The sequence below is a fragment of the Balaenoptera ricei genome, chromosome X, assembly GCF_028023285.1.
Source record: "Balaenoptera ricei isolate mBalRic1 chromosome X, mBalRic1.hap2, whole genome shotgun sequence".
NCBI classification, from domain to species: Eukaryota; Metazoa; Chordata; class Mammalia; order Artiodactyla; family Balaenopteridae; genus Balaenoptera; species Balaenoptera ricei.
In genome coordinates this window covers 16,964,749-17,074,680 of record NC_082660.1, presented here as the reverse complement: position 1 = coordinate 17,074,680, position 109,932 = coordinate 16,964,749, and the positions used below count along the sequence as shown (strand labels likewise).

The 109,932-nt window shown below is 46.5% G+C and overlaps 1 protein-coding gene across 12 annotated transcripts; it reads left to right on the top strand.

Annotated features, from left to right (window-relative positions):
- Window positions 1–358: 358 nt before the first annotated feature.
- MAP7D2 (MAP7 domain containing 2) lies at window positions 359–106,269 on the top strand. 12 transcript variants are annotated; one of them, XM_059911150.1, is made up of 17 exons: window positions 359–416; window positions 52,148–52,225; window positions 53,347–53,510; window positions 60,426–60,537; window positions 63,576–63,686; window positions 65,553–65,675; window positions 70,950–71,104; window positions 72,702–72,829; window positions 87,797–88,065; window positions 88,643–88,775; window positions 96,060–96,285; window positions 97,037–97,141; window positions 98,098–98,154; window positions 98,607–98,685; window positions 99,396–99,582; window positions 102,738–103,013; window positions 104,755–106,269. In XM_059911150.1, exons 1-16 carry the CDS (start codon window positions 365–367, stop codon window positions 102,985–102,987), a joined length of 2,229 nt encoding a protein of 742 aa, XP_059767133.1. In that variant the 5' UTR covers window positions 359–364; the 3' UTR covers window positions 102,988–103,013; window positions 104,755–106,269. The 12 variants fall into 12 exon arrangements, with proteins under 12 accessions (XP_059767133.1, XP_059767143.1, XP_059767144.1 ...); XM_059911160.1 differs by having other exon boundaries at window positions 365–416; window positions 70,974–71,104; XM_059911152.1 differs by lacking the exon at window positions 359–416 and adding an exon at window positions 15,718–15,782 and having other exon boundaries at window positions 70,974–71,104.
- Window positions 106,270–109,932: the final 3,663 nt, after the last annotated feature.

Here is a 109,932-nt window from a genome sequence, read left to right as displayed (position 1 = left end):
GCGGTGTGTGGGAGCGCTGTGAGAACTAGTGCTCACATTGCACGTGCACGCCGTGTACTCGTGCTGTGTGAGGGCTGGTGTGCATATTGCCAAGTGCACGAGGTAGGCGCCTGCTGCTTCAGGACCTGTGTGCACCTCGCGTGTGCACGCCGTGCTCGTGCGCGGCTTGAGAACCGGTGCGCACATCGCACGTGCACGCCGTGGGGGGGACGCGTGCGCGTGCGGACGCGCGCAGGTCCGATACGGCGCGGAGGCAGGGGCAGTGCGCCTGTGCGGCCCGGGCATCCCGATGGAGCGCGGCGTCGACTGCGGGGCGGCAGCCGGGACGGAGGGGGTTACGCGGGCCCCCCCGCTCTCCGGGAAGATGGCCGAACCAGGCGCGGTGCGGACCTCGCCGCCCAACCACCGGCCTTCAGGTAGGGCTCCCGGGATGCGGCGGGAGCGTGGGAGCCTCAGGCCCCCCGGGCGGGGGGGGCGGGCCGCAAGAGGCAGAGGTTCTGGAGCGCGAGGCCGTGGGGGGCGGGGCGCGGAACTGAGCTAATGTCCTTTCCTCGGCCCGGGGTCGCCTGGGCGCGGGATCCCGGGGCCGCGCCCCTCATGGTGCCGGTGGCAGGGAACCCTCTCGAGTGGCCTGAGTGAGTGGGTGGGATTGGAGGTGGCTTAGGATGGGTGGCAGGTGTGTTTGGCGTGCGGGAACCGGGGCCACGCTTGATGCCCCAGGGGCCCGGGGGGCTGGCCCCGCATCGCGGAGCAGCAGGCGTGGGGGGCACTGGGGTCGACCGAGCGGGCGCGGGGGGTGGCCGGGGCCTGCGCGCCTGCCCAATCTGCGTCTCGGGCGTCGCGCGCGAGGGGCAGCCCAGCTTCGTGCTTCGCGGCGTCTCCGGGGGGCAGAACCGGCGCGTCACCCACTGGCAGGGGTGGCCAGCTGCGAGCCCCGGGCCGGGTTCCCCTGCCGCCCGCTTGCGCTCCCGGCGGCCGCGGGTGCGCTGCCCAGGGGTCTGGCGGGGTCGCGGCTCCCTCGCGTGGCAGCGCGACGGATGAGTCCCCCGGCCCTAGAGGCTGCAGCTGCTGGGAGCTAAGGAGGGACGGTCCCCGGATTGGCTGCCTGGAAACGAGCGAAGCAGGGAGAGATTTTGAGGACATTTGGCAGAATTTTAGATAAGCTGGTCTCGCATCCTCTAACGTTTTGTAAAGTGGTTGCAGGTAGTGCGGGTGTGTAAGCAACTTGGAAACCGATTTCATGTTTCTCCTGGCAACACCTTTTTTTTTTTCTTTTTTTTAAGTTAATGTGAGCTATTTTTAAGGCGTGTTTTACCGCAGTATAACGTGCATCCCACAAAAGCGCACAGATCTTAAGTATAGGATTTGGAGAATTATCACATAGTGAAGATCTGCGTCTATTTTATGTAAGGTGTACCAAGGAAGGGAAGGAAATAAACGGAAATGTTCTTTAGTCGCTTAAAACATGGTTTTCATGGGGGAGGGGGTATGTTCTGATTGGGCCTTCATTTGCATCATTTAGAGAAGGAGGAGGTGGCTTAAATCTTTCCCAGTTTGCGTTTTTCATCACGCATTTGTTTTGAAGGCAGAATTTCACAAATATCACAGGATAGTGATATAAATACTAAAAAGATGTACTTCTGTTTTCGTCCTTTTTGTTTGAGAAACTCGGCTGCATATGCTAGGGAGAAACCCAAAACCCACCAATCCATCAGAACCAGCCTTGGGGGAGGGGGACCTAGTAGAATATAACATTGGAAAAGGGAGGTTGTTAAAGTTCACATTTTTATTTGGTCGAGAGTTTAAACAATTAGGTTGTTTCGATGTTTTAGAGGCAGGGCGGAGCTGTATGGTTGGGCCTGAAATATCTGTGATATTTTAATTTATTTGAAGGCACTTAATAAGGGGACATCCTTATTAAGTTCTAGTTGGAAACTTTATTGTAGAAAAATAGCTTAAAGCTCTTTTCCTTCATTTGAAATTAGAAATATGGAAAGATGTGTTGTGTGAAGGTTTAAAATATTTCAAGGAGTTCCCTGGTGGTCCAGTGGTTAAGACTCCGTGCTTCCACTGTAGGGGGCATGGGTTCAATCCCTGCTCCGGGAACTAAGATTCCACAAACCGCACGATGCGGCCAAAAAATATATATATATATTCCATAAACTTCTATGTGCATAAAGGTTGATGTGGAAAAATTGGAGTATTCAATTTAGGTGCCAGGTAGTACCATGGTTTGTTCTTTCAAAGCGGGTTTTGTGAGGCTAGGTACTTAGAAAAATAATGTCATCCTCAGAGAAGTCTTGATTATTGAGTTTTTTGGGTTTTTAAAATATTTATTTATTTACTTTTGTCTGCATTGGGTCTTCGTTGCTGTGCGCGGGCTTTCTCTAGTTGCGGCGAGCGGGGGCTACTCTTTGTTGAGGTGCGTGGGCTTCCCATTGCAGTAGCTTCTCTTGTTGCGGAGCACGGGCTCTAGGCGCACAGGCTTCAGTGGTTGTGGCTCGCGGGCTCTAGAGCGCAGGCTCAGTAGTTGTGGCGCACGGGCTTAGTTGCTCCGCGGCATGTGGGATCTTCCCAGACCAGGGCTCGAACCCGTGTCCCCTGCCTTGGCAGGCGGATTCTTAACCTCTGCGCCACCAGGGAAGCCCTTTGAGGTTGTATTATAATCCATCTTGGTACTGATTACTCTTGGCTGCCCAAGGCCTTATCATTTGGGACCCATTCTTGATGAGAGTGAACCTGCATTTCTTGAGAGTCAACCATTGATCCTAAGTTTGTGCTGAGTGCTGTGAGGGGCAGAAAAGACAAAGAGGCCTGAGATGTTTAGGCTCTCGGACAATTTCACGGCGGCACAGCTGGGCGATATGGGCCGGCAAGTGGTTTTCCTGGGAGCTGTTGTAGAAGGTCGCAGGGGAATACCTCTCTGGTTGTTTCCTCTAGCAACAGGTTCTTCCAATACTGAAATCCTGTGCATTTTTCCCCATTACCCACCAGCGATGCTTTCTTTCTTTCCTTTTAATTACTCCCAGAAGAGAAATTACCCGATGTGCTGTTCTCTTCAGTGCTTGTGTTATATCACAGTATAAGGAATGAGAAAGCAAGCGCCTGTTGCTTGGTTCTGCCTCAGGACCTTTAGAGGGCGGGCAGAGTCACCAGGTCACCGCTGTCAGACTGCCTCGGTGTTACACAGGTCCTGGGCGCCGCTCAGTCTGAAATGCCCCCTTCTCCCCTTTTCCCTTCGGGCGTTCACTTCCTCTAGGCTTCTCTCAGTCTGAATTAAGGAACTCGTCTTGCCTGTGCCTGCGGCACCTGCAGGAAAGCACTCTTCTTATTCTGCCCGTGTGACGACATTAACCTCCCAGTTCCTCTCGGCAGATGTTCATTGGGTGCCCACTGTGAGCAGGGCCCTGTGCTGGTGGCTCCTGCTGTCATTGGAGCTCGGGCGATCGAGATCCAGACTGCCTGGGTGTGAATGCCGCCTCTCCCCTTCCTGATGTCTCACCTCGGGGAGACATCGCTGAGCTTCAGTTTTCTCACCTTTAAAATGGGCTTAAGAACACCGTGGGGGGGGGATAGAAGCACTGCCTTGAAGATGAAGGAATTGACATCTGTAAAGCAGTGCTTGACACACAGTAAATGCTGAAGCTGGTTAGCCATTGTCCCTTCTGTTAAGAGTTTTTGCACGCAGTAGGTGTGTAACTGATGTTTGACAATTGCATTATGCTGGGAGCAGCTCCACTGGGTTGAGTAAATACTCGTGAGTTGGATTAAAGAAGTGTGTCGGTGGAGGAGTTTGAGATAGTGGAATTACAAAGCATGTTTCCTGAGGCTTGTTGAACTTTCCAGTGCTTTCTGTAGGTAAATACTGTTTACTGAGTTCAGTCCATTTGCCCATGGTTCCCTGGTAAGGAGGGAATTGCTTTGAGGTAAGACGAGGTTCCCTGCTGTCTTTCCATCTGCCTGTCTTCCATCCCCCGTCCTGGATCAGGAGAATGGAGGGTGCAGACTGGAAGTTCAGGAGAGCCTCCCCCCAGGGGCCACAGTAGGGTGGGGCCGAGTTGGAAAGGCTGAGAGTAGGGCCCCAAGAAATCAGAGTTCTTCATCCTTTCTCAAAGTTGCATTTAAAACCATTCTTTTTTTTTTTTTTTGCTGCACTGCACGGCTTGTGGGATCTTAGTTCCCCGACCAGGGACTGAACCCGGGCCCTCAGCAATGAAAGTGCGGAGTCCTAACCCCTGGACCGCCGGGGAATCCCCTAAAACCGTTATCGACCACTCTCATCCTAAAGCTGTTTGGACCAAGAGGAGCAGATTGAGCTTGTGCGTGCATCCTAACATTGCATGTCCCTTCGGCAGTGAGAAGGGCCAAGGTCAGGAGAGAAAGAAACAAAGTTGTATTTGGTCTGGGGCTTCTGGCTTTGTGGAATGATGGCACTGAAGGACTCGGACTTGGCAGGACCTTCAGGGCACATTCCTGAAAGTCTGACCATCAACTGTTTCTTTTCTGATGTACTGACCCTAGTGACCCAACTGGTCAAAGTCTGTCATTTCTATCTCTATCCCTTCTCCCTCTCCACAATTAAAGGATGTTTTCCTCTCATTCAGATGCCCCATCTTCTGCCATGGTTCACTTTTTGAAAGAACATCTTGCCTTCTGTAGTAGTTATACTGATTGATTTATAACACAGTAGGATTTGCAGGGTTGATTTGGGCAGACGAGAGATGTGGTTTTCTGGGGGATGCTGGTCAATAGTCTAGTGGGCTTTGTTGGGAGGATTTAACAAGGTAGAACTCATAATGGCTCAGCATAGTAAGTGCTCACGGGGCAGGTAGTATGGTGATGCTTATGATGGCATTGCCTGGTTTTGGGGGGTGGGGGAGGGAGGGTTGGCATGCTGAGCTGACTCTGGCAGCAGTTTGATCATTTGGAAACTTTCCATGGCCCTGCCCTCTAGCCTCTTATGAACGAGTTACACCAGAAGAAGGAAGAGGCAGTGGTCGAGGGTGGCTGCCCTTGGGGCGCCGTGGCCCAGGAGGGATTGCTCACCGCCCACCTCACGTCTGAGGTGACCACCTTCCAGTGACGAGTCTGCCGGCTCAGCACCTGAGGCTCCGGGGCAGGCTGGGCCTCGGGATCCCCTTCATCCGCCTCTGAGGTCTGTCTGAATGGAGGCCTTGGTCTGCTTCTCTCTTGGGAAGCGGTAGCTTTCCTCTTGCCTAGGAAGTTTTCCTCTTTTTAAGAACCTTGTGATTAGTGGAGTTCAGGTTGTGATTTAAGCAAAAGGAAAACAGGTATGAGTGAGGCGCACCCCTGCAAAGTGTTGGAGGGAACAGCAGTCATGCCAAGTGCCCATGATCCGTTGGAACGGCAGGGTCTGTCCCCAGGGTACATAGCTCCTGGCTGGCTCTGAGTTCATTCACTATCTGAAAATAACCGCTTTTCCCCTCCATGCCAAATAAGCTGGCGACTTATAGCCCCCAGACAACCCTATGGAACGTTTCTTGCTCCTTTGTCATCTCAGCCTCTTAATTTTTACCCTCCCCGTGCCCATTTATGTAATAATAGCTTTATTGAGGCAACATTCACATACCATACATTTCACCCATTTAAAATGCCCAATTCAGTGGTTGTCAGTATATTCACAGAATTGTACAGCTATCACCACAATCAATTTTAGAACATTTTCGTCATCCCGCAGAGAAACCCCATAACCATTAGCTGTCATTCCCCATTCCCCCTCACCCGTCATCCACTCCCCAGGTCCTGGCAGCCACCCATTTACACTGTCTCCATGGAGACCTCTAGGCTTCAGCCCTTGATGTGCGCACATATTGTGGTTGCCCGGAAGTTCTCGGGTGGCTCTCCATGCATCAGGGATTTAGAAACCATCGTTCTGCACGCTCCATCCTTCAGGTCCGATACTTGCTTTCACCGCAAAGCCTTGTCTTTTCACCTCCTGGGCATTCCTCTGCTCAGGGCCTGCAGGGCACTGAGAACCTGAATGGAACCTCCCAAGTAGTCTGCAGTCATATATTGCACATGTGTTCATTTTAGCTCCTCAAATAGTAACAGCTGCTAATTGTTGAGCACTTCTGTCCCAAGCACCATTATAAGAACTTGTCGTACGTTATTTACTTTATTCCTCATAGCCATCCTTTATACTATTTTTATTCTCATTTTAGAGATTTGTAATTTTCTATTCCTGTGTAGCAAAACACTCCAACCTTACTATTTCTCACCATTCAGGGGGTTGGTTGGGCTCAGTTGAGTGGTTCTCCTGCTGCGTGTGCTGTCAGCTGGGAGCTCAGTGGGGTTGAAATGTTCAAGATGGCCTCTCATGGTCCGGGTGTCTCATATTACACAAGGAGTCTGTCCTGGCCTTCCTCACAGTGTGGCAGCTGTTCTTCAAGAGCCAGGAAGTACAAGTTGCCAGTTCTCTTATGGCCCAGACTTGGAAGTCCCAGAATGTCCCTTCTGCTGCATTTGGTGGTCAAAGCAAGTCACAAAGCCAGCCCAGATTCAAGGGGAGGGGAAATAGACTCCACCTCTTGAGATGAGGCATGGTAAGCGCCTACTGGGAGAGGAGGAATCTCCCCTTTTGGAGATTCTCTACTGTAACAGGTAAGTACATAGACATTAAGAGAAGTTAAGTAAGGGAATTCCCTGACTCAGCCCTTTCACTGCCAGGGCCCAGGTTCGATCCCTGGTCAGGAAAGTAAGATCCTGCATGCCGTGTGGCAGGGCAAAAAAAAAAAGAGAGAGGTTCAATAAGTTGGTCAAGGTCACACAGTAAGTGGCAAGCCAGGACTCACACCCAAGTGCGTTTGACTCTAGAGTTAAGTATTTTTAATCTCCATTCTTCTGTGCCCTTCCAGATAGATTATAACAAATTCCTTTTGCACATGGGTCATGCCTCCCGCATTTTCTGTACCCCTCTCAAGATCTAGCTCAGTACTATTGACACACATTTTATAAGGATTTTGTGTGCCTTTTTTTATAGTACACAGTTGTTTTTCTCTACAGAGGTGATGAGGACCTTCATTTCTTAGAATTACAGCAAAAGTTTTATCAACAAAAATGCTTAGAGGAAGAGAAGTTTCATTTAACAGAATTTCTTGTTTGCCAGGAATTAAGCCCCCATCCCCTCTGTGCCAGCCTTTATGTTGGGGTCTGGAAGATCTCCTTAGTATGCTTTCCTGTCTTAGAGCACTGCATTGGCTGTGACTGAGGACTGCGGCTCTTAGGTCATCACTCTGGAAGGCCCATGGAAGATTCTCTTATACTCTAGCCCAGTGTGTCTCTAACTCTTAAATACAATTTAAAGGACTTACTAGAAACAAAATATAAAGCACATGTAAAATACAGGTCCCAATTTTAAAATATCAGATTAGATACCAGATTCCAAGATATCAATGGATATCACATTACTTTGTCAAATTGCTATGAATGTTTCTAAATACATGCTCTCAATTTATGTCCTTATTGTGGACGATAATGAACAATAAGGAGGCTGGCATCTGTCCACAGGCCACACTCTGAGTAACTTTGTCCTGGGCCAGCATTTCCCAAAGGGTGTGGTACACAAGAGGGTTTAGGTTACACGTGGACAAACTTATCTTCTCAATTTTAGATTAATGGTCCTGTGGATTCTTTAATTGTGTTGTAAAAATACAACTAATACATCAAACTGTAATTTCATGAATATTTTCAGAATGAGTAAAAAATGAAAAAAAAATTCAGTTTAAAGAAAACTAGTAAATAATGGTATAGGTTGGTGCTGGCTAATACCAATAGAGTGCTAGTCACATATGTACTCCTAAATTTTCTAATAACTGCATTGAAAAAGCAAAAAGAAACAGGGGAAATTAATAATACAATTTATTTAACTCAGTATATCTAAAATATTGTCATTTCAACATGTAATCAGTGTAGAGAATTATTAATGAGATATCTGACATTCTGTTCTTTGCACCAAGTCTTCCAAAACCAGTGGAGGACTTTACACTTCAGCACATCTCTGCGTGGACTACTCACGGTTCAGCTGCCCCGTAGTCACCTGTGGCTAGTGGCTCGCGTACTGGACGCGGTGATCTAGAACATTTTCCTCATGGCAGAAAGTTCTGTTGGTCACATAGGGCACCGTGGTATTGAGTGTGGTATGAAAAACAGGATGTATGCTGTGGTATTCAGTCTATCTTAGATCTCTTGTGTGGAAATGAAAAGATGCTTTGATAAGACGGTCTCCCCTACAATAAGGCAAAACCGCCCTGGACCCTCAGGCTCTCGAGGAGAGAAGCTGCTTTTGCTTTCCCCAGGGTGGGCACGTGCCGAGGCCCTGGCACGGATTGTCTCGGGGACCTGGCAGGCTGTGGAAAGGGAGCGGGCTTGGCTTCGTGGTAAATGTTGGGCTGTTACGGAGGGAAAGCATGGTATAATACTGATGGAACAGTGGGAGGAGAGCGGTATTAGCCAGCGCAGGCTCTCCCGGGTTCAGTGTCGGGTCTGGTGGGGAACCCCGTGTGCGGGGTGGGGTCTGCTGGGCTGGGTCGGGGTGGGCTCTGTGAGGGCAGGTCTGGTCATTTCCCCCCAGGGCTAGTGTTGTGCTTTCCTAGTTCCTGTTCACAGAAGCCACACTCTGATTATGATCAACAAGTTCTGGTTGGCTGACAGGACAGACCCCCTAACTCTGGAGACCACATAATTGGACAGTTCCAGTGAATTCAGGGGCTGGTCCCGCCTCCCGCATCCTAGGTTTGATGATGTGGCAGAGCTGGCACTGGCTATAGGGGGACTTACTGGGCAGGGCCAGTTAACCCGAATTCGCTTTCAGGGCCTGAAGGACAAGTCCCTGCCCAGACCAAGTTGTCCCCCTCCTGAGCAGTTGGTCTGTCTTTGCCTTTGACACTGAGTCTTTAAGAGTTAACGGTTGGTGGGGCTTCCCTGGTAGCGCAGTGGTTAAGAATCCGCCTGCCAATGCAGGGGACACGGGTTCGAGCCCTGGTCCGGGAAGATTCCACATGCCGCAGAGCAACTTAGCCCGTGCACCACAACTACTGAGCCTGCGCTCTAGAGCCCGCGAGCCACAACTACTGAAGCCCGCGTGCCACAACTACCTGAGCCTGCGCTCTAGAGCCCGCGAGCCACAACTACTGAAGCCCGCGTGCCACAACTACCTGAGCCTGCGCTCTGGAGCCGGCAAGCCACAGCTACTAAAGCCCGCGCATCTAGAGCCCGTGCTCCGCAACAAGAGAAGCCACTGCAATGAGAAGCCCGTGCGCCGCAACAAAGAGTAGCCTCCGCTCGCCACAACTAGAGAAAGCCTGCATGCAGCAATGAAGACCCAACACAGCCAAAAATAAAAATAAATAAGTTTTTTAAAAAATTTAAAAAAAAAAAGAGTTAACTGTTGGTTTAGCAGGTCAACCAGTGTGCAACCCCAATTGCTATGGTAGAGCTACTGGATTAACTTCCTTCTTAGCTCCATTTTTCTATCCCACTCTTGTTTTTATCTTTCTCTCACACTTTTCATATTCATTTCTGCTGTATTTTATATAAGCAGAAGGAGGGAGAGAGGAATGCATAAATGAATACCTGAAATTAATAAATACAGAGCAGGAAACGCCCCTGCAGCTTGAATTTTTCACCAGGCACCAAAAGTCCTTTATTAAGTAGTGCTCTGTGTCTTTGTTTCAAAACAACACCTTAATATTTGCCCTTAACTTGAAATAACTATCTGAATCATAAACTGGGCAAAACAGGATTCTCCTGCTGTGCTTACTTTTAAAAAGACCCCACACCACACACACACACACACACACACACACACACACACACACAAGATTCCCCTATGTTCTTCCTTAGCAACTAGGCATGCATTTTCAGCATTCCATTGACTAGAGAAGCAAACGTCCGTGTGCATGGGGGCCGGGTCTCCTCTTAGGAGAGTTTCCTCTTCTCTACCTTATTAACTGTGTGCGTTCGGTTCTCTTGAGCACCAGTCAGGGGTGACAATTCGTGGTGAAATATTATGACAGCCTTCAGTGGAAGCTTTCCTTGCATGTGGGTAAATTTTCCCCCAGTGTAGATATGTGTTATGAACAAAATTTCGTTCATTTTCATCAGCTGGGTAACCAATATTATTGAAGCAGATTTAGTTACATCTTCAGATGAAAAGCCCTCTAAAAAATTACTGATTGTGGGGCTTCCCTGGTGGTGCAGTGGTTAAGAATCCGCCTGCCAATGCAGGGGACACAGGTTCGAGCCCTGGTCCGGGAAGATCCCACATGCTGCAGAGCAACTAAGCCCGTGCGCCACAACTACTGAGCCTGCGCTCTAGAGCCCGTGAGCCATAACTACTGAAGCCCGCGTGCCACAACTACTGAGCCTGTGCTCTAGAGCCCACAAGCCACAACTGCTGAAGCCAACACGCCTAGAGCCCATGCTGCGCAACAAGAGAGGCCACTGCAATGAGAAGCCCGCACACCACGACAAAGAGTAGCCCCCGCTCGCCGCAACTAGAGAAAGCCCGCGCACCGCAACGAAGACCCAACGCAGCCAAAAATAAATAAAATCTTAAAAAAAAAGAAGGTATAAGGAATGAAATTGCACTTAAAAAAAATTACTTATTGTAATTGCAGTTTTCTTACTGCAAAACATGTTCCTGCTCTCCTTTTTTTCCCCTCCTCACCCACCTAAGTTTCCACTTCACTTGATTTTGTTTTTGTCAGTCACGAATTATTTCTAAAGAATAATTGCTTCTTATTAATGGTCCATTAATTTCTACATATCCCTAATCTTCTGGGGTGAGATTAACTCTTTTTATAGCAGAACAGTCAAGGGAGTGAAATGGACTGTTTCACTCTACCCTGTTCAGCTTTCATTTCTCTTACTTGTCTTTTACTTTCTCTCTGTTTCAACTGAACGACCCAAGAAGACATGGTGCCTTTCTACTAAGGAATGTTGAATGTCCTTTGTGGTACATAATTTTATCTTTATTAGTTAAAAATTAAAAGGATTCTTACCCCCTTTTTTAAAGGTGTGTAAAGATGACATGTAAAGGTGTGTGAAGGTGATTTCAGAATGAGTGCCTCTTATGATCAGGCCAATTCAAGCAGGAGATACTATACGCAGTGCTGTCTAGTAGAACTTTCTGTTCTGTTCTACGTCTGTTCCAAATGGTAGCCGCTCGCCACGTGTGGCTATTGAGCACTGAGGAACTGACTTTTTAATTGTATCTGATTTTAAATAATTTAAATAGCCACATGTGGTAGTGGCTCCTGAATTGGACTGTGCAGTTAACTAGATGTTCACTGACCTTGCCAGGTTAGATCAGAAATAAGGAGTGTGTTGGGCTTCCCTGGTGATGCAGTGGTTAAGAATCCGCCTGCCAATGCAGGGGACACGGGTTCGAGCCCTGATCCAGGACGACCCCACATGCCACGGAACAGCTAAGCCCGTGTGCCACAACTGCTGAGCCTGTGCTCTAGAGCCCGCAAGCCATAACTACTGAAGCCCACAAGCCATAACTACTGAAGCCCACATGCCTAGAGCCCGTGCTGCACAACAAGAGAAGCCACCGCAATGAGAAGCCCGCGCACCGCAACGAAGAGTAGCCCCCGCTCGCCGCAACTAGAGAAAGCCTGCACGCAGCAGCGAAGACCCAATGCAGCCAAAAATAATAAATAAATAAAATAAATAAATTTATAAAAAAAAAAAAGAAAGAAATAAGTAGTAGTGTGTTTCGGGCCTCAAACAAGTTCCTTCATACCCATCTATTTTTTTTTTAATTTTATTTTTATTTTGGAGTACAGTTGGTTTACAGTGTTGTGTTAGTTTCAAGTGTACAGCAAAGTGAATAAGTTATACATATGTCCATTCTTTTTCAGATTCTTTTCCCATATAGGTTATTACGGAATATTGAATAGAGTTCCCTGTGCTGTACAGTGGGTCCTTGTTGATTATCTATTTTATACATAGTAGTGTGTGTGTGTGTGTGTGTGTTCATCCCAAGCTCCTCATTTATCCCATCTATTTTTGGTTTCTCCTCTACAAGCTCTGGTATTTGGTACTTGTCGTTCAGACCCTCTCAGATGTGCACAGGCCTCCAGAACTGGCACTTAGCTCCTGTGGTTCACATCAGGTCTGTAGGGCCGTGATAGAACCTACTAGCCAAGACGTATCTCTGGCTCCTGGGGGCCCTGGGGTGCCCTCTCCGTCTCTGCCTCAGTTTTGGTCACACAGCATGGCTGGAGGAGAAACCAGGTTGACTTATAAGGCATTATCAGATCATGAGATGAAATCATGAGCTATGCAGGATATGGATGGGCTGTGGGGAGAACTTTTACAGGGGGATGTTGGCAGGGACTGAGATCACAGGAGAAGCCTGTGGTGGAAAGTGAGGCTGGCGAGGGCGTTGGGGAGCCATGAGCAGCACAGCTGAAGGAATCCGTTCCCTCTTCTCTAGGACTGCTCGCTGAAGTCGATGAGCCTTAGCTCTCTCGTCCAGCTTGCTCCTCACACTGTGGCCTTGTGCTGGCCTGGGCGAAGAACTTGGTTGCTTGTGAGGGCACTGGCACACTAGGTCATCTGACTAATGCTCTCCAACTCTGACATACTGTGGTCCTCCACTGCCAGCCCAGGAGGCAGGGGAAAGGGTAGTCTGGTCTTCTCCCCTCTGGTGAGTGGGATCACCAGCCACGTGGGCTTAACCAGCAGACTTACCAGCCTTCCCCTCTCCCACTCCCATTACAACCAAGGCAGGGGGCTCTGCCTCCATCTCTCACGACCCTGTCCGCATTGCCAATGCCTGGGTCAGACCCTGTCATCTAGGTCCCGACTGTTATCACAAGAGCCTAGGGATCTCTGTCCAGGTCACCCTCCCTGTCATGGATTCATCACATCGCAGTCTAGTTTGACCTCCTCTGACATCAGCCTAGCATAAGCACAGTCCAAACTGCTGCTGGGGTTTCCCAGGTTGGGTGTGTTGGGATGGGGCTCCCTCTTACCCCTCCAGCCCCCCACCTCTGGCCAGTGATCACCCCCAGCTGGTAGTGTCTGGCGCACTCTGCATCCGCATGCACCTCGCCGCCCATACACGTGCTCTTCCCTCTGTCCAGAATTCCTCCTGTCTGTGTCTACCATGTTCACCCTTCAGTACTTGGCTCACATCTCACCTCTTCCCTGAAGCCGTCCCTGACCACACACACTTTTGGTGGGTTTTTCTTTTCTCTTCCATTTCCATTACGGTGTTGATAACACGAATTCAAGTAAATTAAATCATGTGCAAATAAACTTGGGGTTGGCATTTGGAAACTAAAGTGCACAGATCTTAAGCATACAGTCTGATGAATGTTTACATATACACCCATGTAACCAACACCCAGATCAAGAAACTAAATATTTCCAGTACCCAGAAGGCTCCCCTGTGCCTCCTTCTAGACAGTATCCCCTAAAGGTGAGCATTGTTCTCACCTCTTTTCACTATAGATTAGTTTTGCTTGTTTTTGAGCTTTATAAAAATAGATTCTTGTAGTATGTACATTTTTATTGTAGCAAAATATACATAACATAAAATTTACCATTTTAGCCATTTTTAACTTACAGTTCAGTGGCATTAAGTGCATTCATATTGTTGTACAATCATCAACACCATCCATCTCCAGAACTTTTTCTTCAAGTATATACATTTTTTTGTGTCTGTTTTTTTCCACTCAAAATTGTGTCTGTAAGATTCATCCATGATGTTGCAGACATCAGTGGTTCATTTCTTTTCTTTTTTTAAAAATTATTATTTATTTACTTATTTTGGCTATGCCAGGTCTTAGTTGTGGCATGCATGTGGGATCTAGTTCCCCGACCAGGGATCGAACCCAGGCCCCCTGCATTGGGAGTGTAGATTCTTAACCCACTGGACCACCAGGGAAGTCCCAGTGGTTCATTTCCTTTTATTTCTGAGTAGTATTACATTGTGTGACTATACATACTACAATTTGGTTTATCCATTCTCTTGCTGATAGACAATTGGGTTATTTCCAGTTTTCTATTCTTTTGACTAAAACTGCTATGAACATGCTTGCACACATCTCTTGGTGCCCATATACATGCGTTTCTGTTGTGTGCATACCTAGGAGTTGAATTACTGGGTCAGAAGGTAGGCATATGTTCAGCTTTTGCATATAGTGCCAAACTGTTTTCCAAACAGTTGGAAGTAGTTCCCTATTGCTGTTATAACCAATTACTGCAAATTTAATGGCTTATAGCAACATGAATTCATTATCTTATAATTCTGGACATCAGAAGTGCTAAAGTGAAGGTGTCAGCAAAGCCTTACTGGAGGCTCTAAGGGAGAATCTGTTCCCTTGCCCTCTCCAGCTGCTAGAGGCTGCCCGCATCCCTTGAGTCGTGGCCCCTTCCTCCATCGCCAAGGCTAGCAGCATAGCATCTTCCAATCTTTTCCTCTCCAACTTCTGCTTCCATTGTCACATCTCCTCTCTCTCACTCTAGCTTTCCTACCTGCCTTGTGATTACATGGGGGCCACCTGGAAAATCCTGGGTAATCTCCCCATCTTAAGAGCCTTAACTTAATCACGTCTGCAAAGGCCTTTTTGTCATAAACGGTAACATTTTCACGGGTCCAGGGCTTAGAATGTGGACATCTCTGGGGGCTTGTTACTCTGCCTACCATTTTGTATTCCCACCAGGAAGGCATGAAAGTTCCAGTTCTTCCACATCTTTGTCAGTACCCGATCTTGTCAGTCTTTTTAATTGTAGTCATTCTGGAGGGGATATGGGGGGCACATCCACAGCTCCCACCCCCAGGCAGTGTGTCCTCCTTTGCTCTGATACAGATTTATTGCAACTTATCAGTATTGTATTATAAATATTTTTTTACATGCCTCTGTCTTGGTCAAACTGTACACTTTTTCATGAGACAAGTCGTAGAGTAGCTGGTTCAATAAGTGCTCCTTGGATGGTAAGAAATGGCTGAGGGCAGGGCTTCCCTGGTGGCGCAGTGGTTAAGAATCCACCTGCCAATGCAGGGGACACAGGTTCGAGCCCTGCTCTGGGAAGATCCCACATGCTGCGGAGCAACTAAGCCCGTGTGCCGCAGCTACTGAGCCTGCACTCTAGAGCCCACAAGCCACAACTACTGAGCCCGTGCGCTACAACTACTGAAGCCCCTGCGCCTAGAGCCCGTGCTCTGCAACAAGAGAAGCCACTGCCATGAGAAGCCCTCGCACCGCAACGAAGAGTAGCCCCCGCTCGCCGCAACTAGAGAAAGCCCGCGCACAGCAACGAAGACCCAATGCAGCCAAAAAGAAAAAAAGGAAAAAAAGTTAACCAAAACTTAAAAAAAAAAAAAAAAGAAAGAAAGAAATGGCTGAGGGCAGTTTTCAGCAGAGAAGCAAGCAGAGTAAAGACGTAAATGAAAGCCTGTGCTTACAGTCCCATCTCTGGCTCAGGGTAGGTTTTCTCCCAAATAAAAGTGGGACCAGAGCAAAGAACCTGGTTTGTAGCTTCTGCACACTGTTCTTTCCCAAGGTAGTTAATCTATAAGTGAGTAATGCCCTGGAAGGGGATGTGGGCCTCAACTCCTCAGGGCGTTGGTTGGAAATGACTTCACCATGTATGTAAATGAGAGAGGGCAATGCAGTCCCACAGGCCGCCTTCTGGGGAGTGTGAACTTGGACCTTTCGCACAGACTCGGGTTTTCCTTCTCCCTGGACTCTGTTCATGTAGCAGCATGCTGCAGCTTCTCGCCTGCAGAAGGAAAACCTTCCAAGGTAAGTCAGGCGTCCTTGATCTCAGGAAATGCTGCGTGTGTAGGCCGAAACCCGCCTTGGAACCTGGAGGCCGGGATTTCCGAGGAAGGAGACGGCCGAGTAGGAACGAAGTTGTGATGCCCTTGGACACGGCGGGGTGGGTGCAGAGGTCCTGGCGCTGGGAGCTGGGGCTGGAAGGCCGGGCAGTTCGACCAAGGCGAGTGTTAGACAAAGGCAGCCAGGGCTGTGGCTCCCCTGGGGGCGTGGGGACGCAAGCAGCCGCTTCCTGTGCTCGGTTCGTGCCTGCTGCCCTCGGCTGGGCGCACCTGGTTTCAGGAGGGCGCTCGGGTTTCGAGGCCTCAGGCTTATCTTTCCAGGCGCTGGGGTGCTGGCAGGGGGCCTGTGGCTTGGCGTTACTTTGACCCTCTGGGGTGTGGCGTGTGCGTGAGGAACCTTGCCGTCCACATGGCAGAGGACTTTTCCGGCCCTTGTGGGAAAACCTCTGTGTCACTGACCGAGACCCGGCTGGTCAGCGCTCGGCTCCTGAAGGAGCCGGTCTTCTGAGAACAATATTATCTCCGGGCAGGAGCTCCTGGGATGGGCCGAGCAGGGCTGGGGCCGGGCGTTTGCGGTGCCGGTGACTTCCCGGATGTCTGCCGCTCTGCCTGCTGTGTTCAGGTGGTGGAGAAACTCGGCTGCCTGCGTTCCTGCTGCGACATGTCCTTCTAGGGCTCGGACCCTGCTCCCTCTTTGCTCCTCGTCATCCTGGACCAAGGAGGCCGAGAGCCTGGCCGCTTGGAGTCGCCCTGTGCAGACTCCGGGTCGGGGGAACCTGCAGAGACCACGTGGGCTGAGCTGCCCCCGTCAGCAGGTGCGCGTTAACTTTTGTCAGGACAGAGGGTGGATCTTCACTCCGTGTCCTCTGAGGCTGGAGGGGCACCCTCTCCCCCGGGCAAGAAGTCCTTCCTGTTCATGCAAACACCTCTCCTCTAAAGCCTCTCCTCTCGCTGTGGCCTCTGTGGACAGGCAGAGCACACCCAGCCGGCACCCTTCCCACAAAACCCCCTGGTCTCCGTAAAGAGACCTGGGACCTTCTATGGGACCCAGTTCCGTCTACCCTCCTAATGGGACTTTTTGTCTGGCGCTTACTCCTGGATGTTGGTGTCTCCCTTCTCTAACTTTCTGCACCAGTCGCCCATAGAGTAGCCTCTTCACCTCTTTCTTCAGTTAAGAATTTACCAATGAGATATCACCTTACACCTGTCAGGATGGCTGTTATCAAAAAAACAGAAGACAACAAACACTGGTGAGGATGTGGAGAAATTGAAACCTCTGTGCACTGTTGATGGGACTGCAAAATGGTGCAGCCGCTATGGAAAACAGTGTGGAGGTTCCTCAGAAAACTAAAATAAAACTATCATATGATCCAGCAATCCTACTTCTGGGTATTCATCCAAAAGAATTGAAATCAGGATCTCAAAGAGATATTAACACTCTTCACAGTAGCTAAACTGTGGAAACAACCTAAACGTCCATGGACAAATGAATGGATAAAGAAAATGTGGTATGCACATGCAGTGGAGTATTATTCAGCCTCATAAAACAAGGAAATTCTGCAATATGTGACATGGATGAGCCTTGAGGACATTATGATAAGCGAAATAAGCCAGTCACAGAAAGACAAATACTGCATGATTCCACTTACATGAGGGTACCCAAAAGAGTCAAATTCATAGCATCAAAGAGTGTAATATGGTGGTTGCCAGGGGCTGAGCGGAAATGGAGAGCTACTCATCAATGGTCATAAAGTTTCAGTTAAACAAGATTAATAAGTTCTAGATATCTGCTGTACAATATGGTACTGAGAGTCAGTACCATATTGTACACGTAAAACTTTATTAAGAGTGTAAATATCATCTTAAGTGTTCCTACCACAATAAAGTAAAATTTTAAAAAAATTTTAAGAATTTACCACTTAAGACCTTCATCTGATCAGGTACTGGTGTGGCCACTAACTAGCTGTGGAGCCATGAGTTAGTTTCTCAGCTGTTCCAGTCTCAGCTTCTTATAAGAAGAGGATAGTAACAAATTCCTCACAGGGTCGACAGGAGGATTATATGAGGTAGTGCATGGAAAGTGCCGAGTGCGGTGTCTTGCACGGACATAGCTGTGCTCCATGAGGTCAGGGGTGTCATTGTCATCATCTGTGTATTGAGTACAAGACGACTATGAGCATAAAAATATATTTTTGTATATAATGTACTTACATTGATCTATACTGGTGTTGCCTTTCAAGGACCTAGTGACCTACTGAGCTATGCTTTTTCTAACTTACTTATAATCCAAGTCTAACACTGAAAAGTACCGTAAATGGAAGTATGAAAATGGACCATGAAGCCATAGATGAGCAAACAGTTAAATCTGGCTGGAGGACTGGAGACAATCTTTGTGCACGTGGGAGTCACCACGGTCACTTACACTTAGGTGCCCCATGGTTACCAGGACAGCACGGCCAGGTACTCAGCAAATAATTACTTGGGGCCCGTTTCGGCCATGCTCTCGAGCTTCTGCACAGGAATGGTGCTGCTTTTTCTCCCACTCAGAGCTTAATTTACATATTGAAATTATTTATTTATTTATTTTATTTTTGGCTGCGTTGGGTCTTTGTTTTGCTGCGCGCAGGCTTTTCTCTAGTTGCGGCGAGCGGTGGCTACTCTTCATTGTGGTGCGCGGGCTTCTCATTGCGGCGGCTTCTCTTGTTGCGGAGCACGGGCTTTAGGTGCACGGGCTCAGTAGCTGTGGCGCAGGGGCTTAGTTGCTCCGGGGCCTGTGGGATCTTCCCGGACCAGGGCTCGAACCCGTGTCCCCTGCATTGGCAGGCGGATTCTTAACCACTGTGCCACCAGGGAAGTCCCAAAAGGGTGTTCACTTTCTGAAGTCTTTTTTGTACTACCTTATTACCTTGAAGCAGATATCAAGTATGGATTCTTAGATGTGAGGGCTCTGACTTTTGTGGGTTTTTTTGGTTTTCTGTGGGGTTTTTGGCTGCGTTGGGTCTTCGTTGCTGCATGCAGGCTTTCTGGCTTTCTCTAGTTGTGGCGAGTGGGGGCCACTCTTTGTTGTGGTGTGCGGGCTTCTCATTGCGGTGGCTTCTCTCGTTGCGGAGCACGGGCTCTAGGCGCGTGGGCTTCAGTAGTTGTGGCATGCAGGCTCAATAGTTGTGGCGCGTGGACTTAGTTGCTTTGTGGCATGTGGGATCTTCCCGGGCCAGGGATCGAACCCGTGTCCCCTGCACTGGCAGGCGGATTCTTAACCACTGCGCCACCAGGGAAGTCCCAAGGGCTCTGACTTTTTTAAATTATGTTTTTATTGTAGTAAAATATACATAACATAAACATTGACATTTTAACCATTTTTAAGTGTACAATTCAGTGACATTAAGTGCATTTACAATGTAGTGTAACCATTGCCATTATCTATCTCTAGAACTTTTTCATCATTTTAGACAGAAACTCGGTAACCATTAAATAATAACTCCTCATTATCCCCTCCCCCTAGTCCCTGGTAACCAGTATTTTATTTTCTGTCTCTATACATTTGCCTAGTCTAGATACCTCCTCCTATAAGTAGAATCATACAGTATTTATCCTTTCGTGATTGGCTTATTTCACTTAGCATGGTGTCTTCAAGGTTCATCCATTGTCATAACATGTATCTGAATTTCATTCCTTTTTAGGGCAGAATAATATTCCCCTGTATGTATAAACCACATTCTGTTTATCTGTTCATCTGTTGATGGACACTTGGGTTGCTGCCACCTTTTGGCTGTTGTGAATAGTGCTGATGTGAACATGGGTGTACAGGTATCTTCTTGAGACCCTGCTTTTAATTCTTTGGGATATATACCCAGAAGTGGAATTGCTGGGTCATATGGTAACTCTGTGTTTTGCCCTGATTTTTTAAACAGCTTAAAAATTATTTTGAGGTATTAGTCATATAACATAAATTTCAGCCTTGTGAAGTGTACAGTTCAGTGGTTTTTAGTATATTCACAAGGTTGTGCGGTCATCCCCACTAGTCACTGATTTTTATGACCGCTTAGGAACCACAGAGGGAAAGAGAGTACCTTGAAGGTGGCTTGGGTGTAAGGAAGGGAGCTTTCAGGATTAGTATGAGACTCTTTAAAGAAGAAGGATCGTTGTACCAAATCCTTGAAATGCCACTCAGGCTTTAGCAACAATACTCTGCCCACTGCAAGGCTTTAGGACCAAAATTCAGAAAGGCTCCCCTGCTACCTGACATATTTTCAGCTACTTATGAGGCCTCGTTTTATGGAACAGGATGTTGAATAATCTCACAAATGGGTCACCCTCATCAGGAATGCTCTGGAAGCCTGGTTGTGTAGGATGAGGCAGGCTTTTATGCAGCTTCTTGCTGCTTTGTCGCACCTCCCATGCTTGCTTTGTCAGATGTCCTTCCCTGGCTTGGAACTGGTTCTCTTCCTTCTCTGGTTCTGATCCCATATTCTGCAACTACTTGTGTTTCCAAACATGAAACAGATTGTTTACAATAAATGCCTTAAATGTTTGATTTCAGATTGCTGTGCTTTGAAGCAAACAATAAAACTCATCCACTTTTGTTATTACATACCATTCATACATACCAGGGTGCTCTGATTTTCACTCATTCTGGTTGTGTACTTGTGGTTTTTAACATTTTATGCTTTAGGGATGGTTTTATTGTGATTTTCTGATAGTTTGCCAGCTTTCTTTTCTTTCTTTTTTTTTTTTTTTTTTTGGTATACCATACAGTTTGCCCATTCAGAGTGTACAATTCAGTGGGTTTTTTTAGCGTATTCACAGAGTTGTGCAATGTACAACCAATACCACAATCAATTCCAGAATATTTTTATCACCCCGAAAGAAATCGCACACCTATTGGCAGTCACTCCCCATTTCCTCCCAACCCCCAGCCCTAGGGAACCAAGCCACTAATGTACTCTGTCTCTACAGATTAGGGGCCAGCTTTCTTAGATCCTTGTTTAACAGTGATTTTCCCCCTGAAATTATAGTATAAGCCACCCATTCTGCCTTCTTTCCCTGTTGCATTCTTGTCACCTCCCTTCCCTTCCCTTCCCTTCTCCACCCCTCCCCTCCCCTCCCCTTGCTTTTCTTTTGCCTCCCTCCCTCCCTCCCTTCCTTCCTGCCTTCCTTCCTTGCTTCCTTCCTTCCTTTCCTCTTCTTATATTAGCAGGTGAGCTGTAAATCCTTCTCAAGTAGCTCTCAAAGTGGATGAGTTGGTAGATGGGGCACAGCTACAGGAATTCATCCGACAGATGGACAGACGGCCGTTGTTGAGCCTTGGAATGCCCTTCTAAGTCACCTGCCTTCATTCTGTCACTGTGAGGCTGGATTTCTTTTTTTTCCCCTCAGTTTTATTGATAAATAATTGACATACATCACTCTATAAGTTTAAGGCATATAGCATGATGGTTTGATGTACATACATAATGAAATGATTACCACAGTCGTTTCATCTAACATCCATCTTCTCACGTAGATAAAATAAAGACAAATAAAAAAGGGAAAAAGGAAAGAAATGTAATCCTTGTAATGACAACTTATAGGACTTACTCTCTTAGTAGCTTTCCTGTGTCTTGTGCAGCGGTGTTAGCTACAGCCATCGTGTTGTACACTACATCCCTAGTACTTCTTTATCTTGTAACTGGAAGTTTGTACCTTTTGACCCCCTTCCTCCAATTTCTCCTCCCAGGTTGGCTTGCTTTTCTCTGGCTGGGCTGCAAGGACCTTGAGAGCCAGGCCAGTCAGAGCCACAGGGCCGAAAGCTGCTCTGGGTTGGATCGGCCTTGCTGTGTGAACAAGTGCTGAGACTGAAATCAAATGAGCAGATTCTAGGTGTGTAAATTCAGTCACTTGCTTCTTCTCTAACAGAAACAGTATTTAATAGTCACTAATGGTAGAGCAGTTTCAAAATCTGCAAATACCATTGACCCTTGAACAAGGCAGGGGTTAGAGGCGCTCACCTCCCCACAGTTGAAAATCCGAGAATAATTTGTAGTCGACGCTCTGTATACATGGTTCCTCCTTATAGGCAGTTCTTCCGTACACGTGGTTCCGCATCTGCAGATTCAACCAACATGGAATCACAGTACCATAGTATTTAATATTGAAAAAGAAAATCCGTGTGTAAGTGGATCCGCACAGTTCAAACTCGTGCTGTCCAGGGTCAACTGTATCAGTGTGTAACATGCTAATCACTGTTGCTGCTGGTGAGAAAATATTGGTTGCACTTGGACATAAGTAGTCTGCATTCAGCATAGCTCTTTGCTCGCTTTTTCAGCCAGATGCCTTGGGTTTGAATCCTGGTTCTGCTCCCTTTTATTACCTAGGTAACCTTGAGCAAGTCAGTTCACCTTCCTGGAAGCCTCCTCTCCTCCTCTGTGGAAGGGGAGAGTAATAAATCCAACTGCATAGCTTGTTGTGAGATTTAAACAAGAGAATGTGTGCACAGCATTTAATACGGTGCCTGGCCGAGAGTGAGAGCTCTGTAAATGTTAGCTGGTATTAAGGGGGCATCCTGTATTGTGTGCCTGCTGTATACAAGGTACCAGGTTAGGTTTTGCAAGGAATAAGCCAAAGCCTTGTGAATGGAATCTGAGCCCTGTTGATGTTACAATCATGCCCAGATGGGCAGTTAATGCTGGGGAAGCAGAGGCTGGGTGACATGCACATTTTACTCATTTCCTTAGACTGTAAATTTTATTAAATAATTTTCATAAAACATCATGTTGATTTATAAACAACAATGCAGGAAAGATTTGGCTAAGCTTAGCTTCTTGCTGGGAGTTATAGATATTTTCATTTCTTGTGGGCAAATTAAAACATTTTATCATTTACTCTTGGCCACTGGTAGCTTTAGTCAGGACAAACCATCTTGCTCAGAACAAATAACCTTGACAGAAAGGGGTAGTCAGGGTCCTACTTAATGAATCTGCTAGTGGTGTTTGGTGCTGAGGAGCAGCAGCAGTGTCCGTTCGCAGGCTTGCTGTGTGTGTCTCGCCTTCCGTCCCATCTCCTGCTGCTGCGATGGAGCGAGTACTAGCAGGCCCTCTCTGTGGAATTTCTGAGCCATGTGAGACAGAGTGTGGTGTACTCTTAGAACAAGACCTGTCCTGCCTTTCCTGTGCACTTTGGTTGAGAGAAATAGTATAAGCTCGTGTTTGGGGGTTTGCTTATTTCTTAAAACAGAAAATGGTGATCATTCTGATGGCAGAGGTTTTGTATCAGTTTTAGCCTGGGAGACCACTTTTGACCTGGCTCTAGATGTCAGAGTCAGCTGGAGACTGCAGGCTCGTCCTTCAGACCCCCAGGAGGACAGGGGCCAGGAGCCAGGCGTTAGAGCACCTCCCAGAGGCATCTTTACACATAACCTCAGCCCCTTGTGTTGTCTTAGAAAAAAATCTTTCAGGCCCTCACTTTACTGTCAGTAAAATGGGATGAATGACACCTGCTTCTTGGGGTTGTATTAAGGATTAGAAAAATACATTTGGGACTTCCCTGGTGGCACAGTGGTTAAGAATCCGCCTGCCAATGCAGGGGACACGGGTTCAAGCCCTGGTCCGGGAAGATCCCACAGGCCCCGGAGCAACTAAGCCGGTGCGCCACAACTACTGAGCCTGCGCTCTGGAGCCCGTGAGCCACAACTACTGAGCCTGTGTGCTACAACTACTGAAGCCCATGAGCCACAACCACTGAGCCCGCGTGCCGCAACTACAGAAGTTCGCACGCCTAGAGCCCGTGCTCCACAACAAGAGAAGCCACTGCAATGAGAAGCCTGCGCACCTCAACGAAGAGTAGCCCCCGCTCGCCAAAACTAGAGAAAGCCCACACGCAGCAACAAAGACCCAACACAGCCAAAAAATGAATAAATGAATAAAAATTTAAAAATATATATATATTAAAAAAAAATACATCTGAAGCACATAGCACGCTGCCTTCCATGGGTCAGAGCTGTTGTGTAGCCGTTCTATGCCTGGAAAAGACTGGTGAGTTTGGTTTGTAGCCCCTTCAAATGACCACAAAGGCCAGGCCAGTCAATTTCTTTTTCTTTCCTTTTTGTCTTTGTTTTTTTGGCCGTATCGTGTGACATGTGGGCTCTTAGCTCCGTGAGCAGGGATCACACCTGCGCCCCCTGCAATGGAAGCATAGAGTCTTAACCACTGGACCACTAGGGAAGTCCCAGGCAATTTCTTTTGGCCAAAATAGCATCCCTCAGTTATTTCATCCAGGGAGAGAAAAAACGTGTGACACGTATGCTGACACTTCTCTATCCCGTCTGCCCCATGCCAGACTCAAGTCACCACCTGGAAGTGGCCTCAACATTCTCCTGATCCCACGCTCCAGGCAGACAGCTGCCAGTCGGTCAAGGTCAGTAGGAGAGACACAGTCGGGTTGTCACCCCTGCAGCATGTCGTGTGGGCGAGGCTGCTGACCTGCACCCCCTCCTCCATGGCAGTGCCTTTTGAATGTCCACACAACCTGGTAGCACTCTTTGCTCTATTTTTACAGCAGCTAGTCTTTTCTCCTTGTCATCTATGTTAGTCCTCGTTTCCTTCTAGCTTCTATTTCAGCAGCATCTCTTTTAGTGTAAAAATCCCCAGAAGGTATTTCTACAAACAGCCTTTACAGAATCTAAGGACAAGCGCTTAAAAGCAGCTCTTGGCCCACTCCACAGACGTTTATGAGTGCCTGACGTGTGCCGGCCTGTGATGTGTGACAGAGCCAACACAGCCCTAGTTTTCCAGAGCTCAGTCTGAAAAAGAAAAAAGTGGACAGACCATTTTTTTATTTAGTTCTTCCCTCCACCCTGTGGCAAAGGCAGGACTAATCTCAATTTACAAGGAAAAAGGAGGCTGAGAGAGCTGTTTACGTTTATTCAGCAGCTGGTGCCCGGGACCAGCTTCGCTTTCAGCAGCATGCTGGCCCAGGCTTTGTTTGGGGACACCACTGGCCGGCGGCGGGGCATCCACACAGGAGGATGAACAGCGGGGCAGGCTGTTGACTGCCTTCCCAGCAGCTGTTCCTTCTTTCTTCAGAGCTGGGGTTTTGGGGTAGTCAGCACCAGGGCCAGGCTTTGAGCCACTTCAAGCCTGAGTCGCTCTTGGTGGTTCCATTCCCCTTTGCCGTGTATTCACTCTCCTGGCCTCCCGTGCAGCCATGTGACCCAGTACCAGCCAAGGAGACTTAAAGGGAAGACCACTGGAGATCTTTCTGGCATCCAAGAGAAATGAGCATGAGGAGGGAGCCTCCTCCTCCCTGTTTTGCCCTTCCCCTCTTCATTCCGCCTTGCCTGCTCTCCCGCGAGAAGATAATGCTGCTGCCGTGGCAGCATCTTGTGATCGGGAGGGGAGACACACTGCAGATGGCTGAATGGAAAAGCAAAAGGATCTCGGATCCTTCATCTTCCAAGCACTGAAGTCTTCCAACCAAGACTTTTCCTAAATACCTCTTGATAAACGAGATCACAAATGTCTTTGTGGTTAAAGCGTTTTAAGGCTGGGCTTCTCAGAGTGTGGTGCTTGTCTGAAGTGCAAATTCCTGGGCCAGACCCCAGCCCTACTGAATCAGGATCTCTGGGTGTGGGGTCCAGCATTTTTGTTTTTACACACCCTCAAGGTGATTCTGATGCAAGCTCAAGTTTGAGAGCCACTGGTTTAAGCCCTTGTAGCTTTCCTAAAACTGATCCCGGCGGGGTCGACAAGGGAAGGGCTGCCATTACCAGTCAGTTCTCCGTGCCCCGATGAGGTCCAAGTTTGTCTCCACTGGCAGCCAGTGGCTGTGACACAGATCTGTTGCCTCAGTGGCTTTAATGATGCTTTTTCTAGGGGGGGCCCAGTCAGACCTGGCTGGTTCTGGGGTGTCAGTGTCTGGGTCTGCCACTCCCTGAAGAGCCCCAGAAGTATTTTGCCCTCAGAACCAAATGTGACAAATATAGGTATTTTATTGTTTTCCCTGAGTAAAAGAATTCTTTTATTCAATAAGTAGAGAGTGATGTAGAAGACACCAGACTTAAGGGTCTCACACATGTGTGAATAGAATATTCTATTCCTGATATCTGAGGTGTTCAGACAACAGATACTTCCTGGGAGCCTGCTCTGGGCTGAGTGCTGGGGAAACAGTGGTAGAGAAGATAAAAGGGTGTGTGGAGCTGGAGTACCACAGCTGCAAAGATGAAGACGGATGGGGCTGTGGAGGCATGTAGAACTGTCCCTCCTGGGAGACCCGGGTAGATCAGGGAAGGCTTCCTGCAGGAAGTAGCTACTCATCTGACAATACTAAGTGTGTGCTGGGGTTGGGGAGAGAGCGTTCCAGGCTGGGGGCAGGGCTTGTGCGAAGACCTGGAGGTGAGAGAGACCCTGGCTCCTTCCAACAAGGAACAGGAGATCGGTGTGGCAGGAAGGCAGAGTCACCTGGGAAACAGTCCTGTTCAAGCTCTCAGACCCAGGGAAGCATCTGAGAAGCAGGTTGAGATGTAGACAGAATGATATTTAAATGATTTATTAATGTGAACTGGCCTCTTACTGTCTCAAATGGAAATAATTTACTTACTGCTTTTTATTATGGCCCATTAAATGCTGCTCTCTTCTCCCCCTCCGTCCTGCCCTGTCCCCTCTTCGTTTTATTGGTATATACTCATTCCTGTGAGCAGAGGCACTCACTAACTATTTATTTGGGACCTTCATGTCACTACGCCTCCCTTTCCTGCCCCCATGAAGCGGACTAAAGTAAAGTAGTATTTCCCTCTGTTGTCCGACCCTAGGAACCATCTGGGCGGCTTGTTACAAATTCAGCTTCTCTGCCTCCTTCTGGGAGATGCCAGTTCGCCAGGTCTGAAGAGTTTGGGAACCTGTATGTTTTAAATTAGTTTTATTGAGTATATATATATTTATTATACATAGATTTGTGTGTATAATTGACATACAAAGAAAATGCACCTATATTAAGTGTACTGATAGCTGTGCTTTAACGAATGTATACACTTCTCACTATCACAGCCCCTTGCAGACACGCTTCACCCTCAGCCCCAGGCAGCCTCTGATCTGCTTTCCGTGACTGTAGATTAGTTTTGCCACTTTTAACATTTCACATCAATGGAGTCATGTAGAGTGTACTCTTTTCTCTCTGGCTTCTTTCACTTAGTATGTTTTTGAGATTCATCCATGTTGTGTGTATCTATAAGTAATTCATTCCTTTTATTGCTGAAGAGTAGTTCTCTCACTGAGAATGTACGAGTGTTTTTGCTGCATTGCCACTTAGCCATTCTCTTGCTAACGCACAGTTGTTTTGTTTCCAGTTTTGGGTCATTATGGACAGAGATACTGTGAACATTCAGGTATAAACTGCTTTGTGGACACATGTTTGCATTTGTCTTGGGTAAATCCCTAGGAGTGGGCTTGCTGGGTGGTATGATGCATGAATGCTCTAACTGGGAAAGGAGCTGCCACACTTTTCCTAGGTGCTTGTACCAATTGGCATTCTCACCGACAGTGTAGGAGAGGGCTAGTTGCTTTGCATCCGTGCAACCACTTGGTATGGTCAATTTTTTGTTGGATTAAAAATTTTTTTTGCCATTCCAGTGGTTGTATAGTGATTTGTCACTGTGGTTTTACTTTGCATTTTCCTGCTGATTGAAGATTGAGCATCTTTTCATGTGCTTCTTGGCATGTGAAATGTCTGTTCACATCTTTTGCCCATTTTTTAAAATTGTTTGCTTATTTAGCTGTAAGAATTTTTTGTTTGCTTATATTTTATTTCAGAATTATACATGTTTATTCACAAGTAAGATTGGTCAGTAGTTTTCTTTTTTATGTTAAATTCGGGTGTTTTTAAAAATAATTTTTCATTATATTCTGGGTATAAGTTCTTGTCACACATCTGTACTGTGAATATTTTCTCTTTGTCTGGTTTGCCTTTTCATTTTCTTAATGGTGTCTTTTGAAGAGCAGAAGACTTAAATTTTGATGAAGTTTGATTTATCAATTTTTTTCTTTTATAGTTTGAGCTTTTTGGGGTGTTCTAAGAAATCTTTGCCTACCCTAAGGTCATGAAGATTTTCTCCTATGTTTTCTTCTACAAGTTTTATAGGTCCATTCTGAGTTTTCATATATGATGCAAGGTATGGATCAAGGTTCATTTTTTTGCATATGGATGCCCACTTGTTCCAGCACCATTTGTTGAAAACACTATTCTTTTCCCATTGCATTACCTTGACACCTTTGTCAACTATTCAGCTGCTCGTGTATGTGTTGGTCTATTTATGGGCTCTCTGCTGTGTCCTGTTGATCTATGTGTCTGTCCTTATGCCAATGCCAATACCACACTGTCTTGATTACAGGAATCTGTATTTTTAAAAAGAACCCCTAGACGGTTCTCATGATCATGTCCATTCGGGAAACATGTATTAGATTTTTCTAAGGATCCTTCTGGTGATGACAGTCTTAAGTCTGTGTATTCCTGCCAGCACAGCCTCAATTTATATCCCAACTCCTTGCTGCTCAGAGTGGGGTCTACAGACAAGCAGCATCGGCAACACCCAGGAACTTGTTCAAGATGCAGACTGTGGCCTTGCCCCAGACCTACTGAGTAGAACTTGCATTGTAACGAGATCCCCGGGGTTCCCATCAAGGTTACACAGCACTTTTCTAGGTGTCACTACCCTGAAGCAGGGCTTTACAGATTTTTGGATCACGAATAACTCCACAGTTAGAAACACGTATAACAACGTACATGTCAATGTAGCTGAAACAGGTCTTTACAAAAGAATGCTTACTCTTCCTACCTGGTGGTTGCTTTTCTGTTCCTTTCCTCTCCAGCCCTATTCCTCCCTCCCTCCCTTTCTTCCTGTTATAGCTTTCTTGAGGTGTAATTTATGTACTGTAAACGTCACCCATTCTCACTGAACAGTTTGCATTTATGTGGTTGTGCAGCTCTTTCCACAATCAAGTTTTAGAACACTTTCATCATCCCCAAAGATTCCCTTTTGCCTCTTTACAGGCAATTCTATGCTATTTAAAATACTGGTAGCTACCTACAGTTTACAGAGAGTCCCAGACTTGAGTTGGACCAGCCGTGCAGCAGCACTGCTCAGACTTGGCTAGAAGTGTCTTCTTATTGGGCTTCCAAACGCAGAACTACTTTTACACGGGACGTTATTTTTAGTATATTTCTGTCACATAATAATGCATCATATATGTACATGAGCTTTAATGTGTAGAAATTAGTTGCTGAATCCATAAGTTTAAAGAATCTTGACCTTTTTTTTTAAAATTTATTTATTTATTTTTGGCTGTGTTGGGTCTTCGTTTCTGTGCGAGGGCTTTCTCTAGTTGCGGCGAGCGGGGGCCACTCTTCATCGCGGTGCGCGGGCCTCTCACTATCGCGGCCTCTCTTGTTGCGGAGCACAGGCTCCAGACGCGCAGGCTCAGTAGTTGTGGCGCACGGGCCCAGTCGCTCCGCGGCATGTGGGATCGTCCCAGACCAGGGCTCGAACCCGTGTCCCCTGCATTGGCAGGCAGATTCTCAACCACTGCGCCACCAGGGAAGCCCTCTTGACCTTCTTAAACCCTTAAGTTGATTTATTCTATGTATTTTTGAGCCTGGACTAGCTGGTTTGCAGAGAGGTGAAAAGATTCCTCAAGTGTTTTGCTCAGCAGCGGTTAGTCACATGTGTCTGAAATATTGTAATTTCTGAAAATACAGAGGGCTAGCTTTGTGGTTTTCTTGTCTGAGGCAGGTCCTAAAGGTCCTTTCCTTAGGTGAGTTAGAAGCTCAGAGTTGAGTACATATTGTAGGTTTCTGTTGTGAACGTGGAACATATTTTCCTCTGCATTCAGTGCCCTTAAGGCAGTGCCTTGCCTTTCACCTCTAGGCAGCTATCAAGCCCCCTGTCTGTACTTCTAGAGTCAGACAGCTTGAGTTTGCATCTCAACCTCTGCCATTTACCAGTTGTGTGACCCCAGAACAGTGTTTAACCTCTCAATTACTCCACCTGGAAAACAGGGTCAATAATAGCACTTACCTCATAGATTGGTTGGGCAACTTAAATGAGCTTAGAATGTAACATATTTAGGACTGGGCCTAGCACGATTGATGTTGCTCATCGTCATCATCATCATCATTGTTGTCATCACCATCGTTAGTCTCTTTAGCTATTTTCCAAGCTCCCCAAATTCCTTAACAACCAAACTTACCACTTGCTATTTCTATCACAGATGCCTATTTGTGTAGCATCTACCTCTTTGGGCTAGAATGCATTCTTCCCTTTCCATTCCGCTCCTGTTCTTATCCCCATGAACCCTCATCTGGATTATTCATTCACTGTGTAGCTCACATGGGGGGACAGGGTTTCTGTGCGTCAGGCCCTGGACCCACCTGGGTGGGCTGGGACGACAGGATTGGGTACAGGGATGGCCTCAGCGATGTGAAGGTCAGGGCAAAAGGGCAGTGTGGAGAGGGCTCCAAGAAGGACCAGGCTGTGCCACAGGGCTCCCCTGTACTTGAACTGCCTTTAGCTTTTACATGTTCCCAGTGGACGCCTCTCTGCAAAGAGTGAAGGTCTGGGAGCCAGATGGACCGAATGCCTTGTTATCAGCTTGAATGATCACCTGGAGGAAAACTTCAGAAAGTGTTTTACCCGATGCCTGCTCTTTGTCCTTGTTTCTTATGTTTGGTACCCATCTCAGCTGTGGTGTGGGGGGGACCTTCATACCCTGTCCTAGGCAGAGAACTCCAATTTTGAAACCTCAGAAGATCGATACTGTGCTCCATGAAAATGCTCGGTGCCATATTGATGAGTGAAACCTTGGGTTGCCTTGGGAACGGAGACGTCCTTCCTGTTACTATAAAAAGGGACACAGTGGCTGCAGTCGTGAGGCAACCTACATTTTACTGATTCTTTATGGTAAAAAAGTGCCCAAAGGGAAATGCTGTATTTTTAAAATAACTTTGATGAAATACATAAGATTTCCTTTTAGTGCTGATCAAGTAAACCCACTTTTCACATGCTTTTGGGATTTAACAGGAATCAGAGCTGCTCCATCCATCTCTCTTCTCCCCCTCTTCCCTGATCCCCCCCCATAAGGGCAGGACATTTGTTGTAATTATATTGCCTTTGCCTCCCTTGTGGATTAGCACCGTGGTTTCACTGTGCTTCCATCCACGAAAGAGGCACTGGGACAGTTTGTTCCATGATGACTGTCACAAAACCCTTACCACTGCTATTAATGCCTTTAGCCTACCTAGGGGAACAAGTTGTGCCTGTTGGTGCTGTCAAACACCTGTCAGATATTTATTCTCTATTTTTGAAGAAGAATTTAAAAAATACAGTGGCTATTACTATAAATTGCTACGGTTTTTAACAAACTTGCCCAAATGGGAATCATGTTTATTCTGTATTTATCATTTTCTAGTTTTTTTCATACTACTGTGTATTGATGTGGCAGGAACCAAGCTGTATTCAGTGTAGAGGAGGTTTTTCTACTTCTTACAGGCAGCGCAGCTTACTACAGCAGGGTTTCTCAAGCTCGACACTACTGACCTTTTGGGCTGGGTAACTCTTCAGTGTGTACGTCAGGGCAGCCTGGGCTGTCCTGGGCACCGTAGGATGTTCAGCAGCATCCCTGGCCTCAGTGTACTAGACGCCAGTAGCATGCCTCTCCCCAGTGTGTGACAACCCAGAACGTCTCTGGACATGTCCAAGTGTTTCCTAGAAGACATGATCGCCCCTGGTTGAGAACCCCTGTACTAGAGTGTAAGGATCGTATAGCGTGCTGTTTTTAAAGGCAGTGGTCATGTAAGCACTGGTTTGGGGTCAGCTGTAATAGAAATGTGTGTAGTGACCTTTAAAGTGTGACAATCTGGCTAATTTTAAATAATGTGAGGGGCTTTCCTGGTGGCGCAGTGGTTAAGAATCCACCTGCCAGTGCAGGGGACACGGGTCCGAGCCCTGGTCCGGGAGGATCCCACATGCCGCGGAGCAACTAAGCCCGTGCGCCACAACCACTGAGCCTGTGCTCTAGAACCCGCGAGGCACAACTACTGAGCCTGTGCTCTAGAGCCCGTGCTCCGCAGCAAGAGAGGCCACCGCAACGAGAAGCCTGTGCACCGCAATGAAGAGTATCCCCCGCTCGCCGCAACTAGAGAAAGCCCGCGTGCAGCAACAAAGACCCAACAGAGCCAAAAACAAAAATAAAATAAAATAAATTAATTTTTTTAAAAAAGCTTTAAAATAATGTGAATCCAAAACTGGGTTGCTGTGATGGGCTACCATGCTTAAATAGCAGCAGCATATTGTTATTCTTTGGTGATGGTATTTGCAGGTAAAGACAACATGCAGGATTTGAAAATACATGTGTATTTCTGTCTTCCTGCCACGAGAAGGAGAGACACAGTGACAGCCACGGCAGGCAAGACAGCCGTGCTCAGACACAGCTGTAGAGCACAGAAGGGCATTTGTCGGGCGTTGTCTCGAATGGCAGGGGCCTTTTCCGTGAACAACCCAAAGAGAAGCGTGCACGTAGCCGTAAACCTTGGGACTTCACCACTGAAGGCCTTGTTGTTTTACTCTGCAAAAATCATTCCCAGAAACAAATAACAAGATTCACGTTTTGCCTTTTCTCTTGTCAGCATCACAATCTGTAATCTTCCTGTTTTCAAAATAAACTTGTCCACCAGCAGCAATAAGTAGAACTTTAAGATTTATGTGCCTTTTGTTTTTCCAAAGAGGTATTTAGATGGGGTGAAGTGGGGTAAATTTAATTAGCAAGCTGGGAGTCTCTGCAAGGCTGTTGCAAAGGCATGCCAGACTGTCCTGCACGACGTTGAGTGAGGGCACACATTTTGCTCTGCCCTTGCGACTTAAAAAGAAGCTAGTTGAGCCCGGAAGCTGTTTCTGCCTCAAGGCCTCAAAGTGCCCTTGAAGATGGTCCTTGTTTAAGGACGCCAGATGCAGGGCCTGTCGGTTGGGACGGGGCCAAGCAACCCTGCTAGGCATGCTTTTCTGGGAGAAAAGGAACAGGAGGTTCCTTTCAAAATTCACCTTTCAAAATTCTTAATATGCCTTCAAATTGTTTGCAGTACAAAGAGTGATGGTTTTTTCTAGCCTCTTTATTTCCCCTTTGTATTTTGTTTTAAAACTGAGGAATCTTTTTGGAGCCACAGCCTCGAGCACCGCACTGATGCCTCCGGTTCAGTTCCGGTAGCCCTGTCAGTGGCCCCTTATGCTGGCATAACTGGGGCCATCTCCGCCGTGGGGCTGAGCCGCCCAGAGCTGAGCCTGAGAGTAGAGGGGCCTGCAGCGGGAGGAGGGTCACTTTGGACGCGTGCGTTGCTCAGGAGTGGTAAAGTTCAGGTCTGGACCCTAGTGAGGTGACCGAGGAGAAGCAGGCAGCCTGGGAACAAGGGGCTGTCCTCTTGGGGGGGGCCTGAAGGCTCCTGCCAACCCTGTAACAGGGAGGGTGGAGAGACCCCCAACACCTGGCGCATATCAGTGTGGGAAACACTCCGGAAACAAGGACAGAATAAGGGGTTTTCTGGCCTGCCTCGCTCCTGCTCAAGGGCAGAGCTCTTCTCACAGTAGGGACTCGGGATCTGATGGGCACCTGGGCCAGGAGTGGCATGAAAATTGGCCAGAAGGGTCTCCAGTGACCCTTTGGGATCCTTTACACATCTTTTACTTTCATCATCATTAAACATACACACCACCCTGAAGAGAACATCAAATGGCAGTACTAATAATGGGAATGCTACAGTTAATTTCTCTTTACCAGCTTTTACCTGCTGGATTCGGTCCACAGTTTCAGAGAAGTTTTTAAATTTCTTGTACTTTGTTGCTGAAAAAAGCAAATAAGAAGAGTGATCTTTTTTCCCCCGTGTCTGGCACTCTTTGCAGATGTCCAAGGCCTTTCTGAGTCCTCACTGTAAACAACCACTTCCCCTGTGGTGTGCAACCCCGGAACCCGCCTCTGCCCACCACTGAAGGACAGTCCTGGGTTAGGCTTAGGAATGGTGATGCCTGACCTTCACCGAGCACAGCAGGCAGCGTTCTGAGCACAGTGCGTGCGCACACACCCTCTGTCTCTGTCTTTCTCTCTCTCTCCCGCCCTCCTCCCTCCTCCCCCCCTTCCCTCCTTTCCCCCTCCGTCTCCCTCTCCATGGTGCTCCAGGATATCTGTGGGAGTGGAACCTGAGCCCGCCTGGCTCTAGAGCACTCACGCTCGCTCAGGCACTGAACCCAGCTTCTTCTCCATACTTGCTGGGGGATAGGAGGGCTTTTCAAAGGTCGTTCTGTCTGCAGATTGGAGCCTTACCCCTTGATTGGAGCAGGTTAGCCTCTGGATGCTCATGCCAAAGCTCCCTGTGTCGGAGCTTCTCAATCTCTAAAGGACCCTGAGGCCAACCTCAGACGCCTGGTCCTGCGTGCCCCGTCCGTGGTAGAAACCTCTACACTTGCTCTGCTGTCCGTGTTCGCACCCTTTTCCGGCGCCAGCCCCCACTTCCCTCTTTCTGGGTCATCACCCTGGACTGTGGCTACAGGTGGTCCTGTGATGATGAGAGGCGCACAGAGCAGGGGAGCCTGGAGGTGGAGGAGAGAAGGTTGGGAGTTTGGTCCTTAGCATGGAGCCACCCAGCTACTCCTCTTTGGCGTAGGGTTATTCTGAGAAACTACAGACGCCAGAGAAGCTCTGAAAACAGTAAAAGTTACCGTTTTGTAACGGAAATCTGCATTAGAAAGTGGGTGCCTGTACTAGGAAGACAGCTATCTGAGAGGCTTTATCTGCATTGCAGGGCAACCTGTGTTTACCAAGCACTTCCTCCTCTCACCTTCCATGAACTCCACCCCACACACACATCTTTCCTTTGTCTTTAGCTGCAGATGGTATTTAAGGTGGTGGTTCGGGCCATCTTGGAGAGTGTTATTGTTTTCCTGGGAATCTCCTATGTGTACGTGACGTATATATTTAATAAACTTCTGTCTGTATTACAGGGGGTCCCAGCCAAGAACTCAGAAGGGTAGAGGGGAAATTATATAGGTTTCATGTAACTAACAAGTCATGTTGTGAACAGAGTATGATGTGCATATTGGGTCCTTTTGAAATGATACATATGTGTATTAAGTTTATTGTAGGAACACAGGAGTCCAGGTAACTCCTGCTTCCCAGATGACGAGACAGGGTGGGAGGGAAATTTCTGCATCTCGGTGCTCAGTAGATAATTAATCGAGTTGAATTTTTCTAGCTGTTGGTTGTCTTCTTTTAGCTACCTTTGGCTTTGTTCACCTCACCTTCTAAGTGAATTGTCAGCCCAGCAGAGCAAGTCTTAGAATGGAAACGGGGACCTCTTAGGAAGCTGTAGGGGGTTTCCTGGGGGAATTTTGTGGGGTTCTTGGGGAGACTGAAGGGTGGAGCTTCAGATCCCGTGGCCTGGGGCCCGGGCCCAGTGCGCGGCTGCCACAGCTTGTTTGGTCTGTGTCCTCAGGTATCATCAGGAGAAGGGAGCCAACCGTGACTCCGGCTGCTGAGTGTTTTCACAGCGCCCCCCTGCCCGCTGCCACCGCAACCCTGGGAAGTAGGTAGTAATGCTCCTATTTGTAGAGGAGGAGCCCACAGCTCTGAGATGTGAAGCGATTACTGCAGTTCCCTTGACTGGGGCACTATTGGACAGGCCACGCAGCTGGAGCCTCCGAGAAGCCCCCAGGACGGAGCTTTGCATAGGAATGGGGAAGTGATCCAAATGGAGGCAGTTCTTCTGGTGGCTGTAGAAAGAGGCAGGCCTTTTTGGACAGTGGTAGCTGGGACCTGGTGTAGGGTGGAGACAGTTAAAGGCATGAGAAAGGCAGGTAACGTGACCCTGGAAGAGAACGGCTGTCAAGGCAGGGTCCAGAACGAAGGAGCTGGCTTGTTAGACCCCTTCTCTCCGAAATCACCAGGTGCCCTTTAAGAGCCCTGCAGCTCGAGCCAGCCCCTGGGCCTTTGCAGCTGACTTCCGTTCCCACGCCAGCCCTGGTGAGGTGTACCTCCTGTCTCCCATCCCATGCTGCCCTTGGAGTCCAAGTCCTCTCACCCCTTCACGGAGCCGCAGTGAGGATGCGGTTGCCTGGGAGATCCAGGGTTGTTCTTTGCAGCCTTGGGCACTAATGAAATATGGCAGGTCAGCCAGCACTGAATTTTTGCCCTTTCTGTGTGTTGTTGCCATTGTTGTAGCGTTAAAAACAGGTATCATACACTAAAATGCACACCTTTCAAGTGTGCCATCAGGTAAGTTTAACAAATGCATACATTGTCTTGGCCCAGGCTCCCCCTCATTAGCACGGTAGTCCTCCAACAGTCAGGGGCCCAGCCTGCCTGGGAGGGCTCGGGGCAAGCTGCAGACACTGCTGATTTGAAAGCAGGGTTTAAAGATCAGGGGGATCGGGGCTAGTTCTGGACTGTAGTAGTAGCCGTGCTGGTGGATGGGGGGATGGTGACAGTGATATTGATGAACACTGATGCTTTCTGAGAGCTTAATATGCCCTAAGCACTTGTATTTACATTTTCACTTAAGGGCCATATCTAAACCAATGACGACAGCGATGGTGATACCCTTAGGTAATATTTATTAGGCATTTAGTATGTGCGAAGAGCTTTACAGATATTCTCCTTTAAGCTTCACATTACTCTATGACACATGTAGTATTATTATCCCTATTTAATCTGTGAGAAAACTGAGGCTTGGACACTTCCCCAGTGGTCACACTATCAAGTGCCTGCTAAGCAGGGATTTGACAGAATCCAGGCAGAGCTCCTTTTCTTACCACGCTCCTTTGTGCATCCCAGTAAGAACAGCTCCCGGTTTCTGGGCACCTAGATCCCTAGGTCAGTGCTCTTTCCTTCAGGTGGCCTTGCCTCTCAGTATTGAGTTGATGACTGTCAGCTTGGGAGTCAGCCAGACTGGCCTCAAATCCAAGCACTGCTACACAGCAGCTGTGACTTTGGACAGAGGTCTTAACCTCTGTGGATCTCACTTTCTTCATCTGCAAAATGGGGGTATGTCTCACCTCCTAGGATTATTGTGAACATTAAATAACATTTGGAGAGTGTAATGCCAGGCAGGAGATAGGTGCTTAATAAATGGTACCTTTAGAAGAAAACAGGCTAGCCCATGAACATTTGTACAGTTCCCCAAACTGGGTGCAGTTGTATTTTATAACTTGGTGTGCTTTCATTTGCTTCTGGGAGTTTGAGTTGCTGTGGCAGGAGCTCCTGGGTTGGCTGATTACGTGTATATGAATATAACTAGGCAATTTACTGTTGAAATGGTGAAGAACAGCGTCATCATATGCCGCCTTCACAATTAGTGTTTGTGAAATGTCATCTATGTATTCTTGTTTTAGTAAGAAGTTACTTGTCCTACTAAAGACAGGATCTCATTTCTACTGAATTACCGGAAGGGGCATGTCTGCATGTATAGACATACATAATGGTTGGTAACTGATAACCTTTGCAGAAGATGAGAAATCAACGGCATGTATACCTGTTTCTAGTGTAATTTTTATAGAAAAGGAATACTCACCGTGGTTTTAGCCTGGCAGCATTGTATGCACTCTGCCTCATCACCCACGTTAGGAGAAGTAGTGTGGCTGGTTTTCAGGCCTGTGTGCAGGAGACCCCATTAGCGGAAGAGGGAGAGCAGTAACTAGGGACAGGCAGGCTAGACTAGCTTGATTTGCTGTGCTCCTGCTGTGTGCTAGATACGGTTCAGCAGTGCCTGTGAGCTTGCGTTGCATCCTTACTGTAAGAAAGGCACTACTGTTTCTCCATCTTACAGAGGAGGAGACTTAGAGCAGTTGCTATAGGACTTCGCTGTTGTGCTTTCCTTCTTCCAGTAACCCTATGAAATTGGTGTGGATTGGTGACGATTATGTGCCAGGTTCCAGGTTCCAGGGCGAGGAGGATGCAATCCGAGATCCATTATTGTTTGACCCAGTGTCAAAGTGCTATACTCTTCGTGATTGTTTGGACTTCACCCAATTCTGCACTTTAAAAAACAAAAACAAAAAACTGGCCCTTCTCTGGGACTTCCCTGGTGGTTCAGTGGTTAAGACTGCGCTCCCAATGCAGGGGGCCCGGGTTTGACCCCTGGTCCAGGAACTAGATCCCACATGCATGCTACTACTAAGAGTTTGCATGCCACAACTAAGGAGCCAGTGAGCCACAACTAAGGAGCCCTCGAGCCGCAACTAAGGAGCCCGCCTGCCACAACTAAGACCCGATGCAACCAAATAAATAAATATTTTAAGAAAAACAACTGGCCATTCTCTTAGCTGTGTAATTGTGATTTAAGAAAATCTTTCAGGAAGCATTTAAGTCATTTAGTAATACTCTTATCACATCTACATTTTTCTGGGAAATTTAATTCAGTTAGCTGTTTTAAAGGAAACTTCTAGGAATTTAGCGTATTTTATAAAAACATAATAGCAGTTTAGATTTGTGTATATTCTTATGTAGTTCCCTATTTCTCCACTTTTCAAGGACTTTTTGGTATCTGTATACATTTTTAAAAAATGTATTTTGATACCTGGGTATCTACACCTTTATCCTATAGTAGTCAATGGCTTTTGAACATAAATGCTAGTTCCAGGCCTGCCTCTTTAAGAAGTATAAATTATGACATCATCTTTGAAAGAGGCACATTGGAAGTAATGAATTTGATGGTGATAGGGTAATAGTGACTTTTTCTCTCCAATGAAAAGAGAACTTAAGCCAACTCAGAAGATTATAGTAGGTGAGAAATGGATTAGATCAGTGGTTCTCAAAGGATGGTCCCCGGAAGAGTAGCGTCAGCATCACGTGGGAACTTATTAGAAATACAGATTTTCAGGCCCCACCCAGACCCACTGAATCAGAAGCTCTTGGGGTGGGACCCAGCAACCTTTTTAAAATAAGCCCTCCAGGGAATTCTTTGGATATGTGCTAAAGCTTGAGCATCACTGAATTCATGCTCCCTACTTGGCCCCCCACCAAAAATTCTCAGGTAAGCTACTGGGAGAAATGACATCTTCCCAAACCACAAATTGAAGTTGAAGCCACCTAGTTCTGCTCTTATCAGAGACAGAAAATGGAATAAATGGCCACTGAAGGGTCTCTGTAACCTTGCAATTATCTTGGGGTTAGTTCCTGCCTAGGTATTTGTTTCTGAAATAAATATCCCAGATAAATACTAGAACACCATGTGGTAGCCAAAGAAATAGAATTCAGTAGTCAAAAAAGAACAAAAGCAATTCAGATCTTTACTGGAGATTAGAAAAGTGTCAGAGGATTGAATTCTAACCTACAGCTCTTTGCCTATTCGCGCACGCGCGCATACACACCCCCCCCCCACCCCACCCCCCACCCCCCACTTCTGAGAGTCTCGGAAGCCCTTCCTGTGCTCACCTCCCAGGCAGAATTCTCCCCAGAGGCAGCCTAACATGGCTCCAGACTCCCTTGTCCCCCATCTCTCAGTTCCTTCTCTCATTTGCCCCCTCATGCAGCTTTTGCTCCCCTTTCCAATGTCGATGTATCAAAGCTGATTCACTTCTTGCAGTCCTGAAACCCTTTCTGCCTACATTCTTCATCTGTATAACAATAGCCCAGGAACTGATCCACCATGTTGGATGGCAGAATGGAGGAAGCTGAGAAGATAAAGATAATTCTGTTTCCAGCGGAGGAAAAGAAGCAAACCCATCTCTCTGTCTTGAAGCAAGTAGAGGGCAGAGGGTTGAATTGGACCCCTGAGAGCTCTTCCACTCGAAATTCCGTGATTTGGGATTTTGAAAGTGCCAATCATGCATTAAACTTACTTTTTAGGGTTTTTTGAGCATCGTACACTGGTATGATTAAGCCCTGGTTTTAACAGTATTGAGGATTGATTTATTAATATTCTCAGAGAGTGCCTTTAATGGTTTTGAACTTCATTTTGGAGAAAAATCAGGTTTCCAGATAAGAATGTTCTTGACCTGTTAGTGCTGTGGCTTTTCATCACAGTTCACTGCATTACAGCAGTCATCCTGAAGTACGGATGGATGCCAACAGGACCTACTAGGAATTGAGATTTAGCTCCACAGTGAAAGAAATTTAAATGGAAAGTTTAGTGACCCTATGGGATTGTAATTGGTTTTGAGATTTTAATTGAAAAATATGAGGCAGGGACATGTGATGCTTTCTGAACAAAAACAATATACCCTTATGCAAAGATGAAAAAGGTTCTAGGTTCTGTCATTTGATTTTCAGTTCCCACTTGTAGGATTGCACTTCAGTGAGATTTCAGGCTTTACCTCTTATTTTCTAACATATTTTTGCATATACCATTACCCCTGCCTGGAATTTCTACCTTCCTGCCCTTCGTTGATCTGAATCTGATCCTGCCTCCTCTCCCCCAGGAGAACAGCAGAGTCTAGGAGAAATCACAGTGGATTAAGGGTCAGAGAGATAAGGAGAATCCGCCCACTCAATATGACAGTGGCTGGGTCACTTGACTTTTTTGAGTCTCCGTTTCTTTAATCTCGAAGTATAACCCCCCCCTCCTAAAAATAATGGCTGTGAACATTTAATGAGCATTTATTACAATGGAAAGTTCTTCACATACATTATTTCATGTAATCACAATAACAGTTTATCACAACACATTTATTATTTATTGGCAAATTGTTTTCATCCTCTACCCCCATTTTTTTCACAAACAGCAGACTTGTCAACATTCATTTTTTTTTTTTTTTTTTAGAAATTCACGTTCTTTTATTTATTTATTTATTTATTTATGACTGTGTTGAGTCTTCGTTTCTGTGCGAGGGCTTTCTCTAGTTGCGGCAAGTGGGGACCACTCTTCATCGCGGTGTGCGGGCCTCTCACTGTCGCGGCCTCTCTTGTTGCGGAGCACAGGCTCCAGACACGCAGGCTCAGTAGTTGTGGCTCACGGGCCCAGTTGCTCCGTGGCACGTGGGATCTTCCCAGACCAGGGCTCGAACCCGTGTCCCCTGCATTGGCAGGCAGATTCTCAACCACTGCGCCACCAGGGAAGCCCATCAACATTCATTTTTGCTTCCCAGTTTTACACAATATAACAAAGCTCTTGAGATTGTGTGGCAAAGACACTTTATGGGGATATAGATGATTTTTACGTAGTCAAATGAACCACATGTATTTATGTTATATTAAAACTGCTGGGGCTTCCCTGGTGGTGCAGTGGTTAAAAGAATCTGCCCGCCAATGCAGGGGACACGGGTTCGAGCCCTGGTCCTGGAAGATCCCACATGCCGCAGAGCAACTAAGCCCGTGCGCCACAGCTGCTGAGCCTGAGCTCTAGAGCCCGCGAGCCACAACTACTGAGCCCACTTGCCACAACTACTGAAGCCCGTGTGCCTGGAGCCCGTGCTCCGCAACAAGAGAAGCCACCGCAGTGAGAAGCCCACGCACCATGACAAAGAGTAGCCCCCGCTCGCCGCAACTAGAGAAAACCTGCGCGCAGCAACGAAGACCCAACGCAGCCAAAAAAAATAATAAATAAATAAATAAATTTATTTTTAAAAAGCTGCTTTCTTGGAACCAGATATATCATCTGAATATTTGAGAGGAAAAAGTAAAACCAGTAACCTGGGAGACTTGGAAGAAGGCCACAGATGAGATTAACTAGGCTATGGATTTTAAACCCTGTTGCTGAACGCTCCCTGAGGTGGTTTTGGTTTTTTCTTTTTGAAAATTTCTTATTGCAGTATAATTCACATAACATAGCATAACATTCACCATTTTGAAGTGTAAATTTCAGTGGGTTGGGTTTTAGTACATTCTCCATGTGGTGTAACTGTCGCCACTGTTTAATACCAGAACATTGCGGCCACTACTGTGAATAATGCTGCTGTGAGCGTTCGTGTTCAGTTTCCCTCCATTTCTACGTGTACCGATGCTTTCCTGAGGGGAACACCTCCACCGAGCTGCGGGGAGGGAAGGGGGTGAGCCGTGGGAGAAAGGGGGGGAAATGAAAGGTGCCACATCGTCAAGCTGACCGTGGCTGTGCAGCCAAACACAGCTGGGTGCTCGGACCCACGGGCTGTGTCCAGAGAGGGCACGTGGCTCCCTGTGGCTCGGAGCGTGTCACCGGCAGAAAGAAGGGCAGACAGGTCCTCTGTTGTCGCCTTCCTGTCTCAGTCAGAGTGAACGCCATGGGGCCCTACCCGCTTTGTCCTCTGGCTCATGTTTCCTGGCCTTGGTGGGCAGCCTCTGCAGGTCGGGCCTGGTCACCGTCAAGGCGCTGGGGTCGCTCCTTGTCACCCGCTGCTGTTGGGGCAGTGGCGGAAGCCACTCTGGGGTGTGGTGACCGCGGGAAGCACACAAGCCATCACTGGAACGCTTCTGGCTGAGGCTCGGTGTAGGTGGCTGAGGGCCAGGGTCGCGAGCAGGTGAGACTGAGCCAACTAGTCTGGGGCGTCATCTGGGTCCCACACGCTGAGATCAGAAAGTGCTGCTTGTTGGCTTGTGGTTCATCAGAGGACTGGTTTTCCGGCTCCATCGCTGTGTAACTAACCACACCAACACTCAGCGGTCTCGAATGCCACCTTCTCTCTCAGGGATCTGTGTGCTGCCTGGGCTTGGCTGGGTGGTCCTCACCTGAGATCTCTCCTGAGAGGGCAGCTGGAGGGCCACAGTGCACACTCCGAGGCTGGCCCTTGATGCTGATGTTGGCTTGGAACTCTGCTGCACCTGATTGATGGGAGCCGTTCCCCGGGACCCGCTGTGGGACTTGGCATTCTCACAGCGCAGTGATGCGTTCCGAGAGGGTGATTCCCCCAAGCTAGAGTCCTGTGTCCCTTGGAAGTGTAGGAAACCGAGGCTTCTGAAGTTTAAATAGTGGGTCAGGTGATACAGAGGCTGTGGGAGTGATTGTCCTTGACCTGATGCTGTCATAGGATTGTGGGAAATAAGCAAATATGTGTCTTAACACTCAGGCCTGGCACACAGTAGGTGCTCGTGACCTCCACGTTTATTGAGTACTTAATGTGTACAGAATACTGTGCTAGGCTCTGTTTTTCACACACACACACTGTATTTTATTTTTACAAGAGATAAATAAACTGACACCAAGCATTGTAAATGGATGACCACAACAAAAGCAACAATGATTGCAATTACCAGACACGAAACACACTCATACTATGTCATAATATTGACATTCAGTCCAGTAATCCTCCACCGTAACAGCTCCTTTACTTTGCAGTGAAAATTGATTTGTATATTTTTTGCCTCTGAGTCCTTGTGGGATTTTTTTTTATATTCAAACAGAAAGTCACAAAAATTATAATCATCCTCATCAGTTCACTCAGTCCCATGTAATTAATTTTTTTTATCTTGATCTTTTGTTAGTACTTTTATGAATTCATCAGTTTTCCATTAGAGTTCTGAAAATGCTTATTCATTCAGGTCAGCAGTATAGTCAGTTACCAGAAACATGTACTTGCCAGAGTCTTTTCCATGAATTCCTTGAAGATGAAACCCTTTTATAGGAACATTTTTGCAAAAGCATCAGAGTACACCCAGAACTGTCTGTAAATGACAAAAGACTTAAAACTGACCACAGTTAAAGTTTTGATGAAAGTTCATAATAATGCAATTGGCAAGGAAATTTAGTTATTTCTGAGATATACATTTTAAAGTAATAACTAGAATTATGACTTATAACATTATACCAGAACATATAAGATTTTTAGAAATTTCATGTAATGTCTAAAACATTTATATTAACATATTTCCATACAAATAACCCAAAGAAAGTTTAGTATTAGTTGTTTTTTTTTGTTTGTTTTTTTATACTGCAGGTTCTTATTAGTCATCAATTTTATACACATCAGTGTATACATGTCAATCCCAATCGCCCAATTCAGCACACCACCATCCCCACCCCACCACGGTTTTCCCCCCTTGGTGTCCATACGTTTGTTCTCTACATCTGTGTCTCAAATTCTGCCCTGCAAACCGGTTCATCTGTACCATTTTTCTAGGTTCCACATACATGCATTAATATACGATATTTGTTTTTCTCTTCCTGACTTACTTCACTCTGTATGACAGTCTCTAGATCCATCCACGTCGCAACAAATGACTCAGTTTCGTTCCTTTTTATGGCTGAGTAATATTCCATTGTATATATGTACCACAACTTCTTTATCCATTCGTCTGTCGATGGGCATTTAGGTTGCTTCCATGACCTGGCTATTGTAAATAGTGCTGCAATGAACATTGGGGTGCATGTTTCTTTTTGAATTATGGTTTTCTCTGCATATATGCCCAGTAGTGGGATTGCTGGATCATACGGTAATGCTATTTTTAGTTTTTTAAGCAACCTCCATACTGTTCTCCATAGTGGCTGTATCAATTTACATTCCCACCAACAGTGCAAGAGGGTTCCCTTTTCTCCACAGCCTCTCCAGCATTTGTTGTTTGTAGATGTTCTTATGATGCCCATTCTAACTGGTGTGAGGTGATACCTCACTGTAGTTTTGATTTGCATTTCTCTAATAATTAGTGATGTTGAGCAGCTTTTCATGTGCTTCTTGGCCATCTGTATGTCTTCTTTGGAGAAATGTCTATTTAGGTCTTCTGCCCATTTTTGGATTGGGTTGTTTGTTTCTTTAATATTGAGCTGCATGAGCTGTTTATATATTTTGGAGATTAATCCTTTGTCTGTTGATTCGTTTGCAAATATTTTCTCCCATTCTGAGGGTTGTCTTTTCATCTTGTTTATGGTTTCCTTTGCTGTGCAAAAGCTTTGAAGTTTCATTAGGTCCCACTTGTTTATTTTTGTTTTTATTTCCATTACTCTAGGAGGTGGATCAAAAAAGATCTTGCTGTGATTTATGTCAAGGAGTGTTCTTCCTATGTTTTCCTCTAAGAGTTTTATAGTGTCCGGTCTTGCATTTAGGTCTCTAATCCATTTTGAGTTTATTTTTGTGTATGGTGTTAGGGAGTGTTCTAATTTCATTCTTTTACATGTAGCTGTCCATTTTTCCCAGCACCACTTATTGAAGAGACTGTCTTTTCTCCACTGTATATCTTTGCCTCCTTTGTCATAGATTAGTTGACCATAGGTGCGTGGGTTTATCTCTGGGCTTTCTATCTTGTTCCATTGATATATGTTTCTGTTTTTGTGCCAGTACCATATTGTCTTGATTACTGTAGCTTTGTAGTATAGTCTGAAGTCAGGGAGTCTGATTCCTCCAGCTCCGTTTCTTTCCCTCAAGACTGCTTTGGCTATTTGGAGTCTTTTGTGTCTCCATACAAATTTTAAGATGATTTGTTCTAGCTCCGTAAAAAATGCCATTGGTAATTTGATAGGAATTGCATTGAATCTGTAGATTGCTTTGGGTAGTATAGTCATTTTCACAATATTGATTCTTCCAATCCAAGAACATGGTATATCTCTCCATCTGGTGATATCATCTTTAATTTCTTTCATCACTGTCTTATAGTTTTCTGCATACAGATCTTTTGTCTCCGTAGGTAGGTTTATTCCTAGGTATTTTATTCTTTTTGTTGCAATGGTAAATGGGAGTGTTTCCATAATTTCTCTTTCAGATTTTTCATCATTAGTGTATAGGAATGCAAGAGATTTCTGTGCATTAATTGTGTATCCTGCTACTTTACCAGATTCATTGATTAGCTCTAGTAGTTTTCTGGTGGCATCTTTAGGATTCTCTAAGTATAGTATTGTGTCATCTGCAAACAGTGACAGTTTTACTTCTTCTTTTCCATGTGGTAGGCTCTTTGAGGGCTACAAGAAGGAATGGGACATTCATGGGCCCTGCCGTCGAGAGGCTAATATCCTAATTGGACTGGAAGGAGGGACCTTGAGAGAAGGCCTATAAGGGTGGAGCTTCTGGTGCTTGAGGACCATGAACTAGAGAGGGAAGGACCCCAGAGCAGTGATGGAAATTAAAGGAAAGATTCACTTCAGCTTCAGTGGGGGTGGGGCGTGTGGGGAGCTGCCTTCGTTTCTTTACCTTTGAATTTCCTGCACAGATCCAGCAAGATAATGTCTACAAAGATGTTTTAAAATGTTCCTTGTTTTTTTTAAAAACTAAATTTATTTATTATTTATTTATTTTTTGGCTGCGTTGGGTCTTTGTTGCTGTGTGCGGGCTTTCTCTAGTTGCAGCGAGCAGTGGCTACTCTTCATTGCAGTGCACGGGCTTCTCATTGCGGTAGCTTCTCTTGTTGCAGAGCACGGGCTCTAGGCGCACGGGCTCAGTAGTTGTGGCTTGCAGGCTCAGTAGTTGTGGCTCACGGGCTCTAGAGCACAGGCTCAGTAGTTGTGGCTCATGGGCTTAGTTACTCCACCTCATGTGGGATCTTCCCGAACCAGGACTCGAACCCATGTCCTCTGCATTGGCAGGCGGGTTCTTAACCACTGCGCCACCAGGGAAGTCCTCCTTGTTTTTAAGGACACTTCTGATACATGGTTAAATGCTCTACAAATGGAGAGGTTTCCATCAATGGGATGTGATATTCATGGCCATTCATTCAGCAAACACTTGAATACCATGTGCAAGGTGCTGGGGATTCGAGGGCAAGGAGCAGATGAACAGGCTCAGATAATAGCATGTGGGACAGTAACAACCATGGCAAACGCTGTGTGTGTATGGGGTGCAGGCAGGTGGCCGATCTTTCCTTCTGCAGACATGTTTTGGGCCCCAGTCTTCGAGTCCACACTTAGCAGGGCTCTGGATATCCAGAGAGGAGCCACAGGCAGGGCCTTGCCCTGCAGAATCAGCATAGTCTAGAACAGCGGCTCTCAAGGTGTGGGCCCTGGACAACATTCTGTGGCCGGCCCCAGGCCCACTCCATGAAACACTCTGGGGGTGCCGTCCAGCAGTCTGGGTTCACAAGCCTTCTGGGTGGTTCTGACCCACGTTCCAGTGGGAGGAGCATTCTCAGTCCTGCTGCTGCACATGCGCATCACACGGGAGCTTTCAGAGCACCAGCGCCCTGGCCACACCTGAGACGACAAGGCCAGTCTCTGGGAGGGAGGCACAGGCACCTGTAATTGTTAAAGCTCCCCAGGTGATTGCATTGTGTAGCCACAGTTGAGAAGCAGTGGTCTCCATGCGCTTAGACAGATCATCACAGCGCAAACGAGTCACCACGGAGGTGTGAATGCATCCCTGCCTGCCGGCCCATAGAAGGACAGGCACCCCAGAGGAGGGGGCTGGCAGGCATTGGACTTCCTATTTGATGAGCTCTTCACTCCCGGTTCCCTTTCTTTTGTCTGGACATTGCAGTTGCATGGGTGTGAGTTGTGATTGGGGAGGTTACTTTAAAATTCATTTAATGCAATCAATTTTTAAAAGTTGAACGCAGCTGGCTTCCCCTAAAAACTTTGTATTTCGATAATGGTTATTACATACCATGAATAATTGACTAATATCAGCTCATTAATATTCTAGTGGGAGAGTACCCCAAGCTAATAAAATACATTTTTAAATTAGTTTTTAAAAATATGTTGCCACAGCCCAAGGATAACGGGAAGTTACTCCAAGCAAGAGCAGTTCAGTGAAGTATGAAATTTTATGCTGTTCTGTTCACATAAAATAGTTGTTTGGCTGCTCGTTCTCCCTGTTTGAGTCTCATTTCCTGTAGGGATGAATTGCCCAGGAAAAGGCCTCCGTTTCAGGGGTGCACACTACCTGAGCGCTGTTGCCCTGGGAAGCATTCTACATCAAGACTGGGCCAGGGGTGGCTCTGACGTGGGTTCCCCTTGTCCTTCTGGTAGGTAGGACACCTCTGGGAACATGTCCCCTGTGCCCCCTTTGTCTTTGGGTCCCTCCCAGGGCTTTACACTTGGGCCAGATTTTTAAGAATTAAACTTTCTACTTTGAGGTCATTGCAGAGAGACCCCGTGTACCGTTTACCCAGTTTCCCCCAGCGGTACTAACGTGCGGCACTGTCGTCCCCTCTCACAGCTAGGGTTGCAGACGCCGGCACAGTCATCACTGCAGGGCCCCTTCATGATGCCCCTTTGTAGCCACCACTTCCCTTCTGCCCCTCTTCCCTAACGCCTGGCAAGCACTGATCTCTTCTCCATCTGCTCTCATGGGGTTCAAGGATAAAATGGGTCTCTGGTTTAATAAAAGAGAGACAATACGTGTGCACACATAATACAAGGGACAAGGGACGATTGGGTACAACGCTAGGATTTCGGGCCATCCAGAAAGAAGAGTGCCTTGTGAACCGAATTCAGCATTAACTCTTGACTATACCATGTCTTTAGAGGAGGTCTCCTGGTATTGTTAGCATTCCTGTACTAAGGTCGCTTGCCCTGGGTCTGTTAATCATAGTCTACCTTGATTGCTCTAGCTGTGTTGCTGTAGTGGTAATCACAGGTCAGGTCCACGCCCTCTAACACGTAGGGGCTGTCTGGTTTGTGCTCTACCCCTTCTTCCTTCAGGATGAGCCCAGGGCCTCTTGGCAGGGGTCCCTGGAGGGTCATCAGGGATCACAAGATGGAAGTTGGAGATGTAAGTTAATTATTTGGCTTCTCCTCAAATGGATGTTCTGGAAATGATTGCTTGATAGTTCTCTTTTAATCAGGAGAGGCAGATGCTGTGTGGGGGAAGGAGGCCTTACCCCAGCCTTACTCACCCAGCAAAACTCAACCCTGATTGGACTCTGAGAGTTTCGTTATTCATCGGTGTCCCAGAGCAGTTACGTGTGAAGGGAGAGAATCACAAGACTGAGCCTGGAGGCTCCTGGTCCAGGACTGTTCGGTACGGTGGCCCCCAGCCTCATGTGGCTAGTGAGTGCTTGAAATGGGCCCGGTGTGATGGAGGAACTGAACTGTTAATTGCGTTTAATTTTGATTATCTTAAATTTAAACAGACACATGGCTTGTGGCTGCCATATGACAGCATAGACTCCAGGCTGCCCACCTTGGGCTGTTTGGGTCACTCCACCCCACTCAGTGGGGCTAAAGAAGAATGGCTTGGCCCTGTTGCCCCCAGCGTCATCTGGCTACCCCCTTTCCCCACCCAGCGCCCAGACATTTCCAAACCATCAGTTTGAAGGGGAAGCAAATAATTAGCACGTCTGTGCCCAGCTGGCCAGTGCCTGGCTCACAGTAGTGCCTACTTGGTACTTCTCTAATGAGTTGGACTTGCACTTCTCTCCAAATTTGCATGCACATTCCTGGGACAAGGATGGGACTTGTTCCCTGCGTACAATACTGGGTCTCAGAAAGCCATGAAGGTTTCGTTCATGGGTGCTAAGATAGAGCTGTTAGTTTCCTCCTTTGCCAGAGAGCCGCATGGGAAAGCAGTAATTAAGAGTGTGTGTGGGTCCTGGAGTCAGGTTCTCAGGTTGGAATCTGGCGTCTCCACTTTCTGATGGTGTGGCCTTGAACAAGTTAACCTCTCTGCCTCCCTTTCTGTACCTATAAGGTGAGGATCATAATAGTATCTCCGTCATCATGGGGTGATTGGGCCGAGTAAATTCAAGCAACGGACTTGGTTCGTAGATTGTAGCCTCCCGTTATGACGAAGCAGGTGATGACTAAGGAGCCTGATAATGAAGATCTTCTGGAAAGGAAATGATTTGAAGATGTGACTCTTACAAGTGCCCACAAGGGGGCAGCCTAAAATCATGCATGTCCCTGGAACAAACAGCCTTCTGTTAGTAAAGCCTCAAGGCAACATGGCCAGTTTCAAATGTGCTTGGCCCTTTTCCCTGTTTTTCTTTCTTTCTTCTGTTTGAACAACACTTGCAGTGGTTCTCGGGCAGTATCTTAGATCTAGAGGGTGACAGGTCACGCTGGAGCCGAGGAGTTGATGTGGGTGCTGATGCCAGCATGTGTCCAGGTGGCCTAGGCTTCTCTTTGTAGCTTTTCACACAGAACAAATCCTTATTAGTCAAACGCTTAAGGTAGAGACTAGAGCTTGAAAATGTTTGGAGGATCACTGAAGAGAAACCTGGTTTTGTCTCCCTGCTCCCGTTCCGCTGACCACGTGGCTGCCTTTGAGCTTTGTGTGTGCACCTTGAGGCCTGTGGGGGTGGGGTGTGGCCCGAGCAGGCGACCCAGAGATGCAGAGCCGCCCTTGGTTCGGGAGCCCCTCCCTCCCTGCAGGGAGACCGAGAGCGCTCTGCAGCCAAGCAGAATGAAGTTAGGGTTCTGCCAGCCAGAAACTGTGGGGTCTTCAAGGTGAGTGGGATTTAAAAAGGTGCAAGGGATGTGGGGAAAAGGGGTCAGATTGGGGGAGCCAGCAGTGATGAGTTGAGAAATTGGGCCTTTAAATTCTCGATGCTGTTCATGTCGTCGGTAGCGTTGTAATGATTAAGAGTTGACAAAACCCAAATAAACTGATTTACAAAACAGAAATAGACTCACAGACATAGAAAACAAACTTATGATCACCAAAAGGGATGGGGGGAGGGATAAATTAGGAGTTTGGGATTAACAGATACACACTACTACACATAAAATAGATAAACAACAAGGACCTACTGTATAGCACAGGGAACTACCTTCAATATCTTGTAATAACTATAATGGAAAAGAATATGGAACAGAATATATATATATATATATATATATATATATATATATATATATATGTGAATCACTTTGCTGTACACCTGAAACTAATACAACATTGTAAATTAACTATACTTCAGTTTAAACAAAAAAGAAAAAAAAGAGTTGACTAAAAACAAACATGGGGAGTGGCACTTGTAGTCAGGTTTATTTTCCAGGACTTCTCTCTTGAGCTTTAATATACCTGCTGCATAATCCAGGCTGCAAGATTAGATGCTCGTGGGGAATCGTGACAAACCATTGTTTATCACGTCCACCCTTATCTGCATTCCTGCTGCCTGCACTGCGGTCCAAGCCTCCACGTCCCTCTCCTGGGCAGTGGCAGGAACATCCCTAAAAGGGGCACAGCTCACTGTGGCAGCGAGGCACACTATGAAGTCAGCTGTGACACTACCACGGAGGAGGGCCCAGGCGCTGGGAAGGTGAATCCAGTTGTAGTAACACTAAAGCCGATTTCTCCAGAATGTGGTCCTTGACCATTATATAAGTAATACTCATGAATGACCAGTGGTGACCAAGTGCAGTAAATTATTTTTAACCCTAAAACAGCCGTGAAGATCATTTAGCATTTGATTCAGAAAGCACTTTAGGGTCCTGTAGAAGATGGGTGGAGATGCGGAGCTCCTGGGATGTTTCTCAGACTTGGGGGGAATTGCCATTTGTTCCATTTTATTTGTTGTGGATATTTAAGTAACAAGTACAGTAAGTCCCCTACATACGAACCTTCAAGTTGCGAACTTTCAAAGTTGTGAACATGCATTCCATCAACATCAGGTGTGAGTGACATTGCAGCTTGCCCTCCATCTCCTGTTACTGATGATCCTTCAGCTGTACCACCTCCCACCTCCTCTCCCTCCTCCAGTCAGTAACTCTTCCTGCCTGTTCACGCGATGCCAGCCCCTGTATGCCAGTTGCTGTACTGTACTACTGTACTTTTCAAGGTACTGTACTGTAAGATTAAAAATGTTTTCTTTATTTTTTGTATTTGTTTTTTATGTATTATTTGCATGAAAAGTATTATAAACCAATACAGTACGGTACTATATAGCCGATTGTGTTAGTTGGGTACCTAGGCTAACTTTGTTGGACTTATGAACAAATTGGACTTACGAACGTGCTCTCGGAACAGAACTCGTTCGTATGTAGGGGACTTACTGTAAACAGGAGTATGTTATATTCCTTCTTTGTGATTCTAAAATGCTAAGATTGACATGGGAGCAAACTTAGCGGAAACGAAATCAAACTTGAGTGTTGTATTTTCTCAGTGTTCACCCGAGGAGCTCATACATGTCCCTCAGCAGTTGGCTCCTTCCAGAAAGTCAGATGTTCACTGTCTGTGTAATAATCGTGTCTACTTTTGTGCTTCTGCCTTCCCCTGGGAGCCGGACGGGGGGAGGCCCAGTGGGCTTTTCTGCACATTGCCAGACCTGTCACTTCTTGCACTTTCTGACCCCTGTGAGGCCAGGCCTGGGGACGGAGGACTAGGGAAAGGGTTGGTTCTCTGGGGCTGGCATCGGGCCACTACCAACCCAGCTTGGTGGGGGAGCGTGGCAGCCGTGGCTACTGCCCCTCGACTCTCAGGATCGGGCCGTGTGTGGGGTACGGAGCACTGCTGTTGGATGATGTGTGCATGTGGCCAGACCCAGGGTGCAGGCCAAGGGGGTCCCTGGCACTCAGCGGACGGGGAGAGTGAAGTCTTTCATTGTGTTTTCTCTCTTGTAGGCATGGATGGATTTTTAAAATCTGATGAGAGACAACGACTAGCTAAAGAAAGACGAGAAGAAAGAGAAAAATGTCTTGGTAAGTTGTGCACTTTGGCTGTTTAGGTCTAAGGGAGTGGAGATGTGATGATGTCTTTTCTCAAGGCCCTTAGAAATTTGTGACTGAATGGGAAGAGAACTGGGACAGTTGCTAGGTGAACGTGGAAAACTGGGAGCAAACCCGCACTGCCACTGGCCCGTTCACAGTTGTTATGTAATTCTCAGGACAGTTGATTTACTCATTGAGCATGCGTTGAACCTCTGTTACTGGCACTGCGCTAGAGCTGTGGGTAGGATGCTGGAGAACAAGAGACAGTCGCCGCCCCCGCCCGCTCAGGCGGCCTCTCCCCAGGGCAGCTAGAAGGGCCATCCTCGGGGGAATGGAGGAAATCGGCACCGAAGGCCATTTCTGTGTTAGGACAGGGAACCCATTGAGAAAGGCTGTCGTACCTCTTGCAGGCTATGGACAGATTCGTCCAACCTGTTCCCCCCAGGGTGCCACGAGGTAGGTGGAGTGGCTTCCCCAGGGCACTGAGACAGATGAGGAGCTTTCGAATCCTACTCCTTGAGTGCCTCCTGCTGGTCGGCTCAGACATTGCGTCCTCCAGGGAACCCTTGCCTGCCTGGCCAGGTGGAGTTAAGGCCCTTAGTAAATGTCTCAGGAAGGAGGCGGGCCGATCCTGTTCATCGTCTTCTGTTTACCCTCACCCAGCTCAGCGTCTGGTGCGTGGTGCGTGTACAGCTAACGTGTCCCGAGTGAAGATACCCTGATAGCTCTCATTTCTCAATCCTGCGTGTGGCCTAGCCATTGGGACGAGTCTGACTTGATGGCAATGACAGGCAGAGCTCCCACGTGCAGGGGCAGTGACTGTCCACTTCCCGTGCGTTGTCTCATTCGGTCTCCACAGCACGTAACGTTGCACATGCGACATCCCCACTTCACAGAGGAGGAAACTGAGGCAGAGAGCTGACGTGGTTAATATGTCCAGGGTCACCCAGCTAGTGGCGGAGGCACCAGAACCCTTCATCTCAGTCACTTCAGCCTACGATCCCACCGGGCTCTTTTTTGGGGGTCACTCTTACTTCTGCGTTTTTGGTATTAATCCAAATGGTGTGGGGTGCTCTGGTAATGACACCTCTCTTCTGCCTTCCTTCCCCCAGCTGCCCGGGAGCAGCAGATCCTGGAGAAACAGAAGAGGGCCAAGCTCCAGTACGAAAAGCAAATTGAGGAGCGATGGCGGAAGCTGGGAGAGCAGCGGCAGCGAGAGGAGCAGAAGAGGGCTGCCGTGGAGGAGAAGAGGAGGCAGAAGCTCCGGGAGGAGGAGGTGAGGGCTGGGCGCCAGCCGGCTCCGCAGCGCACGCTAGAACAGGAACAGAGAGACAGGTCCATTCAGCTTAGCTGGGGAGTCTGTGCTTCCGGGACAGACACGAGGCTGGAGGACGGGCTGTGAGGGTGGAGGACAGCATGACCTTGTACTCACTGCTGGAAAATCAAATAGTCTACCTTCCGATACAGACGTGCTAGTCTGTTTATATTTTAATGCATGTTCTTGCTTTAATCATCCTTTCTCTCCAGTTATCTTTTAAAAAAGAAATGGAATGTAATTACCCTGACAGAGTCCTTTATTACTAAACTTTGAAAATATATTTAGAAAGCATATTTGGGGTATAGATTTTCTTAACAAGTGTATTTTAAGGGTGTAATCATAGCCTTGTATCAGGTGATGATCATTTTTTATTCATAAGGTATAGTGACTCATCATTTATTTTTATTTTTTTACCACTTGTAAAAGCATAAACTTATTACAAATTTTAATACATGATTAGTAAGCAAAAAGGTAAATATTTATTGTAAGTAATAATAGATGGGGATGATATTTGAATGAATTACCCTTGAATGAAGAATTTGTTTATTTTTTTTTTTAATTGTATTTTTTAAAATTCTTTTTTTAAATTGGAGTACAGTTGATTTACAATGTTGTGTTAGTTTCAGGTATACAGCAAAGTGATTCAGTTATACATATATATATTCATTCTTTTTTAGATTTTTTTTTCTTTTTTAAAATCTTACTAAATTTATTTTTATTTTATTTTTTTTAACATCTTTATTGGAGTATAATTGCTTTACAATGTTGTGTTAGTTTCTGCTGTATAACAAAGTGTGACTCATCATTTAGTATGAACAATATAGAGGTTTGTTAATCGCCAACACTATAAGATACAGAGATGTTGGTATAAGTTCAGTATTTTTTTAATCTCTGAATTGTTATCACTGTCTTTACCCTTTTGTCTTTTTTTAATAAAAAAAAAAAACAACACAAACATGCTCACATACACAGAATTAAACCCATCTTTGCCCACAGAGCACAGGCTTAAATGGCGGCTTCTTTGTTCCTCTTAGTGAATGGAGGCCTGAGCAGGGTCTTAGCCACAGTCGCTGTTGCTCTCGCAGCCCGATCACTGCCTGCCTTTGTCAGCTCCTGGTGCAAATCCCAGCCCTCCCCCTAAGCAGCTGGCAGCCAGGGCCAAGTCTCACACCCCTCTAGCTCGGTCTCCTCAGCCCAAAACAGAGGTGGTCATAGGAGTTAAAGGAGGTGACTTCCGCAAGTGCCAGCAAAGCACCTAGCACAGAGTAGTCGCTCAGAAATGTTAGCTTCCCTTCAGTGACTTCAGCTGACCCTGGCTGAAGCAGTGTCAAGAGAGAGCTACCCAGGAAAGATTATGGCACAGAGCGTAGAGACCAAGAGAAAAGCCACAGTGCGTTGGGCTGTTTCAGTGACGGGGCGGATCTCTCCTTTCCCAGCCTGGGTATTTGTCGTGAGTGCTGGACTCGCCCCTTTTCTTCCCATGCTCCCTTCCTTGACTCACAGCTTCTCTCTTTTCTCCCTGCTCTCTCCATTTCCACTCCTGACCTCCTGCGGGATTGCTGATTGCAGGGAATGTGTGTCACTGCCGTTTCCAGGAAGGGGTGCTGTGAAGTCACAGGAGACGCTTCCTGAGCCTCTGCCACACCTGACAGTGCCACACGGGTCCACCTTTGAGGGACCCGTGTGACAGATGAGGGGATGGCATGCCAGATGATTGGTCCTGATGCAGCTGACTTGTTAGTGGCTGTGCTTCGGACAGTTTCCTGTTTGCTTTGTGTGCTCCCTTTCACCCCTGGTGTGGTGGTGGTGGGGAGTGGGGCAGGCTGCCTGCCCGTGGTCAGCACAAACACACATCGAGCTTGCGCCCCTCTTCTCCCCAGACACGGCAGGGCAGGGCTGAGAGCTGGGCCTCCCATGGGTGTAGAGCAACCGGAGGAAGCAGTGGGCTCCCTCCACCACCTGCTCCTGCCCTCTGAGCCCCCGGAGACCCAGGTGGAGCTTAGGGACTCTCCCCATGCAGGCTGGCCTGTTAACCACCTCATCGTCAGTGCTCTGCTAATGCAGAGGTCCGATTGGCATTCTCATGGGTGGTCTTTGGAGAGGACAGATAGGTCTCTGCTGCGGGAGCCCTTTCCAAAGGAAAGCCTTTGCATTTGCCCCCATGGTTCGCTGGAGATCTTTGGGAGGACTGCTGCCTGCTTGGCACATGGCTGTGGAGACTCTCCATCCTCTTCTCAGTGCCAGATTTAAGTCCTTTTTGTCAGGGCCTGTCTCTGTCAACCAGGGAGAAGCCTCCGCAGGAAGATGGTTCATTCCATTTTGCTTCTGTAGCTTGTTGGAAAGTGTTTGCGTTGCCCACAAACTCCTGCCTCTCTGGGTCTGATATTAGGAGCTCATAAAAGGCCTGTTGACTCCTCACCTCCCCACCAAGGACTGTTTCCATGATGTCGTTGTTGGTAACGCCTCACATCTGTGTGGGTGAGCCCCAGACTCGGCCTGGAGGCCTCCTCTCCACCAACACAGAAGTGGGCTTCACCGCCGGCCTAGCTCCCAGAGGTGTCGAGGGCTGGAAGCTGGTCAGGCCTGTCCTTGGGAAGGGGGAGTCCAGTGTCCAGTTGACACTCTGACCTTGAGCTCGTTTTCTCGCTGGAGGCCGCCTTCTCCTACAGGTGGGTTCTTCCAATCTTCACATGCCACACAGCTCCCAAGAATCAAGCTTCTGGAACAAGCTTTTGTCATCTGCCTGGGTTAAGGCTGACAGCACAATGCGCTCACCCCTTCTCCACTCAGGGAAGTATAGCTTCATGACTAGGGGCCCTGGAAAATGGTATTTGGTGAAGCCACCTCTATGTTCCTCATGCTAAACAGAAAACCAGGAAAGACCTCTTTCAAAGAGTACCTTCATCTCTGTAAGTTACTTGAACACATCACAACTTCTCATAATCTTCTTGCTTGATACCTAACAAAACCCACCAGGCTGAGTGTAAAAATGAGAACTTTCTGAACTCAACTAAGCAAAAACTTCACTAAGCTGAGCGCTGACTGCTCTCAGAGGGCATTGGCTGGCATGGGGCATGGTGATTACGTGGCTTTCTGGCCAGATGTGGACGTGTTTGCAGGGAGAAGGGCCCTCCACGGAGCCCTGCTTAGGACCATTTGGGGGCTTGTCCCCCTGCTGTCATCCCCAGAACACATGTAGTAAGGGCAGTGGAAAAGGCACAGTCAGCCCTCCACTCCTGCCTGAGACAGTTGTCTGGGTAACAGTGGCCAGGCCAAGCCCTGCTGGAGGCCTTTCATACTGCTCGGCCAGCTCAGTGCGTCACCTTGGTCATGGATCTCCTCTACGTTCATCCAGGCAGGTCTAGGGCCAGAGCTCAAGGGGTCAAGGGTGAGTTGCCCTCATTCCTTCCTTCCACTAAGCCCCACCCAAAAGAGGACATTGTAGGGACAATAATCTGCGTTGCCCTTTCCCCATCCTCTGTTGATCATCGGATGATCCTCAGGAGAGCCAGAACTTGGCAGGAATTGCAGTATGCAGTATGCAGCTGTGATATTTATTAATACCATTCTTCTGATGTGATTGAACTTTCTCGCACACGCTCTCTCGTGCTCAGCCTTTCCTCTAACCAGGGGTTCTCAGCACCATCCCAGCACCAGCAGCAGCCGCATCTCCTGGAAACTTACGAGAAATGCATTGTCAGCACATTCACCTCAGACCTGCTGACTCAGAAACTCTGGGGGTGGGGCTCAGCAACTGGTGATTTAACAAACCCTCCAGGTGATTCTGATGCAGACTCACTCACATTTGAGAACCACTGCTCTAAACTGCCATGTTAACAATCCTCCTCTTCAAACTTGGGTTCAGTTAGCATTGGTTAAGGACTTACTATGCTAGTTGTTATCTTGTAGACTTGAATGATCTGTAATATAGGTAATATCATACCCATTTTACAGACAAGGGAACCGATGCCCAAAGATGACATTAAACGATTAACTCAGGGTCATGGGGCTAAGTAGCAGGCAGAAGTGGGATTTGAATTCATATCTGCTGATTCCAAACTAGGATTCTTTGCATTCCATCACATGAAGGAACAGAAAGAGATACACACACATGCTAGGTAATACGGGACTATATGGGACTAACCTCTAATAAGAGTAAAGTGAACCAGTTTTGGTTTTGACATGTTTGAAACATCCGATTCTGACAGCTTGGGTTTTATAAGTCCCCTTACCATAGAGCTTGGTTACCACCTATTTTTAATCATCTCTCCAAAAGTGGGTGACACAGAGTGACTGTGTCTTCTCTCAGGGATAGCGTCATTTTCGTAAGTCTACGTACAGTTCAAAGGAATAAATCTCTAATGGTAGAATTTGGAGCAGCTCAGTGGGTTGGGGGTAGATGACAGAGGTATTTTTTCTAAAGGTAACCGAAAGGCTCAGGAGTAGGTCTGGCTTTGGATGAACATTCCCTTAAAATTATGCCTCTATGTACAGTTCAAAGGAATAAATCTCTAATGGTAGAATTTGGAGCAGCTCAGTGGGTTGGGGGTAGATGACAGAGGTGTTTTTTCTAAAGGTAACCGAAAGGCTCCGGAGTAGGTCTGGCTTTGGATGAACATTCCCTTAAAATTATGCCCCTAGATAGCTATTCAGTGATACGGTTGGCTGTGAGTCTTGGTGTTCTTTGTTCTCATTGTCTCCTAGTAGATGAAGGACTTTTTTTTTTTTAATAAATTATTTATTTATTTATTTATTTTTGGCTGCATTGGGTCTTCGTTGCTGTGAGCAGGCTTTCTCTAGTTGCGGCGAGCCGGGGCTACTCTTCATTGTGGTGCGGGGGCTTCTCATTGCAGTGGCTTCTCTTGTTGCGTGCAGAGCACGGGCTCTAGGCACACGGGCTTCAGTAGCTGTGACACGTGGGCTCAGTAGTTGTGGCTCGCGGGCTGTAGAGCGCAGGCTCAGTGTTGTGGCACACAGGCTTAGTTGCTCTGTGGCATGTGAGATCTTCCCGGACCAGGGCTCGAACCCATGTCCCCTGCATTGGCAGGCAGATCCTTAACCACTGTGCCAGCAGGGAAGCCCAAGGACTGTCTTGTGAGGTCTTTCTGGCAGGTAGGCAATATCCCATAACCCACTCAATACTAAATTCACTCTGAGGTGAAAGATTTCAACACTTAAATTAGGTCATTGGTGGGAGGGAGGGGATATGGGGATATATGTATACGTATGGCTGATTCACTTTGTTGTACAGCAGAAGCTAATAAAACATTGTAAAGCAATTATACTCCAATAAAGATATAAAAAAAATTAGGTCATTGGTTAAATAATTGATGTTAAATCCATATAAAGGAATACTATCGAGCCCCAGTGATGAGTGATCAGACTTCAGTCCTCAAATAGTCAAGAAGTTCTAGTTCCTCCAAGCCCTCATCTTTTCTCAGACAAACCGCTGGGGCTGGCTGTCAGAATTTAATGGGCCAGGGTCTTGAGAACAGGATTCTGCCAGGAAATGCACACTCATTGTAGAGTCTCAGCCAAAAACTAGAGCGCAGTTAATAGCAAATACAAATCTGAGACTTACAGGAGGAAAGAAATCCCCTTTCTGCTCACAGGTCCCTGGAGAAGCTGTCTTTTAGCAAAGTGCTATTCGGAGAAAAATTATGCAGAGGAGGCTGAGATGTGGAGAATGCTCACCTCATCCCTCTGGTGTGGACAAAAGGGACAGATCCAGGCACCTCCTAAGTGACCTTTCTGTGTTTCTAGTGAGTGAAATAAAGGAGCCTTTCCCCGATCCTTAAGTCACGGTCACTCAGTTGGTGCTGCCCTAAATTAATTTTGCTTGCTTGTTTATTTAAGCCATGAGAAAATAGTATCTTTTTGTTTTGAAGTTGGGCTAGGATTAGCCCAGTTCCAGGAGCACCTCAGGGTGGGGTTTTATGAGGGTGAAAAGGTGTCTGTGTGACCGCTTACCCTGTGGGCCTTCTCCAGTGGAGGCAGGGAGCGGATTTGGTATTTGCAGTGTCATTGAGGTGGTGCGGAGCTCAGAATTAGGACAGCTTCACTCCAGTGCCAGGGAAAGACTTGCCAGCAGTCAGGCCCAACTTTATGAAAAGAACAATTTGGTTAATGCAGGGGCGTGCTTTTGATAAATGCTCTGTTAGGAGAGAAGCCTGGTTGTTGCTTTTCTCTTCTGGCTAAAAACTGTTTAGTTCTTCCTCCCCCACCCCCACCCCCCGCCACCGTCTAACTCTGAGAATGCATAGATGCTTGATTTTGTGGACACCAGTTTCTCTACTTTTGTCTCTTGTATTTTGAAATATGCAGTATTATCCCCAGATACTACGTAGCAGAAAAGAGTTATAATGTAGAGAACAATTAATTCCCCTTTAAGAAGCTCGAAGAGGAAAATGGGACTTTGCAAAATGGACTTCAAAGTCATGGTGTATCCCCCCAAAAAGTTATGCTTAAGGCTATTAAAATTCAAATTATATTTCAGTTTACTCAAATCATAGTCCTTGATGCTTGTCAACAAGAGAGGATGCAGTTGGTTCTAGAGCACAATTCCAGTTCTACTGGATGGGACAGGCCTCAAGGAGTTAATGCTTGTCTGGCATTATTCTTAAACAAATCAAGGCCTGGCTTTGCAGCAGCCTCTCCCGTGGGAGGGGAGAGGTGCTGGGGCTGGGAGCCGGCGCTAGCCGCCTTGTTTACTCCCCGCCCACTGAGAAGGCGCTGGTGTGGTGGGGAGAGCACGCGAGCCTGGGTTTTGGATGCTGAGCGGAGAGCCCCGTCTGGTGACTCACCCCCGCGCGGAGGTGCAGCAGTGCCGCGGGGCTGGGTGGTTAATCTTGCTGTCTCTTGCGTGAACGGCAGGAGCGGCTCGAGGCGATGATGCGCAGGTCCCTGGAGCGCACACAGCAGCTGGAGCTGAAGAAGAAGTGCTCGTGGGGAGCCTCACTGGCCGCGGGGCCCGGAGGACGCGATGGTGAGTGAAGGGCTGTCCCTGCATCGCAGGGCCCGGTGGGGAGATCTTGGGGCAGGAGGGAGATCACGGGCAGACTGGCGCCCGCAGGATCTGGGGGATGCTTTGTACCGATCTGCAGGTACCTTTTTCGGATGTGATGTTTAAAGCTGCCAAGCTTCCTGTGTATGCATTTCTTGCGAAGGGGATCTGTTCATTCTTCTTGCTCACAAACAGCAGTTGATACAGTAACTGGGCTTTGAGGTAAAACAAAAGAAAAACAAAGAAAATGAATGTAGAGCCTGGTTAACCGGATCCACCTAGCAAGCCCAGAGGTAACCTGATTTCAGGGAAGGTCAATGGCTCGGTCATGGCTGCAGCATGACGGGGAAAGGCTGAGCAGCAGTAACCCCCTACAAGGGGCTGGGGTTCTTCCCGCCACATTATTTACTTCTGTTGCTCTTTCAGTTTTGCTTTAAGGTGACTTATTTATTTCATTATCCAGTTCATACTCATCTTTAAATTTTCAAATGTTTAATGTATGGATTGTTACTGGTCCCTGGGTGGTTTTGCCCTCTTTTTAGTGTCTTTTCTGTGTCTGCCATTCTATTATGCAGGAGCTGTATACCAGCTCTTTCTGAGAGCAAATGGGTTTACATGAGTGGTACAGTTTCTTGACTTTGCTGTATTGTGCTTATAACCTTTTGTCAGTGAATATACTTTTTTTTCTTTTTTTCTTTGAGACGTCAACAGCCCATCTCAGTTACTTTTTCTAATTTCCTAATGGAAACTAGAGTCAACCAGAAATTGGGACTTTTTTCTTTTACCTGTCTTTGCTCTGATTTTTTTTTTTTTGCTGTGTAGGTGAATCAGGAAATACCCCACCCCCTCCTCTAGGTTTAGCAGCCAGCACCCTCCCTCCGGACCCAGGGACCACTGCCGCCGCTGCTGAGTCCACCAACGGTATATCCCAGCATCACTGTGCCGTGGCATTTTGTGATGACTGTCCCGGTCACCCTCCTCCATCACTGTGTCTGTCTCAAGCACTTTTACAATTGATTTCTTAGTCTGACCCCTTAGAACTTTTTTCTAGAAAGTGAATGACATGCCCATATTGCTTTGTTCGTCATCGTGGAGCGTGCATGCCTTACATCCTAGTACCCTGGAGACATTTCATCCTTAGCTCACTAACCTCTGCCTTGACAATCTTGTCAGTGTTTGACTTCTGTGCGTTTAGATCTTCAACGCTCTCATCTATCATTGGTTTTTAGGCATTAAGTAGTAGGGTATTTCAATCACTTCTGGTTACCAGGACCTATAATTACACGGAGTTTTGGGTATTAATGTGATGGATTCCTGGAGAGGTGTTTGAGTTTACCAGTACTAACACTGTGAATCCAAACACGGAGATAAATTGGCTTTGTTCTTGATTTCCTCTCTCTGATAGGCTCTCTGTTTTGTATACAGGCCCGGGAAATTCTTAGGGTCTAGGTCAAGAATAGAACTAGCAAAACCTTGCTCCCATTTAATAGGGACTTTAGAAATTCAACCCATCTTTGACTGGTAAAGAAAAAACAAGATGTAAAAGGGATACAGTATTTCCCAGCCACCCAGAAGGTCAAATTATAGCAGTAGGAATAAATATCCTTGGTCTCCAGCGTTTCTTTGACAAAGAATAATTCTTATTGGTGTTGCTGAGTAGCAGAGACTTTGCCGCCTGGGCCACGTTCACTGTCATATGGGCACTGGCCTTCCCCCAACAGAGAGGGGCAGGTAGAGTTGATAATGACACCTTGGGAATCGTACCCAGGGCCCTGGGACAGGGTGAGGTGAGTGTGGTACTCGACTGGAGCACTTAGTTTAAGGGAGTGGCAGAAATCTCAGTAATCAAGATAAAAGAATATTTTAATCAAAATGAATGAAGAACAATCTATGATGAACAAAATATTGAATTTGCAAAGACCAGTACCATGCTGAGCCATGTCGGAGCCTGAGGCAAAAGGGGAAATGTGTACCCCTAGAGACATGGTTTTATGTAATTTCTAGTGGTTATTTTTCCCAGAACATTAAAATACTCAAACTGAAACGTTGAAAAGTAGGTGTATTAAAGCTCATACCGTTTTAAGTTTAAATATTTTATTTATACCCAAACAGACTGTATTATAATTTTACTTCAGTCTAAGTTATTTAAAAATTATGTAGGGTCATCACTTGGTCAGGAGAAATTGTCAAACATGACACTTCTCTCATTTGAAAACAAGATGAGTAGAAGAGTAGATTTTGAAAATATTATTGATGAGTTTGCTTCCTTTAGAGCCGGGGCCACACATCTTTCCTTTTGCCTCAAGCTTGGATATGGCTTGGCTGGCACTGTGAGCACCTCTCGGGTTGCTGCAGTCGTTTCACTTAGAAGCCCGTCTAAAGTAATGGTGGGAAATTAAGAGTACCAAACCTAGGACCACATTTTAAAATCCTAACCGTAAACAGTCATAGCCTTTGAGAAAGGGCCATTGTGACCCCATCTCTTGATAAAAGGAAGAAACCAACTGCTAAAGGTTGTTCTGCTTTAAATACAGCTCCTTGCTTTACAAATTACTTCTCTCTGCAACCTGAGCTCTAGATAACCTCAGAAAAAGTCCGGTTTCAGCTCACCCAGTCTCAGTCAGATCGTAGAACATTTTGCAGTGGTGCTTTGTCTCTGGGTCCAGGTTGGTTTTGTTTTTGTGTGGTCTGAGTTTACTTAAAAGTCCCTGGACACAAGGAAGTGGTTGACTGGTGGGATTAACAGGGCTTTAGTTGAACAGTTGAGTGAGGCTGAACATTTGGAGTCAAAGAGAAACACAAAGTCGAGCAATAGAAGAGAAGAACTTGCTTCAGATGGATGGCTGCTGTGGCCCGGGCATTCCCAGACGTGCCAAGTGGAGGGCAGGGAGCTGGAAGCAGTGTGCTGTGCCACAGTGGTTTTGGAGGCGTGTGGATGAGGACAGGAAGACACTTTGGGAAATGTGTTTCTTAGTCTAGAGTGGTGTGAATACCAACGTCTTTAATGCATTTCTCTGCAGCATGTGACAAACTTTCAACATCAACCATGAATTTGCCAAAGCAGACGGAGCCTCCCATGAGTAAGCGCCTGTCTTCATCCACCGCGACAATGTCCTATTCCCCAGACCGAGGCAAGTGAACGTGTAGACCTGGTCTGTCCAGTTTTCTTCTTTCTAGCGTGAGCGTGTTAACGTCAGTCTTTGGGAGAGCCCCTCTTGAGCCTTCTGCAAATAGCCCCATTCTCCTAGCCTTGCGATCTGTGCGTGGGAGCCCCAGGGCCTCACTAATGGGACTTTGGAATGTGGCAACGCGCTCTTCACAACCAGGTCATTGTTGAATAGGGACAGGAGTTAATGCTATGCTCCCAGTCTGAAAGAGACTTCCATTTTCCACAGTGCATGTAGACGTTATCCTGGCCTGGGGTTAATTGACCAGTGGGCAGGTGTGATTGTTAAAAAAGTAACTGCCCAGTTATTGGTGCGATATTGTTGATTAGCCAGAAACGGCGGGATTGATGAGGCAGAGGTACGCGGGAGACTTAGATGAGTGAAAAAAATGGGGCTCTGCTCTTGTCTGTGGTTTGTAAGCCTGCCCGTTTCTCTTTTGAAAACAGAAGTTCAGAACTAATACGAAATCTTTAAAAGGGCAAAAGGATGGGTGGCCTTTTCTGGCGCTCTGTTTTGAGGTGAGAGATGGTATGTATAGGACGGGTGCCAGTTCCAGAAACTGAATAGATGATTAAAATCACCCATGTTCTAATGGAGGCTCAGAGAAGACACTAAAAGTCTGAATTGCTACCTTTCAGAGTTTGTAGGTTAAGGAAGGGAGGGAAGCTCTCCATGCATTAAATGCGTATCTTAAAGCATCACTGAAGAAGTGTCAGGTGCCAGTAGAGTACGTAACTCATCGAGTCATCACCAGGGGGTGAGCAGGAGGGTGTTTGTGACTCTGAAGAGGCCAGTGTGCGTTCCTGGTTTTTTTCCACTGGCTTTGACCTTGCGCCTCCAGCACAGAGGTCTGTCATGTGTGGCAGAGACCCCAGAAGTGTCAGTGTCGATGCTCTCTGATGCAGTTCATGGGTAAGCGCTGGAAACCTTGAATTAACTAGGAGCTGGATGAGAGAACATCTACATGCTTTTAATTCTGTATAGCTGTTCCATTTGTGAGTATATCCCATAGGTTTTCATTAATTCATATGGTTACGAGTTGATGTTAAATTCATATTTGCATTGATTAATGTGTAAAGATAATCAGTATGTTATTATATATTTTTGGCAACTGAATTATCTGCTTGTGGATTATTAATTGAAAATTTGAAATTCCCAAGCCATTTACTGGCTAGTGGATACCCAAAGAAGACGAAGTCATTGAAAAGTTAATCCATTATCTTATAATATGTTCCGAAACCATCAAAATAACATTTCAGTCACTGAATTTTAGATTATGGATACTACTACTTCCATTAAAGCTGATAATTAGTTGGCTATTTTTTTTTAATGTTTCTTATTTAACTTTTGCCCTTACTTGCGTGAGAAAAGTATGAAAGGATGCATATTTCTACATTAACAAAATCAGTGTGTTATGAAATATTTCCTAACAGAGGGCCTAAAACAAGTGTTTTGTAGGAGTAATCTTTTTCTCCAATGTTAGATCTACTTGGTGAGTAAATGGTTTCTTGAGTCCCTATGACATCTTGGAATATGGGCTAATTCTCTTCGGGTGGTACAGGTGATACTCTAATTCTGTAATAGCATGTTGAATGAATTCTGGCACCCCAGGAGAAGTAACACACTCTCCCAAGCTCTAAATGACACAGCGTCTGTTTTCTTTTACTATGACGAGCTCCGAAGCCATCCTTTGCTACAATATTTTTTCTTTCCACATTCGTTCTGCCACCCAAAAGTTGATTTGCATCATGCACTGTGTTGTTTTAGGCATTTTATTTTGTTTTGTTTTAATTTTGCTTTTTAAAATTTTCATTTGATTCCGTCCCTCAGCTCATCGCACGCACCTTAGTCCCATGGAAACCTTTCTTGTTATGCGACTGTTGACACCCACACAGGCTTCTTTAGCCAGAAGCAGAAGTGCACTCATGCTCTCTGAGCAGGCCAGTCACTCAGGTAAAAGAGGCCAAGCTGGTGACACTGAGGAAAATGCCCCAAATGGTATTGGTTGGCCTTTGAGTTATTCCTGAATTTTTATATCTTGCTTCACATTTGTTGGCTTCATGAAATGTCTTCTATGGTTAATAACATTTTCTACCCACCAGTGTTTTATTGTTGCTATATTTCTTTTCTTTCAAGTGTCACAGAGGTGAGTAAATTATTTTATGATTGAGGGCATGTGGATTAGGAAAAAAAAAATCCATCTCATGAGCTATGGCGGTTAGTAGACTTTTTTAAATAGACGGTTTGGTAAAGTAGCCTATAAACTGCAATCTCAGAAGTCCCATAACCAGCTCTACCACTTAGTAGCTCTTACCACTTTGGGTGAGTTAATTAACCTCTCTAAGCCTCAGTTTCCTCATCTCTAAAGTGGAGTTATTTTAAATTGTCATGAGGATTAAATGAGATAGCACAATGATGGACACAGTCAGAACAGGTATCTAGAGCCTCACTACTCAAGGGGTGGTCCATGGACCAACAGCATTGGTATTACCTGGGAGCTTGTTAGGAGGGTGGACTCTCAGGTCCCGCCAGACCTGCACATTGACGTCCAAGAAACAGTGGGCCACACCATCAAAGCCCTTCCTTGACCAAAGCAGATCAAACCATCATGGCAAGTTTAATGGGGACTAAAAAAAAAAAAAAATTAATGGGCACTAGTGTCCCCTGTTTGCAAGTGAGTAATGCCGTGTCCACATTAGGGCATATCTGGTCTCCGTGTCAGTTCCCAAGATATAGTGCGTTCAGTGAAGTAACATATAAATGACATATTGTCCTCTACCTAGTTCTACCTGTTTCCAAGTAGTTGTGCTGTTTCTGCAGAGAATATATACAAATGGCCAATAAGCATATGACAAGATGCTGAACATCCTTAGTCATTAGGAAAATGCAAATCAAAACCATAATGAGATACTACTTCCCACTACTAGGATGGCTAAAATTCAAAGAAAAAAAGGATAATACAGTTGACTCTTAAACAATTTAGGGGTTGGGGGTACCAGCCCGCCTCAGTCAAAAATCTGCATATAACTTTATAATCAGCCCTCTGTATACTTGGTTCCCTATCCGCAGATTCAACTAGCCACAAATAGTACCGTAGTATTTACTATTGAATAAAATCTGCATGTAAGTGGACCCATGCTGTTCGAACCTGTGTTGTTCAAGAGTCAACTGTAATATGTATTGGCGAGGATGTGGGAGAAATTGTAACCTTTATACATTGCTGGTGGGAATGTAGAATGTGCAGCTGCCTTGGAAAACAGTCTGGCAAGTTTTTCAAAATGTTAGCGTTACCACATGAACCAGCAATTCTACTCTTTGGTATAGAGTCAAGGAAATTGAAAACATACACAATGAAGTATACAAGTATTCTCAGCAGCATTCTTCAGATTAACCACAATGTGGAAACAACCCAGATATCCAACAACAGATGAATGGATAAACAAAATGTGTTTATCCATAAAGTGGAATATTATTCAGCTATAAAAAGGAATGAATTACTGATACATGCTACATGATGAACCTTGAAAACATTATGTTCAGTGAAAGAAGCCAGGCAGAAAATGCCACAAGTTTTATGATTCCATTTTTATGAAATGTCTGGAATAGACAAATCCAGAGAGACAGTAAATAAGTGGTTACTAGGGACTAGGGGAGGGGGAAGAGGAGTGAGTGCTTAATGGGCACAGGGTTTCTTTTGGGGGTGTTGAAAATGTTCTGGAATTAGACTGTAGTTATGGTTGCACAACCTTGTAAATATACTAAAACCCACTAAATTGTACACCTTTATGATATATGAATTCTATCTCAAACAAATCAACAAAAAACTCCTGGGAAGTAGGAAGTATCCCCATTTTGAGAATGAGAAATGTGTCAGGAGGACCACTCCCAGGATCGATGATTCTCTAGGAGAGCTCAGAGCTATGATTTATTACAGCAAAAAGCTACAGAGCAAAATCAGTGAAGGGAAAGGGTACAAGGAACAAAGTCCAGGGAAGACCGGGCACAGGCTCCCAGCGTCCTCTCCCAGTGGAGTCACACGGGACACGTTCCCCCAGCAATGAATTAGTACATGTATGAAGTGTTGCCAACCACAGAAGCCCATTAGAGACTCAGTGCCCAGAGTTTTTAGTGGGGGCTGGTCACGTGGGCACCCCCTGCCAGGTATGTACCCAAATTCCAAACTCAGAAGGAAAGCAGGTGTTCAGCGTAAGTCATGTTGTTTGTACAAACAGGTTAGGCACAGTGAGCCACTCTTACCAGTTAACGGTGGGAACTCTGCCCAAATCCAAGTTCCCCGATGCCGGGGCCAGTGTGGTAAGCAGGCCTTTCCAGGGAGAGCAGTTAGGCCTGCTGTGTTTTTTCTGTTCTTCTCTGCACAGTTCACCCCCTTGGTCCTTGGCCACGGTGTCTTTACGGCAGAATTATTATCAATAGGAGCTCGTATAGCAGGCTGAGGCCAACCTACCGTGTGGATCTCACTTGTGCCATGTAGGGGTGCTGGACTTAGACAGTTAAGACACAGACCAGTCACTATCAAGGTCTGTCCTAGAAAGCCAGCTGGCTTCCTCCGTAAGTTTCCATATGAACCTCTTCTACCTGGCCTGAGGCATCAATTCAGGCCCAGCCAGCGCTAGGCAGTAAGATGAAGCTGGCCCGAAGCCTTCCAGGGCTGAGGCAGTGTCGTGATGGTACAAGTACAGTCCCCGAGAGCACACGTGTCCCCTGGAAACAGAGTTTACGATGTTCGGGCACCCCACGCAGGACGTGCATTGGGCAGGCAGTCCAGGCTCACAGCCCCCCCCCCCACCCCGCTCTCAGTCCTCGCTTTCAGAGGCACTGCCTGAGGCGGTCCATTCCAAACAGTTCTGCCAGCGACCCTGGCTTCACCTCCTGCCGAGTGTGGACTGCGTGTGGAGGTGTTGAGCGGGGACTGCGCAGGAGCTGGCCTACCCCTGCCATCTCACGGTCACGCTGTCACCTGCAATCTGTCTCGATCTGAAGCGCTGGCAGCAGCTTGCAAAGGCAGTGTGGTTTTCCTTCAGCAAGAGGGGAGAGTTCCCAGAAACAGTTCTGGAAGAGAAAGATCGTGAATGCCCTTCCCCTGGCCCTCCCCTGCACCACTCCAGGGGGGCTGGGTTTTGTTGTTTTTCTCCATTGTTATCAGCACGCCCCTTTCAATAATCACGACTTTACATTTTCTCAGTCATCCTCTACTCTCACATGGACCTTTCATCTAGAAGGGTTGAATGCAAGAAGGACAAGAGCATTTTTATTTAAAAAAAAATGTGTCCAACTTAAGCAGAATGACACATCATGCTCAGAAACTAGGACAAAATCCTGAATTTTCAAAAAATTTCAAAATAGGTTTGCATCATCCCCCGTCTCTTCCATCCTCTTCATTTATCCAGTGAGCAGCCTAGAAAAGATCAGTCCCTTTTCGGGGACGGGTGCATTGAACAAGTTGCCTTTCTGAGGTGTGTGTAGAGGGAGAAGGGCAAGGGAAGTAGAGTCAGGCTCTCGGTCCGTTGTTAACAAACCGTAGCCAATCTGGAAAGTCAAACACCAGACGTCTTGTCTCGTCAGCAGTGGTGCATCCCCCAGAGGGGGTCGAGCCTGCTCTTCGGGGTGGACAGAGGGGTCACACTCCCTTGAGTGCCCTTTCTCAACTTGCAGCTCTGGCAGGAATTACAAGTTAGAAATGCAGTCCGGCTCCACATCAGAAGTCGAGAGCCCACCAGCAGCTCCGTGTTGGATGGTCCCATCAGAGAACGAGCCTTTTCCTGTGTGCATTTGTCTGTGACCTGGATGGTCCAGCCAGCATCTGTGATGTTTTCTCAGGTTAGGGCCCCACGGAGGGGTGTTCTGTATCTACAGTGGTTCCGGGTTGATTTTTAAAACTTCAGAAGTGTGTTTCTGTCTGGAGATTGCCTCTCTTTTTACAACTCCCTTTTCCCAGAGGCTCCATTATGCAAAAATCACCAGGTATGGAGACTTGTTCTGGTTCCACTACTCGGAATTTAAATTCCAGCCAAACCACTGGTGGTAAAAAGCAAGGAGGTTGTGTCCCACTTCCACTTGGAGGAGAAAGTGAAAACTAAAGGCATCACCTGGGCTGCACTCTTTCCCTCACTTAAGCCAGCATGGCCAAAAGCAGCCAGGGGATCGAGCAAGCCAGCACCTGGAGTTCCATGGGTCATCTTCAGATTCCATAGGTATTTCACCTCTCGCAGCAGACAGCAGCTTGGCTGCTGTTTCCTCTGGTGGGGGCTCCATAGCCACCAGGCACCAGAGGGTCGTCACCCTCCACCCCTTTCTCCTTCCTTTTACCAAACAGTGCTTTCACTGTGCATCAGGGAATCAGGGTCTTTCTCACGATTCCTGCTTCTGACACCACTTGTGTCAGGGGTCCCCAAGACCACCCCGGGTTCAGTGATTCGCTAGGAGGACTCAGAGGACTCAGCATGTGGTGGCGCTCGTAGCTGTGATGTTCCAGCGGGAGGCTGCACAGCACAGTCAGCACAGGGAATTGGCGCACGGGCGAGTCCAGAGGACACCAGGTGCAGGTTTCCAAGAGTCCCCTCCCAGTGGAGTCACACAGGATGTGCCTGAGTCCCCCAGCAACGAGCTGCGACAACACGCGTGAAATGTTGCCAACCAGGGAGGCCAGCGCCCAGCACTGGTCACGTAGGCACCCCCTGCCAGGCACATACCACATTCCATACCCAGAGCAAGAAAGCAAGATCAGTCATGTCGTTTGTACAGACAGCTTAGGCACAGTGAGCTACTCATCAGTTAATGGTGAGAACCCTCCTGAAATCCAAGTTTCCAGATGCTTACAAGGGTCAACCTTGTGAACAGGCCCTTCCAAGGACAGCAGTCAGGTCTGCTATGTTAACTCTCTCCTGTACAAGGAAATTGACATTTAGAGAGGTTAAGTCACCTACCCAAGGTGATCCAGCTATTAGGTGATGGTGCTAGGTCCATCTGGCTCCAAAGCCCAGATTTTGAACTCCTGAAATGAACTGGACTCTTGAGCATTGAGTATGGGGGTCTTTTAAGATACGGTCTATTCTGTGTACACTAGAAAAAGTATGGTGGTATTTTGAGAATGTGGATTGCCCGTGTCACGTTTTAACAGAAATGTGGTGTTCTTCCCAACCCTCTGTTCCCCCTACTTTTTCTGTCTATGCTCCCTGTGTCTCTGGGTTTTATACTATAACTCTCTAGTATCCCATGCCTGTCCTCGTGTAGCTCCTGCTGGCCCCCTTAAATCTTCCTACAAGTCTTCTCCCACTCGAAATGCCGAGAAGAAGAAGACGACATCTACATCTGGCGTAGGAGATGCTGGGAAAGGAGCCTCTGCAGGAGCGGAGGCCTCGCCGGTAGGTTTATACCCACTCACCCCTCGGGACTGGTTTATCTGACAGTGTGATTACTCCCTGCACTTGACCTGGGGTCTATTTCCATCAATCTCTAGGGACTGCTCAAGGGGCAGATTTGGTTTAAAATTGCACCCAACCTTTGAAAATCATTTAACTTCTTGCACCCTCCTAAATCTTAGTGCCTTGGAACAGATTCCTAAAGCCCTTGTCCTCGTTATAGCCTGTCCTCCAGAGGACGGGCGTCAGAAGGAATGTTCCCAGTGCCCTTTCTCTGCTTCTTTAAGGATGTCTGATTCTGGGCCAGTCTTGCCTCTACAGGCAACTAGAACTGAAGTTCTAGGTCAACCTTCATCCACAACAGTGGCCTTTAAACATTTTTGTCGTCATGGTAACACTATCAGTAAGGCAGATGTTGAGCAGGTACCCCCGATTGTGTGTATTTGTTTAGAAATTATACATGCCATACTACTTTCATTAGTTATACTTGCTATGTAACAAATTACCCCAAACCTTAGCAGCTTAAAGCCAATGTTTATTACCTCACTGGTTCTTTGGGTCAGAAATTGAGGATGGCTTAGCTGGGTGGTTCTGGTTCAGAGTCTCTCATGAGGGTGTGGTCAGGACAGCAGCTAGGGCTGCAGTCGTCAGAAAGCTTGGCTGGGGCTCTTCCAGGACAGCTCACTCACATGGCCGTTGGCAGGAGGCCCCAGTTCCTTACTGCATGGACCTCTCCAGAGAGCTGCTTGAGTGTCCAGATAACATGGCAGCTGGCTTCCCCTAGAGCAAGAGATCAGAGAGAGAGAGAGAGAGACCAAACCCACGCTTGAGGAGAAGGGAACTGAGCTCCACCTGTTAAAGCAAGGAGCATCAGATGACATGTGGACTCATTTTAAACACCACATTACCATTGGGCATTTATTTTATAACACCATATTTATTTTTTTAATCCATTGTGATCCCAAGGTTCTCACAGGAGAAGTGAATGTTTCAGACCCTAGGGTTTTACTGCTGGGTGGATTCCTGTGGGAGGGGGCTAATGTATGTGGGCATGGGGGCTGCATGAGGATTTGCTGCGGAAAATCACAATCGGGAGAGAAGGGAACCACCGTTGCAGACTGCCTGCCGCGGGCCAGTCACAGAGGCCCATGTGAGGCAGGCCATGGGGAAGACATAGAGGGATGGAGGGGTGGCAGTCCCCGTTAAACTGGGTACACTGTAAGGGTCCCCAGCTCACTGTCTTGCACCCACCTATAGCTTTTTTTAAAAATAGTGATTGTATATCTTTGTACTCATTCCAGCTTCTGTATGTCCAGGACCGTAATCTGGTTCCATTGTTAGCTTTTTGTAAGGTAACAAGGAGAAGGCGGTCTTTATGTTTTAAGGCTGAGGTTTTTTGTTTTTTTTTTAACTGAATGACCTAAATATGATGACCCCCCTGGTGCTTCTCTGCAAAGATTCCCATTGTGGGAAGCAGTATAGCTCCGTATGGTTCCTTCTGAAAGAAAGCTGTGCATTGCTTCTATCTGGGGTATTTTTAGAAATTGTAGAAGTAATGGCAGTCATGGGCCATGGCCGTCCTATTCTGTGTCCCCTACAGACGGAGAAGACGAAGAAGGGGCCGAGAACAACAACTTCTGTTCCCAGCGTGGGCCTCATGTCCCCTCTGAGAAGATGCGATTTTCCAGCAGGCGTTTCTAAGAGGTCGTCTTCTCCTGTGACAACCAAGTAAGCATCTTTCCCCTTCACCATAGTCGGATGGTTAAAGCAGTTTGGGGGGCTCTGTGCCGTGTGCCTCCAGCTCCCCCACGAGGCGTGGCCGGCCCGCCGAGGTGCGCTGTGTATCTTCTAGATAAATGATGTGCTCTTGAGGGCTTTGCTGCCTGGTAAATACTGGACTCTGATTTACCGAGATGAACCATTCGGCGTGTTTTCTTCAGGTCCATTAGTCCCATTCTGCTTTTCTGGCATTCCCCTTCTTTCTCCTTCAGCTGCATCTGGAGTGAAGTGATTGCATTGCGCTTGGGCTCTGGAGCCCCTGTGCTCCACACTCGCTCTCAGACCCTCTCTCGTCTTGTCTCTTTAACAGAGAGGCAATAATAACTTATCAGTCACCATCAGCTGTATGTTTTTTTAATGAAGCCAATGAAAAACTGTGTAACTGGAAAACAAATTTACACTGTGTGACCACTGACTTAGGTCTTTAAAACATTTTACTGCTAGTAACTGACAAGAACGACTCAGTAAATAACTCATTCCAGCAGTAGAATGGAAACATGTTCAGTAGTATTCAGAGAGAAAGAGAAATATGATTTTAATTTAGAAAAAAGGAAACTCTGTATATAGAGAGACTCATATAAAACTTGATTGGTGCATCAGTTTGGTTCAGAGAACATAGGATAATACACAGATTTAATGAACACTTGGGAATTATTTTTCTTTCCAAAAATTTTTTTGATTTTATTTATTTTTTTATACAGCAGGTTCTTATTAGTCATCAATTTTATACACATCAGTGTATACATGTCAATCCCAATCTCCCAATTCATCTCCCCCCCACCCTTCCCCCTTGGTGTCCATGCATTTGTTCTCTACATCTATGTATCAATTTCTGCCCTGCAAACTGGTTCATCTGTACCATTTTTCTAGGTTCCACGTACATGCGTTAATATACGATATTTGTTTTTCTCTTTCTGACTTACTTCGCTCTGTATGACAGTCTCTAGATCCATCCACGTCTCAACAAATGACCAAATTTTGTTCCTTTTTATGGCTGAGTAATATTCCATTGTATATATGTACCACATCTTCTTTATCTGTTCGTCTGTCGATGGGCATTTAGGTTGCTTCCATGACCTGGCTGTTGTAAATAGTGCTGCAGTGAACATCGGGGTGCATGTGTCTTTTTGAATTATGGTTTTCTCTGGGTATATGCCCAGTAGTGGGATTGCTGGATCATATAGTAATTCTATTTTTAGTTCTTTAAGGAACCTCCATACTGTTCTCCATAGTGGCTGTATCAATTTACATTCCCACCAACAGTGCAAGAGGGTTCCCTTTTCTCCACACCCTCTCCAGCATTTGTTGTTTGTAGATGTTCTGATGATGCCCATTCTAACTGGTGTGAGGTGATACCTCATTGTAGTTTTGATTTGCATTTCTCTGATAATTAGTGATGTTGGGCAGCTTTTCATGTGCTTCGTGGCCATCTGTATGTCTTCTTTGGAGAAATGTCTCTTTAGGTCTTCTGCCCATTTTTGGATTGGGTTGTTTGTTTCTTTAATATTGAGCTGCTTGAGCTGTTTATATATTTTGGAGATTAATCCTTTGTCCATTGATTCATTTGCAAATATTTTCTGCCATTCTGAGGGTTGTCTTTTCGTCTTGTTTATGGTTTCCTTTGCTGTGCAAAAGCTTTGAAGTTTCATTAGGTCCCATTTGTTTATTTTTGTTTTTATTTCCATTACTCTAGGAGGTGGATCAAAAAAGATCTTGCTGTGATTCATGTCAAAGAGTGTTCTTCCTATGTTTTCCTCTAAGAGTTTTATAGTGTCCGGTATTGCATTTAGGTCTCTAATCCATTTTGAGTTTATTTTTGTGTATGGTGTTAGGGAGTGTTCTAATTTCATTCTTTTACATGTAGCTGTCCAGTTTTCCCAGCACCACTTACTGAAGAGACTGTCTTTTCTCCATTGTATATCCTTGCCTCCTTTGTCATAGATTAGCTGACCATAGGTGTGTGGGTTTATCTCTGGGCTTTCTATCTTGTTCCATTGATCCATGTTTCTGTTTTTGTGCCAGTACCATATTGTCTGGATTACTGTAGCTTTGTAGTATAGTCTGAAGTCAGGGAGTCTGATTCCTCCAGCTCCGTTTTTCTCCCTCAAGACTGCTTTGGCTATTTGGAGTCTTTTGTGTCTCCATACAAATTTTAAGATTTTTTGTTCTAGTTCTGTAAAAAATGCCACTGGTAATCTGATAGGGATTGCACTGAATCTGTAGATTGCCTTGGGTAGTATAGTCATTTTCACAATATTGATTCTTCCAATCCAAGAACATGGTATATCTCTCCATCTGTTGGTATCACCTTTAATTTCTTTCATCAGTGTCTTATAGTTTTCTGCATACAGGTCTTTTGTCTCCTTAGGTAGGTTTATTCCTAGATATTTTGTTCTTTTTGTTGCAGTGGTAAATGGGAGTGTTTCCTTAATTTCTCTTTCAGATTTTTCATCATTAGTGTATAGGAATGCAAGAGATTTCTGTGCATTAATTTTGTATCCTTCAACTTTACCAAATTCATTGATTAGCTCTAGTAGTTTTCTGGTGGCATCTTTAGGATTCTCTATGTATAGTATCATGTCATCTGCAAACAGTGACAGTTTTACTTCTTCTTTTCCAATTTGTATTCCTTTTATTTCTTCTTCTTCTCTGATTGCCGTGGCTAGGACTTCCAAAACTGTGTTGAATAATAGTGGTGAGAGTGGACATCCTTGTCTTGTTCCCGATTTTAGAGGAAATGCTTTCAGTTTTTCACCATTGAGAATGATGTTTGCCGTGGGTTTGTCGTATATGGCCTTTATTATGTTGAGGTAAGTTCCCTCTCTGCCCACTTTCTGGAGAGTATTTATCATAAATGGGTGTTGAATTTTGTCACAAGCTTTTTCTGCATCTATTGAGATGATCATATGGTTTTTATTCTTCAATTTGTTAATACGGTGTATCACATTGATTTGCGTATATTGAAGAATCCTTGCATCCCTGGGATAAATCCCACTTGATCATGGTGTATGATCCTTTTAATGTGTTGTTGGATTCTGTTTGCTAGTATTTTGTTGAGGATTTTTGCATCTATATTCATCAGTGATATTGGTCTGTAATTTTCTTTTTTTGTAGTATCTTTGTCTGGTTTTAGTATCAGGGTGATGGTGGCCTCATAGAATAAGTTTGGGAGTGTTCCTTCCTCCACAGTTTTTTGGAAGAGTTTGAGAAGGATGAGTGTTAGCTCTTCTCTAAATGTTTGATACAATTCACCTGTGAAGTCCCCCACTATTATTGTGTTACTGTCGATTTCCTCTTTTATAGCTGTTTGCAGTTGCCTTTTGTATTGGGGTGCTCCTGTGTTGGGTGCGTATATATTTATAATTGTTATATCTTCTTCTTGGATTGATCCCTTGATCATTATGTAGTGTCCTTCCTTGTCTCTTGTAACATTCTTTATTTTAAAGTCTATTTTATCTGGTATGAGTATTGCTATTCCAGCTTTCTTTTGATTTCCATTTGCATGGAATATCTTTTTCCATCCCTTCACTTTCAGTCTGTATGTGTCCCTAGGTCTGAAGTGGGTCTCTTGTAGAAAGCATATATATGGGTCTTGTTTTTGTATCCATTCAGCAAGCCTGTGTCTTTTGGTTGGACCATTTAATCCATTCACGTTTAAGGTAATTATCGATATGTATGTTCCTATGACCATTTTCTTAATTGTTTTGGGTTTGTTTTTGTAGGTCCTTTTCTTCTCTTGTGTTTCCCACTTAGAGAAGTTCTTTTAGCATTTGTTGTAGAGCTGGTTTGGTGGTGTTGAATTCTCTTAGCTTTTGCTTGTCTGTAAAGCTTTTGATTTGTCCATCGAATCTGAATGAGATCCTTGCCGGGTAGAGTAATCTTGGTTGTAGGTTCTTCCCTTTCCTCACTTTAAGTATATCATGACACTCCCTTCTGGCTTGTAGAGTTTCTGCTGAGAAATCAGCTGTTAACCTTATGGGAGTTCCCTTGTATGTTATTTGTTGTTTTTCCCTTGCTGCTTTCAATAATTTTTCTTTGTCTTTAATTTTTGCCAGTTTGACTACTATGTGTCTCGGCGTGTTTCTCCTTGGGTTTATCCTGTATGGGACTCTCTGCGCTTCCTGGACTTGGGTGGCTATTTCCTTTCCCATGTTAGGGAAGTTTTCGACTGTAATCTCTTCAAATATTTTCTCTGGTCCTTTCTCTCTCTCTTCTCCTTCTGGGACCCCTATAATGTGAATGTTGTTGCGTTTAATGTTGTCCCAGAGGTCTCTTAGGCTGTCTTCATTTCTTTTCATTCTTTTTTCTTTTTTCTGTCCCACAGCAGTGAATTCCACCATTCTGCCTTCCAGATCACTTATCCGTTCTTCTGCCTCAGTTATTCTGCTATTGATTCCTTCTAGTGTAGTTTTCATTTCAGTTATTGTATTGTTCATCTCTGTTTGTTTGTTCTTTAATTCTTCTACATCTTTGTTAAACATTTCTTGCGTCTTCTCGATCTTTGCCTCCATTCTTTTTCCGAGGTCCTGGATCATCTTCACTATCATTATTCTGAGTTCTTTTTCTGGAAGGTTGCCTATCTCCACTTCATTTAGTTGTTTTTCTGGGGTTTTATCTTGTTCCTTCATCTGATTCATAGCCCTCTGCCTTTTCATCTTGTCTGTCTTTCTGTGAATGTGGTTCTTGTTCCACAGGCTGCAGGATTGTAGTTCTTCTTGCTTCTGCTGTCTGCCCTCTAACACTTGGGAATTTTTAAAAAATATTTCGAGATGATAGCAGCTCTTATTTCTGATTTGTTGCTTCCTAACAGAGACTCTTTCACTAATATTGTTTTGCTCAGAGATTGCTATGGTTTTTATAAACTACTACTACTGGTTATCGATGTATGTGCCTTCCATAAAGAAAATCTTTCTTTAGCACATTACTGAATTAATAGCGTCTTGGGTTGTTTTTCTTTTTCCTTAAGTCCCTTGCATTCTTTCTGTGCCTATATTGCCTGTCTTTGGTTATGGTATTGCTTTCTTGCAAACTCCAAATCCATTAAGTGAGCTGTGAGGTCTCTGTTTGTCTTTGTCTTATTTCTGAGCCTTCCATTTGCATGTCAGTACTCTGGTGTCAGTTTGGGACATTGACATTAACAGAGAGAAAAACCTATTCGTACTGGGGTTTTTCCAGATTCTACCCTCTCTTTCCTGGATCTTGACTCATGGTCCTTGCATCATCATTGTAAATTTCACTGAGGTGAACCAAGAGGGTTGTTGCCCTCTATAGAGATGAGAATTCAGTTTTTGGAAGCAAGCTTGCAGTGGGCTCTGTGCTATTTCTTTGAAGTTGAAAATCTTGAAGGTTGTGATTCAGGAACTATTTTATATTTTAAAGGACATATCATCTGAGTTTTAAAAAGCTCTCTCTGAAAAAAAAAAAAAAAAAGCTCTCTCTGACCAAAGATACTCAAACACAATCCCAGACTTTTAAAAATGCAGTTCAATTTAGAGAAATATTTAGAATTTCTACTCTATCTAGAACAGTAATGGGCACCTAGTAGAAGCTTTATAAGTATTCATGGAATGAATGAATGCAAGTCACTGTGCCAGATGCTCCAGAGAATCCCCAAACGAATGAAAATAGTCTCTACTTGGACAGACCCCGGAGAGGTGGGAGGGAGATGTGGACCCAGATGAGGACAGTTCCAGGCCTGCTCCAAAGAGAGAGCTGCCCACCTTGAACTGCTCATCCCTCAGGACTCAGTCAGCTGTCCTCCTCTCCAGAGCTAGCCAAAGCTGAATTCGCCCCCTTCACTGTGCTAACAGAACATAGCTGGGTCAGTTATTCGTTCATCAGACACCCATAGAGCCACCTACTCTGTGTCCAGTGCTCTTCTCAGCCTTCATGGAGCTTGCCTGACAGTGAACAACAAATATAATATCAGGTGGTGATAAGTGCTGTGAAGAAAAATGAGCCCGGGTCAGATGGCAGAGGATGGTGGAGGGGAGGAGCTACATCGGGTGGTCAGAAAAGGCTTCTCTGAGGAGGTGACTTTTGAGCAGAGCGCCCTGCATGAGGTGAGGGAGCAGGCCGAATTGATCTGTGCCTCACTGTACTTGATTATCTCCTGCTAGGCTGCCGCAAGGGCGGGGGCTGACTCAGTTTATTGTTGCACAGTCTGCGCTCAACATGAGTCTGTGGGACGCTAGCCAGGGGGGAAAGGCGGACCTGGAAGGCAGAGCGGTCCGGGCAGGTCTGGGCAATGCTGGGGCCAAACTTACCTGAGTACTCAGGCCCTTTGCCTCCTCGTTCCTTCTGGGACATTCATCAGTTTATTCTCCCTCTGATCAGTTTCTTCAACATTCTCTTTTCTGTGCTGTATATTTCACTTGGGGAATTTTTGAACGATGAGGGATGCTGGTTTCCGTACCATGCTGCACGGTATTCCTGCCACTTTCAACAAAGAGAAATTAATGGACTGGCTTTTATTTTTAGAGCCCCATACATGTTGTCTCTAACACAGGCAGGAAAAATAGCACACACTAACACAGCTGGACTGCCTGTGTACTGTCAAACTCCAGAATCCTTCTCTCTTTATGAGGTGCCCTGGCAATAGAACTTGCTCGGGCACCTGTAAATCAGAATTACCAAGTTGAGAGGTCTAAGGAATAGCAAACGTTTCTTGATTTTTAAAATGTTCTGAAAGAAATTTAGTTTCTCCCTGGGGTGAAAATTAGCGGCTGAACCACACTGGGTATGGGCCAGGTCTGAGAAATGCGGAAAGTCGAGTAGACTGTAAGTATATTCTGAAAATCCAACCAAACTATACAGCAGTGAAAAAGAGTGGATTGCAGCTGCCTGCAACCAGTGGGTGGATCTCAGGAACGTAGTGTCGAGAAGGAAGTTGTAGAAGAATGTCAGCAGTTTGATTCCATGTATACTGAGTTCCTAGATGTTGCAAAACCAGTGTGTTTTTAAGAATATAAATGTGGTAAAATGATTTTAAGAAAATGGCAAACATAAAATGCAAAGTGATGATGGCCTCTGAGTGGGAAGTTGGGGATGGGCTCAGGGAGGGGCACATGGAAGATCCTGGCATAGTATGTCTTTCCCTTGAGCTAGTTGGTGCATGTGTGAACATTTGTTTTATCATTCTTCATACCTTTCGTATTTTATAAATATTCTTTTGTATACTCAATATTAAAGAAAGATGAAAAAGAAACACTTGGTTTTTAAAATAGTGTCACACAAAATAAGCCCCAAGCAAAGTGGCATTTTCAACTTTCCCTCTGTGCAGACCAAGTGTGTGATCTTTAAAGCGCACTGGAAGTGACGTGGCTTTGAACGGCCTGGGGCGGGGGTCTAGCCACTTTGAACTCCCATCCAGAAACCCAGACGGGCCATGTGATGAATGGCTCTGACAGCACATTGTTCCCCTCCCGGATCTCAGATCAATTAAGTCACTGTAGGCGGCTGTGCATATTAATGGCTTTGCTCTTTTAAGTGTTCAAGTTTATTTTCATTGTTGGTTGGCATTGTCCGGTACTTGTATGGGTTTTAAAAAACTAGCTTCAGCAAGACTCTCAAAGATGTGGATGGAGCATATCTTTCTTCTTGTAACCTAGAGAAAGGAAATCAAGTGTGGTCAAGTGCATTTACCCAGCCTGTCTCTGCCCTCTGTGTGTAGGTGCTGCCTGTACCCCTAGTTCTTCAGTGTGAAATGTTCTCTCATGGTTTCAGGTTCTTAGAAATGTATTCTAAGTTAGTTTGGTCATTATGATGGGGAATGTGTCCATTATCCCTTGCTGCTGTAATAGACTCTCTAAAATTTAGTAGCATAAAACAACGATTTGTTATTAATTCTCACAGCTCTGTGACTTGGGCTTACCAGGAGGGTCTCTCTTAGGGTCTTTTGTGTGGTGGTTCTGTGGGTTGACATGGGCTCACTGGGAAGTTCTCACCTCTGGGGTCTTCCGTGCAACTACAGTTCAATGTCATCTGGTGCTACAGTTAAATTACAACCTAGGGCTCGACTAAGCTTAAGGTCCAAGATGGCCCATTAAGGATGATGGCCCATTAACCCCAGTTAAGGACTATGCCCCGAATTGGCACAGTGTTCCTTCTCTGCTGTACTGTCTTGGTCAAAGCAGTGAGACCACCTCAGATTCAATGGGATGGAAAAATAAACTCAAGAAGATCATGTGGGATGGGAGGAGATATTATTGTGGCCATCTTTAGAAAATATAAGCTGCCAAAGATAATGACTTTCAGAGATAGCTTACCTGAGATCAATTTTGTATCAGGAATCTAGGTTAATTTCATTTTATCATGCGTTAGAAACAAAACAGTCCACATGAGGGAAGAAATTAAGGCGAAGTTGTATGGATGGCCCCAAATAAGCACCTCCCTCTCCGAATCACAGGCTCCTGGAGCCAGCCTATTTCTCTGGTGGTTGAGGACATTTAATCAATCCTTGCCAAGCACCATTCTCATAGGCTTCTCTGTAGATGGGTGGCATGGTTTTCCCTGCCCACAGATGAGCATCTGCAGTGGATCAGGGCTCCCTGCAGTGACAATTTAACTATTGTTTGTGTTACCACCATCCTTCTCAAATAGGCTTTTACATTCTTACCTGAAAATTTTCTTGAAAAGGATAATTGAAAATGTTAAGTTATACCCCCCCTCACACCCATACTTATCTGCTCACCCAGTCCTTGTCCTGCATTTGTCCGTCTTAGTAGAGGATAATTTGAGTTTAGACCAATTTTTTAAAACCTTTTTATTTTGAAATCATTTCAACCCTATAGAAGAATTGCAAGACTAGAACTTGACTCATCCTGTTAGCATTTAGCCACACTTGCTTCATCATTCCCATCCCCTACTCACTCTCACATAGTCTCCATAGGCACACACACACACACACACACACACACATATTTTCCAAGAACCATTTGAGAATCAGTTGCAGACATCATGACCCTTTATACCTAAGAATGAAGACATTCTTTTGTATAACCACAGTACAATTGTGAAAAATCAGAAAAGTTAACATTTGACATGATGTTGTTACTTAATTTACAGACTGTATGCAACTTTTGCCTGTTGTCCCAGTGAGATCCTCTGGAACAGTTTTTTTTCCTGGTCCAGAATCCAACCCAGCGTCCCACATTGCAATTAGTTGTCTTGTCTCCTTAGACTGCGTTAACTTGCAACAGTTCTTCAGCCTTTCTTTATGACCCTGACATTTTTAAAGAGCACAGACCGGTTTTTTTTTTGTTTTTTTTTTTTTTGAGGACTGTCCTTCAGTTTGAGTCAGTCTGCTGTTTCCTCATGATTAGACTCAGGTTATACATTTGGGGCAGGAATCCCGTGGAAGGGATGTTGGTTCCTTCTCAGCGCATCTTATCAGGAGGCCATGATGTCAAGTTGTTTCATTACTGGTGATGGTAACTTTGATCACTGGGTTAAGGTGGTATCCACAGGTTTCTGTGGTATAAAATTGCTCTTTTTCTCTCTGGAAAGTAAATAGTAAAATGGGACCATTGACAAATAGACTTCTCAGAATGTTGGCCAAGCTGTGCTGACGAGGCCACAGACCCCTCCCATCTTGTGAGTGGGCTGTGTTCACTGTGCCTGGAGTTAAGGGGCTTTGGAAAAAATAGAACTAGATTCCAAGATGTGGGGTGAAAAAAGTCCTTTGGGGATCTGCTTTGCAGTAAACTCATGTTCAGAAGCATGACAGCCCTCTCCCGAGAGTTCTTCTTGCTGCTCTACTTACAGAGGTGTCTGTTCATATTTCCTACCAGTCATGGAACCTCAAAAGGTTATATAATCCTGCCTTGTGCATCAGGAAGGCCTATCTCTACCACCCCAACAAAATTTGTGAATTCCCTTTGTTAGATGTTTAATCATTGGAAGTATTGAACTTTTAAAACTTGGAGTGGAAAAGCTATAAAAAAGCAAGATGAAAAATCAAGTGACGTGACTCTCTCATCTGTTTACACCTCTTGGGAAAGGTCATTTAAGCACTTAGGATTTTGGTTTTCGTATCTAAAATATGGTTAATGGTAATTTCCTACCTTCCTCACTGGGTTATTGTGGTGACCAAATAAACCGTTATTAAATAGATGAGACGGTACTTAAAAACAAAACTCTATGAAAGCACAGTGAGTTCCCTGATTGATTTGTGTTTAATTTCTTTCATCAGCCAAGATATCTATTTCTAGGAAATTGGGGAAACAGTAGCTTTGCCAGACTTCGTTTGGCTTGCAGTAAGTGGTGTGAGCAGGAGACCAGAGAGCCTCGGGGTCTGCCAGACAGACCAGCATTGCCCGGTTCAAGCTTCCCACGCTCAGCAGCTCTTGCGGGCAAGGTGCTACATCCACGTAGGGAAGTAGTGAGGCAGGTTGAGCAGGAAACTCTATGGATCTGGAGGGAACTTCTAAGATTGTATTCTGTATTTTGGTCATTCGCTGTTAAAAAAATCAATGATTCACCTACACTTCTCTAATTTGAAGGTCATGTTTGTATTGTGCGTACGAGGTGTGTGTGTGTGCGTTCTCATTTATTCTGTTTATTGGGCAAGGGCTGGAGTAGGGGAATGTAGATGGACTCCTTAGTATGTTGAGTTTTATCCCAAATAATTCACCCTTACTTTTCAGGTAGCAATTATTTTTAGATGTGTGCTCATGGATAATTGGCCCAGTATTATTTAGAACAGAACCTTACAGTCTGTGGTGCGAACAGAACCTACGCGTGACTGTTCTCTTAAGGCAAGTTGAAACAAGGCTGAGCAGGGCTGAGTAGGTCTGAGGCTGTCAGAACCTCTCACACCCAGGGCAGACCAGCTTCTCCCCTGGGATTGTAGTCCTGCCCTGCATGTCCCTCTTACAGGCTCCGGGCACACTGACTGAGGGTGTGACTGGCATCGGGCTCATTCCCTTCCGTGAGTGAGCCATTTAGACCAGACCCTGGGGTCGTGTTGGGATCCAGATGCTGGCATTCTGCTACTAAGGCAAGACTATAGAATGAAGTGGGCCTGCAGCCAGTTCAGGCCCCTTACCCACTCCCCCTAGTCCAGCCCCGGGGACTCTCCTGGTGGGAGTGGGGTCTGCAGAAGAGCTCCTCGCGTGTCTGCCCATGCGCAGCAGAGGCGCCTGCACCAGGACCCCGGGGGGAACCCACCTCTCAGGCACCGCTGAGGGAAGCTCAGATGTGCGCTCGCTGCAGGCAGGTGCCCGAGAGAACTCAAATGGACTGGGCAGTGGGTGCCCAGCACCTCTGCTCTGTCTCACCAAGCAGAGAAGTCATGCCCCACTCCTTGGGGAGGAGGTTGAGGGCAAGGAAGAAGAGCAAACGGCTTTTTGCCAGTCCTTTCAATAGCAGAAGTTCCTATTTAATGAGTCAAGATAGGAATGCTTATGGGAGGAGAAGGTGTTTCTGTCCGCGTCATCTACCATAAAATAGCAGTCTTTCCTGTTGCCTCTCTCTCCAAATCCCACATCCAGGAGTAATTGTTTGCCATTGCCCGTCCCTGCACAGTGGTTGGACCGGAGCTGCACAGAGCATGCACTTGACATTCCAGGGAGTAAGTGACGTGTTTTGATCGCCTCAGTGCATTAGACCAGGTCCTTTAAGACACCCTCCTGGTGGTTATAGCAGCAGTATGGCCCTAGACGACAGCGTGGAAGGAGAGTGTTGCCAAGCAGAAGATCCCCTGCTGTACGGTGGTACAGGCTGTTTGAACCTAAATGCAGGTTTTTGCAGCTGATTGGAAAACGATGCTTAATGGAGCGCTGTCATCATGAGGTAGCGGGGCTTGTGGTTTCCCCCGTTTTACTTTTTCCTCCTGCTTTTGGTTCGTTCTTGTCTGTGAGGATAATTCGGATTTTTATTTTATATGTTTCACTAACACCGATATAACAGCTGTTGTGTGCTTACTCTGTGCCAGGTCTAAAATGAACATCTGGGGATCGTGGTGACCCCAAGCTCTGGCTTAGCCACCATTGCGACACAGGGAGTAGGGCCAAGTTGGAAGAAGTGGAGTCAGGGAGTCATGGGCACAGACCGCAGTTCTGTGGCTTACTTAACCTCTCTAAGCCCGCTTCCTACCTCCATAAAGTGACCCTAATAATAGTACCTGTGTCATACCAGTTTTTGACAACTAAAAGAGACATACACGTATACACACATACATACACAAATACACTTAGCAGCACAGGGGCTGGTGTGCAGACAGCCCTCAGGAAGTGTGGACACAGTTCTGGAGGGTGCTAGAGGAAGTGTGAGCTCCAGATCACTGGGGGAGGGATCCAGGTGCGGCCCTGGCTGTCTGAACACAGAAGGCACTGATGATGCCCTCTCAAGCCAGGGCTCTCAGGAGACTCTCAGGCGGGCCTCGGGGGGCGTGGGGATTCGGACACTGCCCCTCAACCAGAGCAGCACCACTTTTACCTGCTTTATACGGATAGAAGGGGCGTGGGGGCGCTATATGTATGTCTCACCTCAGTGGTTCTCAGCTGGGGGTGATCTTGCCCCTGCGGGGGCATTTGACAATGTCTGCAGACATTTTTGATTGTCACGCCTGTGGTGGGTCGGGGGGAGTGGAGATTGCTACTGGCATCTAGCGGGTTGAGGCCAGGGATGCTGCTGAACGGTGCACAGAATAGCTCCACAGCAAGGAATGATTCAGCCCCAAATGTCATGGCAGGATTGAGAAACCCTGGTACACATGCATACGTATATGGAGGAAGCAAGAGGATTCTGTGCCTGGCTTTTATTTGGTTAGGGTCTAGGAACAAAGGTAGAAAACCAAGGTTATATAGAAACGCCTGCTTGTCAAGAGGTCCCTCGGGAATGGTGGGGCCTGAGTTGGCTGAGCCCCAGGGCAGAGGGAGAACAGTCTGCAAAGAGGAGGCACCGTCCACGTGGACGAGGTGTCACGGGGGTTCTGTGTGGCTCCAGGCCTAACAGAATGGTGGCACAAGGGAAGTCGGTGTGGCGAGTATGAAGTGATTCTTTCTGGGGTCACAGTGGTCCAGCTAGGGAGCAGACTGCCAGAGAAGGGTGGACAGTCCACCGTGGAAGTGGGATCTGGACTGATTCCATATCAGTAAAATGGTTGATGCTGAAATAACTGAATTTTTAAAATTCAGATCACGTTCAAGTCGTATTCATTGGGTCATTGTGTGGCCCTCAGCCTGGCATTAACTGAGAAAACGTGTTCTCCTTGGCACCCGGAGCTGGGTTTTTACCATGAGAGCATCATTGGAAAACTGGCCTGCATCTTTTCCAGTCCACATACCACTTGAGGATTATTTTCCAGCTCAAGACCAAGTTTAATATTGATCTGATTATATTTTTTCCTTACCACCAGGATCTGATTAGGAAACTCTTTAGGTCTCTGGTGAGAAATTGGCCTTTAATATTACGTTGAGTTGCCATTTTTATTTCTGTTTTTATAGATCAAAAATGGTTGAACATTAGCAATTTCATATGGTTCAGCCTGCTACAGGATTGAGAGTGACAATGCGTAATTTACGAACAGATTACTTTATGTTCTTCCTAAAAAGTACTCTGTACAAATGTCTCACCCCTGTGCGAACTTTGGGTACCCTCGGCAACTGAAGCTAGGCTGTTATCTACGTCACCAGGAGCCAGGCCTAGGCCAGCACACCTGTAATGGACCTTCTTCCAACAGATGTAAGACAGGGTCCTGCATTTTAACAAAGTGGTGTTTTCCTCGGTAGACACGGGCTTGCCCTCACCTTTTGCGTCTTCCCAGTAGCAGGAGAGAGTCTTTTAAACCTTAGGAACCTCCAAAAAGACACCCCCTGTCCCCACCTCTTGGCTGACTTTGTTTCTCAGAACTTGAAAAGGAACCAGATGTCAATTATACCTCAGTAGTGGTGAATTAAAAAAAAAAAGGAACTAGAAACATTGAAGACATTATGCAGAGGGAAATAAGCCGGACACAAAAGGGCAAATGCTGTATGATTCCACTTCTATGAGGTATGCGGAATTGTCAAATTCCTGGAGACAGAAAGTGGCAAGGTGGTTGCCAGGGGCTGGGGAGAGGTGGGAATATGGAGTTAGTGTTTAAAGAGTACAGAGTTCTGGAGATGGACGGTGGGGATGGTTGCACCACAGAGTGAATGTACTTAATGCCACTGAACTGTACACTTCAAAGTGGTTAAGATGGTAAAGTTCATGTTGTTTGTATTTTGCCATAATAGAAAAAAATGGGAGCAGGGTCGTTCATTGCCATATGCTGAAGCCACATCCAACCCTGGTGCTCCTCTAAAAAGAGGAGGTAGGAAAATGCCTAACACTTTATTCTTATGTTGTCGTCAAACTTAAGTGAAATTCGGACATGACGTCATCGGCTGGGCTTCCTAAAATATTGTCCCTTCCACCAGGGACATCTTCTAGATACCATATGTTCCTGTTAGGGTGATAATACTTCAGGGACTTCTTACTTACTTACTTACTTACTTACTTATTTATTTATATTTCTTGGCTGCGTTGGGTCTTCGTTGCCGCATGCAGGCTTTCTCTAGTTGCGGCGAGTGGGGGCTACTCTTCGTTGCGGTGCGCTGGCTTCTCGTTGCACTAGCTTCTCTTGTTGCAGAGCACGGACTCTAGGCACGCGGGCTTCAGTAGTTGTGGCGTGCGGGCTTAGTTGCTCCGCGGCATGTGGGATCTTCCTGGACCAGGGCTTGAACCCGTGTCCCCTGCATTGGCAGGCGGATTCTTAACCACTGCGCCACCAGGGAAGTCCTACTTCAGGGACTTCTGAGTGTGTGCTCCACCTTACATTTGTTCCCCTTGAAGGGTGAAATTGTTCAACTCTTTGGAACCAGGTATCTTTGGAACAGAGGGTTCTGTGGTCAGGCCCGGTAATCATCTTCTGGCGTGGTTTTGGTTTTCCAGGGCAACTTCAAAAGCATATCCACAGTCTCCAAAGAACGTGAAGCCGCCATACCCAGGGTCTCCGGTGAAGTACCGCTTCCCCGCCTTTTCTGGCCAGGAAACACCCAAGAAGAAAGCAGAGAAAGAGAAGAGCAACAAGGAAAGGGAGGGCGCCCTGGCTCAGCAGGCAGCCGGCCCACCTGGGGAGGAGGCCCCAGAGAAGCACGTGGCAGACAGACACGCCACCGAGAAGCATGAGGCCGCGGCAGGGAAGGCCGAGGGTGGTGGAGGTAGGCCCTCCTCGCCCTGCTGGTTCTCCCTCTGACTCCATCCACGCGGCAGTCTCGGGTTTGGGGAAGAGACGGGGATTTTTCCCGGAGACAACTCCATGCCCTCGTGCCACTCTCTCAGGCTTGCATGTCACCCCGAGTCCTTCCCCTCGCTCTCCTAAGGGTCTCCTGGCAGAGGAGACCGAGGGGCTGACGCTGCTCCTAGCCGTGGAAGCCCACGGGGGTGCTCAGCTGCATCCAGCCAGCATCTGCCCTTCCCACAGAGCGGGTCTTCCTTTAGTCCTTGAAGCTTCCGTGACAGCTGCGGTGGGTTCACCCAGATCGGCGCAGCGGTGGTGGCTGCCTTGGGACTTGCTGGTGACCCTGTCTCTCCCCGTCGCCTTTCCACTGCCCTCCGTGGTGGAATGCGTCCAGGGTCACAGCCAGCCTGTTGCAGCCTCTCTGCTTGGTGGCTGATTGTGCTGGTCCTGGCAGCATTTCCCATCACCCACTGGGTTGGATTTTTCAATTCCAAGTGGTAGCTGCCGTGTGAGTGCAGTCACTGTTTCATTTCCCTTGATCTTTTCCTCCAACGCAGCCTCGTGGAAGCCCACAGCGGGCACCACTGATGCAGGAGAGGCCGCAAAGATGCTGGCCGAAAAGAGACGACAGGCCCGGCTGCAGAAGGAACAGGAGGAGCAAGAACGTCTGGAGAAGGAAGAGCAAGACAGGTAAGGGGGTGCTCAGACCTTTTCAGATCACGCGGAAGCTCCCAGCTCCTGGATCTCAGGGTTACCGACAGCCCCTGTTCTCAGCATGGACTCTAGGACCAGCCAGGCCTCGTAGAGCTATCAAAGGAGTTTGAGTTTTGTTTATAGAATGAGGTTCTGCCTGAAAAGACAGGAGGTTCCGGATGTAGACATCTTGATTCTGCTTCCTGAATCATGTTTTTTCCCCCAAATTATTCTAACTCTCACCCCCAGGTAAGAGAAAGGAGGGTTGAGCAGAGGCTCCTAGCTGGGGCCGAAGCCGACCTCATAGTCCTTGAGACGCGAGGTACGGGGACTCCCATCCTGGAGCACGAAAGAAGATGTCTTGGCAGTGGTCCCTAAACTTCGGAGGGTGTCAGAGTCAGTCAGGGGTTGCGGTGAAAATACAGAGGCCCAGGCCGTGTCCCGCTTCAGTAGCTCACCAGGGTTTGAGAACCACTGCATTGGCCCCTGGGGCACTTGGTCAAAATACAGACAGTTCTGCCTATTCTGGTCTTAGTATTCAGAGAGAAATGCATGTTGAAGGGCAAGGTAGATTTTATCATTAAGTTGATAAAGGAAGCTCTTAGGATGACCACAGAGTCCAGTCCAGCACTGGTGAGAGGATTTAATGTGACAGGGAGCCAGCCACGTGGCCGTGCTTCACTCAGCCATGGCGCTGAGTTTAATCAGTGATAGAATATTCTTCATCCTTAAGTGACCTTGGCAAGTCTTTTGTGGTCTGTCATTACACTTCTGCTGATTTATTTATTTGAAGGGGTAGCGGGGAGGTCTGGCTGGTTCCTTCTTTGAACTCTGGACTTCTCTGATGATTTTCCCACCTCCAACCTTTTGGTCAACAGCAGCAGGTCTTTTTATTGAGTGGTGTGCTTGGGCTGGGTTGGGTGGGCCGCAGGATGTGTGAAGGGAGGTCCCAGGAGAGGAAGGTGAGTCGCAGGACCTCAGTGACAGGGCTTGGGATGTGCAGGCCCTGAGCAGGTGAGTCGCGTGCCTGTAGCTTGTGCTAGGGAAGGTGCAGCTCTCTGCCTTCCAGCCAGCAGCCTGTCCCGTTTCCTTCACAGCGCAGCTCCTCAAAGAATTGACTGTACTGCCTGTCTCTATTTCCTCTACTCACACTCAGTCTGCAGACCTCACACTCAGCATTCCTCCTAATTGCCAGACTCCTAATCCATTTCTTGGTTGGCTTTGACCGTGTCGCGCTTGCCCTTGCTTCTCTGGCCTCTCCTTCTCAGTCTCCTCTGTCTCCCGCTCAGCCCCTCACGCATCACCTGGGCGCCCAGCCCTCAGTCCTTGGCCAGCTTCACCTGACAAGCCCTTCCCGAGCAGCGCTGTGCCCTCCTGCCCTGCCCGCACCCCCATCGCGCTGCCAGCTTCCTCTGGCTTCAAAGTTTGGGGCTCGCATTTCACACAGCGTCCTCATGCTCAGCATTTGAGGTGCTGACCCAACTCTGCTCTCATCTCCCTTTCTGCCCTCATCTTTTCTTTGCCTCGTTTTACCATCTATTTCTGAAGCTAATTTCATCTTGCTCTGTAAACCTTCAGTACTTCCTGGTACAAGGGAGGCATTAAATCACACATGTGTACTGATGCCTCCTGAACCTGTGCTGTCCAGTACCACCGCCTCTAGTCCCAGGCGGCCACCGAAATGGAAATACACTAAGATCAAGTCCAATTCAGTTTCCCAGCCGTATGGCCACATTTCAAATGCTCAGTAGCTACATGGCTAGTGGCTACCATATCGGACTGCACAAATCTCTAGAACGTTTCCCTCATCACAGCAAGGTCTATTGGCTAGCACTGGTCTAGAACCTGCAGGCAGTATTTCCAACTGCTTTATGCTTTCCTTTAAGTGTGTCCCACACGCATCTGAAATTGAGCATTTCCAAAGCACACCTTAGTGTCTTTCTCGCAGACTTCCTTTTCCTTTCACAAGCTCTGTCCTCCATGTCTCCAGGCACCCAGATCAGAAGTGTCCGAGCCAGCTCTCAACTTTCCCCTCTCCTTCCTCCTCAGTATCCCGTCCCCTGTCAGGTCTGTCTCGGCCGCCTCTAGCATCTCTCTCGTCTCCCTTCCCCTCCAGCCACTCCTCCCCTCCTGAGCTCTGACCCCTGTGGTCTCTCACCTGGACTGTGTCCGTGGCATCCGCACTGAGCTCCCTGCTCTAGGTCTCCCAGAGCTCATCCACTGTCTACACTGTGTCCCCAGTGCCTGTTCTCAAATAAGTGTCCTTGTCCTGCTCCTGTCCTTTAACAAGCCAGTGACTCCCCTGCCCACAGGAGGCCTGCCACAGCCTGAGCACCCCCGTCCCCTGCAGCTCCACACCTCCTCATCTGCTTTCACGCTGCCTCCCGTGGCCTCGAGCTCCTTGTCACCAGACACATTTTCCATTCTCCGACTCGGGTCAAGCCTTGCTCCCTGTCTGCAAGCCTTTCCAGCCCTGCCCCTGGGAGAGAACAGAACTCTCCCACTCTTCACCCACCCAGCCCGGCTGGTCGGCTGATCACAGAGCCTCCTCATTTGTTCACAGGCCTACTTCCCCCAACTAAGCACCTTAAAAGGCCGGGATACAGTCTTTGGATCACTGGTGCTGGCGCTCAGTAAACATACAGGAAAGGTAGAGAAGGAGGAAGAGGCCCAACTGAGAAGCCATTGCAATCGCGGGTTAAGAGGAGGCAGCGCAGTGTGGTGGAGCTGGAGCTGGAGGAGAGAAGGCGGGTTCAACAGAAATGGGCCCATTCAAAGTCGACACCAAGGTTTGATTCTAAGCACTTAGGAGAATGGTACACCCAATGACAGATAAAGGAAGGACAGAAGGAATTGATTTTAGAGGGTAAAAACAAGCCATGTGATTGTAGATAAACTAAGTTTTAAGGTGCCTGCAAGATATCCAGGTGATTAGAAATGGAATTGAAGCCTGGGGCCTAGGTAAAAATGAGAGCAATACACTCGACCCAAAATCAGTTTTCCCCTCTCTTGCCAGAATATGAAGCTTTGCTAGCACCACGTGGGAGGTGAGAAAGTACAGGACCACACAACCAGGGCCTGGAACACAGCGGACACCTCTTGGAATAAGATCATCCTCACGCCTGTTTTGTGCTTAAGAGTCAGTAGTTGAAGCCACACAAGTGTAGTTGCCAGATGAGAGAATATAGAGAAAATAAAGATACTTGAGCCAAACCGTGGAAAGCCAATCACTGTCACAAACTGGTGAGGAAAATGCCATCCGAGTCAGGGACGAGACTGCTCAGAGCAGAAGGGCTGACAAGGTGTCCAGACAGCTGGGCCCGGAGAAAGGGCAAATGCTGGTCCAGTCCCCGCTAGCAGTGACCCTGGGGGTCTCCTGGAAGCATGTAGAACAGGGCACGGCACCTGGGCTCGTGGATGGCCCAAGATAGAAATCAGGATTCTTGGAGTTGGAGCAAGAAACCCTAGACCCTGGGTCCGCCCCGGGGAAGGCACTGGCAGAAACTAGAAGCAAAGAGATCTTACTGGGATTCCAAAATGAGTCACGTTAAGAAGTTAAGATAGCTGCTGTGGGCGCAAGTGGAAAGGTAGTTGAGTTAGGCACCCTCCATCAGCAGGGTCGCATAGCCAGGCTGCAGCTCGGTGTCCGTGCCAGAGGTGGCCCGGCCCTGCCGGCAGAGGTCCTGGCACCGCTCAGCCCTGGCAGCTCGTCGGTTGAGCCTCCGGGTGGTGGGCTGTCGGAGTAAGAGCTGGGCAGGCAGGGCCATTCTGGCGCGGGGGGTGGCGGCCGAGTCAGGAAGGGAGAGCCAGGCCCTCACAGGAGGGAAGTCGAATGCCGCCTGCACCTGCGAGACGTGTCAAGGCTGGGGAAAGCCCGTTCGTTGGTCTTGGGGTTTAGGACATGAATGGAGGTTTGGGGGGAAATCATGGAGAGGGGTGGAGACATAAGCAGCTTGGCCGAGGTGAGAGGGCGGAGGCCCTGAATCTCAGCAGAATGTAGGGGAGAGGGGACTGAGGAGAATTGTTTGGGAGGCCTGAGGCCTGAGTGTTTTGCAGGCTGTGGGAAGGTCCGTGTAGAAGGGCAAAGCAATGGAAGGAAGAGAGGGGAACGGTGGAAGGAACTCGGGTGCGGGAGGGTGTGGAATTAATAGTGTGGTTGGTGGCATTTATAATCCTTTGCATCTAAGCAGAAGAAAGGGGACATTTCCTGAGCAGGAATGCTGTAGAGGAGTGAAGTTTAGGAAGCGCAGATCAGGTGGCCCCGGTCTTCTCTGTAAAGTGGTTGCTGATGCCGTCGACTAAGGAGGATGTGGAAGACGGTGGAGAAGTGGAGGTTTGGACTGTTCCCCTGGGGGTCTGGGAGATGAGGATGGATGGCTGGCGTGGCGGCTGAGGCCCAGGGAAAGATGACCAGTCGGCCTTGTCTGGGCCTTACTCCAACCAGTGTTGACAACCCAGGAGGGCCCAGAGTGGCCCCCATGCCATCCCACAGATGCTCAGGAGTGGCTGGGCAGCCTGGGCGCCCTGAGAGAAGAGGGAGTAGATGCAGGGACGGCACAGAGCTGCCCGGGGCCGGTCAGGAGAGAAGGCGGCGAGGGACGGGTGAGGGCAGGTCAAAGAAGGGGAAGGTTAGGACATTGAAGGTTAAGCTTTTTTAAATGAAAACTTTTAAGCACGTAAGGAAGGGAGAAAGTGAAACCCACATACTCATCCGGAGATTGAACGAGCCGAGACTGAACATGTGTCAGGGACATGGTGCAAATGTGAGAGGGTGGGACGAGAGGGGGCCGGGGTCTGGAGGTTGAGAGATGGGGGTCGTTACACAGAAGACCCTCACCGGTGGTTAGGAACGGGGATGAGGGATGCAGCCACTGAATGATGACTACAGTGCACAGCTTTCTGCTACTTTCTACCTGGTGAGGAAGGGGGGTAGGTTTGGGGTGGGTGACAGGAGTACACGTGGGTCTGGTGAGCTCCGGAGGGAGCCGGTACGACGGCAAGGGCAGTGGGGTTGGGCTGCCTGCAGCAGAGGGGCACCGGGGAGATGACACAGCCGTGTCCTCTCTGGTTCGTTAAGCAGGGAGAGAAAGAATGTTTATTCTTGGAGAGAATTTTGAGAGGCTTGGTTTCACACAGGGAAAGCCAGTTCTTAGCTACTTTGGGGGAAGCAGAGTGTGGTTAAATGGAGGGAATTTTGTCTGTAGGGGCTTATGGGCCTGTGGGGAGGAATTCGTGCTGTGGGTGATGACGGGGATTATGGAGACCTAGGGGCTGAGAGGATGCGTTACTGCATGGCTATGCATCGGGCACCTCTGAAGTCCTCATGGTAAAACGGAAGAAACCGAGTGGCTTTTCAGATCCTAAGGATGAAGTAGTTTGTGGGTCAATTTATATACGTCTCCTTTGTGTATTAACTTCTCTGAGACAGTCACAACTGGCTCCTTAAAAGAGAGAGAAATACTAAAACAGTGCTCTGATTAACCTTGGGAGAAGTTCTGTTATTGACACATCCGGTTTTTATAATCCTGTGTTGGGCATCCTAGTCTTTCATTGAGGAATCTAAGAACTGGTGAGTTTCTTTCTGACTAGACCCCATAATGCTCTTCTCCAAAGTTCTCCAGAATATTTGTTAGTAATTTCAGTTGTTCCAGCTTTTAGGCACTGCACCCTCTGCGAACATAGAATACCTGTCATGTCCCATTGTAGTTTTAGGCTAATGTCTTTGTGTATTTTTTTACCTTTTAAAATATTTCTTTGGTGGCGCATAGGCTAATTGCCTCCGTGATTCCTGAAGCCAACCGTTAGGGTGGAAGGATGTTGTTTTTAAGTCTTGATCATTTATAACAATATACCAGCGCCCCAGTAAGTCAGTGATACATGCTTCCAAATAAAGGTAATTTCTGAAAAACATACAGATTTATAGATGCGCTTAAAAGGACACTGGGAATTGAAGAGAGCGTTCATTTTAAATTGTAAAACAAACTAGCATTTGAGAATCTGCCCAGGACCAGGCATTGTGCTAAGTGCTTCCCATGCATTATCTCATTTAATTCCCACAGTGATGTCGAGGAGCCAGTAATATAGCTATTCCCATTTTTTTTAAATGGGCGTCAGAAATGTTGAGTGACTTTCCAAGGAAGGGTCACACAGCAAGTGGCACAATCAGAATGCAGTCTTGGTCTTGCCCGTGTGGCACATTGCCAGTCAGTAACTCACTGCAAAATGAGTATAGTTATCCACATTTTTTCATAGAAGAGGAAAGTGACACACGTGAGCAGGAAGAACGTTAGAAATGTAAAAACAAGCACTTAGACTTTACAGAGTTTTCCCTCACTGCTTAAGCTCTTTATCATTACATCGCTGACCATTCATCTGTGGATGAAAAATGTCTAAATGCCATTTAATTTTCATTTAGCAAAGAATAAAAGCTAAAAATTTTTTTTAAAGAATGCCAAAATAAATGGAAAATAGATGCTTTAATTCCTTAAATGTCAAGTTTCTGTTGAGCATTTTCTTCCATTTGCTGCTTCAGAAGTCACATACTAATTAAAACCAAAGTGAACTTTTTGAGCTCCTAGTCACTGCTCTCAAATTGCTGACTGGCACAGATGTGACCACTGAGACACTTTGAGGTTTTTGTTTTGTTTTGTTTTTCTAGCTTAAGTTGGTTTTTTTTTTAACATCTTTATTGGAGTATAATTGCTTTACAATGTTGTATTAGTTTCTGCTTTATAACAAAGTGAATCAGCCATACGTATACATATATCCCCATATCCCCTCCCTCTTGCGTCGCCCTCCCACCCTCCCTATCCCACCCCTCTAGGTGGACACAAAGCACCGAACTGATCTCCCTGTGCTATGCGGCTGCTTCCCACTAACTATCCATTTTACATTTGGTAGTGCGTTTAAGTTGGTTTTAAATATTTATCCTACTCAGCTTTTAAGGAATTCTCATTAAATAAGAATGATGGGTCTGTGGTCATTTGTAAATTGGCTAGGGAACATCTGTGTCTTCATTACAGTCTGTTCACAAATCAATACATTATTACTCTGGGTATCACAGAATTTAAAGTCCACCCTGGTTAATATTTTGTTGGTAACCGTATGGACTGGAGCGGCTTTCTGGGAAGGATGAGTCGTTTTCTTAAGTGGGTGCTAACTCACGTGCATGTGTCTGTGACAGTGTCACGTGCTATGCGCTGCTGTTGGCACACAGCTCTTGGTAGTTTACCTTTTCGGCACTTCGTCGTTGTCTTCTAACATCAGTTATGTTCTCAAAAGGCTGGAGAGAGAGGAATTGCAAAGAAAGGCAGAGGAGGAAAGACCTCGCCTAGAAGAAGCAGCCCGTAAGCAGGAAGAGGAAAAGAAGCGGCAGGAGGAAGAAGAGAAAAGGAAGGCGGCAGAGGAGGCCAAGCGGAGGGCCAAGGAGGAGCTGCTGTTGAAAGAAGAGCAAGAAAAGGAAAAACAAGAAAAAGAAAAGCAGGAAAAGGCCATGATTGAAAAGCAGGTACTGTGCAGGTCTTTATATAGACTTTCCTTAAGGGCCTTAGTTAGTATTAGGTAAAATTAGTTAAATTTGGATGACTCATAACGTTTACTTGAAGTTTTTCTTTAGCTGGGCTAGTTAATAAATATGAGTTACTTTGGGCAATAGAAGTGAAGTTGGTAATATTTGCTATATGTCCGTTTGGGTTCCCCCGAAGGCAGACCCTGGCTGAGAACTTGGGTGCCAGTAGTTTATCTGGGAGATGATCGCAGGAAGCTGGTAGGGAAGTGAGAGGAAAGCACATTGGTGAGTGGGTTACTGTGGGCAGCTGGAACTTGCTCCCTATGGAACTCTCTGAGAGACTGTGGACCATGCCTTAGAATTATCCCCCTGAGTGGTGAGGAAACTAGGTTATTTGTCTTCCAAGTCCTGCCCCTTATGGTTGAAGGTTACTGAGGGGAAATTAACTTCCTGAAATTTCTAGCCACATGCATACTCATGGCCAGAGACTACCCTCAGACACAAAAAGACCTTGACCTTGTATGCAGACTGTCTGCAGGTGATTTGCATGGTGCACCGAGGTCATATGAGTGAGACCCAACCATGTCTGCCGTGTCATAGAGCAGGCTGTGTAAATCCACATTGAATATTGGAGCAGCACCCACTTTGGGGTAGATGATGAGGTGGAGGAATAGGTGCAACCCCCAGGGAATTAACGAGCGTTTTCTTTAGCTTAGTAAAGCCTATCCCTTCTTTTACATGCTTCTACCAGAAGGAAGCAGCAGAAGCAAAGGCCCAGGAGGCAGCTAAACAGATGCGTCTAGAAAGAGAGCAGATCATGCTACAGATTGAACAGGAGCGACTGGAGAGGAAGAAGGTAAGGGCTAAGGGATCAGGAGTACTTAGGGTGAGGTAGGGACAGGAAGTGAGTCCAGTTACGTTCTGCAGTTGTTGGGTACGGTGCTCTTAAAATTGTTATTTAGGTTGATTTCGTTGATCATACTGTTGTGTCTTTATTAGTTTTCTGTCATCTTGTTCTTTCATTTACTGAGAGAGGGGTATTGAAAGCTCCATCTGTGATTATGTATTTCTCCATTACTCCTTCCAGTTCTATACATCTTTGTTTTTATATACATAATTTGAAGCTCTACTGTTAGGTGGATTTATATTTTAAATTATTAAATTTTCCCATTGAATTGACCCTTTTATCATTATGAAACGTCCTTCTTTATCTCTAGTAATATTTCTTAAAGTCTACTTTGTCAGCCCTTTTATGATTAGCACCTGCATGATAAATTTTTTCACTTTGAACCTATGTGTGTCCTTATAAATGTGCCTCTTATAAACAGCATATAGTCAGGATTTGTTATTTTAATCCAGTTTGACAGTTTTTGTCTTTTAATTGGGGTGTTTAGGCCGTTTAATGACGGGTAAAGGGTTTAAGGAGGCTGATTATAAAGCTCCATTCTCATGGTGTCCAATCTGTAGCCTCCCCTTCTGCACCTCAGCTTGGCTTTCTTTAGGGTGGTCCTCTTGAATGACAGGTAGTGATTTGTTGATTTCTAGGTAACTTAAGGAGAGGAAGGAGAAAGATGGGATATAAATTGTTGATTCTAGATACTTACTAGTTCACTCCTTAAGCATTTGACCTTGTTCGTGTGGCAGAGGTGTATGTCTGCAAAATCAATGGAAAACCTTTCGATACACATTATCCTCTGCTGATGTTTCTTTTTTACAAGTTTTGTGAGGAATGTGAAATTGCATATAGACCTGGCTTACTTGTATATGTTTTTGGTCTTGTAGTTCTCTTACCTGGTTCTTTTTGGTTCCCAGAGAATAGATGAAATTATGAAGAGAACAAGGAAGAGTGATGTGTCTCTGGAAGTGAAGGTAGGCATTCAGAGTACCATTTTCATAATTCATGTACTGAGAAGAACAGAATGGTGGGATATATTCAGTGACATTGTAGGTCTCAGAGAGGATTAACCAGAAAAAAATGGGCTCTTCCTTGCTTTGTTCCTGGCTAGATTAAGGAGGCTGTAGGTCCCTGAAAGGAAAGAGGAGTCTAAGAGAGGAATTTCAGAGACGGGGTGATAACAAAAAAATGTCCTCAGGGAAGTGGTGGTAGGGATGCAGGGAGAAGCATTATAGTCCACAGATAAAAAAAGAGAATGGTGGCATATTAATAAGGGAAACACAGCTGATTTGTAATAACCTCAGAAAATTCAAAGAATTACCGTGGAACAGACACTTGGCCCAGCATGGTTCCAAATATCCTCTGATACTTTTCAAAAGCACTTATCTTTCTACATAAAGCCAACCTTCCCTCTATTTGTTTTCAGAAAGAAGACCCGAAAGTGGAGCTTCAGCCTGCTGTGTGTGTGGAAAATAAGACAAAACCAGTTGTCCCCAACAAAATAGGTGAGCGTGAGGTCTGGTTCTTAGGTTCTTCCTTTCAGGAGGTGAGGGCTCATGGCGCTTCCTGTGGGGCTAGCACCCACGGGTCCTAAGAGCTTTATTACTGGAAGGGGCCTGTGCACTTTCCCCTCCCTTGTGGAGTTTCCATCTCCAGCACAGGTCTGTCAGGTCCACTTGGAAACCGGCAGGTTCCTCAGTTGCTCTAATAATCCCAGTGCCAGAGCCAGGCCATCTGCTGGCCGGCCTGCTTTCCGGGAAGCTTAATTGCTGGTCAGGTTCTATGAAGAACTGACTCTGCTGTTCTACGGCAGTTTCTTCTGCCTTCCAGAGTTCTGGATAGTCCAGCTCTTTTCTATCATGTATACTTAAAGCTCCTCAGGTTGGACTATTTCGTGGCAGCCAAAATCAGAAAACGCATACCTATCTCAGAGTCACTCTTCACATTTCTCTTTAGCCTTGTGGCTCAAGAGCCTGGGGACCTGTACAGCATATGACAGCATATGACCCCGGTGGGTCATGAGCCCTGCACAGACACTGATGATGTCATTTGTCATCTCTTCCCGCTGGGAAGGTGACTACATGGGGTTCTTTTTACAAAAGATATTGCATTGTTGGTAAAGTAGAGGATTCATTGCCTCTATAGATATTTCCCCTGTTATTTCATTGTTTGGGATATTTTATGATTGACAGAATGGCTTTGTGTTCTCCATCAGAAATCAATGGCTTGAACACCTGCCAGGAAGTTAATGGTGTGGAACGTGCTGCCCCAGAGACTTTCCCCCAGGATGTTTTTGCTAATGGACTTAAACCAGGTGGGGGACTTGTTCATCTGGACACCCTTGATGGGAAATCAAACAGTCTGGATGATTCAACCGAAGAAGTTCAGTCTATGGATGTGAGGTAAGTCCATTGCTTTTGCATTTGAGCCTCATGTCTTCCCCAGATACCTCCACCACCTCTTAGTTGATTTCTTCATCTTTTCCACACCCAAATCTTTGTACACACCTATAGTAGGCACGGTTGCCATTCAGGAAAGCTAACAGTGGTATAATTAATATCCATGTTTTGGGTTGAGTTCCCTAGAAACAGAGCCTGGGACAGGGATTCTAGGGCATGGGATTTATCAGAAGAGAGCTCTCAGGAGAAAGGGGAGGGAGGGAAGCAGGATTGGGCAGGGGGAGTCACTAAGCAAGGATCTGGTCTCAGCTGGTCCCAGTGGAGCTCTGGAGGATGGATTTCCACCAGAGAGGGGTCTGACTGCAGTAAGGGAGGCGGCCTTCATGGCACTGTGTTTGTCAGCCATCGACTGTGGAGCACCCAGGGTGGGGATGCTCCCATCAGCCAAAGGCAATTGTCCAGAGGAAGGGCAGCAGCTGTGAGCCCATAGCAGCTGGGGGGTGGGCGCAACCACAGGTAAAGGGGATCTGGGTGGGGCACCAAAAGGGCCCACTCACTGTGTCCAGTGTCTCATGTTTAAGTAAACTTGTCATTGGAAACTTGATAAAGGAACTAATTTGCTTTCAGATCCTAACAACTTAAGGAATTCTTAACTGGTATATGTTTGTGGATAACATTGCCTGGCAAATTAATCCTGGACCAAAGGAGAGCTCAGTTAGCCCGGGGTTGGGGCAGAGGCGCTGGAACAGTGCAGTGCAGGGCATTCGGGCTGGGGGTCCTCTCTGTGACAGGAGGGAATGCCAGTATTTTGCACAAGCTCTGCCAGAGCTCCAGCCTGCCGGAGCTTACACTTCTCTCCTTGCCTGTGAATACTCAGCCTCAGTCTGGGGGGAGGCAGGTGGGGAGCAGAGCCTTTCCCAGGGCACACTGACTGTAAATATCCCAGCTCGTGCACCCTGGCCTTGAGCCAGATATGGGAGAACCCAGGGTCCAGCTGCTCCGTCACCAGGAGAGCGAGTCCTGCGCAGCCTGAGAGTAGGGCCTCCTCAGGCCTTGCCACCACCCGCCACTGTCGTGGCAGACTTCCTGTAAGTGGTGCCACTCTGCCCCCAGGGGGACAGGGAACTGCTGGGGCGTCTTAAAGGATAACACAATACCTCCCGCCGCCATGTTGAGGCAGTTGTGCTTATTCTTTCTGCCTCTGGGTGGGTGGGGGAGCGGGACAAGACCTGGCACTGGCCATGGTTCAAGGAAGTGAAGGAGCTTTGTGTGTGCACTGCGTTCTTGGTGTGGCCACCTCTGTATTGGAGAAGGGTGACTCCTGGGGGCAGCGCCCAAGCTCGTGGCGCCCTTCTGTCCTCCGCCTGCTCTGACCAGCTGTTCAAACCCTGGGAATGGAGGTGGGCAAGGCGCAGATGGGGCGGGTGTTCCCACTAATGAAGCAGTTTGCCCAGGCTCCGGCCACCAGAAGTGGCGTCAGGTCAGCTGCTGCCCCTTAACTAGGCTCAGTGTGAGGGAGACAGATCATCTGAGCTTCTGCAGTTCAACTCGTTTTTCTAGATTCTTCTCTAAGCTCTTATGGAGGAAGAAAAAAAAACCAGACAAACCTGACAGCAGCCCTACTCTGGCTGTTCAGAGAGACTCCTGGTGAGGGGACCTCAGATCCCAGCCCACCACTCATCTGAGCTAGGCCTCTGGTTGACACACTACGAGAAACTCCTCCTTCCACCTCTAGGGAGAGGAGAGAGAGAGAGACGAGGCCCGCGGGGGTGGGGTGGGGGGGACGGGGGAGTGGAAGCCTCACTTTAGCGAGGGCACCGTGGGAGAGATCGGCTCTGCAGGTGGCCGGGTGGGTGGCGGGGGTCCTTGCTAACGACGTTCCTGGCCTCAGCTGAGCATGTCCTCCAGGTGGCTCCCGCAAAGTCTTCCCCGCGTGGTCGCCTGGGGGGAGAAACGCTTGTTGATTGCATTTTGCAGCGGAGGAAAGTGAGGTCTGGGGAGGGAAAGCTGCTCCCCAGAGGCGGTGCTGATAGAGAGAGGCTGCACCAAGGCACCCCGTGGTGATTAGACACCCCCCCCCCCACCTTCAGCTCACTTTCAGCTTCTGGCATTGGCTCTGTTTGCATTTCCCATTTTAAGGGTTTTGGAAGTGCTTGGCTTCTCTGTAGTAGTGCGCTGGTGCCTGCGGGTTTTTACTTTATTCCCATGGGCAGCGTGAGCTTGGCCTTCGCAGCCCTGCTCAATCTGAAACCACACACCTCAGATGGGACTTGAACCCATGGGCTGGGACTCAAACCCACCGTATTTTAATTGAAATCGCACACCTGGTCTCAGGACTTAATGAAGCTCAGGTTCTTTATGTCTCAGCGCAGAAGGAATTCAGCGAGAGGCAAAGTGATAGGCAAGAAGTAGATTTATTAATATAGAACGCTTGTGAGGGATACAAGTGGGCAGACAAGGGGGCTCTGCCCCAAGAACTAAGTGGGAAAGCCAGTTTATTTAGGGAGATACACACTCCAGAGACAGAGTGCAGGCCATCTCAGAAGGTGAGAGGCGCTGGGAGATGCACGTTCCATGGACAGAATACGGTCAGTCTCAAAAGGCAAGAGTGACCCTGAAATATGGCGGGGTTGGTTTTTATGGGCTGGGTAATTTCATACGCTAACAAGTGTGAGGATTATTCCAACTCTTTTGGAGAGGGGGCGGGGATTTCCAGGAATTGGGCCACCACCTACTTTTTGGCCTTTTATGGTCAGCCTCGGAACTCTCATGGCGCCTGTGCGTTGTCCTTTAGCATATGCTAATGCATTATAATGAGGGTATAATGAGGCTCAGGGTCTAAGGGAAGTCGAATCTTCCACCATCCTGGGTCTAATCGGTTCTAACCAGTTTTTGTATCCTCAAGGGCTATGTCATTTTTTTAAAGGTTGTGCCCTGCCCCCTTCCCTCCTGTCTCAAATCCGCTTCCCTTCTATCAGTGTCTCAGACTTGAACTAACTTGTATCTTTCATAATGTGTTACACACAAGCTCTGGCTCTAAATCCATCTTCTCTAGAAAAGAAGAGTAGTATAACAAAATATGACAAATAGAATTAATAGTTTGTCTGTCTATCTCTCCATCTCTCTCTCTCCCTCCCTCTCTCCCCCTCCCCCTCCAGTCCTGTTTCAAAAGAAGAGCTTATCTCTATCCCAGAATTTTCACCAGTGAGTGAAATGATTCCTGGGGTATCTCTGGACCAAAATGGAACTGGTAATGCCCGAGCACTTCAAGATCTCTTAGATTTCACTGGCCCCCCCATTTTCCCCAAGAGATCCAGTGAAAATCTCAGCCTGGATGACTGTAACAAAAACCTGATCGAAGGATTTAACAGTCCTGGCCAAGAAAATACTCTGAACACCTTCTGTTGACAAATACAACATCTCTTTAATGAAAGGTACAGTCTTTTGATGATAGTCTAAATCTGTAACTCTCCAACTGGGGTTTGTGAAGATAAGATAAACGTCACTCAGCCTCCTAGTCAGTTTTATTTTTACAAAAAGCAAACAAATGTGGACTCATGGTATGTACAAGAATTGAGATGGATTTCAAGTGAATCCTCATCTGAGAGCCTTCTGCGCCACCCCAGCGTGCCCACCCCTGCTGTTCGGGGCAGGGGGTGCATGTAGAAGCACTGGCTAAAAGTTTGACCAACCATCTGTCTCAAGTAGCAACTTTTTACAGACAAAGAGAGAATGCTGTAATAGTGGTGCAAGGTAGTGTTAATAAAATGAACTTCCCCCCTAGTTTTATTCAGTGACATCCCACATCCTATCTAGAATCACTTGTATACATTGGTGAGTGTTGGGCTAAATGGTTTGCTGTTCTGTTGACTTCCTCTGGATTCTTTCAAAGCAAACATCTGTTCTTGGATCATACCTGAAGGAGTAAGGGGGGGAAGAACTGAAGTTTGTGCCCTGAAGCGTTCCCCGCCTTTGGCCTTTTTTTCTTGTCGAAGTGCTTCTAGAAGCTTCTTGTTTGAGTAAGATATATCTATGGGTTATAAACACTGGATTTGTGTGTACTTAGTTATACTCACCTCATACTGGATTTGCTTCAGTTTGGGGCTTATTTTTGAATGATGAAAAACATAATTAGAATCTGTCATCAAATACTTTCATAACTTAGTTCCAGTTGCTCCTCCCATTTTAGACTTAAATTTTTCTATTCTCAGCATTATCTCAGTCACCTTATTTTTTATGATATTCCACTCCTATAATAGAACTTCAATAACTGATATGATTTAGTCCAACCTTTCTATTTCTCAAATGAGGAAACAGGTTGGGGAGGTCACACGGCCGAGGTCACAATGTCTCGTATACTTATTTCTACCTGACCTCAGCTGTTGGCTGTAGACAGTGCATTTTGGAGTTTGCTTCTCTTGGCTCTAGGGGAAGCAGTTGTGGTCCTTTCACACATGAGATGGAATGCATGACAGGCAGTTTTTAGAATAAACCATATCCCTGGTTTGGAAGAGCAGCTGCCTTCTTGGACACTTTAAAAAATTCACCTGAGTATTCTCTTTCCCTGACAGTTACATGGATTAATATTTAGTAAGAGATTTCTCTTGTTGTTAGCATACCTTGCACCCTTCGGTTCACTGACCTCACTATCAGTTAAGGACCAGAAAATCCACAAAACTTAGAAGAGTGTTCATGGCTTCTCAAATCTATTTCCTACATTTCTAACTAAAAGAAGTGCAAAATCCCTGTCCAAAAAAAATCTTGACTAAATAATTGTATTCATACTGCTTGTATATTTTCATCTGTCATATAAGTCTAGTTATCAAATTCTTCTCAGCCAGAGGTGGCAACACGCCCGCTGGAAATGTGTTTGGAAAGGTGTTGTGGGTGGTTGTCACAGTGGCTGGAGGCAGCACTGGCATTTGCGACATTAAACGTCCTGCAGGTTTTAGGACAGTCCCGCGTAAAGAAAATTTGACCCCCTAAAAGAATAGTCCTACACAAAATGCTGCAGCACTTCCGTTGAGAGACTCTATAAGCCAAGGAAAAAGCAATTACCAAGAAGGTAGAAAGTCCCACACTGTGATCATTTTAGTGAGAGAGAATAGATGCTACAACTTGCAAAATACTGTCTCTCCATTGGTTTCACCTGATTTTGGTTTTGAATTGCCACAGGTGGCGTTTGGAGAACCCATGAAGCTGCTGGTAGTCAAATCTGAGCTGCCGGCCCTCTGAAGAAGCTTCTGTCGTCCTTAACCGCTGGATTCCAAACTATTAAATCAAAATGTAACTGTATTCCTACTTAGTATGTCAAATGCTGGCCACTCTCAGTAGACCCTTGAGACGTTGGCCTTGTCGGGCTTTAGCAGAGTTCCATATTACATTTCTATTTATGAGCTTCAGCTGCTGATAAAGCACTTCCTGTACTCTATTATCATAGTGATCCTCTGAATAACCCGTGTGATTTCGGCTTGGAAAGTCACCTTATAACCATTCTTATCCCCAGACTTGGAGCATATAAACATTTAGATGTCTTTTCTTGTAAATATCCTAGACATTTACCCAGACTCTACTTAAACATATACTGAAAACTTGGGCTGCATATCTCCCTGTCTGTGTTTAGAAGGAGAAGAAATTCTGGAACATTTCCCCCATCTCTGGGGTTTCTTTGTTGGAAGTTACTATCAAGAAGCCGTGTTTTATTATTAGACTTAGCCACCTTTAAAATGTGTTGCCCCCCATTGCTCCTTGGGCGGCTAGCGGAGTGAGTCTGGCTGAGTAAGGGAGCCAGTGAACCGCGTGGAAGTCCGTCTGCTCTCTTAGGCGTATTCCTCCAGACTTGGGCACCTGAATCTCCAAGGACCTTTTCATGTTGTACCTTAAATCCTCCAAGCTGTAGTCACTCCAGACCTTCAAGTGGCTTCTGGACTGAATGAATTGTGCACCTCCTGCCCAGGTGGTTGCTTTTCATGTTGTTGCTGTTGTTTTTCTCTTGGCTCTTGGGGCTTTTGTTTGTTTGTTTACTCTAATAAAACCAGGTACAAATGAAAAGCATAGTGCTCTGAGACAGGGGCCCCTGAACTGGACCCAATATGTCACTTGAACAGGCTTGAACCTAAAAACATCTGGACGGGGGACAAATGACGGTAGAATGTATACTTTACACGTTTTATGCCATATAATAATGTGTTTTCTTCATTTCTTGTGGTGAAATGTGACTTTCAGATTAAAATAACCTTTTCTTCTTTGAAACCTTTTTTTTTGTCTTGTACAATAAAGAGTTTAGAAAGATCCATAATTCTGACTGAGGTTTGCAACCAGGAGATACAAAAAAGGTCTCCATAGTAATCTTGTTCATGTGCTCTTAAAACCAGCTACAGTGTAAGACTGTATTAGTTATGGAAACTGTGTACGTTTGTGTATGTGTATATACTAAATAAAATACATGCCTCCAATAATACAGTGCCATGGATCTTGATGAATATCGGGGAAAATCCCTTTTATGACAAGCACATAGAAAATGATAGCATGGTCTGACTTTCAAAAAAACGCCTTGCCATCTTTCTTATAGCCCTATTTTGCTAAATGTCTGTTTTCTTGCAATCCGTTGTACCTCACAGCACCATTGTGATCCTGGTGATGCCTCATTTGCACGATGTGTACCTTGTGTTACCGTGAAATACATTTTCATTGAAGAGTCTGATGGCGTGCTAGTGCTTTGTTTGCTTCTGTAGGCTCGATGAAAAAAATGTGCTGAAACCAAACCAGATACCAGATTTTTGAAAACCTATTTGGAAAAAAAATTTTAAATCCTGTGTGGGTGTCCTTTCCCTGTCTAACTCATTAAAATTCCTCTATTGCCAGTTCCAAGTGAAACCAACTGTGGAAATAAGCTTCAGTGATGAGCTGTCCCAGGACATGATGAACTTGTAAGTAAAGTTGCTGTACTTTCATACCACTGATGCGAGGGACTGCTAGCTAGCTAAGATGCAGTTAACCTTAGTGTAATCTCCAAAAACATTCCGTAGAGCAATCTGGCATTTAAACAGAATTATAATGGGAATGGTGACCCCTGTTTTCCAGTAAGCTGAAACCCACACCAACTTTTTTTCTGTATCTAAATCATGGCTTGTCTACCGCCTGGGAGACAATACCAGCCAAGACCAGGAGCCAGGAGGGCCAGGACTGGAATGGGGATGTCAGATCCTTGTGGTAACTGCTGGGCTGCCACCTCCGAAGCCGAGGGCCTAGTTAACGCAGCTGTCCCCAGCTCTGATGACAAAGCCTCTGGTGAGGGCACACGAGTGGACATCCTCATTTTTTCCACGTGCTGGCCTTTGACAGCAGCATTATAAGTAGCTTCTGTCATCATGAGCTCTGGCCAGAGTGTCATAGTGAACGTCTAGTCACTCCCAAGAGCAATTTCTATTTTGTGAATATTCTAAATTTTTCTTAGTATATACAGGTTTCCTATTAGTCAAATGCTTTTGTAATTTTTTTTCATTTGGAAAGCAAGTGTAAAGAACTAGCTTGTTTCTAGAGTTGTTATATCCATTACATTGGGGCACAACACTGAGTGACCTCCATCCCCACTCTTTAGCATCACTCAGCACAATTATATAAGAAAATGGAGCGAGAGCTCTTAGGAACATTAGAAAAGAGAAACCTTTACAGATAGTCTTTTTGTGGGGAATCCATGGGAAACAACTGGGAAACTCAGAATAGTTCCACAGGGGAGCTAACCACTAAGTGAAGAAAAATCGATAGTTTTCTTACACATTAAAAGTAAACAGAAAATGGATCCTAAAAAAACTCATAAAATTCCTAGAAAGAACAAGCTTTGTCTAAAACTTGACCAGGGGACATAAGAATAGATGTAAATGGAAAGACATGCCATGTCCCCTGAATGGGAAGACCTACACACCCGAAGAAGATGAGTAGGTGACCCACCCTCACATTTGTGTAAATTAAATGAAGTTCCACTCCATGGGATTTCTGTTTTGCAACTTGAAAATATAACTGTACAGGAATTCCCTGGCAGTCCAGTGGTTAGACTCGGTGCTTTCACTGCCGAGGGCCCAAGTTTGATCCCTGGTCAGGGAACTAAGATCCCATAAGCTGTGCTGCGTGGCCAAAAAAAAAAGATGTAATTGTACAGTTCATGTAAGAAAATGAACACAAAGCTAAGAAACTTATAAAGTGAGTTTTTTAAAAGGGAGGCTTCCCCCAACAAACCATCAAATATATGGTAAAACTTCCATAATTAAAACAGTATAGTCTTTTTGTTTTTATTTTTTATTTTTTGGCCCTGCCACACAGCTTGCGGGATCTCAGTTCCCTGACCAGGGATTGAACCCAGGCCACGGCAGTGAAGGCACGGAATCCTAACCACCAGGCCACCAGGGAACTCCCTAAAACAGTGTAGTCTGATAGAGAAATAGAATTTGGAATAGAAATAGAGATCAGCGACATATCCAAGCGAGGTGAGAATTTAGTGCATGATGGGACCAGGGTGGGTTGATCATTTGTTCCTGGAGAGAGAGAGCACGTGCTTTAGTGTCTCCTGAGGGTCAACCGAGTTCAGCATCTCTGGTGGGCTGGGGATAAGGACCCAGAAGTTAGTGAGGAAATGATAAAGTCAGGAGCGGGGTCCAAGGCGTGGGTGCCAGTTATGGTTCAAGGTTTAAGTCGGGGAAATTTAGACATGAGGCTTGGTACCAACCTCCAAAGACCTCCAACTGATGCCTCCCCCTCCCCGGGATATGCTGTGATCTCAGGAGGTGGGAAGCAGTGGCCTCTACTCGCCATGGTTTAAGCTTCTCCTGCAGGAATGAACCTTAACAGTCGGCTCGTCCTGAGTTCCTGCTGTATGCGAGGTGGTCCTAAGACTAGTCCAGGATGTGAGGTAGGTAGGAGAGGGTTACTTTCTCAGGGACACACAGCCGGAACTTGGCAGAGCTGGGGTTGACCCCGGGGCCACAGCTTTGGTGCCCCCAGGGGAGCTGACAGGCTCTCCTGCCCCTGAGAGCAGAGGTGTTTTGCTAAAGCAGCTGCTTATAGCGGAGAAGGGCCAGAAGCCCCATGGAGAATTGTAGTTCTGATTCTTTTTATTTAAAAAAACTATTGAGATATCATTCACGTACCATAAAAATTCCTTCCTTTTAAAGTATACAACTCTATCTTTGATTTCTTCACAGCCATGCAACCATCACCACTATCTAATTCTAGAACCTTTTCATCTGAGCTCGCTTTTGCAAGGGTTATTATCCATGTGTCTACTCACAGCAGCAGAGCTTGGCTTTACTGTTGGTTCAAGTTCCCATCGTACCTGGAAGCAAGACCATGGGATTTGAAAATAGTATCCCCTGAACCAGTTGCTCCCCCTTTCCCCCTAGTTTCCAACAGGCCAAATTAGGGTGGTGTTTATCTAACTCAATCCACGCCGGCTGTTTTGTGTTGTTTCACGTTCTGTGTGCATAAATATTGGATCAGATGCCAAACATGGGCTTTCTATCAGATGCCCAATGTGGGCCTTTTAGGCCAATGAGAGACATGGAGTGGTGAGTGCCTTCAGCTCCGTGGTAAGTAAGTGAGAAGCTTCTGTGCAGCAGTTAGGAAATGCCAAGTTTAATTCTTCCGGTTGGCTCTGAGGGATGGTTGGTGCTAGGGGAAAGGTCTAAAGCAGCCAGCCTTCTGGACTTCCAAGAAAGTATTAAGGCAAGCTTTCCCCATCTCACGAAATGCAAAATGTAAGGAATAGAGTCCGAAGGAATTAAACTTTTGCTTAAAGAAACTTCTTTTTCGAATCAAGAGCCCACAGCTCTCTGTTGGTTGTACTTGTCTTTCAATCGCATTTTCCTAGTAGCGCGTGCAGGCTTATCTTTGAGACAGTCAGAAAGTTGTCACTAAAGAGGTGATAGCTAGGAAGGCGCTAGGTCCTGCACAGTAGATGTTCGAAGAGCTTGTGGGGTTGAATGCAGCCCCTGCAGTGGGTCTTCATGGTTGTTTTAGAACAAACTGAATCTTGCTGGCATCCCTGGGAGGAAAGAAGCAACTCCCATTTGCTCAGTGGAACTGGCCTTCTGAAGGCTTCTCAGGGGCCACCCCTGTATGGTGACAGCTCCGATGGCTGGTATGAGGTGTTCAATGCTCACCGATGGTAAGAAATTATCCAGAACATGGAAATAAGGCCGAAAGATAACAGTGTGCCCTTACAAAGCCCTGTGACAGCATGGTCTCAACAAAGCAGCCCAAGGGGCCACTGAGTCTCAGGGGATGTGACTTCCTATGACTGCCTGTGTGCTATGACCTAGAACCCAGTCTCCGGAGTTATTCACTTGTAGACAGAAAGTT

Coding starts and splice junctions, on each gene's coding strand:
- MAP7D2 (XM_059911150.1), top strand. CDS start 365: ATGGCCGAACCAGGCGCGGTGCGGACCTCGCCGCCCAACCACCGGCCT. Junction 88,066..88,642: donor GAAGGCCGAGGGTGGTGGAG/GTAGGCCCTCCT, acceptor CCTCCAACGCAG/CCTCGTGGAAGCCCACAGCG. Junction 96,286..97,036: donor AGGCCATGATTGAAAAGCAG/GTACTGTGCAGG, acceptor TGCTTCTACCAG/AAGGAAGCAGCAGAAGCAAA.